The following is a 144179-nucleotide window of genomic DNA, read 5'->3' as shown; positions in this document are numbered from 1 at the left end:
TGTCCTGGTTTCAGCCAGGATAGAGTTAACTTTCCTTGAGCTGAAAGGGAACACAGCTGAAGGGCTGGGTCCCAATGGATCACTGGAGTGTTCCATATCATGTGACATCACACTCAGTGTATATAGGCAGACGTGTGCTCTCTCACACACCGTTTTCAGTTTCCGCGTTGGCATGGCGGGATTTTCTGGTGCGGTCGGTTCGCTGCTGGAGGGGGTGGGCTGTGTGCCTGTCGCCACGCTCGATAAGCCACTGCTGCATTTTACCCGTTTTGGACTTACTATTGTTACTGTTGGTTTTGTTGCTACTAGTAATTTTTTTTATTCAACTTATGAATTTCTTCTTTCGTCCCTCCCCTATTTCCCGGGGGGGTGGGGGGGTGGGGGTGGGGAAGTAAACAACTGGCCATGTGGTGATTGACTACCGGGTGAGTTCAAACCACAACAGTTTTTGGCACCCAACGTGGGGCCTCAGGTTTTGAGATGACGACAAAACGGGTAATAATGTTGATTGCTTGGCTCCTTAAGATTTTATCACCTCATATGCAATACGTATTTCCCATGCTGTTGCTCACAGTCCATGAGAGTTGGGTTAAAATATTGTTTCTGTTGTACTATGTGATGCTCATCTATGATAGGGTGCAGTCATTGGCCCTGGGGCAATTGTGTCTGAGGAATTCAGGAATTTCAAATATCCTTGGAATGTTGACATTAACACGGTCGCCTTGCTGTTAGGAGCTAGTGTGTTCGTGAACGTGGTTCATGTTTTGTTCAGGGTTAAGCAACTATTTAAGAGTATCGCTTTGGAATCTACCCCAAGGTTGGAGACTTATGAGTGGCTGGGGGTGTGGAGTAGCATGGGCGAGTACCTAGAACAGTGGGCACCTCCAGTGCCCTTCACTCCTGAACAGGTGCAGAATCCTGAAGAACTAGTGAAATATTTGGAAAAAGTATATCGTCACCCCAGTAATTCCAGAGAGACACAGCTCACTGCAACATGCTGGGGCATAGCCCACGCTTACCTAGTGCTATTAAACACTGTTCAGCACCCTCAAGAGGAAGAGAAGGGCTCTGGACCTGGTAACCAAGTAACAGAAACTGCAGCCACTACAAGCCTGAGGACGGGTGCTGCAGCTGAACCAGAGAACCAACCCATGACGGTGTCAGTTCCTCCCATACAGAAGAAGAAATACACAAGAAAATCCCCTCGCAGTGTGCAGGGTGACGATGAACCAGGCCCATCATGAGAACAAGAGGAGGAGGCAGAGCCAGTGATAGTCACCTGATCCTTATCCTTGAGTGAGCCGCAAGACATGCGAAAAGATTTCAGCCACCATCCAGGTGAGAAACTCGTTACCTGGCTGCACCGGTGCTGGGATAGCGGGGCCAGTAGCGTGGAACTAAAGGGTAGGGAGGCGAGGCAGCTGGGATCCCTGTCTAGGGAAGGGGGCATTGACAAAGCCATTGGAAAGGAGACACAAAATCTCAGTCTCTGGAGGCGACTCCTGTCAAGTGTGAGGGAGAGGTAACCCTTCAAGGAAGATGTTGTATGTCATCCAAGTAAGTGGACCACTATAGAGAGAGGCATTCAATACTTGAGGGAGCTAGCTGTGCAGGAGACAGTTTACTATGACCCAGATAATGCACAGCTACCCACAGATCCAGATGAAGTCTAATGCACCCGGCCCATGTGTCAGAAGTTTGTATGGATCACACCATCATCATATGCCAATGCATTAGCAGTAATGGACTGGAGAGACAAAGAGGGACCAACGGTGGATGAACTGGCTCGCTGACTACGACAATATGAAGAAAGTCTCTCTTCCTCCCTCGTCATGGCTGTGAAGAAATTATCTCAAGAATTCAAGCAATTTAAAGAGGACATGTCCTACTCCCCACCTGCACGGACCAGAATCTTGGCTATCAGGAGCAGTCGTTTCTCTACTCGAGAGAACTGGTACACACCATGGGGGAAGCTGTGGCATCACCTGCGTGACTATGGAGAAGACATGAAGAAATGGGATGGAAAACCTACCTACCTCCTAGAAAAGCAGGTATGTGAGCTGGAAGGAAGAACAAGTACAAAACGGGGTTCTTTTAGGAGAAATGCTGCTCCGGTTTCCAGTAATCAAGTGCCCAAACAGAGCAGAAAGGTCAATTTTGTTCATGATCTTATGAGAAGAACTTCTAATTTGTATTCACAAGAAGTAAATGATAAGGGTGAGACTGAAACCCGTGCACACCACACTAACCCATTTGTTGTTAGCGGGAATTATGATCAACATTAGAGGGGCCCTGACTCCAGCCAGGTGGAGGACAGGGACCACCGAGTTTACTGGACTGTGTGGATTCGATGGCGTGGTACATCTGACCGCCAGCAGTATAAGGCTCTAGTGGATACTGGTGCCCAATGCACCCTAATGCCATCAAATTTTAAATGAGCAGAACCCATTTGTATTTCAGGAGTGACAGGGGGGTCCCAACAGTTGACTGTGTTGGAGGCCGAGGTGAATCTAAGTGGAAAAGAGTGGGAAAAACATCCCATTGTGACTGGCCCAGATGCTCCATGCATTCTTGGTACAGATTATCTCAGGCGAGGGTATTTTAAGGACCCAAAAGGGTATCAGTGGGCTTTTGGTATAGCTGCCTTGGAAACAGAAGAAATTAAACAGCTGTCTGTGTTACCTGGTCTCTCAAGACGATCCTTCTGTTGTGGGATTGCTGAGGGACAAAGAACAACACGTGCCAGTTGCCACTACAACAGTGCACCGATGGCAATACCGCAACAATTGAGACTCTGTAATCCTTATCCATAAACTGATTCATCAACTAGAGAGCCAAGGAGTCATCAGTAAGACGCGCTCCCCCTTCAAAAGCCCCATAATCACAGAATCACAGAATCATCTAGGTTGGAAAAGACCTTGAAGATCACCTAGTCCAACCATTAACCCAACACTGACAGTTCCCAACTACACCAGATCCCTAAGTGCTATGTCAACCCGACTCTTAAACACCTCCAGGGATGGGGACTCCACCACCTCCCTGGGCAGCTCATTCCAACGCCCAACAACCCATTCTGTAAAGAAATGCTTTCTAATATCCAGTCTAAACCTTCCCTGGCGCAACTTGAGGCCATTACCTCTTGTCCTATCACTTATTACTTGGTTAAAGAGACTCATCCCCAGCTCTCTGCAGCCTCCTTTCAGGTAGCTGTAGAGGGTGATGAGGTCTCCCCTCAGCCTGCTCTTCTCCAGACTAAACAACCCCAGTTCCCTCAGCTGCTCCTCGTACGACCTGTGCTCCAGACCCTTCACCAGCTTCGTTGCCCTTCTCTGGACACGCTCGAGTATTTCAGTGTCCTTTTTATAGTGAGGGGCCCAAAACTGCACCCAGGAATCAAGGTGCAGCCTCACCAGTGCCGAGTACAGGGGTAAGATCACTTCCCTGTCCCTGCTGGCCACGCAATTGCTGATACAAGCCAGGATACCATTGGCCTTCTTGGCCACATGGGCACACTGCTGGCTCATGTTCAGCCGGCTGTCAATCAACACCCCCAGGTCCCTCTCTGACTGGCAGCTCTCCAGCCACTCCTCCCCAAGCCTGTAGCGCTGCTGGGGGTTGTTGTGGCCCAAGTGCAGCACCCGGCATTTGGCCTTATTGAAACTCCTCCAGTTGGCCTGAGCCCATCGCTCCAGCCTGTCCAGGTCTCTCTGCAGAGCCTCCCTACCCTCGAGCCGATCAACACTCCCACCCAGCTTGGTGTCATCTGCAAACTTACTGAGGGTGCACTCGATCCCCTCATCTAGATCATCAAGAAAGATGTTAAACAGGAGTGGCCCCAAAACTGAGCCCTGGGGGACACCACTTGTGACCGGCCGCCAACTGGATTTAACTCCATTCACCACAACTCTTTGGGCCCAGCCATCCAGCCAGTTTTTTACCCAGCAAAGCGTGTGCCCATCCAAGCCTTGAGCAGCCAGTTTTGCCAGGAGAATGCTGTGAGAAACGGTGTCAAAGGCCTTACTGAAGTCAAGGTAAACTACATCCACAGCCTTTCCCTCATCCAATCAGCAGGTCGCCCTGTCGTAGAAGGAGATCAGGTTTGTCAAGCAGGACCTGCCTTTCATAAACCCATGCTGACTGGGCCTGATCATCTGGTTGTCCCGCATGTGTTGTGTGATGGTACTCAGGATGAGCTGCTCCATCAGCTTCCCGGGCACCGAAGTCAAGCTGACAGGCCGTAATTTCCCGGATCATCCTTCCAACCCTTCTTATAGAAGGGCGTCACATTGGCCAATTTCCAATCTGTCGGGACCTCCCCGGTCAGCCAGGACTGCTGGTAAATGATGGAAAGCGGCTTGGCGAGCACCCCAGCCAGCTCCTTCAGCACCCTTGGGTGTATCCCATCCGGTCCCATAGACTTGTGTATGTCTGTGTGATGCAGTAGGTCACTGACTATCTCCTCCTGGAATTCGGGGGGGTCATTCTCCCAGTCTCTGTCTTCTGGCTGAGGAGGCTGGATTCCCTCAGTATAACTAGTCTTGTTATTAAAGAATGAGGCAAAGAAGGCATTAAGCACCTCAGCCTTTTCCTCATCGCTTGTTACCATGTTTCCTCCTGTGTCTAGCAGGGGATGGAGGCTCTCCCTGGTCTTTCTTTTGCTGTTGACATAGAAACATATCTTGTAGTCCCTGATTGCTGAAGCCAGATTAATTTCTAGCTGGGCTTTAGACCTCCTGATTTCTGCCCTGCATAGCCTCACAGCCTCTTTGTAATCACTGTGAGTGTCTAGTCCCTTCTTCCAAAGGCTGTAAACTCTCATTTTCTCCGAGTTGCAGACAAAGCTCCCTGTTTAGCCAGGGTGATCTTCTCTGTCGCCGGCTTCTCTTACAGCACCTGGGGACCGCCTGCTGACCATATGGCCAGTGCAAAAGTCTAATGGAGAGTGCAGATTGACAGTAGACTATCATGGCCTGAATGAAGTCACGCCACCACAGAGTGCTGCCGTGCCAGACATGCTAAACTTCCGTATGAGCTAGAGTCAAAGGCAGCCAAGTGGTACGCCACAATTGATATTGCCAATGCATTTTCCTCCATCCCTCTGGCAGCAGAATGCAGGCCACAGTTTGCTTTTACCCGGAGGGGTGTCCAATACACCTGGAATCGACTGCCCCAGGGGTGGAAACACAACCCCCCCATTTGCCATGGACTGATCCAGACTGCACTGGAACAGGTTGAAGCCCCAGAACACTTACAGTACATTGATGACAACATTACATGGGGCAATACAGCAGAAGAAGTTTTCGAGAAAGGGGAGAAAATAATCCAAATCCTTCTGAGAGCTGGTTTTGCCATAAAGTGTGGTAAGGTCAAGGGACCTGCACAAGACATTCAGTTTTTAGGAGTAAAATGGCAAGATGGATGTCGTCACATTCCAATGGAGGTGATTAATAAAATAACAGCTATGTCCCCACTGACTAACAGAAAGGAAACGCAAGCTTTCTTGGGTGTTGTGGGTTTCTGGAGACTGCACATTCCAAATTACAGTCAGATTGTCAGCCCTCTCTATCAAGTGACCCGGAAAAAAGAATTATTTTATATGGGGCCTGGAGCAATGACAAGCTTTTGAACAAATTAAACAGTAAATATTTCGTGCAGTAGCCCTCAGGCCAGTTCATACAGGACAAGATGTTAAAAATGTGCTCTACACTGCAGCCCGGAAGAATGGTCCTACCTGGAGTCTCTGGCAGAGAGCATCAGGGGAGACTTGGGGTCGATCCCCGGGGTTTTGGAGTCAGGGATACAGAGGATCCGAGGACTGCTATACTCCGACTGAAAAGGAGATATTGGCAGCATACGAAGGGGTCTGAGCTGCTTCAGAGGTGATCGGGACTGAAGCACAGCTCCTCCTGGCACCCTGACTGCCAGTGCTGGGCTGGATGTTCAAAGGGAGCGTCCCCTCTACACACCATGCAACTGATGCCACGTGGAGTAAATGGGTCGCATTCATAACACAACAGGCTCAAATAGGGAGCCCCAGCCGTCCAGGAATATTGGAAGTGATCACAAATTGGCCAGAAGGCAAAGATTTTTGAATGGTACTAGAGGAAGAGGTAGCACGTGCTGAAGAGGCCCCACCATATAATAAACTACTGGATAATGAGAAGCGATATGCCCTGTTTATCGACAGGTCCTGTTGCGTTGTGGGGTAACATGAAAGGTGGAAAGCAGCTGTATGGAGCCCCACGTGATGGGTCGCTGAAGCTGCTGAAGGAGAAGGTGAATCGAGTCAGTTTGCAGAGGTGAAAGCCATCCAGCTGGCCTTGGATATCACTGAGTGAGAAAAGTGGACAGTCCTCTACCTCTATACTGACTCATGGATGGTGGCAAATGCGCTGTGGGGATGGTTACAGCAGTAACTTGGCAGCGCAGAGGCAAACCCATCTGGGCTGCTGAATTATGGCAAGATATTGCTGCTCGGGTAGAGAATCTGGTTGTGAAAGTATGCCATGTAGATGCTCATGTACCCAACAGCTGGGCTACTGAAGAACATCAGAACAACCAACAGGTGGATCAAGCTACTAAAATTAAGGTGGCTCAAGTAGATCTGGACTGGCAACATAAGGGTGAACAATTTATGGCTCACTGGGCCCATGACTCCTCGGGCCATCAGGGAAGAGATGGAACATATAGATGGGCTCGTGACCGAGGGGTGGACTTAACCATGGATGCTATTGCACAGGTAATCCATGAATGTGAGACATGTGCTACAATCAAGCAAGCCAAATGGTTAAAGCCCATCTGGTATGAAGGACGATGGTTAAAATATAAATATGGGGAGGCCTGGCAGATTGATTATATCACGCTCCCACAAACTCAGCAAGGCAAACACTATGTGCTTACAGTGGTGGAAGCAGCCACGGGTTGGTTGGAAACTTATGCCGTGCCCCATGCCACTGCCCGGAACACCATTTTAGGCCTTGAGGAGAAAGTCTTATGGCGTCATGGTACGCCAGAAAGAGTCAGATAATGGGACACACTTCTGAAACAACCTCATAGACACTTGGGCCAAAGAACATGGCATTGAGTGGATATATCACATTCCCTACCATGCACCAGCCTCTGGGAAAATTGAGCAATACAATGGATTGCTAAAAACTACACTGAGAGCAATGGGTGGTGGAACTTTCAAACACTGGGACGTGCATTTAGCAAAAGCCACCTGGTTAGTCAATACCAGAGGATCTGCCAAGCAACCTGGCCCTGCTCAGTCAAACCTCCTATGTACCATGGATGGGGATAAAGCCCCTGTAGTGCACATTAGGAATATGTTGGGGAAGACCATCTGGGTTACTCCTGCATTGGGTAAAGGTAAACCCATGCTTGGGATTACTTTTTACCAAGGACCTGGGTGCACTTGGTGGGTGATGCAGAAGGACGGAGAAGTCCAATGAGTACCTCAAGGAGAATCGAACTGTCAGATAACCCTGTATTGCAATTGGTGCCTCGCAACATCCTCCTGCCACATCCAAAGCCTCCTGCTCCACTGACTGAGCCAGATCCACCTCATTCCTCCAGCCTTAAGGACTACCATGACAGATGGAACCCGAAGTTATGGGCTAAATGAACTCAGTAGACATTTTGGAAAGATGGCCCATAGACAAAGGAATGATATCTGTGAGACCCAGGAAAAGGGGTGGTGATTCCTTAGAATGTATTTGGAAGCTGAGCATGATGTCAATGATATGGAATAAGGGGTGGAGACTGTCCTGGCTTTGGCCAGGATGGAGTTAACTTTCCTTGAGCTGAAAGGGAACACAGCTGAAGGGCTGGGTCCCAATGGATCACTGGAGTGTTCCATATCATGTGACATCACGCTCAGTGTATATAGGCAGACGTGTGCTCTCTCACATACCGTTTTCAGTTTCCGCGTTGGCATGGCGGGATTTTCTGGTGTGGTCGGTTCGCTGCTGGCAGGGGGTGGGCTGTGTGCCTGTCGCCACGCTCGGTAAGCTACTGCTGCATTTTACCCGTTTTGGACTTACTATTGTTACTGTTGGTTTTGTTGCTATTAATAATTTTTTTTTTATTCAACCTATGAATTTCTTCTTTTGTCCCTCCCCTATTTCACCGGGGGGGTGGGGAGGAAAGTAAGCAACTGGCCACATGGCAATTGGCTACCATCTGAGTTCAAACCACAACAGTAGGCCAACAAGGAGTCATTACAGTTGAAAACCTTTCATTGATAATGCCCTGCTGCCTCCTTTCTGAAGCCATTGATTAAAGTCCCTGTCTGAGCTGGAATGCTGTGCATCAGATGGCTGAGATCATGTCTCCATGGCAGCCAGACCCCAAGACATTTAAAGCTTTAAACATCAAAAGAGACTTCATGGATTGCATCATGGAGTCCTGCAGACTCCAGGGAGAATTGCCACATGCTGCCCAGAGTAAACCCCAGTGCCTCCATTTACCTCTCTAAAATGAGGGTGGTGATAAAGCCTCATATAGTACTTCCAAAAAGGTCCACTGATGAAAAGTGTGCCAGGAAAGGAAAAGTGACATACGCAAAAGCTTGTGGTCTTCTTTGCTTGGTGGATGCAAGAAATGATACAGTATTCTGTCACAGTCATAAGTATTGGGTAACTATTAATCCATGCCTGTCCCTGGTCACACAGAGTACAGAAGTCATGAGCCATGACCATGCATGCAATCTGCACTAGGCAATCTTCTACTCCATGTAAACAAAAGAAACAGATCCCAGTTGCTCAGGTCTGCTTTTTAGACAAGTGCTCCCAGCAAAAGCACTCGTGCTTCTCTGCTCTCTGTCTGCCACCCATGATGGCAGCACAACCCCACAAAGCATCCATGTGAGATCAGCTTCCCACCTACCACACAGGCACGATGTGGGCTATCAAAAAATGCCCACTCTTTCACCTCCCTAAATGCAGAAAGACCAGGAGGCCTAATAATCTAATGAGCACACAGACTGCAAAGGCCATCATCCCCAGAGAAGGCACGGAGGATGGCAGGACTCTTTAGTTCCAGAACAACAGTGCATCTTCCAGATCTCCCTCTCACAACCCAGCACAATAAAGTCTCCAGCCTCAGAGGAGGTGGTGTTTCTGACCACATTTCAGATGCAGACTACCTGATGCCACAGCACACTGGCATGTCAGCTGCCATGAAAATTCCAGCAGCTCTGAGCCCAGAAAACATCTGGGCAATCTCAAACCATGTAAAAGTGATGGCAGACAGTAACAGGTAAGTAGGACTGAGGAGGAGGAGGAGGAGGAGGAGGAGGAGGAGGAGGAGAAGGAGAAGGAGGAGGACAAGGAGGATGAGGAGCAGTACTCACAACCTGTAGGTGCCCACGCACCTCCTGTTACAAGCTCATTTCCCTTAGCAGACCAGCAGTCCCTTCCTGAGACACCCACACAGAAAACAAAGGAGACAGATGGTAAACGGACATAGTTCAGACATCATTCTTTTCGATGTTACTGGAGTGATAATGATTTATGCCAGCTGATAATCTGACCACCGGGTGTTGGGGTGCTGGGGGGCAATTCCACCACCAGAAAAATGCAATAAGAATGCCCTGTTCCTGGGCAAAGCATGTAAACTTCAGTGCGGGACATGTTTCTTATTGTTTATAAAGCATCATGTAGGTCTGTGGTCCCAAGCAACTGCTGACAGCCATCTTCTGAGTGCAATTCTTTTGATATGACCCAGGCAAGAGAGAAGCCTCTCTCCTCACAAAAACAAATAAACCAGCTGCTTGGGATGCACCAAAGATGATCAGAGAAAAACCGAAACAGGAAGAGAGAAGACTGCCTCCAACTTCTGTCAGATAGAGAAATGTTCAGGACTTGACAGAAACATCTCTCCTTCAGCTCCCAGCATCTCAAGCTTATCTGAAAACCCATACAAACAGGGGGTCCTCCAGCAGTTCCTCCAGGCCCTGTCTGAGGTCTCGTCCTGTCGGGAATTTTAGATGTAAGCACAAAGCCAGTACTGTGTGTCTTGTCATCCAGACTTAGCTGTGGGGCTGCTACAGCAACTGGTGACCAAAGTCACTGGGAAGAAGTTGCTGACAGACCCTGAAAATGAAACTGACAGCTCAGCAATATCACTCCAGGAGGGGGGCAGTTCAACTGCTCTAAAAAAGTGAGAGTGGGATTGTCAGGTACATTGGAATTCATTGGTAGCTGGGCAAGCAACTTCCTTTAGACTTCCTGAAAATCCCAGTATTTGGAAAAATGATCTGAGATGATTGTGTTACAATCACATCATGGAAGGAACTGGAAATGAAGAGAGAAGAAACAGAAAATGCATAAGGGAGATGAAGGGGGTAAACACATCATGAACTCATAGTCAGTAGATATGGATGGAGCTGCACTTCACTGTCATTAGAAAAACTGACAGCAAAGATACAGTGTAGCATGTTCTCATACTATTACCAGTTTGGTCACTCATTTATCTTTCTCACATCCTCCAAGCTTTTCTAATCATCACCCCAAGATGTTCCTAAGTATCGCCTGTGTGTCCTCTGCCCAATCCACTCTTTACCAGACCATCAGCTTTCTTAAGTTTCTCATACACTTCAGGTACTATGAATCTCAGTAGCAGAGACCTCTGGACCATCCCTTGAAATAAGGTTTGTCTGTTTGTTTGTTTAAAGCTGTGTTATAAAATGTGCTAAAGTGTTCTTTTTTTAACTAAGCAATGTAAAAAACCACCAAAAACTGTGCTATCAAAAATTACTTAATAAGTCTTGCTGTTAATCTCACACAACTGCTAATTATAAGGTCATAAAACAATTCTCCTCCCACTTAGGCTAAAATAGTCAAGTCTTACACATAACCAGGTACCTAAGGAGCAACTAATGCTTTATGATGTACTTGTAGCCCATCATCATCAATATCTGCTGCTTGAACCTAGCATGCTCTTAAAAACGGTTGGCAGAGGAATGCTTGTACCACTTTACTTTTCCTAACCTTATGGCTAGACTCTAAAGAGTAAAAGGCTCAGTGCTCTCTGGGGGGCTTAGGAACATTGTCTATGGCACTAATTATACTTTTTTTAAAAAATGAAGTAATAGCAGAGATTGAAGATCCCATCCCTTTGCCAGCCCAGCAGCCAAATACTTTTCACCATTACAGCCACATCCTCTAGCCATCAGTGCAGTCTGCTCCCTGACCTGTTTGCTCCTCAGAACTGGCAGGAAGCAACTCATGCATCACATGAGCCATTCTGACAGCACAACACCTTGGAAACCTGGGTTTTGGAGTATCCTACTGTCTGTCCTCTATCTTATATGTTATTGTTCAACTAAAATATGTGTGACCCTAGCTAGTGATTTCCATCAGCAGGTCTACCTACATGCAAGGCTGGCACATATACTACTTTTCATGGCCAAAGAGCCTTTTGCATTCCCTACATAGGTCTCCAAGACGAGTGCACTGGCCACTATCCTGCTGAATAAAAGACTCTGAATTACCGCAGAGCAGCCTCCCTCTCTTGCTGCTGTGCTGACTTCAAAAGGGTGCTTTCGGTTTGCTCACTTCAAAATAACCACAAGCATTTTTTCTTGGGAGAGGATTTTGGAAGTGCCTATCCAAAGCCCTGAGTCCACTACCAGCTCTGCAGAGAAGAGAAGAGATTGCAACAACCTCCTGTGTTTGCAAGCTTCCTTCCAGCTGGCTGCCTTTTGGGTGTTCCTCACTCACCATTCAGCTTCCTTAGGGTGGCCATGCTTTGTCACACACTGGAGTCGAGGTCTGGCCGTGGGACCTGAATCAGGGCAGCCAAACACACTGAAGCTCAAAATTTTTCCTCCAAATTTAAAGCAGCCCTTGTGATCTCTGTTGATTCCCACCCTGGTACAAATCCCTGCTCAGAGCAGATCCTGCTTGATCTGGTGTTCAGGTGCAGAGTACAGGGTGCTGATAGGAAATAGTCACTTCTCTCTTTGGTCATGCACTTCTCTTCGGCTTTGTGTTGGCACCCTCAGCTTTGCTCACCCCTCCTTCTTCTGCCAACTTCATGTACAGATCTCTGCATCTGAGTTCTGTAGATGTGAACTCCAGCTGCACAGTCATCCCACTGGCAAAATGCAGTTCAGTCCCATGAATCACCCAGCCCTTCTTGATCACTACTGCAATGTCAATTAGGATGAATTTTCTGTGGGCGTAGTTTCTGTCATGCAGACATATCATGGATGTGTGTCTACACAAAGTCTTTCCCCAGGCAAACCTCCATGAGATTATTCAGGACAGAATGACTACTAGCCTGCATCTGCTCTAAAACTCAGGAGAAAGTGTAGAGGCAATGAGTTAGTTCCTTTCCGTACAGCAGGACTAGGACATGCACATATGTCAATTCATTTGGCATAAGTCACAGAGAATCCATAAACAGTAATTAATAGTCCAAGATCTGGAGTCTTAATAACAGACCGCAATAAAGAACTGAAGTCCAAATCCTCAAAAGTATTCAGATGCCTAAGTTCCTTTGGTTTCAGCACCATTAAGTATCTGGGCCTGACCTATTTACCTGCAAAAGCAAGGCCACACTCACAGATAACATCATTGTTTTCTCCATTGAGTTCATAAAGATTTCAGAACCAGCTTGCATAGAAGCATGGTAGTAGGTGGTCTTTAACAACTCTGGAACAAGCTACAAGGGCACACTAATTGAGAAGCAACCTTTTTTTTGTGTAACAGAAATACAAGTTTTTTCATTGCTGCCTGTGCTACTCTAAATGAATCCCACACAGACAGTTGGATCCTATGAAACAAGAAGGCTACACTTGGCACCTGCTGCGTTACAGATTGTGCCTGTGAAATTGAATTTACAAGGACAAGACCAGAGAGAATGGCAAAAAACAAGGAGCTGTTGAAATGATGTATTTGCCTATATTGTATTAATAATTTGTCATTAAGAATAAGCAAAGACTGCCATGCACTTAGCAGTGAACATCTCCTTCAATAAGTCTTCAGCATGAGACTTAAGCTATTTACAAAATCAGCTTTTTGGGAGAACGACACTATCATACATTGCTAATGCATAAGAAACTAAACCCATCTGACTTGCAAGTACTACTATTGTGTATGTATTTATTAGACAATGCCTATGAAAAGGTTACACTGTCAGTGACAGGTGGCATTACCAATGTAACTTCATTCAACAGAACTGAAACCCGGGCACATTGCTAATGCGCAGATTTAAAAACACCACATCACTAAAGAAGTATAAAGTCTGTCAGACAGCTGACTGATGTTTGGGCTTGTCTGTTGAGAGCAAAGAAGAAATCTCAGTAGGTCAAAGTTAGCTATTCACTTAAACATTTGTTAGTAGGGGAAGAACTTTATGTAACTCAGCAGAAACCCCCTCCAGGAGGTGTGGACTGTGTGTGCATGTGTGCCATGCACATGGAAAAGGTAACTGTGTTGGTGAGAGTAACTTTTAATGTGTTTGTAAACTTGCTCATGCAGACCAGACGAGGGTCACTGACACAGTCGGGAGAAAGATTTCAAAAAGTGCAGGATTAAAGTATGTGGCATCTTGTAATACTTTATGGAGTAGTGTCAAGCTTGATGAAGAAGCACCAGCATCTGGAGTCATGTGGTACTATGGGAAGCAACTTAGTGTAAGGAAAATAGATCTATGCTGAAATAAAAAAAAAAAGTAAAATTATTAGAATACAAAACCAAGGGGGCAACCAAAACTCAGATCTCACTACATGAGCCTCAAACAACTTGGTCAGCCACAGAGCCCAGGATGGTGGTGACTGCCCGCGTCTTCAGTGGAGGCGATGTCCGTGTGGAAGAGCCCCTGGGGGCAGCTCCCAGCTCCTCGTGGGGTTGTGCCGCAGCACGTGCTCTGCAGGTGGCTGGCCGCAGCACTGCTGAGACGCTGGCACCCCGCGGAGGGATGCAGGCTCCCCCGGGGCAGGAGACGGCCGGTGCTCGGCCACCACACGGCGAGAGGCGCTTCGCCCGGCCTCAAAGCCGCGGCGGAAGCACAAACGGATGGAGCAGCAAGAAAAAGCGGCAGCGGCGCCCGCCGCTCGCGGCTCCTCCCGCTTGCAACACGGGGCGGCCGCGGCAGCGGGCGGGGCGGGGCGGCGCGGGGGGCGCGTGCTAGCTCGCCGCTGGAGCGCCGCGGAGGCGCGCGGCAGCAGTGCTCTCCCCGCGGCCCCCGCCCCCGGTGCCTCCCGCAGGGCGGCCAGCGGACCGGCACCGGGACCGGGACGGCGTCGTGCCCTCGGGCCGGCCGGGCGGCGGCAGCGGCGAGCGCGCGCCACCTGCCGGCGGGCGCGCGGCGGCCGTGGCGCGGCCACGTGGCGCCGCCCGGGCCGGGGCGCGCCCGCGCGCGCGCTTTCCCGCGCCCGCCTCCCGTGGCCCCGCCCACCGTCGGGCCCGCCACACTCGCTGCCTCCGCGTGCCGCAAGTAGGCGCGGGCCGCGTGGGGACGGGTATGGTGCGGCCTGTGGCGAGGAACAGCCGTGCAGAAAGACGGGGGGGGTGGGGGGCTGGAGGCATCCCCTCTTCCCCACGTGTCCCAGAAGATGTCCTCTGTTCCCAGGCCAAACTTCAAAACCAAGTTGCACGACCGGCCTATGCTTTCATGTGTGCCGGACTTTCTGTTTTTCCAGCCCCACCCCCTGCCTCCCCTCATCTCAAAAACGCACGGTCACTGTTCAGTGTTAGCCACCTGGGTGTCCAGTCAGTGAGTTTATCCGAAAGAATGTCAGCAGCACCATCCAGAGTTGTCAAACTTTGCAGCTTTTCTGTCCTGCTGAGGGTGGCTTCAAACATGGGGTCCTTCATTTCAGCGTCCACAATGAGGTCAGCATAGATTCAGAGGCCAAGGTGGCACCAGTTGTACTCTAAATACTTCAGTTTGATTTGGTCTACTTTTTTGTATTTGTTTGTCTTTCAGAAATAAGGGCACTGAGAATCAAAATAAATAAAAGCCCTGAAGTCATCTGTACTGTCTGCGGGCACAAGAAGATTCTGTGGCAGATCATTTGCCATTCAGAAAAGACTTTTGGGGGAGCAGAGTGCAAAATTCGTCAAAACAAATTCTGCAAAACAAAGCCAAAGTAGACAAGAGATCAGCATGGGACACTTAGCCAACTAGGTTATTTCCCACCAACTCTATTGCCAATTGTTAGAGGGGGCTTAAACAAAGCTAATTTTTTGGCTTTAATCCAGAACCATTGCAGAAATAGAGAACTGACAGAGAAGTATTTGTGCTTCAGAGTCTCACTTGTTTTAAATCAGGACAACACTTTAATCTGTCGACAATCAACTGCCATGTTAGAGCATATCCTTAATATCAACAGATGAAAGAGAAGTAATTTCTGATAGTATCCATCTTTTGAGATCTTTATTACATGGTTGCTTTTAAAAATTCTGTACCATGTCATGATACATCCCAGTGCAAAAAGATTTATGTAAACATTTCTGTCGTGTTGCTACATGCACTGAAGGAGCTGATAACCCACCTATACTCAATTCCCCTTCGGGCAAGACAGAACAGATGGGTTCCTTCGATGCTCAGTTCCAGGTGATTACCTAAGGATGGGAGTAGCAGGGGCAAGACATTCTAATATTGTCCTCCATCTTCCATATCCTTCAAGATTTCTGGTGAAAATGTACAGCCAGGTACAGCCAGCACCGATTATAAATAACAAGAATTTGTCAGAGTCTTGCTGCTACTCTAGAATAACATTATAAATACATCAAAGTACTGCAGCAGGTACATGCAGACTTGTATCTTTTGAATTCCTACGGCATCCACACAGCAGTGTCTTGGAAACGCAGGACTGAAAATGGCACCCTCAGTTCTCAGACAGAGTCCCTATTATTGTAGGTAACTGCATCTTATGGTTCCCTTCATAACCATTTCAAGCTTTGTCTTAAGTTAGTTTTCTCAGACATCGTTTACGTGGGTGGGGAGTGACCAACATATAAAGATGCAAATGCTGATTTTTGATAGGGAAAGCATAGACAAAAGTGAATTAAAAGAAAGATTTTAATAACAGAAAGCATTATCAAAGTACTTCTGGCTGTACCTTTTTTTTCTTCTTTTGAACAGTATCTCAGTCCATTAGCAGTCCGTCCAAGATCATGTTAGTAACCTACAGCAGAATTGATCTGGCCATCAGGTTATCTGTAGACACTTCCTGGCTTCACCACTGATTTAGGGTATAGCTGCTAGATGGAGTCCTTCCACTGATTCCAGTAAATTTGACATCTAAGCATTGCTGAGAAATGCTGAAAACCAACCAAATACATGTATTAGGTATAATAATCATCTGGGTTACTAGCGGTTCGTTAAGCTTGGTACTTAGAAGGCCAAAGCTAAGATACATTGTGCATGCAGCCCATCTGAAATTCCAGTACACAGTAATTTCTAAGAATCAAGTGTCATATCCACAGAGATATAAGGTAACTACCTCCCATTTATCAATCAGTTACTGGGAGTTTCAGGATCAAAAGAGACTTGCAGGCAGGTTCCTATTCATATCCCCAGGGCATTGCTGCAAAAGGAACTTCAGCATGCACAAAAATCCTTGTCTTCTGCTCTGATAACTGAATGACACATGCCAGAGCCATCATCTGCAAAACAAAATACTGATGGAGAAGCCAAAGTCTCAGACTTCCCAGGGAGATCTTCCAAGAAGAGACCGTTACTCGTGGCAATTGATGGTACTTTATGCTGATCAGAGCCAGCAGTAGCAGTGGGGCAGAAGGAGACAGTGAAAGAGGAAGGGTTGGTAGAAGAGGTGTTGTTACCGTTAACTTCTTAGCATAGCTGTAACAGCAGAAGTCCTTAGGTTCTTGAGACGCTTGGGTGTTGGGGTCTGCTACAAAAGGTAGAAAGTTTTGTCTGGTGGGCAAGGGCAGGATGGGAAAAAAGCACATGAATGCAACAGTGGTGTAAATGCACTTTAAAAATCCTAATAAAGGCATATTTTAAACATGTCAATTTTACACATGTCAATTTTACACACAGGTCTTGGTTAGGTAAACAAGTCTAGGACTAGTGTACCATACCATCACTACCCACTAAGTCAAATATACACCACTATTTGCAAAGGGAAAGGATATCTGACTTATACTGCATGGGAAATGCTGTCAGCATTAAGTACAACTCACCAAGTTTGTGGCAGACCTTGCAGCCTAGCAGAGTGCCAAAATACATGACCTAATGGGTTCTGCAGTGTACATGGTCTCATATTTTATTGATTTTATTAATACTTGCCATAAAATGTTTGTGGACACAAAGAGAATAAAGCAAGAGTGGTATTCATGTTGTTTAGCAAGAGTGGTATTCATGTTGTTTGCCAAGAATAATACCACAAAATTTGTTTATGTAGTTTGCCAAAAATATCAAGTATCACAATATACAGGCATTAGGCCAAATTTATATATTACTGATACCATCTACCCAGCTGACTGCAGCTGAAACCATCATCTGGTCCTGTATTTTAGATATTTCAAAGAATACAGGATATATCTTTTTGATTTCAAATACTCTTTGCATGCATATATATTATACATTACACATACACACTTTACTCTTGCAGGATACAACTTGAACAACCATTCCAAAGAGAATGACACAGACCCAAAGCCTCCTCTAACAGGAAGCACAACCAGTACCTAAAGTGAATGCATTCACGAACATATGCAAATCAAAGTGACATAACAGCAGTAGAAAGTTACTTTCACCATTCTCCATCTTCTCTGGGATCAGGCAGTCCTGTCAGCTGAATTATAAATGAACCTTGTGTCACAGACATGTTTTAAGTTTGTTTACCTTGATTTACTTCTTCTTTTTAAGAGGGAAGAGAGATGATTTTAGAACAAAACCCCAAACTTGAAAAACAATAGCTCAGGAAAATTTGTAAAACATAATCCAAGATTAAATATTTTGCTCCTTTTTACCTCTTTTATTAATAAAAGTCCATAAGGGATCAAGCTCCCAGATACAATTTCTGACCAACTTTGGACCTACACTGAGATTTTGTGACTGGACATTACCTCCAATAAGTTCCCAGATGAAGTACTATGACACTTTTAGGAAAGGTGTTTTTACATCCCAGCCCAGATTGTGGAACTGAAAATTAGAAGGAGCAGGAGGAACGAGTAGTGTTAAAAATTGTAAGTAAGACCAATGCATTTCAAAGTAGACTCTGATGGAATATAAAACTGTGCAGGTAACATATAATTTCTAGTAGAAAAGCAGAAGGAAATGAGAGAAAACCTGAAAAACAAGCAGTGGAATAATCACATGACATATAACTGTATGCCGTAGAGAGTGAAATGATTCAAAGGATCATAGTTGAGCAGTAATGATGTAAGGCCTGCTTCTGCTGAAGTCAGTGAAGACGCTGCTAACTTTACCAAGATAAGGATTTTACAGCTCAGAGTCTGAAGGCCAAGTGCCCGATGTCTGCAAACCTTAGGAAAAGATCTCTTGTCCATTTAAATCACCTTGACTTCAAGGATTTTGGATTAATTTTGCCAGCCTGTTCCAGCTGGGGATTCAGTCATCCATCAGCAGATAAAATGACCATGGGAAACTGTGTTGTGAGGAAAGAAACCCACGATGGAACACAGTTTTAATTGTACTTAATTAAATTGAGTATTTCTTACTGATACTGAGTAATACTTTCTCACACTGCAACTACTGTCATGCGCAATGAGGAAAAAAGAGTTCTTGATCTGGCCACAAAGGCTGCTGAATTTCATCATATCTAAAAGGGAACTTCAAGAGAGGCTTCTGGGCTCCAGATGAACACTTGGAAGTGATGGGGGACCCTCTGTGTCCACTGAAGATTTATTCCTGAAACTAATCACTTTCCCTTTTCAGCTGTGTACCTTAAGCACAGCTTAACACAACTCCCTCTCAAGGCTTTGCCATCAGGCTGTCCTTTTCATCAAGAACAACTCCCTTGAACAAAATATTTGAGCTTGAAGGCCTAAAATCCATTCCTCTCCCGATTACTTGTCACATATTTTCCAATACTCATAAGCTATAAATAGAGACAGATGCAGAGAAAAATAAAGTCACTCATTGCCTTGAAACCTTTTGGGCCAGAAGAACTTTCTGGCAGGAAGCAATGGAAGAATGATAATTATTTGCTTTTAAAAACCTTTGAGTTGTTCCTCCTAAGTTAGGCCAGCTAATGTGTAAGGCAGTCAGCTATTTTACTGTCATGGAATTGGCCAAGGAGTTGCTGAAATACTTTTGACAGTAGCCCTGTACATCAACTCCAGGCAATTACCTCTGGAACTTCCCAAAAGACAGGCTTCAACCATGGCAAATTTTATATACATACAGAAAGGCACAGAGAATGTGACTGTTACTTATAAAAAGTTGCCAGTTTGGGGAGTGCAAAAATGGCTACTGGAGACAGGCTTTCACAGGGCCATTTTCACATCCAGATACTCATTGTCAGGAGACTTGTTTTGAAAATGTGCTGTGGGGGATTGTTCCAAAGACCTGATGCTTGTCCTTTAGAACGTCTCTGATGTCTGGCTATGCTTCAGCTAGTTCTGATAGTGCAAATTTCTATCCTCCATCAAATGTCAGTGAAAGAAACAGAACTTTTGCATGCATATATGGTTGGAGACAGGTTGACCATATTTTAACTAGCAATTATAACTAGCAAAGCTGCCATGTGAAAGATAAATTGTAATTTATAAGCAACTTAAATTATATAATATTTACATGCAATTTAAATGATATATAAATCTAAATTCTAATGCAAACCTCTTCCTTGGACGTAACAGTTAAACAAACATGCAAATCAACTATTAGATCTACCTTACTGTTGATCATTTTCATCTTGTCTATTTTGTGTTGATGTAACAAACCACTTAAGTGCAGGAGGTGAAATGCAAGGCTTTTGTTCCTCGAAACAGGACCTCCAAGCTTGGTCATCATATTTTCCTAGTTTTGGAAAAGACAAGAAAAATCTGACAGCTTTTGGACTAGGTCATCAGCCAATTTGGACCAGCACAGCTCCTTTTTAAAGCAAATACTGTTTCTTTGTTTTGGAAAAGAAAAAATCAGTCCCTACTTTTACCAAAAGAAACAATAAATCCTAAAATGTATTGATAGATCCCATGACCCTTTCAGATGGGTCAAGGAGCACCTTTTAATTGCATAAACATGAGCCTGAACAGACCCATTTGCTTTCAAACCAGGGCAGCAGTTGTGTGTGCAAAAAGTGTGTTTCTACAACTAGACAGTTGGTTAAGTTGGACTAGTTATCTGTCTCTGTACTTACTCGTTTTCTGTTAACCCTTTACACCCTGAATTGCTTGACATGTGTGATATTACTGCCATCTCTGTCATTACTCTCTAGACTGCCTGCGTTTCAAATTCAGTATTCATGCAAAATGGTGAAAGCAGTAGCTTTTACCAGCAGGTGTCTCTCAGGCTGTGCAGAAGCGCAGCCTGAAAGCATGTGTGCTAAGAGTAAGGAAACTGAACAGCTACAAATCCTGTTGGAATTCCGGGATGTGACATACAGAAATTTTAATGAATGTGCTTCGGCAGCATGACTGCTGCATATAAAAAGTATTAGGGCAAAGCCTAGTTCACGTTCTACACTAAATCTTGAATACCACACACTGTTTAACATCAGGGTTCCCTTGGCTCAATGAATAGCCACCACCACTTGTTTGCAACATCCTTCATGATTGCTTGTGGCCAGACAAGTTAAAAAGCTGAACCGACCTCTCTGTTTCTGTTTTCAGGGCTGACAGAGATACCTCAATGTTTCTCAGAGTACACTGCTTTATCAGTACTACTGCCCTTAGGCTAGACAAGGGTGGAAATGCCTGGGCTAGTACTTGTGTTTTCAGAGCCATGGGAACACTCTAGGAAAACCCCAAATGGTGGCAGAAAACACACTAATAAGGCAGAACAGATGATAATCTAGAAACAATCCAGACAGTGGGTTTTTTTCCTCATATATTTTCAAATATTAAAGTTAAAAGACATGATCAAGGCTGTGTGTGCAGGCAGCACAGTGGAACTCACAAGGAGAAGCACTGCTCAGACAAGGAATCAAGTTGCAGACTCTTCCTCCCCTTGAGGCATTGGGATGGTGGGACTACCAGAACCACAGAGACAAGAGTGGACATTACCTCCCTAAATGAAGAGAGCAGCTTAATAGTGTGTTCCACCACCTCAAGCTCAGCCTCTCCCCTACACAGGTCTTACACAGTTCAGAGGGCATGTGTACCACCTCTCATGCTTCTCAGCAAAATCCATACCTTGGAAATCATAACTTCAGCTTCTGAGGGGTGGGAATGTTGGATTGTGGAGGTGAAGACTGGAAGACAAGTATTTGTCACTGCAGGTGGAGTATTACTACATGGATAACACTTCTCACATTCTGGTCCTTGCTGTCTTAATTAAGGATTACAAGTGTATCTGTGATACTGTAATACATTCCATACTGGGCAACTGACTTACTTGGTCTCTTTAATCAGAGCCTTAGCCATGACACACAAAACCTGTACACTTCTACTCTACACACTGATCTTCAGGTTCACATCTGTCTCAGCTGACATCAGGATGACTCCTCCCTTCTTAAATCAAGTGTGTTGTGTGTTTACACACTCATGGCTTTACCTTCACATTCCTTTCGTACCTTTCTCCCGTATTTCACAGGATGACACTGTTGCATGCCACCTTAGAGCTCTTAAGATTGAATGTCTCACAGGCAAATTTCATTCTTTTTAAAAATAGTTACAATATTGTTACTTTGCAATGTGAATGTAAAAGGAGATAAAAGAAAATAACCATCCATGGGAAGGTGGAAAGAACAGTTTAATTTAGCAGGCAATTAAAAATTTATCAGTCAGAGTGTGGACAAAGGATTGGCATGGCTTAACAAGCTACAGGTCATCAGTTGAAACACATTTACCTAGGCAAGCTGCAAATACACAACAGAACAGGTTAGTTTAATCTATTTTTGGTTAAAGACTGTCTTAGATGATGACAGTGAGTGGAGAGAGAGGGTAAAATGAGAAGAGCTGAATGTGTTGATGGAAGTAGCATGGCTTTATTACCAGCAGAGAAAATGTTAAGAATGCCCATTCCATAGAAAGACTTTCTAAAGGACTCTCAGGCATCCAGCTTTGGTCCATGCCACTGGGAATTGTGGATGTCATTTCCCACTGTGCTCCTTCCCTCTCCAAATCCCTATGAGTAGCAAGATGTTCACAATAAAGTGAAGCCAGGAATTGCTACAGCAAGGCCTATTCTCCAGCTGGATCCTCAGTACATCCATATGGGCTTGTAAATACATGTTGGAAAATCCCTAAATAGAGTGCTTACAAGACAGAATGCAACCACTCAAAGAAGATTTCATGGCTGAGGAAATAAAGGCTTTAAAATATGCCCAAACATGCACGTATAGAAGAGACTGCAATGGTTCCAGAGAACTGTACTTCCACTTGCCCAAATTATTTCTAAAAGCAGAGGCACATGCAAACCCAGAACCCAGCACCTCTTCTCACCTGACTGCAAGCCAAGGACACACAGTCCCTCAGACAGTACGCTCAATGCTGAATCTCCAGGCCGAGATTACCAAAGCTGCTTTGGAAATTTGTACACCCAAGGGGAATAAAACATTAAATGTGTTCAGCATCTTTTCAGGCATTCTCTGTTAACTGTTCGGGCTAAAGCTTTAAATTAGCATAGATGTACCTAGAGCTTTCAGTCCACTGCCAATGCCTAATCAAACAGAGCTGGAAACAGGATCTGCATTTTTTGATCTTGGTAGTTGTAACACATCTTAAATGTTTTTGGGGCACATGGGGACAATTTTTTTTTTTCTATGGGAATGCCATCACAATTGGTGATGATCATACCAAAGGAGATTTTTGACCTAAGCTTTCTCATTGTTTATCTGTAATTCCTTTGGCAAAGACCTTTGGGAATAATAGCAAAACTGTTCACGTCAAGCTCTCCAGACAGTTCAACACAAGCATTCAGGCTATTTCACAGATTACACTGGAGGTGCCTAACCCACCCATTTTGTGCTGAACAGTCCTGAATTTATTGGCTGTATGAAAAAGCATACTTTTGTGTGAAAAGTAGCACACTAAGCAGCAAAATTTCTGCCGCTCACTAACCAGTCGTAATAATATGAGGCAAAATAACACCAGGCAGGTAAAAGAGAGGTTTGTAGCACTCTTCTAGTTCAGATTTGATAAACATAACAAGATAAATATAACATGAGGTAAGGTACTTTAATCAGATCCAAGAGAGCCATGGAGGGTGACCCATGGCTTTTCACTGTTCATATCCAGGCCGACCTTCATGTTCAGCTAAAGCTAAACACAGCTCCCAGTCCTGACTCCATAGGAAGATGATTCCCATGTTTAATAGCTGTCCGTATCACACAAGTCACAGTCTTGACAACCATCAGGTAATACTCTTGAGTGGGGCACTACAGACCAGAGAATAAGAAAACTCACCTTCCTCTGCTGCAGATGTTTCTTTTGGTTGCTGAGACTTCGGTATCAAGGTGGAAGCTTAACACTGCATCCATGCCAGTTTCAACACTTTTCCCATTTTGCTTTGTCTTTCAACAGTGTTTATGTTTCCATAACACCAACCGCAAAGCAGGTAAACAAATGCTTTTGCCACTTGCTTGAGATGCTCTGTTCTTATAAAATAAGAAGTAGAATGGCATGAGTTTGTACAATTAAAAAAAATCAATACTCCCTCACTATTAATAGCACTATGGGATAGGCTTAAGCAGGTGCTTTTAGCATCAGCTTAACATTGGAAAGGAAAAGGGACAGGACTGGTGTAAATAAGACTAAACCATTCTTTTTTTCTTCTTCAGCCTGAAGCTTTTTGAGGCCCTCCAACATTAGAACAATACTTATTTTAATGTGGCTTACATCAGAAAATAACAAAACCTCTTTTATGACCAGAGTATAGAAATAAAACTCTTACCTGAAACCTAAACAATCAAGGCAAGTCATCAGTAATATTAGCACATGACCACAACCTGAAAAGGTAAGAAACTTTCTCTCCACTACCAAAGATTTCAAAATACTGTATTATCACAGAAAATTTCTAGCTGCAGTATGATGATTCTTTCAAAAAACTATTTGGCTTGAAAAAAAAAAGAAAAAATGGATGCATTTTACACACAGAGCAGGTCTTTGCTGAAAATTTTCATTAACCTCAAAGTCTGCTCTCTGAATGAGATGACAGCTTCAAAGAAAATTTTCTGTCAATACTAAGCAAATGGGTAGAATGCAACTGGGAAAATTACTTTTTCCCCAAAACTATTCATTTTATTTAAGGTTTTTACCATTTTTCCATGATGAATTAAACATCAGTTTTCCATAAATAGTAATACTTCTAATTAAAATAAAGGGGAAGATAAATTTCACAGAATAAAATCCATTTTTTAAAAGAAAAGTAGTTGGCTTTCTTTGCTACTCAGAGTTAAAAACAGTTTCCACCGCTATAGTTTTCTTGCAAAAATATGTTTCCTTTCAGTCAAACCAATTTTCAGCTAGAATAAAGGCCTCAACAAAACAACTGTGCTCAATACTAATAGTAATAATTCATGCGTCTAGAATACCCTTTCGCCTGGGCTCCTGAAAGCATTCTACAAATAGCAGAATGAACTGCATGGAGGCAAAAGAATGACTTCTAATTTATAAGAGAGCAAACACTAACAAAGCAAGGGCCTGCTTTTCAGAAGCAAATATAAACATTACTACTGCAATACAGGATCAACCCAACGGTCTCTTTACCCCAGTAGCCTTTTGTTTGCCTGATAGGGAAGGCAACATGGTCATGGAAGGGGGATTTTCGAGGGTGAAGCCCTAGGGCGAAGGATTCTTCGCACTTCCAGATGCACTGATCCCTGTAATTTCCCAGAAACATCAGCTGCATAATTTTTGGTAGGAGGGGGCCGTGTACCTTTCTTTGGCTAACAGGGCCTGCCAAGAGTAGATGTCAAGAATACATGCCTAGAGAAAATCTGAGGATAGGTCAGGCATGTACTATATAATGTACCCATAATACTCTTCTACCATCTGACAAAACGTTCTATGAGGCCTGACTGTGTCAGAACCGGTATCTAAAAATTGCTTTCCATTTCTAGCATTTCTACCTGAGGCAATGAGTTCCACAGCTTAATTATACATTATGCAACTTAAGTAGTAGCTTTTTTTTGGTTCACTCAGTGTCCATTACATATCAGATTCACTTCAAGTTGCTGTATTATACAAAAATCATTCTGCATGCATCAGATTCAATTTTTACAGACCTTTGTGATAGCCAGTGTTCTCCTCTCTCTTCTTTAGCAGTCTTGATTTACTGAGTCAGACACACTCTGTGCCAAAGACAACCTATAATTTTTTTAAGTTTTCTTGCTCTTTCCTTTCACTATAAATAAGATCAAGTAGCCGCACCAGGCTGATGCCCCTAGAGGAGCAATAAGAAGCTCCCTGTTGCCTGCACTAGAGGTGGTTAAATTCTGTATTGCCTGACACGAGTACTTTACAGCATACCATGAAGCAAAGATGCATTTTACTATGAGTATCTTGTTTATTTCTTTCTGACATTACTGAACTGCTCAAACATAATCCCATTCTTCCCCACATCATTTCAGCTTGGGTAAAAAAAAAAATCAGCACTGTTTAAAGATATCAGAAGAACATCTCATTAATAACTTGAAATGCCTGATTGCATTCTTGTAGTTCATGCTGCAAACATATCCCCAGGGGTCTTACCCAGATTGACCTTCTTAATCATTACTTTTCCTTACAGCACTGATTTCATAGACATCCATATAGACTGGCTACAGACTCAGAAATGCAGCATGTCATCTCTTAGGTCATCAACAGTAAGGTTGTACTAGTGTCAGAACCATATTCCTAGTTCGTTTCTGACAGCAGTCTGGGTTTTCTCCTCTTGCTATAGTAATAGCTCACTGTATAGCATTTCCAGGAGTTACTTCACTTTGTCCTGACTTCTTGTGTGCTTGCTTCAGCTTGATCTGAAGTTCATTAACCTTGTGCTCCATTCAGTTTGCATTTGAGGACAAGAACACATACATAGCAATGCACAATTTAGAAACTTGTTTCCTGTGTCTGTATACAGCAACTTCTCTCAATAGCAATGCATGGGTTTGTTTTCTGAAATTTCTCTGCTTTTCTTAAGTATAGCCTTTTAGCACTATATTTTTGTTCGGTCTTGCTAAACTCTTTAGCATTTGGCATCTGTATCTTCTTATTTAATAGATATTAGCATTGATTTTTTTTTTAACAGCCTTTATGTTTCAGCTTCTTCTAAACCCAATTATGATCCAGTTCTTGCCAAAGTTACTCACATAAAGCTTCAGTCTGAAATAAGCAGGAGATATAGGTAAAGATAAGGGAATGGAAAAATCAGCACATTTGATTTCTAAGAAACTGTTCTTCTGGCAAATCAGTTCTAAACCAAAGCCATCTACAAGACATCTGGATTATGCTTGGAAGAGATGGATTCAGAAGAATCCAACCTGATCCTGAATTTTTTAATGCAGAAGGTCCAGTATAGAAATAAAGCATATGTGTACTAGTTACAGGAGAGGATACCCAAACTATCAGAATGTAAATCTTTGGAACTATGCAATATTGCTTCAAAACTCAGATTCAAGTTTGGTGATAAGGTCACCAGCAATCCTTTGCATATTATCAGACTCTGAAGCCTAAATTGATTTTAAAAATCCACAAGCACTATAGAAGAGGCTATTGTGAAAAGGGCAGTTCACTGCTGATCCTTCTTTCTGACATGCTGATTCTCATTGCTGCTGGTGGGGTCTGCTACGAGTTAAACATATCACATGAGCTACCTCTCCTTGTTTTCAGCTGCTAGACTGAATTAAAGGGGCCTAAAAATACATTGGATAATTGGATTGAAGCCAAAGAACATTCCCCAGCTAATACAGAGGCAGCTGCTCAGAAAGATGGGTCTTTCTCCCATGCTCCATTAGTTCCTTTGGGTTAACTTGAAAATATCAAGTAAAGTGCTAAGCCCGTCTCCTGCTGTTTTAAGCTTTCATGAGCTAGAAAGTGAACGCCAGAGAAAAATTACCTCCTTTTCAGGACAACAGCTCGCTTTGGGAGAGTCAGAACTAAGCTTTGGTGCAGGATGGGTGGCTGGTAAGTAAAGATAGCAAAGTTTTCATACAAACAATGTTTGAATTACAGAAGTCACTCCTGTGAGAGAGAAGTTGCCAGGAAACTACATTCTCTTCAACACAAAATGAACTTCTTCACCTTGGATTTTTCTGACATTCTGCTATGACAATAGAAGAACCATATAAATTCATGTCTTCAACTTGCTCAGCATAATCTTCTTGTTAAGTGACTTACAGGTATACTCAGATTCTACTGAGAGACACTCAAAAATACTTCCATATAATTCCATAAACATCCAAGGACCATAAATGAATGAAATTTTCAGAAAAGAGAATGTGTGCCAAAGATCTTTGTATCAAAAAAATCTTTCAGTGATTTTATTCCAAATTTGGCCCAAAAAAGCCCAACGAATAGAAAAAATCTGCAAGACTATCTAATCCAGCCTTGATATTCAACTGTTTGGTAGTGGTCTTATTTTAAGGGAAGGAAAAATCTGAAGGTGACTCTGATTGAAGTGACTACCACAAGGAACAATTTGTACGTAATTTATCATGGAAAAGTATGCCAGAAAGTTTGATAAAGTTTCAGCTAATGACAACAAAGTGGATGCATGTTTCTTGCTTTTAGGGTCCTACCATAAGAACTACATGCCGTTGGCACTATCACCTCCCAGGGTCAGTAAGGCTCTCTCAACTACCTTGACAGCATGCTTCAACAACTTTAAAGAAACATTTTTTCATAGAATCAAAAATCATAGTATGGTTTGATTAGAAGGGACCTTTCATGGTCACCTAGTCCAACCCCCCTGCAATGATCAGGGACATCTTCAACGAGATCAGGTTGCTCAAAGCCCCATTCAACCTGACCTTGAAAAGGGCACCTACCACCTCTCTGGGTAACCTATGCCAGTGTTTCACCACTCTCACTGTAAAAAATTCTTCCTTATAACTAGTCTGAATCTACCCTCTTCTAGTTTAAAACCGTTACCTCTTGTCCTGTCGTGACAGGCCCTACTATAAATCTGTCCCCATCTTTCTTTTAAGCTCCCTTTAAGTATGAAAAGGCCACAGAAACATCTCTTCTCCAGGCTGGACAACACCAACCCACTCAGTCTGACCTCCTAGGAGAGGTGTTCCATCCCTCTGATCATTTTTCTGGCCCTCCTCTGGACCTGCTCCAACAGGTCCGTGTTTTTCTTGTCCTAGGGGTCCCAGAGATGGATGTGGTTCTGCAGGTGGGATCTCACCAGAGCAGAACAGAGGGTCAGAATCACCTCCCTCGACCTGCTGGCCACGCTTCTTTTATGCACCCCAGGATGCAGTCAGCTTTCTGGGCTGCAAGAGCACAATGCCAGCTCATGTCCAGCCTTTCATCCACCAGTACCTCCCAAGTTCTTCACAGTGCTGCTCTCAATCCCTTCATCCCCCAGCCGGTATTGATACCAGGGGTTGACCCGACCCAGGTACAGGACCTTGCACTTGGCCTTGTTGAACCTCACAAGGTTCACATGGGCCCACTTCTCAAGTTTGTCCAGGTCCCTCTGGGTGGCATCCCTTCCCTCAGGCACGTCAACCACACCACTCAGCTTGGTGTCATCTGCAAATTTGCTGAGGGTGCACTTGATGCCTCTATGTCGTCAATGAAGGTATTAAACAGCACTGGTCCCAGTACGCAATACAGACCCCTGAGGCACACCACTTGTCACTGATATCTATCTGGACAACCTATTCTGTTCCTCCTCTATTATGTAACCTATTATGTTCCTCCTTCACAGAAGTTGTTGGACATATGCATGCACTAGTTTATCAAACTTGGTTGCAGCAGTTTTTATTTGATATGGTATTTTGATCATCATATTCTATTTCCCGACAGTAGATAAAACCCACTTGCAGATCAGTGTGCAATAGGCTGTTCTTGCCTGAGAATAGTAATGAATTTCTCTGTCAGTGTTCATACTGCTATCTGTTCCTTGCTGGACATTTTCACACATTTCACAAAAGGCATTTGACTGTTTTATCAGAACAAATGCAAATTACTACTTACAACACATTTTTGATTCTCATCTTAGTGTAAAATGCTGTTTCTCTCTTGCTAGTCTTTGTAAGACTTCATTTAGACCTTAGAAATGACGATGCACCTTATAAATTAAGAGTATTCATTTCCAGTAAAGCTTGCATTCACTGTCTAGATTGTTGGAAGATGTTCGATTTCAGCATGGCCCTTATGTTGAGCAAATTCAGATTCCTACAGAAGACAGATGTTTGGAATTCTTGAATGTATCGTGCCTAATAATACACTGAAGAATCAAGCTGGACATGAAGGCACTGTCTGTATGATATCCTCCTATCTCCACTTCTTTCCAACAAAATGAAATTGAGAAAATAAGAAGAGGAAAGCAAAACCCATTTACCATCTAAAGCAACTTTGGTTCTGTTCATGAATCACATCTTAAAGTATTTCTTTTTACAGAAATTGGGCATACTTAATAGAAATGAAGACCCAGAACAGCAATTGGATTAATCAGGAATAGGCCCTTCCATAGGCCCCCCTGAAAATTGAGCTGATAAAACAACTCCTTCAAACCTTAGTTTATATTAGCACAAGAGAACTACTTCTGATTTTACTAGGCTGATGACAAACTTAGATACAGCCAACTAGTTCATGTATGCAGTTCTGCTGAATCTGACATGCTTTACCAGAACACAACAGTTACAAGGAATTCTTACCAATCTCACACAGAGAAGTTTAGCAGAGATACAGAACTATAAGCATGAAAGCTAGGAAGAAATTGTGTATTTAAGGCATCCTAGACAGACTGTATTAGTCTCCTGTAGAACTCAGGAAGAAAATGAGACAAACAAGGAGGAAGACCAAGGTCCACCAAGGCCGGGTCATTCTACACCAGGTATTAAAACGAGTTCTAAAAACAACCCCAGAAGAGTCATTGTAGTGGGTGACTCCATTCTGAGGGGTACAGAAGGCCCCATATGCAGACCAGACCCGTTTCATAGGGAAGTCTGCTGCCTCCCTGGGACCCACGTCAAGGACCTCAAGGCAAAACTCCCCGCTCTAGTGAGACCCAAGGACTACTACCCTCTCCTGGGCTTTTCAGGCAGGTAGTGACGACATTACCAGGAGATGTCCTAAAGCAATGAAGAGAGAATTCAGGTCCTTGGGGAAAGTGATTAAGGGGTCAGGGGCACAAATTGTGTTCTCCTCCATCCCTTCAGTTGGGGGGATGGATGAAAAACAATACCAGAGAACTCAACAGATGAACTTGTGGCTCCAAGACTGGTGTTACCGTCAGGGCTTTGGATTTTTCAATCATGGGTTGGTATACAGGGCACCAGACCTTTTGTCATTAGATGGAATGCACCTGTCCCAGAGGGGGAAGAGGATCTTGGGGCAGGAGTTAGCTGGGCTCATTGAGAGAGCTTTAAACTAGATTTGAAGGGGGAAGGGGGCAAAACATCCGCCCATCTGAAGTGCATGTATACCAATGCACACAGCATGGGTAACAAACAGGAGGAGCTTGAAGCCATGATGAAATAGGACAATTATGATGTCGTGGCTATTACAGAAACATGGTGGGATGTCTCCCATGACTGGAGTGTGCAATTGATGGCTACAAGCTCTTTAGGAGGGACAGACAAGGAAGGAGAGGTGGTGGGGTGGTGCTGTATGTCAGGGACTGTTATGATTGCTTTGAGCACAAGTGTAGTGAAGACAGGGTAGAGTGTCTTTGCATTAGAATCAAGGGGAAGGCCAACAGGGCAGATGTTGTAGTAGGAGTCTACTATAGGCCACCCAACCAGGAACGAGAGGTGGATGAAATATTCTATAGGCACCTAGGAAAAATCTCATGATCGCTTGTCCTTGTTCTTGTGGGAGACTTTAACTTCCCAGACATCTGCTGGAAATACAACACAGCAGAGCGGGACCAGTCCCAGAGATTCCTGGAATGTGTGGGAGATAACTTCCTGACGCAGCTGGTGAGAGAACTGACCAGAGAAGGTGCCCTGCTGGATCTCCTCTTTGTGAACAGAGAAGGACTGGTGGATGATGTGGTGGTCAGAGGCCGACTAGGGCACAGCGATCATGAAATAATAGAGTTCTCTATTCTTAGAGAGGACAGGAGAGGGCTAAGCAGAACTGCCATCCTGGACTTCAAAAGGGCTGACTTTGTCTTGTTTAGGCACCTGCTTGAAAGGATCCCTTGAGAGACGATCCTGAAGGGTATAGGGGTCCAGGAAGGCTGGACACTCTTTAAGAAGGAAGTCTTAATGGCTCAGGAACAGGCAGTCCCCAGGTGCTATAAGAGAAGCCAGCAACAGAGAAGACAACCCTGGCTGAACAGGAGTTTTGGCTGGAACTCAGGGAGAAAAGGAGAGTTTACAGCCTTTGGAAGAAGGGGCTAGCCACTCACAGTGATTACAAAGAGGCTGTGGGGCTATGCAGGGCAGAAATCAGGAGGTCTAAACCCCAGCTGGAAATTAATCTGGCTTCAGCAATCAGGTATAACAAGAAATGTTTCTATAAGTATGTCAGTAGCAAAAGAAAGACCAGGGAGAGTCTCCATCCCCTGCTAGATGCAGGAGGAAACATGGTAACAAGTGATGAGGAGAAGGCTGAAGTCCTTAATGCCTTCTTTGCCTCAATCTTTAATAGCAAGACTAGTTGTACTGAGGGAATCCAGCCTCCTCAGCCAGAAGACAGAGACTGGGAGAATGACCCCCCCGAATTCCAGGAGGAGATAGTCAGTGACCTACTGCATCACACAGACACACACAAGTCTATGGGACCGGATGGGATACACCCGAGGGTGCTGAAGGAGCTGGCTGGGGTGCTCGCCAAGCCGCTTTCCTTCATTTACCAGCAGTCCTGGCTGACCGGGGAGGTCCTGACAGATTGGAAATTGGCCAATGTGACGCCCATCTATAAGAAGGGTTGGAAGGATGATCTGGGAAATTACAGGCCTGTCAGCTTGACTTCGGTGCCCGGGAAGCTGATGGAGCAGCTCATCCTGAGTACCATCACACAACACATGCGGGACAACCAGATGATCAGGCCCAGTCAGCATGGGTTTATGAAAGGCAGGTCCTGCTTGACAAACCTGATCTCCTTCTACGACAGGGCGACCTGCTTATTGGATGAGGGAAAGGCTGTGGATGTTGTCTACCTTGACTTTAGTAAGGCCTTTGACACCGTTTCCCACAGCATTCTCCTGGCAAAACTGGCTGCTCAAGGCTTGGATAGGCACACGCTTTGCTGGGTAAAAAACTGGCTGGATGGCCGGGCCCAAAGAGTTGTGGTGAATGGAGTTAAATCCAGTTGGAGGCCGGTCACGAGTGGTGTCCCCAGGGCTCGGTTTTGGGGCCACTCCTGTTTAACATCTTTATTAATGATCTAGACGAGGGGATCGAGTGCACCCTCAGTAAGTTTGCAGGTGACACCAAGTTGGGTGGGAGTGTTGATCTGCTTGAGGGTAGGGAGGCTCTGCAGAGAGATCTGGACAGGCTGGAGCGATGGGCTAAGGCCAACTGTAGGAGTTTCAATAAGGCCAAATGCCGGGTGCTGCACTTGGGCCACAACAAGCCCCAGCAGCGCTACAGGCTTGGGGAGGAGTGGCTGGAGAGCTGCCAGTCAGAGAGGGACCTGGGGGTGTTGATTGACAGCCGGCTGAACATGAGCCAGCAGTGTGCCCAGGTGGCCAAGAAGGCCAATGGTATCCTGGCTTGTATCAGCAATAGCGTGGCCAGCAGGGACAGGGAAGGGATCTTGCCCCTGTACTTGGCACTGGTGAGGCTGCACCTTGATTCCTGAGTGCAGCTTTGGGCCCCTCACTATAAAAAGGACATTGAATTACTCGAGCATGTCCAGAGAAGGGCAACAAAGCTGGTGAAGGGTCTGGAGCACATGTCGTACGAGGAGTGGCTGAGGGAACTGGGGTTGTTTAGTGTGGAGAAGAGGAGGCTGAGGGGAGACCTCATCGCCCTCTACAACTACCTGAAAGGAGGCTGCAGAGAACTGGGGATGAGTCTCTTTAACCAAGTACCAAGTGATAGGACAAGAGGTAATGGCCTCAAGTTGCACAAGGGAAGGTTTACACTGGATATTAGGAAGCATTTCTTTACAGAACGGGTTGTTGGGTGTTGGAATGGGCTGCCCAGGGAGGTGGTGGAGTCCCCATCCCTGGAGGTGTTTAAGAGTCAGGTTGACATAGCGCTGAGGGATCTGGTGTAGCTGAGAACTGTCAATGTTGGGCTAATGGTTGGACTAGATGATCTTCAAGGTCTTTTCCAACCTAGACGATTCTGTGACTCTGTGATTCTGTGAAGATCAGGTTCTAGACCCTGTAAGGAACCTGAAGGTGCACAAGCCCATGGGACCTGATGAGATGCATCCAAGGGTCCTGAGGGAACTGGCATATGAAGTTGCTAAGCCACTATCCACCATATTTGAGAAGCTGTGGCAGTCCAGTGAAGTTCCTGCTGACTGCAAAAGGGAAACATAACCACAGTTTTTAAAAAGGGAAAAAAAAGAAGACCCAGGGAACTACAGGCCAGTCAGTCTCACCTCTGTGCCCAGCAAGGTCATGGAGCAGATCCTCCTGCAAACTATGCTAAGGCAAGAAAAACAAGGAGGACATTGGTGACAGCCAACATGGCTTCACTAAGGGAAAATTGTGCCTGACAAACTTGGTGGCCTTCTACAACAGGGTTACAGCATCACTGAATAAGGGACGAGCAACTGACATCATGTACCTGGATTTGTGCAAAACATTTGACAGTGTTCTGTATAGCATCCTTGTCTCTTAATTGAAGAGACATGGATTTGAGGGATGGACCACTTGGTGGATAAAGAATTGGCTGGATGGTCACACTCAAAGAGCTGAGGTCAATGGCTCAATGTCCAAGTGGAGAGCAGTGACGAATGGTGTTTCTCAGGGGTCAGTATTGGGACTGGCACTGTGTAACATCTTTGTCAGTGAAGTGGACAGTGGGATTGAGTGCGCCCTCAGCAAGTTTGCTGATGACACCCAGCTGAGTGTTGCAGTTGATGCTCTGAAGGGAGGGGATGCCATCCAGAGGGACCTTGACAGGCTGGAGAGGTGGGCCTGTGCAAACCTCATGAAGTTCAACAAGATCAAGTACAAAGTCCTGTACATGAGTCAGGGCAATCCCAAGCACAAATACAGGCTGGGCGAGGAGTGGATTGAGAGCAGCCCTGTGGAGAAGGACTTGGGGGTATTAGTGGATGGAAAACTGACTGTGAGCCAGCAATGTGCGCTCACAGCCCAGAAAGCCAACTGTATCCTGGGCTGCATCCAGGTGTGGCCAGCAGGTCAAGGGAGGTGATTCTCCCCCTCTACTCTGCTCTCGTGAAACACCACTGGGAGTACTGTGGTGAGCTCTGTGACCTTCAACATAAGAAAGACATGGAAGGCCATGAAGATGATCAGAGGGCTGGAGTACCTCCCCTATGAAGACAAGCTGGGAGAGTTGGGGTTGTTCAGCCTGGGAAGAGAAGGCTCCAGGGAGACCTTGTAGCAGCCTTCCAGTACTTAAGGGGCACCTACAGGAAAGATGGGGAGGAACTCTTTAGCAGGGAGTGTAGTGATAGGGTGAGGGGTAATGGTTTTAAACTGAAAGGAAGTAGATTTAGATTAATGAAGACATTCTTCACTGTGAGGGTGGTGAGACACTGGAACAGGTTGCCCAGAGCAGCTGTGGCTGCCCCCTCCCTGGAAGTGTTCAAGGCCAGGTTGGACAGGTCTTTGAGCAACCTGGTCTAGTGGAAGGTGCCCCTGTTCTTTTGAGCACCCATCCTTCAGAAGCCTGTGATATCTTCAAACACGAAGGTTTGTTTTCATAGTGCTTACAATGGGATTTCTTTCAGCATAACTTATGTTCTGTCACACAACAATACACAGTTTTAGTGTGATGTGTATTTCTCTTAAGGTGTTCAGTCAAGAAAAACTTTTTTTTTAATAGTCATCTTTAAGTCCAAAATGAATACAAACCCATACATTTTCCTTCAAATTGTAAACTTGTTAAAGAATTAGTCTAAGCATATTTTCACATTCATCTGGGCTAAGAGTAGCCAGTTATCAGCCAGCATTTCACATTTGTACAACATAGTTCCATACAACAACCCAATTCTGTATGGTTCTTGTGATCTAGTATACGCAATTACACCTTTTAAAACTTCTGGATGTTTTTTTAAAAAAACATGCACATAAAACTTTTGCTGGTGTTGCTGAATAACTAGTTGATCATTAACGAGTCATTTGGCAGCTTCAAGTTTGTCCATAAATCCATGATGCCAAGCTACAAAAAACTGAGACACCCGGCAAGTGAATACTCCAAGCATTTATGACTGTAGACTGGGTTTCAATGTAAAATGTCAGGAATACAGTCGCTATTTTGTCTAAAGAGTTGGGGGTTCTTTTTTTAATTTTTTTTTTTTAATTTTTCTCTGTTGAAGAAAATACTCATTTTAGCTTTCAAGGTATAGCACATTTGCTATAAAGTTGGATGCTAAACTGAGGAGTTCAATGGTTTTGGTCACTACCATGGCAATGTATCTAGACAGGCACAAGAAATTTCTTTGGGTATTTTTTCTTTTCTCTAAGCACAGCACTGGTGACAGTTTTTCTAAAGTTAGATATGTACCTGGATCTAGAACTCTGTCTTTTCAAATCAGATCTCCCTCCACATTCTCCCTGGCATCCCTGCACAAAGATTAACCTATGTCCTCTTGCTGAAGAATATTCTTCAAAGCAGTACTCTCTGAAGACAAATAATCTAACTCTGTAAAAACAGTTTAATTTATTCTAAAAATTGGCATATCAATGAAAGATTCATTTGAAAAGATTCTATTCTTATGAAATGTAACACATCTAAAACATCAAAGTTCTCAGTTCTGAAGTGTATGCCACTTAGAACCGCTCCACATCATGGGCAAATAAGATACAACGAGCAGGAAGCAGCAGATTTCAGCAAACACTAATAAATAGTTCCAGTGCTTCCGACAGTACAGAATCACAGAATCATTTAGGTTGGAAAAGACTTTTAAAATCGAGTCCAAACATAAACCTAACACTGCCATGTCCACCACTAAACCATGTACCTGTGCACCACATCTACATGTCTTTTAAATACCTCCAGGGATGGTGACTCAACCACTTCCCTGGGCAGCTTGTTCCAATGCTTGATAACCCTTCTGGTGAAGCGATTTTTCCTAATACTCAATCTATACTTCCCCTGCAGCAACTTGAAGCCATTTCATCTTATCACTTGTTACCTGGGAAAAGAGACCAACATCCACCTCGCTACAACCTCCTTTCAGGTAGTTGTAGGGAGAGATACAGTCTCCCCTGAGCCTCCTTTTCACCAGACTAAACAACCCATTTCCTCAGCTGCTCCTCATAAGACTCATTCTCTAGACCCTTCACCAGCTTCGCTAGTCCTGCTAGCCACACTATTTCTGATACAAGCCCGGATACCACTGGCCTTCTTGGCCACATGGGCACACTGCTGGCTCATGTTCAGCCGGCTGTCAGTCAACACCCCCAGGTCCCTCTCTGACTGGCAGCTCTCCAGCCACTCCTCCCCAAGCCTGTAGCGCTGCTGGGGCTTGTTGTGGCCCAAGTGCAGCACCCGGCATTTGGCCTTATTGAAACTCCTCCAGTTGGCCTGAGCCCATCGCTCCAGCCTGTCCAGGTCTCTCTGCAGAGCCTCCCTACCCTCGAGCCGATCAACACTCCCACCCAACTTGGTGTCATCTGCAAACTTACTGAGGGAGCACTTGATCCCCTCATCTAGATCATTAATAAAGATGTTAAACAGGAGTGGCCCCAGTACTGAGCCCTGGGGGACACCACTCGTGACCAGCCACCAACTAAATTTAACTCCATTCACCACCACTCTTTGGGCCTGGCCCAAGAGTGTCAAAGTAAGCCAACAACAAAAATATTGAAATATTTCTAACTGTAAAGATTTTTAAAAGTGACAGATAATTCACTCTTATTTTAAAAAATAGAAAAATATTTACTACATAAATGACAAGTCTAGATTAGGGCAATGTGAATTATAATGGTAATTCAGTTATTTTTCTAGTTAAAGGTTTTACAGTGCAATGTGATTAAGCCTTACTCAGACGGTGACCTTCTTATTTGGGATACACTACTGTGAACATTTGGCAGTGCAAATCCATGCTATCCAAATAAAACGTAAGAATTGGTGGTGGGGAGAGAGATGAAACAAGTGATATATCAGAAAAAGTAACAAAGCTGATTGTCAAATTTTGAAACTATCTTTTTAGCATGTAAGCATTTAAAGTTATCATAAATACAAAATTCAGTAAACTTGTAACTGCTATAAAAATTCGTAGTTTTTAACTTACAAATCCAACATGTGCATTTAGACATCTGAGTAGTAGCTTACAAAACACATTCTGAAAGCAAAAACAACACAGTAGTATACATCCCCGTTCTCTCCTCACATGCATTTCTTTAAACAAATTTCTCAGCCAGTCTAATCTGAAATACAAACATCTTCAGAGGTTATGACCATCAAGGATTTTAAGCCATTTATTCTGTTTTCTTTGCCTGTCTTTTCTTAACACCATCCTGGTGCTGTTCAGAAGAAGACCGGTCACAGACTGAAGAGCCATTAGAAGATGCAGCACCTTCACCCTTCACTTTGGATGGTGTCTTTTGCAAGCCAAAGAACATATGGCCTAATGCAGCTTCAAAGGGAGCAAATGGAGAAGTTGCAGATCTTGTCAACATCATTGTTACCTATGAAGAACAAGGATCAAGTTACAATAAAAGTTTTAATGACTTCACAGCAATTGAAAACAAGTTCAAAGCTGCATGTATGGCATTTCTAATTTTCTACACAAGCACGAGGCCATGCCACCAAGAACAGAAATATGTTCACTTTAGCTTCAATTGATCAAAGAATGCTTTGCTTTCTGACCTACACTCTTCACACAGCTATACACAAATGATGTGCACAAAGAGCTTTCTGTTTAAGTTTACTAAAATAATCCTAAGAGTAAACAACATTTCATGTCATACAACTAAGGTGAAGAGCAACTTTTATGTGTAAGTTTTGTAACCTTGTTCAAACTGAGAAACTGTAAACAGAGTGGCTACTTCCATTTAAATTGAAAGAATGCAATGTGTAAGCACCTAAGTTATATATGCACAGCCAGACTTCAGTTAGAATTCCAGACAGCCATATTCATTCCATAAAGCTGAGAGATTTAGGCAGAAATTCATTAGAATACATAACTTGAAATCAGGATAGAAAAAAACTGTTTTGTAGATCTAGGTACTGGACAAGTTTATATTGCACAGTTTCTACACTTTTCAGAGACATGAAAAATTTCTAAAACACTGCACTAATACAGGACTATGCCAAATCCACAACTGTTGCTTTATGAGTTAAGGAGATCCTCAAGTTCCTGATTGTCAGTATGATCATCAGCTCAAGAACTTACTCACTTCAGTGCAGCCTGACAGCCAGCTTCTGAACACAGCTGTAATTTCCCACTTCCAGAATAACATTTTCCTTTCCTTCTCCATTCCCAGTATTCCCAGTTCAACAATGTCTTTATTGGTTTAAGCACAGAATCATGAGCATCAGCTTGAAGTCTTGGCTCCCTAAAGCAGCTTCTCTAGAATTAAACTTGTCAGCTACTTCACAGAAAGGACAATGGGAACTTTAAGGCAGTCTCTAGTCTGTTCAACCACAGCTCTGAAGCTCTTAAAATCACCAGACTTTTGCTACCACAGAGACTACACTTTCTTATTAGCTAATAACCCTGAAGACAGGCATCATCCTGGAAATTAACAAAACTGGAGGGATTAAAGGATTCAATAGAGAAGTAGTATGTATTTTATTATAAAAGTAGTTATAGCTACTTCAAAGTGGTTTTGATACACTTTCTCTTCCCACCTAAATACTTAGGCTGCGAACACTTTAAGCTAGATGAGAACCTAATTGGCTTGTTTTGCAAACCCACAGATGACTGCACAGGTACAAAGAAGGCATTAAGCAGCTAGCAAAAGGCAGAGAACAGGAGAGCTTCTTTCTGCAAGCTTTGTCTGAGATTATGGACATACAAGCCTGGCATATCAACTGTTGGGTGCCAAAATTCCTGATTTTTTTTCCTTCCCCGCCCCCCCCCCCCCCCCGCCATTGAACAGTATCAGTAACAGAGTAGGTCTTCTATTATAGTATAGAAGACTAAATACAGGTTTAAGATTTCAGTAGGAGCTGGCCTTCCCATCCAGAAGCATGCACTCTAACTTGTGGTAGGATGTTTGAGAGCATATTTTTTGCTCTGAAATAATGGAATAAAATACTTCCTGTTATTCAGTTATTTACAACACTTTCATATTCTTACCTTGGAGACAACAAGAAAGACGGTGTATAAAAACACAAGGTTGTGTCTTGCTAATGGAAAGTACTGGCTGCGTTGCAAGGTGAAAAGAACTGCTCCTACCAAAGTTACCTTCACAGGGCTGGAAATCAAACAAACAACGTTAATTTCTCTACTCTACAGTAAAAGCTGCCATCGCCTGGAAAGCAATAAATGTTCTTAGTGTGCAAAAGAATTATTTCCGAACAGAACTAATGAAAATTTGTGGTACCAGTGACAAGGTCCAAAACTTAGCTATAATTAAACTAAGACTTTCACTTTACATACTACGTTTTCTGTCCATAATATAGACAAGCATCAAGTTCAGCACTACTTTACACACCCAGGAAACTTGTATTTGACAAATCCTCCTCAAATCAATGCCCCTGTTCAGACTCTATACATCAGCTTGCTCCCCTTCTTCCTCTCCCAATGTATCTTATTGAAGAGTTAAATCACATAGCTTGCACTACCTGGACTAGACTTAAAAATAGGTTCCTCTCCTGTAATCCAGGTGTTACTCACTCCAAGGAGTTGCTTAAGGTGTTGAAGAACAACATAGTCCAAGTCTCTGTTCACTGTGACACTCCAGCAGTTCCAGGGTTATAGTCACCGTATACTTGACTTGAGCCAAGCCTGTGTTACCAGGTTTTGCCAACATAGCTATGTTGACTTGAGACATGCAAAGATTTACACCCTCTAGCTATCTTCATTGTGGTGGTAAATTCCTTGCTGGATATGCAGTCAGAAAACAGGAGAACTTTGGTCAATTATCTAAAGCCGTCTGAAGAGAGAGCACTAATATAGTGGCAGAAAAATCATGTGCATTTCTTCATCTGCATCTATATGTGACGTGTACAGGTGACATTCCTGTTATCACAGAGCATCTAATGTAGACACATTCTTCACTGTCTCTTCAGTAACTGAGAAATTTATTGCATCAACTTCCTGCTCAGGAAGTCCAAAACACAACTGTGTGTATAAATGCATCTCATCCATTTGCAGAATGTTTTATCCATTTAATTTTTGTAACCTACTTCTGTTTAATATTCTTAACCTTTATATATTAAACAAAATTTTCAAAATCTTTTTTGAGTTACTTGAGCCACATCCACCATGGAGAAGGAGAATATATGCAAGCACTGCCATAGTCAGTAAGCATTGCTCTAGTCTTGCACCTCTAAGTACAGTGTTATTTGGGTTTACAGTGCTACTACTGACAGTGACTTCTTCTTTATGGAATTTTGCTTTCAAGACTGTCACTTAGGCACTGACAGAGGGATATAAATTCTAAATACCTGGAATTTCAGAAAAAGCCAACAACTAACATAAGCCATAAAAAGTTGAAATATTGCCAAAGGAAAGGCTACAAATTTCTCTTCTGTTATTCTGTTGCTAAGAGTGGCTGCAGAAAAGCAAAATAACTTTTTTTTAAAAAATATACACATATTTCTAAGGACCCGAGAGTAACATGGGAAACACAAATGAATTTTAGGAAATTACCACAGTAAGCTTATCCTGACTTACAATAATAGCTTGTGGATTTCTAGCTTGTCTCAATAAACCGGGAGCCATGTAATATTCCCATTCTTTGCTTCTGCAAGAGAAGTAATATTTCCTATCTTGCAGTACATTTGTGCTTTATTGAATAACCAGTTTGCACCTTCTCAAATAATTGATATCTATGGAGGAAAACAGCACCAGCAGAGAAAGTAAGAGTGACAATGCTCAAAGGAAGCCATCTTAGTGATGCTCAGAACATGCAGACTCCATGTGTATACTTCTGGTACCACTGTCCTTTCATTTTGGATAGAAAACCATGTCCCTGTAAAACAAATTGAGTCAAAACTGCTTTCCAGCAACTTCCTACTGACTCAATACTGCTTTCTGTCAAATAATTTTTGTTGACTCAGCTGCCCATTTGGTGTTCTTGTGCTGTGAACCTAAAATGATGAAAACATCTGCTAAAATTACTGAAGATCATCAACCAGTTTTTCACAAGGTACCACATGTTTTGGTGTGTATAAACATGTCCTACTGCTTTTTTTTTTCAAATATGAAACGCTAAAAGTGGGTGTCAGCACAAGGAGTTAGCAAAACAACAGTTAACACCTTGCAGTCTTTTTTAAAAACTTACTAGGACATTTTCAGTAGTTCATTGGTTTCAGGTTTCCACACTCCTCTCACTAGCTGCTCAAAGTTGGAAATTAGGCCACCACCAGCTCCTGAAATTGCAGAGATTTACTGTAAGCCTCCACTGACTGCTACAACTACTCCACAAACTGTTATTGCTCCCAGCAAACCTCGTTACACCAGATGCCAAATGTGGCACCCAAAGCTCAGACTTAAAGAGACTAATCCAATCTTTTATATGTGTATGACTTGAGCGACCGACATGAAACCTCAGAGGTTTAGCTGCTTAGCAAGAACCTCAGGTTTACCTTTATGTGATAGCATCTGAACTGATGCACTCATCACTACAAACAAATGCCTGAACTGCCAAAGTAAATCTCCAGAGAGGCTTACATTGTTCCATTCTTCACATCATCATGTAAGTACAGAGAACGCCTCTACAACTATGAGGACGCTCTGCAAGAAAAGCGGGTATGTATTTCACATTAAAAGCATACAAGATGTGAGGAGGTGTTAAGACACTCTGGTCAATGAGATTGATCTGTATTATAATCTGAGAAAAGAATATGTTAGATCATCACATTAACATGTTATTTTCCAAAGCAGAACAGAATCAAGAAAACAGAAACAAGAGCTGCACTACTTCCTTAAGTGGTTCTAACATTGCGACTACAAAAACAGCTCTAGGAAGGTAGCTTCCAGAGTTGTATGCCAAACAGCAGGCAGGCCAGAAGGTTCATTCCTGTGTTTAAAATCAGCTAATAGTTACAGTGCAAAAAGCTAAGAAAACAAGTTCTCTTCTTCAGCCACATCCAAGAAAAACAGCTCTGAGGAAATATGATGTTGGAAAGTTTAGTAATAGCACTGAAGCTACATGGAAGATTTATTTCTTTATTGCCATCAACTGCACACCCTACCAGTCATCACAAGACCTTCTGAAGGGATAAGATGAACTTCCTTCAGAGTCATTCAGTGTCATCCTTAATCCAGGCAGAAAAACTGCTGCACAGCCTTTTTGCTTGAGGAGACAACAGACTGTATTAGGACTACCATATCCAGCACAGCAAGGAACGGTGGTACAATTACACTGAAGGACTAGCCATTTAAATACCACTCCAAAACATCACAATGCATCAGAACAAGATGTTATGCGTGTTACCTCTGGCCCAGCCCACAGCTACCATGACAAGCCAGGCATCTTTGAAGTGACTGTCTGCATGTTCAATGCCAGCTGTTATCTTCCAAGTCCTAGTCACTTCTTTCATGCCTGCAACCAGAAGCCGAAGAGGCAGAAAGGCAAAGCACCGGTAGAATATGTCTTGTGGGCAGTAAAACACAAGATACCTGAAAATCATGAGAAAACTAATTAGCAGCATTCAAAAGTTTTTGCTAAGGAATTCACTTTCTAATAGCCTTCAGAGATACTTCTGGAATATGACTAGCAAAGCATGATATACTACTGATAACTCACTGTCTTGTGTGGTAGACACATTAGAACAAATCTGAAATACTTTTGAGCATGCTTGAGCTCTTGTACCAAAATCATCAAACATTATTTGAAATTGTTTTTACTGCTTCATTGTCCCAGAGAAGAATCCATTAAAGTACATGAGAAACAGCTTTAAATTTTACTGTTCTGTAGCTTATATATCATGTTTTTACAATTCAAATTATTAAATTAGTGTCTGACTGACTGTGTGTGGTTTGGTTTTTCTGTGGGTTTTTTGTTTCATTGGGTTTTTTGACTTTTTTTTAACAGGATTACAACAGGGTGGTAAATTACATGCTGACACCATGCTTTCATATTGATAGGTACATGGAATTATATAACTTCAGCAAGAATGCCTCCACTAGTTGGTGTCATGCCAGATGAAATGCACAGCTATTTTCAAACAGATTTCTCATCTTAGTAACCACTAATTCTAGCTTTTCCAGCTTGCCAATTGCAAGCACATTTATTTTTTCAAAGCATTGAAAGCACAGGACTCACAACCTTTTATCAATTGCTGTAAAAACAAAGTTAAAGATGGCTAACAATGAAATCCTAAACTGACAGTAAATTTTGAAAGATTAGATTATGTGGTGCTTTATTGTAATTCTTCAATCATAAACAAGATTCAGTTCTTACAGAGACATTCAAGGTCTCGAAAAATTAATCAAGATTAAGCATCTAGATTACTTCAGCACAGTAATAAGAGAGTAACAAGCAGACAAAGCCTTTAAGTGATGGGAAGGGTACTTTTTCATTTTCTAAAAAAAAAAAAAAAAAAAAAGATACTTGCCTGTTGGTTTAGGCTTCTGAGCTCCATCCTTTCTACCAAGAATTTCTAAGGCTATATCTTTCTCCTGTTTACTCTGCCTGCAATGCAGAAATGCACCTCTTGTATCTAGTTTACTTCATTAGAACTACCAGCAGACAGAACAACTAAGAGTCATGCTTCATGAGATTAGAAATCAGGACAGCACTCAGGGTTTGGGGTTTACAGCAAAATGCCAGGAAGCTTCCTCCCCAGAAAGGTAAAGTTAAGCTGAAGACCTGTCCTAGTTAAATATTTTCTTTTTCTGCGATGGTTATAGTATCTCACCACTGCAAACTTCTAAAGCTTCTTCTCTTCAAGACCTCCCACCATGGAACATGCAATAGCCTATTTCTCACATATAAGAAAATTAGTAGAATTTACATTAATAGCTAACTACAGCTCTGGTGTTCAGTTTAGCTTTACTTTTGATCTACTTATAGTCTCCCTTTTTCTCCTATTGTAAAGTCAATTGCCTTTGTATGTAACCAAGTTTCAATTGATATGAAGTCAAAAATTTATAGCAAACATGTATTTTAATGGCTACTGCAAATAGGCATTTAAGATACGTACTCAACAGACAACACTAACCAGAATTAATTTACAATCACAGAATGTGGTTTTAGGACCCTGAAGCACAGGTAACTGGATGGAACCTAGCATTGCAGTCCCACCACGGCATTTTGTCCGTAATTTCTGCTAGCAACACGTGCTAACAGTAGATGTCGCTGTCCTACAGACTATCTAGGAGCATTTCTCAAGCATAGCACAATCCCTTTTATTTTCCAGTTCTATGTATGGCTTTGTTTCAAATAAGCCGGGACCAAGAATTAAAGCCATTATACTCATGAAGAGAGGACTTTGTAAAATTAGAAGCTTAAAAGGTTTCATAACTTTCATAGCTCTTCATTAAAACCTCATTTTATTTGTGCACAGCAAATCACATTTGACCATAAATTCAACAGAAATCACGTTCTGTTTACGTATACTCCTAACTCATGTCATTTATTAAAACAAGCAGACACATCGCCCACATCAGACTAATATGAACTATAAGCAGATTCTATAAGCTTTGTTAACACTTCACTATTTATTACACATTATTAATTTCACCGATTTGCCTAAATGAAATCTATCACCTTCCATTGCAACATGACGACCAGAAGACTAATATATAGATATACATAGACAGATAGAAACACTTACTTTCATTTTAATGAATTTGCAATTAGAAAGCCTAAGGGGCTACAAGGAACAGATACTAAAGATGTCAAGCAGATAACACTTTTCTAAGATAGGAACTGAGATTTTAAAGTTCAAAAACCCACTGCCGCTCACAAAGTTTGTGAAGTTTGAGGGTTTCTTCAAAGATCACTTTCTGGAACAAATTAACTCCACTGGAAGGCCACCTTTATATGAAAATAATTTCAGTGCTTTTTTTGAATTCTAAAACAGGCCAAATTGCTGCCTTGTTCACATACCTGATTTCCCATTCAGCTCTCAAGTGTTTTCCACTACAATGCCCATCCATTTGGGAAAGGGCAAAAAAAAAGAAAAAAAAACTATGTGAGGAAGCAGAAACTAGAGGAGAGTAAAGATGATCTGTGTCTTAGATAATCAGTTACAAAACGTTCAAAATTTTTATATCAGCCAGGTTCTGGTCTTCAAGAGCTACTGCTGAAAAACCAGGCTGTGTTTGCATCTTACCTATATCCAGAAAAGCAGTAACTGAAGTCCACTTTATTCCAAAATAATGTTTTCATCTGTTTGACCAGGAATACTATAAAAATCTAAGGTAAGTCTAGTTTAGTGACTGAGCATTATATTATACAACAGCCTGTAAGAGTTGCTGTCTTAGGAGCATTTTACTCCTATAGAACAGGATCGTACAGCTATTTTGCTGCAGTGACTTTCTAGATGAAGAGACAGCATCCAAACCCGTAACATTTTTAAGTTAAGCTTCTGATTTACATGGAAGCTTGAGGGTATAATACGAGTTTACAAAGTATAGCTTCCTCAGAACCAATACTACTCATTAACTCAATTGCAGCTGCTTACCAGACTGAAGATGCCAGTAGTATATTTGCGCCCTTTGCCAGAAATGCTACTGGAGGTTCTGCAAGCATCAACGAAGACAAAACTGAACCACCAAAGCAATAAAGCATAGCACTAAACCAGCAGGCAACTGGACTTCGGACTGACACTTCCACAGCTCCTGAAACAAAGGGAAAAGATGCATAAACAGAAATAAACATTTGAGAATCACATCATGTTTAAAACTCAGTATTTTTCAAATCATGCAGTCCAACATTGTTCTGTTAGGTAATGAAAAATCCTGCAGAAATCTGTAGGTTTTCACCAGAAAAGTCTTCAGAAATACAAACTTCAGAGTACACTGACTTAAGCATATGCTATCTAAATAAAAGTGAAAGACTGACACTGTGTTCTCTGAACATCTTCTGTGGGTTGGTTTATCATAACTATTTGGCTACCAAGAAGAAAAAGCTTTCAGAGCATGGCTGAGAGGTCTCATTGTTAATAATCTGGCATAGATATACAGTTGTTTTCAAATTTGTATTAAAAATACGCAAGTTGCTTTGCTGACCTAGACAGGATTGGTATTGGTAACTTTTAGGGGGTTATTCTACAAATTCCATTTCTGCTTTTGCGTGTTCGTGAATTCAAGGTCACTGTTTTCCTTTTTCTTTATAACGCCCTGCTAACTGTGTTTGCTGACCAAAATGACAGCAGTATCCAAAACAATTATTAAAGTTTCACCTGCAATCCTGAACAGAGAAAAAAGGTTATCTGAAGCCATAATAATAAACGTAGATTCGCAGTTTGGTTTATTTTGTTATCTTTAAAATTATTTATCCCTTTTAAATTGCAGTTGAACTACGCCTAAAGAGTGTTCAATATTAAAAGATTATGCTAGAGGTAATGGGAAGCCTTAACCAATTTCAGGGGGAAACGATGCTTTATCAAAGCCAGAAATATCCTCAAGTAGTTGCTTTGACTATTTCCTTCCACTTCAAAAGTCCAGTGTTGCCAAAACTTCCCCTTTACACAGGTGCAGAGTTCTGTTTGCCTGAACCAGAGTTCTGGTTGCCTGAACCATAGTCCAAAGGCTGAATTCACAAAAGCAAAGATGAAACCTACTGTCTGCCCCAAAATGAAATGTGATGTATGTTCCCAATTCAGAGGGGAAGCTTTTGGTTTTTCAGGCATTTCTGTGGGAAAAGCAGCTTCTTACTCAAAATGAGAAGCTCAAACCTATCAAAGAGAATACAGCACTCTCAATACAATTCACTTCAAACAAAAGTATTAACAAGATTGTTCAAGTTTTAGTGCTGGCACAGCTATCACATATTGCAGCACTACATAAACTCCTATGTAACTGCCGATTTATAAAACGAGCACGCCTAAGTATTACAGAATATCTCAATATAAAATAATACCTCTTTTTTTTTAAAAAACTATTGCATAATTTATTTTCCATGCTGCAGTACCTGGTGCTCTAAGTTGGTTATGCTCAGCTTTGTTATTGCGTATCACCATTTCTCCAAAGTAGCTATCTATTATGTTCGTGTGCATAAAATTAACAGGAGAAAATTGTAAAGCCTGCTAATGTTACTTAACAGCAAAAGTAAGAATATAAAGTGGGCCGTTACATCCAGATCCCATATAACTGAATGTGGACCTATCTTCACCAGCATATTTGAAAAGGGTAAAACACCTGCAGAATATTAATGGTCTGTACTTACTATGTTGAGGTTTCCTCAATTTAAAAAAAAAATAATCTAAAAATGCTGACAGCCATTGCATTCAGGAAAAAAATGCAAGAATATATTAAGTAGACACTCACTGGTCCAAAATAACTACAGTAGCTTCCTTCTCATATCTAATTGTTCTCTTGTTTGATGACACAGCTGCATTACAAGTACTACTATATACCTAGTTTAGCATGAAAGGACTGAATTCCCTTTCTCACAACAAGAGAATATCCTACTCCCACATTCAGCAGTACTCTTTCTGTTGAGTAACTCCACTAAATGCTGCTCTGGTATTATAGCACAAAGTGACCATACAGAGAAGAAACATCCCAAACTTTACAAGACAGTGAGAAAACCCAGCTAACAGGCAGCCAGTGTAAATCACAAGTCACAAGGAAACGTGCTGGAACTGGGGAGTACTGCTAATACATCAGCACTTGTGTTATGCCCCAGCTTTAACTTCTGGACAGATGTAATACAGGATGTAATCTGCACAGTAATCTGGTCTTGGAGTGAGACTGGTAACCAGACCACAACAGGAGGTTCCACATCCAAGAACTGTCAACTTCCAGATCAGGTTTAAAAAAAAAAAATCTTACACTTCAGACATCCATTGTTAGGTGGGTGTGCATCAACCTCTCTTTCATTAGCATGAAGCTTCTCACCTTGCATTAGCAGAGAAGTAATCATCTTAACATCTTACTGGCAGCCTTCATTAGAATACTGAACTATCTCCTCCCTCCCCACAAAATGCAGCATGACTGAGAGCTACCTGAGAGCTGCTTCACTTCAGCAGGTGTTCAGTCAGTTTGCTAACATAATGAAAGGAAACCATTCCAGGTGCTGTGTTTTTGAATCTAACACACTGTATTGTATTTTTCATGCACATGGACATTGACTGCAATTAATGAAACAATGTAACAACTAGTTTTAAGGAAAAAATGGAAGATTCTCATGTATCAAGTTTGAAAAGGTTTAAATTGATTTCTATTGTACATTTGACAGTTTCTAGTTCAACTTGCTTTCTCTCCTACATATTCTGTGAAAATATGTTCACAATTTTTTACTTCCTATATCAAAGGCTAGATTAAAAAAAAAAAAAAAAATTCAATGAAATGTTGGAGTTACCTTAAAATTAGTTCGCTATCTGTTCTCTTTTCAAATCCACTCAGCTGCCTTTCAGCAGTCACCACTTCTCCACTCTTCCTTTCCCCCACAGCTAGCAGCAAGTGGTTTCCAGTTTTGAGGACATATATAGAAATTACTATTATTATTACCAAATTGCCCTCTATGACCAAGCTCCAAAACAAAGCATGTAAATTTCTTCATTAAGCTACTATGTGTAAAAGGACAAGAGCCTGGAAACTCCACCAGATTTCAAGATTTTTGTTGGTCAATGTTAGAATTTTCTTGGCTGAAACACCAGTATTTAACAATTCACAGCTGTTTCCTAACAAGGAATATACCCAACATAGAAGGCAAAGAAGAAAAAAATGCTGATACTAATTTAAAGCTCATCTTACTGTTGCTACCTAAATTATGACTTGGATGTAACCTTTCAGAAAACAAACTCAATTTTAAGCGAGTCACATGTTTTTCAACAAGCGGTCACTTATATTTGTCCTCTGATGCACCCTGTAAAACTAATGAGGCATCATACAACCATGCAAAATATGATCTGCCAAAAGGCCACTAGTCCTACAAATGGTATGTTTTAGAATGTAAAGATAAGGTTTCAAAATGCAAGGACTACTGTTGAACACAGTTTTAAATGTTGTTTCTAGACCACAGTAATTAAAAAAACCTTGCAGCAAACTATTTCTATCAGTAGGATAAGATCTGATTTAACCTTTCCAACATGTTCCAAATAGACAATCAGCAATACATACCACATGCACATCTAAAGAGCAAACCAGAAGGACTTGTAGAAGTTTTTATAGCACCCCTATTCAACTATATATAATAATATCAATTAAGCTAAAGGATTTAGAGTCAGATTTAATTTAGCAAAACTATGTCTAAAAAACTAATTCTCTTCAAATCACCAGAATCATGTCACAGAAAACTTGCAAGAACAAAACCAGCATATTCCTCCCCAGTTTGACACATCCTCAACCTCAATACCTTTTTCTGTCCCTCCATCCCCAAAAAAGAAAATTGCCAGATCTACAACTGACTGAAGTTACAAATGAGCAACTCCTAAGCAATCCTAAGCACACTACCCAAGAACTCTTCGGTTAAAACACACGGAAAGCAACAAGTTGGTTGTCACTGCTGTAGTGCGTCAGCACTCACAAATGAGCCAGAAAATCTAGCTAGAAGGACTGGAAAAGTCCCAGTTAGTGTGTACCCATCCATGATACAAATACCCACACTGAATCTGATTTTAAGCAGTCGGGGGGGGGGGGTGGTATTTTAGTGAGACAGTGAGCCAGGATAAACCAAACATGGCTCTGGCTTGACCACATACTTCTTATACCACCAGCCACTTGAAGTTACTCAGTTACACTGTGAAATATAGCTACTGTTCTAAGTTTCCAAAAAGAATATATAGTAATGCCTAGAGAATATTAATCAAGGATAGTATATCCATCCTGAGTATTTCATAATGACTGCTTTTTCTGTTATGATTTAATATTCAGTTCAAACTGCTTGCAAGTGAGCAACAGACCAGCATGCAGTCATCTGAATTACACTTATTAATTCAAAGTATTAGAGGATACTCAAAAGTTCTGAACTTTACAGTTATTAAGCCAAAAAGAAAAAAATTTATCAGCATGGATCTGTCCAGACTTCTGACAGCACACTTCTACTGTCCAGAAGTGTTGTCCCACTAAAGCTATGCTGACGTTAGCAAACCAGAGACTCCTCTCATCCTGATCTTTAAGTGTGTCCATTCCACATCAAGGCAGTGCTTGATAATGTCAAATACCTTTAGACAGAAAGTCCCTTTTTGAATGGAACAGTTATATTACACAATGCCACAAGTCAGCACCCAGAAACAATTTTAGCAGTAGTAACAAAATTTGGTGAAGACAGTAGCCCACATAATCATTTTATATCAGTGTTCACAGTCTGCTAAGTGCACTTACTCAGCAGGAAGTAAAAATTCACCTTGACACATTTATGAAAGCACTAAAGAACAAGCTCTCACAAAACAAACAGCACAGAGCCTTAAAAATCTGAAGCAAGCAGAATCTCCCAAATCTGCATGATAATCCTGAAAGTCATCTTAGTTTCCTACACAGTTATGAGCTGGGATGCACAGTTACTGTTACAGTCCAAAGCCACACCACATGTAGTTATTCTAAACATTAAAACAAGGCTAGTCTCTACATTTGTGACAACTAAAAACTAGGCTTGGGGTTAACAACCATAATGCAAAAGATTTTCTGGAAAAGAGCACGCAGAGATTCAAGTGTCATTATATGCACTCATACAAAATCCAGAATCCTGTTACTGGGAGTGAAAAACTTTCCTAATTTAATTTTACGATCTGTGGGTACAACATGAAAAGTCACTAGCACACAACCTGCCCATTAGATTCCCAAGCTGTGTTTCCTAGAAGACAGAATTGCCTTAACACCTTCCTGCATATGTAGGATGTGTGAAAGATATAAACCCATGAGTTGAACAGCTCTCCTCTCACCTCTCAGATGTAATACCTGACAGCAAGTCATCAGCCTGTGATCTGCATTCCTTCTTTGCATGCATAAACCCAACTTCAGAGAGTTCGGGCCTTTTATTCTTGGGACTTTTAAAATCTTAAAACTCCAGAAAGGTTTTCAACAAGACTCCTGGTTGATTTCACCAGTGCCTCTAGTTCTGAGAAAGCAGAAAAAGTTCGGCTGGGTGCTTCCTCTGTGGTTTCTGCAGTCAATTAGACATTATTTACTGACAGACGGACTAATGAAGAGTGGAGACAAATTTACTTGCATACTTATGGACTAACAAAGAACATCTGGATTTTGATGTGAGAACAGCACCCGGCAGGGCCAGAGATGCCAGCCGAGCCCCCAACAGCAGGTCTACACAATGCTTCGGTGTAAAAGCTGGAACTTATGATCAGGGGGCTCTCGCTTTAGAAGCCATGAGGAGCGCTGGCAAACCTCTCGCTACACCAAACGAAACACATGCCACCTGAGATTTGGTGGGAGTACGCACTGGAACTGAGGTTTAGCCATTCACTGTCATTAAAAACAAAATACGAAAGTAGTGAGGAAAAAAACCAAAATACCCCCACCACTTTCTAGCATTTTGCAGGCTGGGCAGGCCTCGAGGGAAACGACCCCTGAGGTGCTCTAACACCCCACCCTGGGCGAGGCACCTGCAGCTCCCACAGAGACCCAGCGGCAAAGCCCGGGCAAACGCTGATCACCCCGGCCACCGCCCGGCACCCCCCGGCCCAGGCGCGCTTCAGCGGGCAGCCCCGCTCCGGGCACTCCGGCTCCCCTCAGGCACCCCCCGCCATCTTGCCCGGCGGCCACCCTTGCCCAGCCGGGGCTGAGGCGGGGGCGGCCGGCGCCAGGGGGCTCCCCGGCTCCTGCCTCTGGCCTGGCCCGGCCGGGGGACGGGAGACACGGTGAGGCGGACGGGGAAACATGGGGGGCGACAGGGGAACAAGGGGAGGGGCTCTGTCCCGCCGCGCCAACCGACCCCGCTCACCCCGCTGCTCCTTTAGCGCCATGACGGAGGCCACATAGTGCGCCAGGTCGAAGAAGGGGAACATAGGCAAGCGCGAGAAGAGCAGCGGCACCTGCCATAACTCCATGGCCGGGCGGCGGCGGGACAGAGGACCGGAGAACTTCTGCCCAGCGCGCCGACAGCGGCCGCTCCAGCGGAAGTTTGGCCCCTGCCGGCCGCCGTCAGCGGCGGGGAGGGGCGGGGCGGGGCGGTCGGCTCCGTTGGGGCTGTCGCGGGCCGGTAAAGACGGTGGTGTGGCAGGCGCTCTTCAGGTGGCGGCATGGAGCTGTTCCTCCTGGCGGCTGTCGCTCGCAGGGCTCGGTGTGCTTGTCCTTGTGCGCTGCCTGGCTCCGCTAGTCCGGCTGAGCCCAGTCAGGCCCTCCCCAGGCCCTCAAGGGCTGTTCCAGCCACCTTCCCTACTCGTGAACAGTTCTGGATAACCTCTGCAAAGACCGGAGGGGAGCTTGTGAAAGTTTCGCGTTTAGCTCTTTGTCCAAACCGCCTTGGGTCCAGCCGTGTCGTTCCCGGTGGTCAGACTGTTTGCAGGCCCGCGGGAGGGAGGATCGGTGCCCTCCCGGCGGGCCCGGCTCGGCATCAGCTGCTACGGGTGTTCACCCTGAAATGTATTTCCCTGCCCCTCGTCCTGGCAGTCTTGGACGTGGCAGATGTTTGATGTCCCTCATCTTTATAGCCGTATTTTGCCCATCTGAACACTTAACATCTCTACAGGGTCTTCTGTTTGCCTTTTGTTACAAAATCCTGATAGTCGTGGTGCACAGTCACTTGAGATCGGTTGTGGTTCCCAGAGCCTTTTCTAAAACACTTGTGCTTCTTCTGTGACATACGTCGCTGCATCTGGCAGTTGTTACGCATAGGTCACTATACTTTACAGGTGTAAGTATGATACCTTACCTTTATCCCTTTTTTATTCCCCCCCCCCCACACACACCCCCCGTAGAATATTTCTTCAGTTCATCAAGAGTAGTTAGGATTACTAACATGGATGCTCCAAAATGTGGTTTTTTTCCAGATTGACGTAATCTGTTTATCACCTGCCTAATAATTACTGAGGGTATTAATACATACCGAATCCTGGTCAGACCTCAGCAGAAACCCTTTTAATTCATCTTTACATCCATTTTGAAGACTATTGTTGACTGTTTTGTCTTCGAAATGTAGATCTCTAACCAGTTTTGCATCAATCCTACAGTATTTTCAACAAAACTAGTTTGCTCATGAGCTTCCCAAGTGAATATTATCAAAGATCTACAACTCCAAGATAGACAACATCTGCATTTTCTTTGTCCACCAGACTGGCTAACTTGTGATAGAAGGAAATTACTTTGACATTGACACAGACCCATGTTAGGGGTTGTTAGTTTCAGGTTTTCTGCATATTAACTTTTGGATTTTTTTTCCCCCAGGGATGGAAGTTAAGTTTACTTGTTTGTGAGTCTTTAGCTGTTTTTCCTACTAAAGAAAGGCACCGTTTTTGCCTTTTCCATTAAATTTCCACAAACTGGTGAAAAGAACTGTTAATGACTCTTAAGACTTGCATGCTGTGTGCTGAAGTTAATCAAGCTAAGCAGTCTGAAAACTTTAAACTTCCACAGTTGGTCTTAAATTTGTTCTTTGCCTACCAAGAACCAATTTCAGGAAGTAACTGGAATAACTGTAGGATAATTTCTGGATCCTACAGGTTTATACAAGGATCCAGGTTTATACAAGGATAACTGGGTTATATAAACTGGATCCAGGTTTATACAAGGAAAGAGAGCAAACACCTGAACTTTTCCCAGAATAATTTTACCTTGCCATGAATAGTAAGCCATTCTTTTCATTGATTTTCCTCTTATTGATACCATCTTCACAGAGTAAGTTCTCCTTATTCTCAACATATCTTCCTTTCTGTTTGTCCAGTGACTTGTTTTCTCCCTAATGTTTGTGCCTTATGCTTGTACCTGGTTTCTATTTTCTGGACATTTCCATCCTGTGTTTCATCTACATGAAGAGCTCAAGATTTAGGCAAACTGATCTCTTAGTAGTGTTATTATTAACATTTCTAATTCTTATTTTCTGTTGTGCTTATGTGCAGACATAGAAGCCACAGTTTGTTTTCTGGAGCAGAATGTTGCTTTGCCACAGTTGATGGATGGTGATACATAATAAATTAGTAAGCTGTATTCTCAATACATGAAATATATTTCAATACTGAAATCAGTTCGGCATCATTTTGTTTCCCACTGAACAGTGATGTGTGTCTACACAGCCTGCAGCAACAGAGGAGTTGCTGAGAAGAGTTTTATACAATGTAGTGATCCTCTCTACCCATAGGCTGTAGAAATGCTAGTTTCTACTCCTTGCAGTACTGTTTTATTCCCACTGAGTGGCATCAGGTTCATTGCTAGAAAGTGAAAATTATTCAGACTGTCTTGTGTGTGATCATAGAAGGAGAGGTAGAGAAATAAAAATGGCAATGACCACAATAAATCTATAGTAACATGAAAGAAAACTGTAATTTGGGCCAGCAACATGTTGTACCTGATGGCAATGTCTGCACTGCAGCTACCGCCATGCCTACAACTCAGGTAGATATACCCAAGTTCTCTAAAATGCCAGCAATGATACTGCTACTGGTGCTATCATGTAGCAGATTGGCAATACCTACCTGAATCTTGAGTCAGGTCCTCAAATACATACTGCATTCTCTTTCAGGGGGTCTTCACTGCACCTGAAGCATTGGTTTCCAGAGCAGAGATAGTTAGTGTGAAGGTAGATCTCAACAAGCCATCTTCGCAGCAGTTAGGTGGGAAATGTGTGTTAACTGACACAGCTAAACTACAAAGAAGTTCTGGTGGATTTTCTGCCTCCAGCACCAGCAGGAAATAAGAACAGCTGTTTCTCCAAGTTTGCTGATAACTGAGGAGAGATTCCTGAGAATTCTATGCATTCAGGGTAGTGTCTTTGCAGAGCATAGGACAGAAAAACCCACCAAAGAGAAATCAGATCAAGGAACAGAGTCTGTGTAATAAAAGTAGAGTAACAAATAAGAAAATATAAAATTGGTCATTGATTTTCCAGCCGTTCCAGATATTTCAGGAATAATTTAAAGATAACAGAGGATAAGCACCTCTGAAATAACCCTGTGCATCCTTACACCAACTATGCTGATGCTGAAAGAACTGTGGCAGTATGAGAGGATGGTATTAGTGTGTAAGCTAGACACACTTGTGTGTGTTGCACATTTTTTTGTGTTTTGCTGATTTCAGGCTGGAAGAACAGATGTACCTTCATTTCTTGAGGGTAGGCTAATAAAAAGAGCTGAGCATGCTATGCATATAAGAAATTTAAAGATGGACTGATTAGTATTCTGCTCTGTCGCATGAGTGTAAAGCTCAATATGAAAACGAAGCACAAGCCTGAACTGACTCTCTTGCCCGAGGAATGTTAGCATGAAAAAAGCACTGTAGACACCTGCTGATTAGCTACCCAACTCCCACATATGCCACAGTACTTTTCATCAGGATTAGCTGTCCTTTCCAAGAGGACACTGCTAAATTAATGCAAGTATTTTCTGAATTTGCTTCAGAAAACATTCCAGCTGTTCATGAAGTCACCACATTTTTACTTCTGAAACAGCTATGAAAGTCTAGGATGTTACATTCCTGACAGCTGCCTTGCTGCATGTCATAACTGATCCTGGATAAATAGTTGCTCTTGGTCCATTCTAGGCAAAGCTGAAACCACCACATAACACCTGACAGTAACAAAAAGATAAGTAATGAAGAGAGTTGTTTTCAAAGTGAGTGCTTGTCCGCATCTTTAATCTCCGTGGAGCATGACATCACCAACCCATTACTCCCTTGCGGGAGATACAGACATGCAGATAATCACACAGTGATTAAGCAATGCCTACTTTAATATGGTGGACAAGCCTTTTATAATGCAGGTGAGAATCACATGATATAATCACATGGTACAATTCTTTCTGATTGGACAGTTAGCTTTGCACATGCTCCTTAAGCTCTCTTCTGATTGGCTGAGAACTGCCACATCGACATTGTACAAACTTCTTCTCTGCCCAGACCAACACCCTGAAGTTGTTTACCTTCCTGGGTTCTTCCTCATGGTTCCTCATGCTTTCAGAGTCCCTCGTCACATCCTTGCTGAAGCTGAAGCTTTGCCAGTCTTGCGCATATGCAGGATTGCTCACACATCCATTTTCTTGCAGGGACTCCTTCCGAGTCCCCACACTCCCTGGATCTTATAGTAGCTGTGGATAATGTCAGCTAGAGCTGTCATGTCTGATTCATTTGTTGTGTCCATTTCATATGGCAGTTATGCTAATTTAGTGTTTGAAAAGAAGTCTGTGTACGTATCATGGAAGCATGGCTGGTGAAGTTGCTGCTAAATGTGGGATATGTTTATTTCGTGTTTTATTTCATAATGTCTGGGATCCTATAGACATTGGCCTGGAATTCAAAAATGGTGCCTTAGGAAGAAAAAGAAGGACTTCTTTAGTCGTCGGTATGCCTCAAAACTCATACATCTGTACTCTGCTTCCCCAAATTAGGAAATATTCCTATTGTATGGATTATTAGATGAAATTTATTTACCTTTCTTAGAAGATCTCTCAAACTTAAGTCTATGCATCTGTGGTGGTTTAATCCCTGCTGCGGTCTGAGACCACGCGGCCGCTGCCCCTCCCCCACAAAGGGAGTGAAATACAAAGCCCCGGGGCTGAGATAAGGTTTAATACAACAGAGCAACAGCAGCACAACAAACAATAACGATAAGAACAACAGTGATAACAATGAACAGAGCAAAGTATATACCGATACAGCAAAGAGAGAACCAGCTGCGCCAACCCACGTGATCACCGATTCTTCCCGCGCTCGTGCCAGGACGTGACGTCAGCATGGTATATGAATAACCCGGCTAGAGCTTCCCCCCACTGCTGGGGAAACTTAACCTATCCTGGCTAAACCAGGACATAATCCACCCTTTTATTCTATACCATGTGCGTCACATCTAGCTGCCATTTAGCAATTAGCATTGACAAAGAAAAATTAACAAAAGCACAGTATAATTCATGGTGTGTTTTCACCCACAATCAAGTCCCCTTGTGGTACGCATCGGACCTCTCCATCCTTCTGCATCACCCACCAGCTGCACCCAGGTCCTTGAGCAAAAACAATCCCATGGATGGGTTTGCCTTTGCCCGGCGCAGGACTAACCCAGACCATTTTTCCCAGCAGATCCCTCATGCGCACCACAGGGACTTTATCCCCATCTACAACACGTGGAAGTTTTGACTGAGCCGGGCCAGCTCGATTGGCAGATCCTCTTGTGTTGACTAACCAAGTGGCCTTTGTCAGATGTGTGTCCCAGTGTTTGAAGGTTCCACCCCCCATTGCTCTCAATGTAGTTTTTAACAGTCCATTGTAGCACTCGATCTTCCCAGAGGCTGGTGCGTGGTAGGGGATGTGGTAGACCCACTCGATGCCGTGTTCTTCTGCCCAGGCATCTATGAGGTTATTTCGGAAGTGAGTCCCGTTGTCCGACTCAATCCTCTCAGGGGTGCCGTGTCGCCACAGGACTTGCTCTTCAAGGCCCAGGATGGTATTCCGGGCGGTGGTGTGGGACACTGGATAAGTTTCGAGCCATCTAGTGGTTGCTTCCACCATTGTGAGCATGTGGTGCTTGCCTTGGCGGGTCTGTGGCAGTGTGATGTAGTCGATCTGCCAGGCCTCTCCATATTTATATTTCATCCATCGATCTTCGTTCCACTGGGGCTTCACCCGTTTGGCTTGTTTGATTGCAGCACACGTCTCACATCTATGGATGATCTCTGCGATGGTGTCAATGGTGAGGTCCACCCCTCGATCTCGAGACCACCTGTATGTTGCATCTCTGCCTTGGTGGCCCGAGGTCTCATGGGCCCACCGGGCTATGAACAGTTCACCTTTATGCTGCCAGTTCAAGTCCACCTGAGCCACTTCGATCTTAGCAGCCTGGTCCGCCTGCTGGTTATGTTGATGTTCATCAGTGGCCCGACTCTTGGGTATATGGGCATCCACACGGCGCACCTTCACAATGAGGTTCTCCACCCAGGCTGCAATATCCTGCCATACTTCAGCGGCCCAGATGGGTCTGCCCTTGCACTGCCAGTTGTTGGTTTCCATTGCTGCAACCACATCCACAGGGCACTTGCCGCCACCCACGAGTCAGTGTAGAGATAGAGCCTCGGCCGCTTTTCTTGCTCAGCAATCTCCAAAGCCAATTGGGTGGCTTTCACCTCTGCGAACTGGCTCGATTCACCTTGTCCCTCAACAGCTTCAGTGGTTCGTCATGTGGGATACCACACCACAGCCTTCCATTGTCAATGTTTTCCCACAATGCGACAAGACCCATCAGTGAACAGGGCATATCGCTTCTCCTCCTCTGGCAGCTCGTTATATGGTGGGGCCTCCTCAGCACGTTTCCCCTCTTGTTCTGGTGACATCCCAGAATCTTTGCTCTCTGGCCAGTTTATGATCATTTCTACTAATCCTGGGTGGTCGAGGTTCCCTATTCGAGCCCGTTGTGTTATCAACGCAACCCATTTACTCCACGTGGCATCTGTTGCATGATGTGTGGAGGAAACCTTTCCTTTGAACATCCATCCCAGCACCGGCAGTCGGGGTGCCAGGAGGAGCTGTGTCTCAGTGCCAACCACTTCTGAGGCAGCTCGAATTCCTTTGTACGCTGCCAGTATCTCCTTCTCAGTCAGTGTATAGTTAGCTTCAGAGCCTTTGTATCCCCGGCTCCAAAAGCCTAGAGGTCAGCCTCGGGATCCCCCCTGTGCTCTCTGCCAAAGGCTCCAGGAAGGGCCATTCTCCCCAGCTGTGGTGTAGAGCACGTTCTTAATCTCCTGCCCTGTCCGGACTGGCCCAAGGGCCAGTGCCTGGGTAATCTCCTGCTTAATTTGTTCAAAGGCTTGTTGTTGCTCTAGGCCCCATTTGAAATCGTTCTTCTTGCGGGTTACGTGGTAGAGAGGGCTCACAATCAGGCTGTAGTTTGGGATGTGCATCCTCCAGAACCCCACAGCGCCCAGGAAAGATTGAGTCTCCTTTTTAGTGGTTGGTGGGGCCATGGCTGTTATCTTGTTTATTACCTCCATTGGGATGTGGCGACGCCCGTCTTGCCATTTTATTCCTAGGAACTGAATCTCCCTTCCAGTAAATCCGATTATCCCTTTCCTCCACCTGGCTGGAGGCAGGGCCCCTCTAATCCTGCTCACCATCACTCACTTGATCTAAGAGTGACTCCTGCAAGAATGACTTGCTGGTCTCCTCAAGAGGGTCAAGCATACTGTTGGCCATTCTATTCTGTCTGGGGGATTTCCAACTGGACACTGGAGCTGCATCTCTCTTGGAAGACTCCCCTTTCATGGTGGTCTTCGCTTTCAGCTGCTGTACTCGTGCAGCTAGGGCGGAAGTGGGCTGTCCATGCCATCTCCTCATGTTTTCCCCATGGTCGCGGAGGAAGAACCACAGGGTGCCCTGTGGTGTGTACCTTCCACTGCCCTTCTCTTGGGTGGGGAAGCGCCTGCTTCTAATAGCTGAGACATTGGCCCATGCAGGTGGAATGTCGGACATGTCCTGTTCCATTTTCTGGAGCCTCTGAGACAGTTCCTCTACAGCTGAAACCAAAGCATGTTGGGAGGAAGGGAGATTTCCCTCATATTGCCGGAGCTGGACAATCAGTTCATCCACTGTCTGAGTCTGGGTGTCTTGCCACCAGGACGCTACTGCTAATGCTTTGGAATGTGCCTCTGGTCCACTTTGCAGGAACTTCCGCCACATCAGCTGTGTGTAAGGGGCCTGATCTGGATCCATTGGTGACCGCTCATCATTCAGATCACCATAGACCATGTCAAACACAGCCAATTCCCTGAGGTTTTGAATGCCTTTCTCCATGTCGGTCCACTTGCCTAACCGACATAGAACATCATCCTTGTAGGGGTACCTCTCCCTCACACTGAGCAGGAGTCGCCTCCAAAGGCTGAGGGTTTGAGCCTGTTTCCCTATTGCCTTGTCAATACCAGCCTGCTTGGCTAAAGGTCCCACCTGCTTGGCCTCTCTCCCTTCCAATTCAAAACTAGCAGCTCCACTATCCCAGCATCAGAGCAGCCAGGTGCAAATTTGCTCGCCTGGAAGGCGGCTGAAATCCTTCCGCATATCTTGCAACTCACTCAGGGATAGAGATCGGATGGTTACCTCCGGCTCTTCCTCCTGCTCTCGTGATGGGCCCCGTTCATTATCACCCTGTACACTGCGAGGGGATTTTTTGGTATATTTGGTTTTCCGTATGGGGGCGACTGATATTGGTACTGCTTGTCCCTCTGGCCCAGCTGCTGTGCTGGTGGAGGCGACTGGTACTGGCACTGCCTGTCCCCCTGGCCCAGCTGCTGCACCAGTAAGTTCACTCTCAGATTCTTCAGCCCCTTCTCCCCCTTGAGGGCAGTGAACAGTGTTAAAAATGACACGGTAAGCATGGGCAAGCCCCCAGCACATTGCAAGGATTTGTGTCTCCCGGGGTTTGTCAGATTGGCAACACACCTTTTCCAAATACTCCATCAGTTTATCAGGACTCTGCACTTGTTCAGGGGTGAAATCCCAGAACATTGGGGGTGACCACTGACTCAGGCACTTGCCCATCTTTTCCCACACACCTTGCCATTTATAACTATCTGCCCTCGGGGCAGGTTTCTGGGTGGTGCTATTGTTGGAGAAGTACCGCATGGCCCTAAACAAGATCAGGCAGACATTTAGAAAGCATTGTACCGCAAACACAGTGGCCAGGATGCTCCATGGATAGCTGAAACTCTCAAAAACCAAGAGAATCTCTTCCCCTGGCTCACCCATAGAGGGGATGAGACCCCAAACAAAAGCCCAGGCAGCAAACAGGTACCGGTTCACCCCCACAAGCAGTGATACAAGCCCATTATAAGCAGTCAGTAGCCAGTACAGCAAAACAAGACCCTTGACACATTTTCCACTGACAACAAACATCAGCACTGGGAACACACAGTGGATATAAGGATTAATCCAGCCCCATCATGCAAGCAAATTGGCCAGCATTGCAAACGTTTCTTATCAAACAAATGCAAATAAAACCAGAAAAATTACACCTAACAGATTGCTCTAACACACCTTCTCCTTTTGTCCTTATCTCAGTCTTCTCCAGCCCCATGTTGGAGCACCAAAGTTGTGATGGTGTAGCCCCTGTCGGGGTCTGAGACCACGCGGCCGCTGCCCCTCCCCCACAAAGGGAGTGAAATACAAAGCCCTGAGACTGAGATAAGGAGAGGTTTAATACAACAGAGCAACAGCAGCACAACAAACAATAACAGTAAGAATAACAGTGATAACAATGAACAGAGGAAAGTATATACCGATACAGCAGTGAGAGAACCTGCTGCACCAACCCACGCGATCACCGATTCTTCCCGTGCTTGCGCCAGGATGTGATGTCAGCATGGTATATGAATAACCTGGCTAGAGCTTCCCCCCACTGCTGGGGAAACTTAACCCTATCCTGGCTAAACCAGGACAGCATCAGAATCAAGTCAGATGAAAATAGTAATCTTTGCCAGATAGGAAAATGGACATTCCTATTGTCTGTTCTCATCCTGCCATGTTTGTGATTTGTAGTCATCTGCCACATTGTCTTCTTCCGGTCCAGTTCCCACTCTGTTCTGTAGTTTTCTGTCTCATTCATGTTTCCCCATTTTCCAACAATCTCTCATCCTCCTCAGGCTGCTTACTTTGATCTTCTAGTACATTTTGTTCTGTTTCTTCTCTCTATAGCACCATGTATTTATTAACCTTGCCTATTTCTTTCATATTTCTTTCAGTGTCACTCCTCACAGTTATTACCACATTCCCAGTTTCCCTGATTTTTTTGCTTTTTCCATGCCATCCTCACCATTTTGTCACGGCTTAGTACACCTCTCAGTCTCCTGTCTCTCACTCAGAATCTGCCTGTTCACCCCATCTTTGTCACCTTACTCATGCATGCTTTCAATGAACACTCATATACTCAGGCCTCACCTTTACCTCTGCATACCTTCCAGCTTTGTGTTTCAGTACTGTTACCTTCCTTCTTTTCTACAATATTCCTCCAGTAGGTCACCTTCTCCTGTCTCCTTTCATTTTTTTCTCTGAACTTGTTTGCTAACATGCTTTGAAAAAATTAGCTAAGAAAATAAATCATAGGAAGTTCACTTGACCATTTATCTCCTAACATAACATTATTTTGGTTTATTTTCCTTAGGTGCTCTTTGACACCAATCTATCTTGCAAAGTGGAGAAATAGAAGTGTTTCTTAAACTGAGCAGTAGTGCGGCTCAGATCCCTCCTCCCTCACGTCAGTTTAGATTCTCACAAATATTTAAAATTTCTCTTCTCATACAACCTTTAAAGCAGCAATATTGTGTTGATTCCTAGGTAAAGCCTGGGACTGAGGACTGGAGCAGCTTGCAGCCAATGCTGCTGGATCTATCCAGAAGCTCCTTAGCATACACCCTTAGGTTATGTCCACACAATTAGGCAAAGCATGTGCTTCAGGCTCTTGAGTTACATACTTCATGTAGTTTATATCTTTATTGCAGCAGTAAATGCAATCATGACTTCTTGTAGAGGTGCTAGAGTACAAAAGTTGTTTCTTGTACAAAAGCTATGATCTTGGCTGCAGGGATGTAGCTCTTCTAGAAATGGTCACTAGACTCCTGAGTGCTCAGTTCTTTTCTTCTCTGCTTAGGTTTCGGTGTTGGGTTAAGCCTCTTCTTAGCACATCTTGTTCCTTAACAGTATACTTTCTGAACAGAGCTGATTCCTAGAGTGGGCTTGAACTCTTACCTTCTTTATCTATCTCCCTATTGCATTTTTAGATGTATCACTAGATGCTTAGTTCATTGAAATGGATTGAAATGGTTTCCAGCACTCTGTTGATTCAGTCAAGGTTCAAAGATGTCTTTCCTTACAGTTGTGGCTCACCTTCAGCAGACCCATTGGCTGAGGCAATGGCATGTGGGAGTGTTACAGTGTCACTCTCCTATAATGTTCCCTGGTTGAAATTTTAGCCATTGTATTGAGTTGTGGTTCAGCTTCAATAAGCACTGAGCAGCCCCTCTGTCCTCTTATTACATACATGATTCCTGAGCGTGTGCTTAATACACCTTCTGCACCTTTCATCTCTACAGGACTGTCATTGTAGTTAATTGATCAGTCCCACTCTATCCACATGAGAGTTTGTTCTGGGTCTGAAAGTTGTGGGCCTACTTCAACCAACTTCTCAGGTTTTTTTCTGGAAAAATTCATGTCATTAATAATCACTGCTAGCTAGTTTCAAAGGTATTGCCAGTAATGGTTGGCAATACATTCCTTGTATATTCCTGTTACTATAACTGTTATTGTATTGGTATTATATTTAACAATATTACTTAGGAGTTTCACATGAGGCCAAAGCCCATTGTATTAAACTTCCTATATATACACAGCAGGAGAAAGACCCTTCCTTAGTTTAACTCAGTATCTCTATAAACAAAACGTTAAGAAAAGTAGTGGTCTGGGCATGGTCAGGAGAAAGACAAGGCGACAGAGGCAAGACCTTCTCTAAATTATGCTATTTACTCTGTTTATCTCCTTTGCCAAATTCTCGCCAGTCTGATCTCACCCGAGACCTGCTGTAAGACGAAAGAAAAGGATGCAGTAAGACCTGACACAATACAAATCACCATGCCTCAAGCTACGTCTGTGCACTAAGTCCTGCTGCATGCACTGACTTTTCTCTGATAGATGCATCAGTAGGGCAAAAGCCCAGGTCTTTAATGTTGATTAGATATCAGTGGCTTTTAGGTGTTCCAATACCTTCAAGAATCTGGCCTTCAGGGAGCATAGGATCTGGAATTACTGATTGTCTCAGATATCAAGCTATTTGTTTAATTAGATGTATTTATGTATAATATAACACAGTTCATAAAAATACTGTTTGGTTTGGCTCACATTTGATAAGCTTCCCTGCTTCCCAGGGCAAAAAAGAAAAGCAAGGGACATTTCCATGCATATTATGAACATAGAGGCTCCAATCAGCATGCGGTAATTCCAAAGAGCATACTGTTTATATTTGAATTTAGCCTGTTAATCTTACATTTCTGACACTGTTTCTGCTCCTTTTCTTAGTCACTTCACTCACAAAATTATTTAGAGCTAGTTCTGTTAAATACTGACGTATACATTGTAATGCACTACACATGCAGAAAATGGGATTTCGGATATAGAAGATCAATGCTGGCAAGATACTGTATATTTTCTACTATCTCAAATAAACTACATGTAATCCCCTCTCCAAAACACAATGCAAATGCAGCTGAACTGGAAACTGGACCTGAGATGACAGCTTCAAGACAGTCATTTTTCCTCCTCCATTTGCTTTCATAAAATGGTGTCCTAAATATTCTGCTTAGGGCTGCAGGACTGAACAGATAGTCCACTCTGCATGAGAAAGGGAAGCTCTCCTATATAAGCTAGAGGGCAGAGTAAATGTTTTCCTTCCCTCTCCCCTTTTACCTCTCAATAGCAAATGATTTATCTTCACCAGAGGCAGGAATCGTCTCTCATAAACTAACCTGAATTTCTGCCTGAGAGGAGCACAAGACAAAAAAGACATTAAGGAAATAACTAATATTCCCCATATGCCTTTGGATAGTAAACAATATTCACCAGAGTTTTAGAGACAGCAGTTCAGTCCCATCTCTTTCTGGAAGTGTTGTAATGCCCCCTTCTCTCTCTTGTCATCTCTGCAGGCATGTACATATAAGCAGTGCTTTATTATGTGTGGAAACAAGGTGCCTCCCTCCAACGATTTCCAGTTTGAAAGACAAAATGTACTTCTGGTTTGTGACAAATATGCTCAGCAGAGGCAGTGGTAGAGTTGTGCTCACTCACACCTTCCTTGGAACCAGCTCAGACCAATACTCAGTCTTGATCCTGAAACAATACCAGTATCGTGAGGAGCAATCAGGGATCTGTCCCCTCTCTTCAGCACTGGTAAGGCCACATCTGGAGTTCTGTGTGCTGTCATGGGCTTCCCAGTACAAGAGAGACATGGACTTACTGGAGCAAGTCCATTGGAGGGTGTGAAGATGGTTAACGGACTGGAACATCTTTCACAGAAGGAGAGGCTGAGAGAGATGGAACTCTTCAGCCTGGAGAAGAGACGGTTGAAAGGAATCTTCTCAATGTGTACCAATATGTGTTGGGAGGAAATGACATATAGGGAGCCAGACTCTTCTCAGTGGTGCCCACTGACTGGCCAAGAGGCAATAGACACAAATTAAAACCATGAAAATCCATCTGAATACAAGAAAAACCTTTTCTAATATGAGGGTGGTGAAACACGGGAATGAGTTCCCCAGTGAGGTTGTGGGCTCTGTCAGTGGAGATATTCAAAATTTGACTGGACACAGTCCTGGGCAGCCAGCTCTAGGTGACATGGCTTGAGCAGGGGTGTTGGAGCAGATGATCCCAGGAGGTCCCTGCCAATACAGACAATTCTGTGTTTGCCAGAATTCTACCACAGGGTTTCTTTAATCTTGAAAACATTTTTTTCCATACCTTTTATATGTTTCCTCTCAGGACTGTTTCCCAACCAATTCCAGCTGTAGCAAAGGTAGTGTTGATAAAACCAGGCTGGGGACACTGACAACTCTTGCAGAGGGGGGTTTCCATATTTAGAGTTGTGAGTGTGTATCTGCAAAGTCACTCCCATTATTCAATAAATTTCAAGCGCAGCATCAGTCAGACAGATGAGGTTGTATGTGCTCAGAAGCCACCTAGTGCCATAGCTGCCATCCAACAAACAATTTGTGGACCATACTTCAACTAGATTTTGGGAAAGATTAGTTAAGGAGAAAGAAAAGCAACGTTTAACAGGAAACAGACTTCTCATTGTGCCCCCTCATTGTATATTCTCCGTGCTCCCTTTTCTGCTCAGTAGCACAGGCCAGTTTGGGACACTTTAAATTCAAGAGCAGCAAGGGGTTACCCAGAGTGTGCTTTGTTTGGCAATACAGATGATTTTTTTGTTAACTGACTTGAACCCATTGTCTGTGCCTCCCGCTCCCATACCCTCTCTCCTGTCCCAACCACCCTCATCCCCAGCCCAGCTCACCCTTTGCAGATCCCCTTACAGTCTTTGGGTTCATGAAGTACAAATTAGCATAATCAGATTAGCTGCATGGGATTGTTCAGCATGAAGCTGAAAAGGAAGAAAAATAAAAAGTGGTTCACAAAGGGAAGCCCTGAGGAGGGCAGAAGGGGGTGGTATTGCTGTTGTGCTGTGGTGCTGAAAACTTGCACCTGCATAGCAAGCAGGTCCTCTTCTCACTAAGGATTCTTAGATGGTATTCAAACATAGGAATTAATTGGGGGGAGGTAAGGAGGCAGAGAGGGATGACAGGAGAGCTGGGATGGAGAGGAAAGGGAGATTCTATTAATTGAATTATCTAGACTGGGAATGTATGGTTTGCCAACAGTGGAAAACATTGTTTCCTATTCATCACAGAGAGGAGATCATCTTGGTAATCTGGCCTATCAAGATAAGAGTTTTAGAGTGTCTGCAGGAGACTGATAAGAAACATGGTAGGAGAAAAGCAAACTGCCTAGGGGCAGGGGGGGTGGGTTGTTTGGTTTTTTCCTGGGCATTTTCTGTGGTGGGCTTGCATCACTGAAAGTAGTAAACAATCTGCTTGATTGCTTTAGTGCCTGCCCTAATTTCTCCTTTCTGCCCTTGCAGAACCCTCCCAGAAGACTCAAGACTCAAATCCATCGCCATAGGTTTTAAAAGCATCTGGGGGCTTTATATGCTTATATATTCAGGAACACAAGGTGGAATTACTTGAAGGTGCCTGTTTTTAAAAAAATCTTCAGATACCTTCCAAGGCTGCTTCCACACTGCCAGCTCTTCCAGCTGAATTCCCTGACCAGTCACCCTCATCTTTCTGAGGTATCTTAAAAGCATTCATGGACAGAGATTACAAGAAAAGCACCCCAAAAAGCAGTCACGACAACGTTAAAATGTTTTAAGTTGAACCCTCAAGATCAAGAGTCTTACTGACAGCCTTAGCCCTAGACTTTTTCAGTACTTCACAGAGTCAAGATAAAAGCAACAAAATGTCAGGATAAGTCAAGCTTTGAGGCAGTATATATGACAAGCCCCTGGTTATCTTGAATCTGCAGTTTTCAAGAAGAAATACTGTCTTTGGTTTGATTTACCTTAACAGCACATGGCAGAGAACTACTGGAAGTATCTAACTGATGAAGTTGCACTAAAAAGCAAAGAAACTGTTTTTACTGTAATTTTAACAGCATTTTAATTTATTTGACTTTAGAAATAAGCAATTAACTTAAAACTATATTGTTAAGGGAAATATAAAATGTATTTAGATAATAAAAAACATATAATCAGTGTTTGTCTGTATTGGTTCAAGCAGCCTATACTCTTGGGAATTGTTTGAAATTAATAGAAGCCACTATATCAGGCCTTTCAGAATTACCTAACTGGCAGTTTGTCTTACCTGTTAGATGTAATAGAAACAAGGTGGTGTTCTGTTTTCTGAAGATGATATATAGAAAAGTAATACAGAACTACAAAAAGAGTAGTGTCCATGCACGTGTGTCAGACATGGAAGAACCATCCCACACACTTTCTCCCACTTTCAGTCACAATTTGTTTTGTTTTCAGTCTTGTCATTTTTATTTTTCCTTAGTCTGAAAGAAAAATAATTTTGATTTTAAATGCAACATTTGTGGTTTTCCCTTTGCATGTGACCTTAAGTGAACTTCAATATGGACTTCAAGAAGATGATAAGGGTAAGATAGACAGAGAGATAGAAAGACATACATACGTATATATGTTTTCTATCTGCTCAGCCATTCAGTTCAAAAACAACAGGTAAAATTATTCTGCTGAAGTTACCTGCCATGAATTTCTCCCCTCACTTCCAAATGTGAGAGCTGGGGAACACCCATTTGCATTCCACATGTCTATGCAGAAATGTGGCCTTTGAGACTGTGCTGTCCTGTGCCAAACACAGTGGGTGGGCATGTTCACCAGGCAGCAGCTGGCCACTCTTCTGTGCCTGAAAATGTAGGGAAAAGTTTGCACCATAGCTCAGGAGAAAGAACCAGAGCAGGCAGCCCCCTTCAACACTGAGTTCTTTCAGTTCCCATTGAAGTGGTGGGATCGTTTCCCACCCGAGCAGATTGTGCCAGCCTCCAACGCTTTTGGCAAGTCATACCTGCTGGGCTCACTTGCTCTGACAGGAAGTCTCAGCTGACATTTTGCCATTCAGTCCCATAGAGATCACGGCAGAGCCTCTTGGCAAGGCCAGATACTTCATTCTGAAACACATTGTAACCTACAGGCAGTAAAACACCAGGTCACAGTCAGCCGGCCTGAGCTTCTGTGGTTAGCTAGGTCTAATAGCCTCCACTCAAGGCATTGTAGTTTTGTCTTGAGAGCCTTCGGGTCTTTCCAGTAAGTGTAAAGCTTTTTAAAGCTTGAATGTAATACTGTGTAGTCTTTAAGCTGAGAGAATCTCTAGCTTATGTTTTGGTTGGTTGTACATCTATGTAGCAGAGCACCGTAATTCTTCTGTGATTTGAAGTGAGATTTAATATTAGCTGCTCTTAGCCCTTCTCAGCTCCAGGACTGTGCACTGCTGTCTACCAGGGTTTGCCAAATACAGTCACCAAGAGAAAATCAATGCTAAATATTGTCTACACCCAGGGTTGGAGGCAGAACACCTCCCTAGAGACTTTTCTGACTGTGGGTCATCATCCTTTAGCTTTCCATTAAGGTTTTAGCTACCTAAGAAAGAATCTTTAAGGTGGAGAGTAGGGAATTTCATAGAAAGTGAGCAATCTTCCCCAGGTCTGATGTATTCAGTGTTGTTCACTGTGCACCCAGTCAGCTGTAATGGGATGGAAAGGCATGGGAAACCTCTCCTGCCCTGTGCTTGTGAATGCTCTGCATTGCTTGCCAGCATAAAGTTGGAGACTTTGAGGCCCAGTGAGTCCATCCTGGTATTCACAGGAGTGTCACCAACTTCTTTCTGCCCTTCATCCTGAGCCAATTCTGTGCTATTTTGTGACATTGATGGTCAGCAGGGGAGATGTACCCACAGAAAGCTTGGTTGCTCTTTGCCTCTCTTTTTGGCTCTCATTGCCAGAGGGTTCCCTTTTCCAAAGACAGTCCCAAAAGAGGCTTATCGCAGGGTCCTCAGTTGTGCACTGTCAGGTCTGCAATCCGTGGCAGCAAAACAAACTGTAGAGGGATGGGATGTGCATTTGTTTGCACACATGGGAAGGGTGTGGGAGGAGAATACGATAGGATGAGACAAATTCTTTTTCTTATAAAGAAGAGCTGGACCAACTCGGAGTGCAATGAAAATGCTACCTGTGGCTTACGGGAGAACAACAATGAATAAATTCAACCAGATACATGTATTGGCCAGATATAGGGCAATCTCTACCTTCTGTAACCCAAATACTTGTTTGAGCTTCCTCCTCCACCCACCTTCTCCCCTCTGTTTCTCTCAGCACCTGCTGTATTAAAAATACAATTACACCCCTGAAAAGTGATGGATTTAAACTCTATCACTTTGTCGATGACCTTTAGATTTAAGATCGGCTCCCAAATGACCCCTGCCCCACAGGTCAGTAGTTAAGTCGCCCATTCTCTCCACCTCCTTTCATCACTCAGTCTTCAAAGAACAGAAGTCAGATCTGCCTTGCTTACACTACTTTAGCCATGGTCACTGCATATCATTCCCTAGCAGCAAAGAAATTTGGGGTAGTCAGTTAGATACTGGAAGCTAAATTACTAAATGGTTCATGAATTGTATGCCTCTGAAACACATCAGTCCTGCAGCTTCTGCTTCTTGCTCAGAGCAAGATGCTAGGATGGATCTTAGTGTCCTAAAACAACTCTGTTTTGGCATTTGATTTGGCTGGGTCAGGAATCCTGTGAGTCTCCCTCTGCTGTGCTCATTGTACCTTCCTCCTCCCTGATTTAGACTTAGTACAACTAACAGGGCTGCTGAGTACATGCCCCACCACAAAGTCTTCCTCAGCATGGGCAACACTCCAGAAAAAAACAAGGCACTATGCAGATCTAGGACTACGTTGTGCAGTGTCCAGTGCTAGGCACAGCGTGTTCACATCAGCCAGCATTTGAATCCACTGAATCTCAGACCAAAACCCTGATTGCAGACCTGCCCTTCTTCTAACCACAGGCTGGGCATCACTAGGATTCATGCATAATACTACAGAGTCCTTGCAAGATACAGTTGCAACATATTTCTTTCCTTGCCCAACCCAAATATCCAACTTCAATTATATCCATAGCCACAAAGGAGATGCTGAAAAAGTGGACATGATGAACAGCATTCTGCACAGCAGGCTTGTTCCTGCTGATGCGTGGGTTACTTTTAAGGACAGTGTACATTGCACCTCTCCTGGCATCAGTTCTCTCAGATTCTGTGATAGCTGAAGAGTGGCACTTGTCTCCTAGCACCTAGCCTCTGAAGAAAGTAATCCTCATTTGACCTGAATTGTGGAGCTACATTCTTCTATGGATCCTGTTGGAAATTCCAAATAAAGGAATGTCTCACTGGGATTTCTGCATCACAAAGGCATGGGAGGACACCTCACACCCTCTGCACAGCTTAGAAGTACCATGGGTTAGAGGAAACCATGACTCTTTTAACTTTGCATCATGCCTTTTTGTATCAGGAGATACCAAAGGTGCTTCTAGAAGATACCACCTTAGCTGGTCTTCCTTGCAATATGGACAGCCATATCCTCACCAAAAAATTATAAAAGGGAAAAAAAGGTGCTATTCACACAACTCTATTTAGCACTGCTAATTACAACTAGGAGACTCAGTAGGGGCCTTAAGACTAGGGACATTTTTGTCATTTATACTAAGGTTTTGCCACTGCTGCAACATCTGTGAGACATTTTCAGCCAGCTCTAAATGACTTGGTACATCTACATGCCACAGGTCCCATTACCTCACAGCACAGCACCACATTAACATGACTATACCGTCCTCACTTCTAGAAGAGGCATTGCTACATGATCCTCAGCATACTAACTAATTTGGCATTACCTGCTGTAAGCAGAAGGTTCTCTCTAAGGTGGCATTGCCTTGCTTAGTATAAATACATATTTTGAACCTCACATTTGCTGATTTCATGACTTTTATATATAATCTCTTGAGATGATACCTTTCTCAGCCACATATTTTGCAGAAATCCATTTCTTGGTGTATCATAGAGCAGTGTCAGGGTTGTGACACATCCAGTTAAGCATGAAACTGAAAATGGCCCTGTGTCCCAGCTGTTTCCCATCCTTTCCTCACCACTTCTACATCTGTCATCCTAGTTCTTCCTCTTCCTCTCCCAGCCTCATATTCAATTGGGGATTAGGTTGTTCCCACCAGAAAGAGCAGCTTTATATTCTAAGCTCCCTTCAATGAGTTTTTATTTCTGAACCTGGACTGCAGTCCAAATCTGTAGGTTGTGCCTATCTGAACATCTCCAGATAACAACAGACTCAATTCAGAGTCCAAACTAATACTTTAGGGTGACTTCTGCTTTTTAAAATGCACTTGGTTAAAATCTTTTGAATTGTGAATATTTGAAAGACAAACACAATAGTGTTGCACAATGAAATTTTATTTACCTTTTTCAAAAGCTGGTCAAAATCTTCTTAACACATAGACAAATACAATTCAACCAACAAGTGGAAGAAATCATAATAAACAAAGAATCCCCATCATTCTTCATCATCTGACAATGTTGTTTCTAACATCAAGACTCTTGTGTAAGTGCTGAACAGTAGGATGATACTCTACCAGAAATTACGTTGCAATGTTTTTGGCATCCTCTACCAAGTGGTATGCAAATGTAAAATGAAATTTTAGAGAAGTTTAAAAAGACAAAGATTAGTTTCTTGAATAATTTATTTGGAATATATTAGATATTAAATAACATCATATAGCACAAAATGTGATCAGTTACACTGTATTTGTTCATGATCATACAGATAAGAAATCCACAAAACACAAAAGAAACTTGACCCCCACAAAAAATTCTTTGGTAGATAGATCTAGTGAAATACACGCTGAACATGAGAGTAGGGAGCTCCTAAATGGAAAGGAGAACAAAGAAAGCATTGATACGAATCAAAGCAGTAACAGGAAGGGAAGCTTTTTAAGATAGAAAATGGAACAAACAGGTTACAAAATTGCCAGGTTTTCTTTCCCCTTCCCTGTACAAGAACTCTGCTCACAAGATGTTTTGGCTTGCCTTGGTGACATGTGTTCCCTAGGATAGCAAGTGACTGATAGACCAGATAGCACCACCATACCTTGCCCATAATTGCTCTGATTTACTCGGACTAATTTATCCTGCTGTAACTCCCAGCAAGTCAACAGAAAGCTGGGAGGAGCACTTGGCTCTTTACCTTTGAGAAACTGTTCAGAAGAGGCTGTGACTGCATTCAGTGACATTAAAGTGGGCAGAGACGGGGAGGAAGCAGTACTGATTTCATGAACCGTGCAAAAGATGCTTAGTGCATTTCCACTCAGCTGCTCTCCAGTGCAGTCCTCAGCCCTGACAGCTCAGAATGCAGGGATAAGCAAATTGAAGATCAGCAGTGTTCAGAAACAAAATTAAATCACCATGAACTCCTTTGGTTTTTTTTTAAATTTTTGTCAAAATCTATCTACTGGCACACCTGTACCTTACAGCACCGGCCCTGGACAGGGTCAGCTGTGTTCCTGTCAGACCTTGGTCTTTGTCAAGGCACAGGACAGCCCAATACACACTTAGCAGAGCAGGCCCTGGCATCCTTGGTGCACCTGGTGGTTGATGAGGCTTTAAAAGGCAGCTTAGCTTTAGATGCCAAATCCCCTCATGCCTGTACGTGTTACGTGCACAAACCCTATCTCTGCTTCCTGAAATAGCTTATTGCTACATGAATAAACAGAAAACAGAAAACAGCCCAGGGACATGCCTTGGCACATGGGAGCTCCATTTCTTTACCAGTGGTGAATAGCTGTCTTTTCTAAGCATTGACATGTACCTTGGTCCACACAGAAATCGAAAGTGGGAGCAGGATCTGACCAGGAAGCAGTTCTACTTGAACCTGGTGACATTTTTTTCTGTTGCTCTAGGCAGCTTTAGAACTTGCATGAGCAGTCCAGACCTTTACTGGCACAGATTATAACTCAGTCAGGAAATCAAATTGATTTGTGGGCAACAACCCACAAGGGTCACCTTCATGAAACCTCTTTTCATCCTGCTTATAATCTAAACACCTACGGCATGGTGGTTAGCATTCCCTACAAAGAACATAGTGAATCAAGCAGAAGACATTTACACCCATTGCTTCGTCCTTGCTCCATCAGCCCATTTGGGATAGTGTCCAGATGGAGGAACCTCACCGACAGCAAGTGAAAGCAGGGACTTTAGAGACAGTCAGCTGGGTACACAGGCAGCATGCCCCTAGTCTTGTTCATGGTCTTGGTACACTATCTGGGGCAGACAATCCAAGCATCACAGCACCAGGGTCTTACAGATGACAGCAAGTATGTGTGCAGCTCAGTTCTGCCTCCCACGGTAGCAAAAGCAGGGCTGGTTCAGGAACTCAATGCCCAAGACCAATGGCACACAGCCCTGTGCCAAAGGGGCACCGCAGTGCACCAGTGGTGCATGTCCAGCACCTTCTGCCAGGCTCAGACATGCTCCAGCTGCTTCTGCACACTGGCACAGGAAGGGGAACTGCTCACTGGTGTTTCCATGAAGGTTTTCACACTACATCATTAAGGACTTTCTCCTGGGACCTCCCTCCCAAAACAAGAGCTGCTACAGCTGTTGAGGAACAAAGACGTTTAGGCACCAACCTCTTTGATGGGCTTTTAAGGCAGCTGGAACGTGGCTGACCACCTTCATTCACATGCACACTGTCACTACTACAGAGGAGGTTTGTTCTGCATATTGAAACCACTGAAACTCATCTATGACTATGTCTTCTTTTATTTTAAAGCACTTTTGCTTTAACCTAATGTTTAATTTTGCTTAATAGCATTTAATAATCCCTGGCACTAAAGATCTGTCCAGTCTGATGGAGAAAAGTGTAGCTAGGTTCAAGGGCTAGGACCTGTATTTTCAAGAAAAAGAATCAAGCTGGAAATAAGATTCATAGGCTCAAGAGTGAGTGCAATTAGCTCCTGGAACCACTGGTGGAGGACTGTGGCAAATACCACATCTCTCAAAACTTGCACTAGGAGGACTGTGGCAAATACCACATCTCTCAAAACTTGCACTACTGACATCTGTCTTGGACAAATTTTGTGGTGAGCCCAGTAGTGTTTCCTTTTCTTGAGCTCAGTAGTGTTTTCTTCAAATAACATGTGAGAATAATCTCTTTCCCTGCCAGAAACACTGGATGAATTTCTATGGCCTGATTTATGGAGGAGATGAGGGCAAAAGGCCCTTTTGGCTTTAACTCTGCCATGGCAGCAGTGATTCCTTCCCAGTTCCCAAGGACCGCAAGTTCTCTGTCTACTCTTCCAGGCTGTTGGCTGACAAAGGATTTCCTTTGCTGTTAAATAAAAATGTATACCATATAAAACAGTAATAAATATAAATAAATAATCACAATACATAGAGGAGCAACCCATAGATTCTGCAAAAAGAGGGGGATTATCAAACTAACACCAAGACTGCATGTCTCATTGGCTGCTAGGGAGATGATGTCTCTGACCAACACTCTACTATATTGCTGCTCATGCCAGGAGAGGAAACACCACAGTTTTCGATCAGTGTCAGCTCCTCCATGCTTTGCAAGCTTGGGGCTTGCTGGAAGAACCCCAGGATGCTGCCCCGTGCTGCCACTGCCGTATGCTGCAGGCCTGGCTCTCCCAGGACCTTGACAAGGAAGTTGATGTATCTCATAGCTAACCGGAGTGTCTCATTCTTGCTCAGTTTCTTGTCGGGTGGGTGGGTGGGAATGAGTTTCCTCAGCTTGGCAAAGGCGCTGTTGACATTTTGCTGCCTCCATCGCTCCCTGGTGTTGGTGAAGATCTTCCTTGTCATTCTCAAGGTGCTACAAAGCAAAGGAGATGGTGAGTGAATGCTAGGCACCCCTGGCTTTCACACAGGCTGCTTGCTGCTCTGGGGGCACTGTAACCTCTGGGCCAGCAACAAGCATGCAGTGGTGGTGCCAGGCATTTCTAATTTTTGCCCTCTGTGGCTGATGCCTTTGTCCTGCTTGTCCTGCACAGATTTACCCTAATCCCTAAAGTCATGTCCCCATTTGCAGCCATGATGATAAACATTGCAGCTGCAACCAGATGCCAGAGTCCAGTAAGGGCTTCACAAAGGAGTAAATGGAGTTTAATTTCCTCATACAACCATTTGATGCTGCTATGAGACCAGCTTCTCCAGGCTCCTGAGAGTTCCCCTGCAGCAGAATTCCCAATAGCCAATGCATTAGACATCCCACCAGGCTGTGTGAGGGACACCCGGACACTTTTTATGGGCAAAGGCAGGCAGGCCCAGGGTGGAACAAATCCATGCTTTCCCAGACCCAGTTCACACCTTCTTTGGGACTGCTCCCAGCTGGCCCAAGCTTGGTGACTCATGGCTGGAGCTAAGCCAGGTGGGCCTTCGTCATGGGCCTTCAGTGAACAGACAGCTGACACTACAGACACATGTGATTATGGTTATTTCAGGAGATTTCTCCAGGGATGCAACAGTCTGGTTCCCTGCCCAGCCCACAGTGACTGCCCACTGCTGGTGGCAGAGACTCTTCAGTCTGATCCATTAAGGCTTCTGCTTTAGACTCTGAGAGCTGCCAAGGCTGCAGAGGGTAAGTGTGATTGTGCGATGCCTACAGAATGTGCAGGCATCCCAGCCAAAATGTCAATATGTGTTACCTGTCCACCCTGCCTCACAGAGCTGAGCAGCAAAGGGCACCCAGCTCCCAGAGCAGACCTGGCAATAGAAGAGCATTCTGCAAGGGGTGCACAGTAATTTTAAATGCCATTTACCAGAAAGGTTGTCAAAAGCTCTTGGGATTTCCCTAATGCTGCTCCCACCACCTCTGGAAAGAGTCTTCCCTTCTCTCCCACAGCCCTGCAGGAGACACTCACTTCTCCATTTCTGAAGCTGCTTTTTATGCCAACGGCACACTGACAGTTAGAGCAGGGAAAAACTATCCACAGCCAAGAGACTAAAGGACAAATGTTTCCACTTACCCTCTTATGCATGTGAAAACCTCAGCTTTTTATATTCATTGGCAAGCCCATCTTTACAGCAGTCCCACGGGGGACTGGGGAGCAAGGGGGACAGCACCCTTCAACTCCAGAAAGAGGAAACTTTGAGGTAACAGCCTAGCTATGACCCCGTGTCCATGTGAAGCAGCTTCATACCATGCAAGACACTTGGGGTTCACCAAAGTACATGGTAATAGTCTGGGTGAATAAAGAAATGCCACTGTGACTCGGAGGTTAATTGGGGTGCCCTGGCAGGGAGACCAGACACGCATGGCAGGCGGGGAAGTTCCCTTCCAGCTCCTTCAAGTCCCAGTCCAGCACTGAGGACAAATCACCAGGGAAACATAGTTACAGCATTGTAAATTGTCAGAGCCGTGTTCAGAAACCTTGGTCAGAGAAACAGCTAATACAGATGCGCCCATGTATACTATATATGGCTGCGCTCATGCTATCCATGCCTTGCAGGCTCCTCTCAGCTGTAGCCTTTACAGAGCTAACACATTTCTATTTTGGTAGAAGTCTGAAATTACCGTTGTAATTTCTGTACTCTTGTAAAGGTCCAGTTGTCTACTCTGCCTTTAGGGGACGAGAAAGTTACCTCATCAAAATGTTCTTGCTTCATGAGAGGCTCGTTTAAAAAACAAACCCTCATATTTCAGGTTACTGAGAGGTTTTCATATTTTTTGTAGACTTACTTTGAGACCCATTGCTTGATCTGAATGGGGATTGTATTGCTCTTTTTTTTAATTATTCTCCTACTCAATGTCTTACTTTTGTTTTGTGCTATGGGAACAAATCTGCTTGGTACTTTGCACCTACTTGAAACAGCTCCCATGTAAATTTTTGGCAAGAACACTGCTGTGTGAGTGATACAGACTTTAAACACTGAGTTCCAGAGCTCCTCTGTACTGCAGCATATTCACTCCCCAAGGCAAAACTTTTGCCTTTACAGTTTTATTCTTCCAAGAAGCTGCTTGGATCCATGTGAAATTCAGCATGCCACCTGCTTCTCTCTCTCTCTTCTGTTTTTGGGGTTTGTGGGGTTTTTTTAAGACAAATTTATCAGTGTACTAAAGCGGGGGGGGGGGGTGTTTTATAACATAGGGAAAGTTATTGGGGCTTCCTTGTTTCTTCTAATGGGCCAGATGGATAGTATTTTGCGAGGCCTTTCAGTCTCTGCACTCTAATTCTGGTATGTGGGTCAGGGTTTGCTGGATGCCTGTCTACATCTCAGCTACAAATACCAACAGAGGGTCTACTCCTTCTCTTTCTACTGCTGCACAGTCCCCAGTGCAGCACTCCAGGAAGGCAGGTTAGCATCCAGCCCTGGAGCTGTGAACATGTCATCTTGTCCTGTTAGTGGTATTATTAGTGGAAAAATAACACCAGCCTACTCCTTCACACCATGCTTTCTTTGTCCCTCTTGCCTCTGGAAAGGACAATACTACATTTGTGGTCACAAGCCTTGTCAGCAAACAGATGCCTCTGTGAGACCATCTTCTGCTTTATACTTCAAAAACATGTGTTTGTATTTCTGACATTTATTCAAGATCAGCAAACAACAGACAGTTCCTTCCCTCTCCCAGTGTCTCCTCTTGTGCTGATAGCTCTACTGGGAACTTCATTTCAGGTGTAATCCACCTCCTAATCTCTCCACCTTTAATTTCTCTCTCCTTTTCCCCTTTACTGGTCTGGGTTTCCTGTTGTTGTGCTCAAAGTTTCAGCTAGAAACATAAGATAAGAATGAGCCTGGTCCAATCCTGCAGTAATGTTTCAGCACAGCTTCTTTTCTCATATTGTCACCTACACATCCCTCAAGTTCTCTGTAACCACAGCACCTTCCAGTTAAAATGCAGCCAGTTTACTGATAAGAGATCTGATTTCCATTCCTTTTATCTCATTCCCTTCCTCCTCTTCCCTCCTTCTTTCTAACCCTCCCCAGCAAGCTTCGCTTTCGATACGGTATTACTTGCAGCTTCAGGTCTTTGCTAATGTTGCACAGCTGAGAGGTGTATTCTTTAGCTTTCTCTGGTGCACTGTATAAAATATGTATTGTCTGGTGGCTGTGTTCAGCTTATAGTCTGCTGGTCCATTTTAAATCTGTGCAGAAATCACCTGTTTGTACATATCGTGAACAGTTAAATTGTATTAACCTGCAAGCCTGAATTCTGTGCTTTCTGGTCACCTTCCCTACCCACAGGTTTACAGTCCCACATTTAGCTGACAATAAAGAAGCCCAGGAAGACAGCAGCTTCAATTCAAGAGGATCACTTCTGGTCTCAGGAATGTAAATCTGGAGAGTTACACCATTTTCAATGGAAGAATTACTTTGAAGGGCAAAATGTTGCCACTGAAGACAGGATTTAGCTCACATCAAGAGGACATGTCCAGAAGTACTAGGTAAGTGCAGTTTCATGAGCTAAGATCCACATTCACAGTGTGTGAAAAGAGTTGAGCAAAGAAATAACCCCAGCCCAGCAGTGAATCTGTTTCAACAGCCAGAAGGAGAAAAAACAAAATACCACCACCCACCAAACAGATAACTGAAGCTATAACTGAACTGCCTATCCCTTTGAAAAATAAAAAAACAGGGGGTGGAAAATACTGGCTGTTAATGCAGCTGCAAGTGTCACCAGACAAAAAACTAAACAAAAGAAAAGATGAAGATCTCTCCCTTGGTAGCAGCAGTTCTCACAGCGTCTCTATGCAAGAGCCATTCAGGCAATGCAGGCAGCAGCAGCAGAGCAGCTTAGGCACAAGCACCATCTCTGCTAGGACATTCCCCAGCAAAAGGCCCCCAATCCAGCGGTTAATGTGTGAGGGCTGGCAGGGGACTCACCAGTTGCCCAGCACTTAGTCATAATTAGCAGGCTGCTATTAAATAAAGATCTTGGATGAGAAAGTTCCTCCCTCAAGTTATACCTTTGACCTGGGTGAAGTTAAATCCATGTTGAAACTGGCCACTGGAGACCTACTCCTGCAAATCTTAATCAGAGAGCAGATGCCTGCTGCCAGCAAGAATTGGAGTGCTTCTAGTAAACCTGCAGTGCCACGCTGTTACTCTGTGGGGGAAACCCAGTGCCTGGTAAAACTGGTTATTTAACACATTGCATTGGATTTTGTGAGGTCCCTTCAGCCCTTAAGTAAATGGCAACAGAAGAGCAGATGGTGCCTGTTTTCTGTATCAGGCAGGTGCTTGTGAGCCTGATCTATCACAGGGAGCAAAGATTCCACAGCTATCACTCCTTGCTGCTGTGTTTTGTTCACTTTGCATCAGTGTGATCTGGAGAAGAGGAGAAAGAGGAAGTTCATTGTTTACCTCTTTGGTTTCATGCGAGCCTCAGAGCACGGGACTCAGATTCATGCAAAGGGAAAGACTGAGCATGGATGTCACGAGACATTACGCTGCCTATCCATAACATGACTTTTTTTTTTTTTTCCCACCACCTGGAAGGAATAAGCTCAAACTCTTTGCAGCTGAACCATGTGCTGTTTGCTGCATGGTTGCCTGGATTGCAAGGACTTCCTTTAGGTTGGGAGGGTAAGGAACAGGACAGGGGACAATGCATCCCAGCTTGACAGCTTGCAAGAGGAGCAGCACACCTCTAGGCATGGGCTCTTCCCTCCCAGCTTTCCTCAGCCCCCTTGCCCCGTCAACACCTTCCTCTATCTTGGTGCTATACCCGTCCCCAAGTGCCTCCCAGCTGAAATCCCACAGGCGCACTGGTGGACAAGGACACAGAGAGAGAGTGCAGTGCAGTGAGCTGAATGCTGGGCTGGCAGTCAGAGAATTGAACTTCTGTCCTCATTTCTGCTGTTCATCTCAGGCAAATTTCTTTTCTGGTTTTTTGGTTGTTTTTTTTTCTTTTCTCCATGTTCCTCCTGACTGTAATTAGTTTGTCTCAGCTGCAAGGTTTGTGGAAAGGAAAGCATTTTTGTGCGTATGTGACAGAGCAGCCGCCAACACACAATGGCCCAGCCTTGCTCGACATTGATAGGTGCCATGTTTGTGTAATGAAAGAGAAGAGCCTCTCCCATCACTTGCAGGGTGATTCCTAACACCAGCAGTGAACTTCATTTTATGTCAGATAAGATGTGGGAAGAGGAGCTGCTTCAGGAGTAAACAAGGGCTCCTTTCACTGCCTCATGCCTCTGCTGGAAGTGTTATCTGACAATCATACTGCGGTACAAAGTACAGCAGAGCAGCAAAAGAGCTATAAAAAGAAGCCAGCACTGACAGACTGATTTACCTTTTTTTAGAGTCTGTAAATCTGGGACAAAATGCACATAGTGGAATCTCTGCGCTGGGAGCCCTCCTGTCTAAGGGGCAGAATTTACAGAAACTCTCACAGCTATGCTGTGCTCTCATGGAACCTTTAGAAAAAGGAAATTGCTGGAGTCTTCAAAAGCAACTGTGTATAGGTCTCAAGCTTAAGTCAGCCTTCATGTTTGGCAATACTAGTCTATATGTGATGACAAGTTTTTCACTTGACCCAGTGTTGCCCCTGGGTTGCTTAGCTTTGTAATCTGGTTGCCCTCCTAGAGGGTGCAGATCTTCAGTGGGGAAGAGAGCTAGCTGCTTTCTGAGAAATCAGCCTAGCCCACAGACTTCATATCCTGGACACCCTGGCATCATGTCCCCTAAGGCTGCCTCAGGAAATGTAGGTCTGTAAAGCAATGGGCTGCCACCCAGCAGGTATTTGGGAAAGCACAAAATGTATGTTTAAGAACTTACCAATAGCGATGACAAGGTTTACTCAAGGAAAGGTTTACTCTGCCCATGGCAGTAGTTTTGGGTTTTTTTCCCTGTGGCTCCCCTCTTGTCAATGCTTTTTATGTTCATTTGCAGTAAAGTTGAATTATACCACAGCTCTGCAAAAAACAAAGAACCCACTCATGGGCTACAACAGCTTTAGCTAAATGGAGGTCTAGTGTATTGACATGGACGTGACGGCTTGCAAAGCTGGGAAAGGAACACTCCGCCAGGAGGTTTAGCCTTTATTCACTAAACTTGCACTAGTGTTATTTTCTGTTCAGGAAGATCTGAGAGTCTTTCTTGGAAAAGTGCTTCTCTGTCCCGGTCCCTTCTTCAGTAAGGCCTTCTTGCATCAAAAGTCTGAACTACAGTTCAGTGGGTTTCCTTTAAAAACAGTCTCTGACAAATTAACTTCCCAAATACTACATACAGACACTATTCTGGTGCTTCATGGTGGTCTTCCAGGAGTTCTTCAGGGACTCATTTCTTCCAGACGCAGTGTGCAAAACCCTGTTCCACACAGATATTTGCTTCCACCTCGTTAAAGCACTCATTCCTACATGTCTCTCTCTGCACCTGCCACTATGAGGCAGTAAGGTAGCTGTTAATAGCAGAAAAGCGTCCATTTGCTTTAACTTCCTTGCCGTGCCAGCATATGTAGCAAAGTCCACATCCTCCTTACTGAAAATCTCTAAGGAGGGAGGAACAGATGCTGCACGTCTTACAACTTGGCAAAGACCGGTCTGCAGCAGCTCACACTGTTACAGGAGTTGTTGGGAGCAGAGAAGGGAAAATTCATGCTTACAGTATTTGCATTTGCATCAGAGGGAAGGGCAGATTTCGTATTACGTTTGAATATGACCCCAATATTTGCTTTTGCATTTTATCCAGGTCTGCTCTGAGACTGATAGTAAATCTCTCTGTGACTTCAGCAAAAGCAAGACTGAAAGTTTGACAGTATCCTAATAGTGGCATGTAGTGCCCTGTCTTCCTACCAAACACAAGTTAAAACCAGTCTACTGACCACAATGGCATCACCCCAGGAATTAATTGGGTCTGCTGTGAGTAAGACTAGAGGTCACCATAAGCACAGAGAACATATCCACCACAGCAAACTGTAACTTCCAAAAGCGTGATATAAACCACTGCAAGACAAGGACCACAATCCTGTTTTCCCCTAAAATGTCATGCCACTAACCACTGTGGGGCTACACTTGATAGAAAGATCAGCATAAAGATCATCCCTGCTTCAACCACACTTTCTTGGGCACCTGCATGTCATCCCCAAGCCTCCTACCTGGCATACTGACTCTGTGAGCAATTCATTTCTTGGATCAGCTGCTCATATCACAACTACTTTAATGATTTATGTAAACAGGCAGTAATACCAAGCTGCATTTATTTTAGTTATTTTTTTGTGAAACAATATAGAAATGCATGGTGGAAAAAGGTTCTAAAAATCAAATATTGTCCTATACTTTTGTATGGAAATCACGAAGGATAGAGACAGCTACTTCAGACAAATGCTTGTTTTACTGCTTAACTTTCTCAGGCAAATACAGCTTTATGCAGAAGACATAATATATATTATTGGAAATATAAACATGTTATAGATTGGCAGTTTCAAAAGTCTTTTTAAAAATCTGAGACTATTATTTCCTGGCAGAACTGAAATTAATAAAATTGCTAAGCTTTTTCTCCTAAGTGAATTATGGAACTGAGCAAATTTCAAATACCTACGTATTTTACATATGCATCAGCTGTAAGACAGACAACCAATAAAGTAGTGGGGATGTTTTTAAATATGTGAGTTTTGGAATTTAAAACTTTCATCTTTACCTGTTGACACTGTCATAGAATTTCCACACAGTCTAGTGCATAAGCATTCAGTAAAGTCTAACAAACGCATGATTTTGCATATTTTGCAAATAATTTGTTTTAAATATCAAACACCATTGAAGAATTCTGTTAAGTTTTAGTTCTAAACTCAGTTCATGATGCTCTGTGTAATCATTTTGCACCAGTGCAATAACTGATTTACTGCACTTTGCAGTGGTGTAAGTGAGTTTGACTAGTGTGTAATTATACAGTTATGATGTAAGAAAATCTAGGAATGGTAGGAACAGTGATTTTAAAATCACATTAGCTTGCTCCACATATAAGCATCAACATTTCTTTCAAAAGTAGTGAAACCAATCAATAATTTCTCCTGACATGAGGTCTGATTCACTGAGTCTCTGCAGATACTAAGAAATAAAGTCCAGGCACAAAAGTAGGGCAACGTGGTTACTTTGCTTGATTACATGCAGCCACCTGTAAGTGACCGTTTCTGTAACTATTCTGTTTGTCAGATCAGGTGCCTTACTCTTTTTGATGACAAGATCCAGGAGTGCCATAACAAGAAATAAAAATCCAGTGGATCATAAAAGGCTATTGCAGAAATTCCTTCCTTTAAGGATATTCCCTGCTCCAAGAGGAAACTTTGGCATTCCTAAGACAGTTGCAAGATAAGCCCAAAAGAGGCAACGCTGTAAAGAGAAGAGGCCATTGTCACTTACTTTTCTGGTCACAAGTGCTTGTGTTTCTTGAAACCTGGTCAGCAGGCGAACAGACAGCAAAACCAGATGATTGCTATTTTTCTTTCCTCACTGTTCTCGCAATGCCTGGCCACAGAGCTTGCTCTCGCTGGAGTCAGCCTAGCGCTGGTCCTGTCTGCCTCATTTATAGAGTAGCAGGTCCTTTGTCTGGCGCGTGTCACCACTAGTCCTAGCAATCCAGGGATCTTGTTTTGCATCTCCCAGGAGATTCTCTCTATCCTGCCTTTTCTTTTCTCACCACATGCCCTCTGCCCTTTTCTGAGGCTGGTAGCTGAGACCATGCTTACTAGCCTTAGAGCTGCTCCAGCTAGGTCAGGTGCACTTTGCAGGAAAGCATGGAAGCTGCTCATGGCAAGAATCGAATTTTTCTTTTTTTCTTTTTCTGGAAGGATTTTTTTTTTAATTTATTTAGTCAGCTCTGAGCTTGTAAATGTTTCCAGAGACAGAGATGCAGTGTTCATTCAAAAGCCAGCTTTAAATATGACTCAGTACTGAGAAACAGGCTGGTGTATTTATTGTATTTCTAAGCAGGAGACTCCCTCTTTGCTCTGACAGTAAGTGCAGGGTGGGGGTGGGGGTGACCTTGTGCAGGCAAATCGATCCTGCACTGCCTTTTTTGGTGAAAGCTCCCTTTCACTTAAGACTCACAGCTAGCAGGCTGGAGGATAGCTACAACTGCTGCAGTCCCAGCCCTGCCCCAAGCCTTGCACTGGCCCTTTGACTGAGTCCACGTGACAATAAGAGGCTGCAGGTGTGAATTCACACATCTACCAGCTTGCCCTTCACTTCAGGGACCACATAGTGCACTAAGGGTAGGTTTAATTCAGGCTTCTACAGCAAAGATGAGTCAGCTCCATACCCCTGTGGCTAGGATGCAGGGTTGGTGAAACAGAGACTTCTTTCACTGCTGCTGGGGTGGTCCCAAAATTTCCTCTCAGCTCAGGAACAACAGGCAAGCAAGCTGACATCTGACTGCAAAAACCAAAAATTGCAGATTAACACCATCTCCACCACTGGAGCACACGCTTCTCTGTCCATGACAGAGATCGGTCCACCCAGACTCACCCTGCCCCTGGGTAACAACTCTTCATAGGTAAAATACTGGAACAGGTTGCCCTGTGGTAGATGCCCCATCCCCGGAACATTCAAGGTCAGGTTGAACAGGGCCCTGAGCAACTTGATCTAGTTGAATATGTCGCTGCTCATTGCAGGATGGTTGGACTAGATGATCTTTGGAGGTCCCTTCCAACACAAACTATTCAATGATTCTATGATTTTATGAAAACAGTCACAAAATTGCCCCAGGCGTAAGCCAACAAGGGCATAGCCTTGTTACAAACATACACAGCCTTTGGGACCTATACGACCTCATCTGCACCTCCCTCCACTTGTCCATTAGGTGCTGGGAATTTGCTTTGGATGGAGGTAAGACTAAATAGGGAGAACAAGAGCAAGATACCTACTTACGCACTGGGAGTAAGAGGATACTAAAGGGGAACAAGTGGTGGGGAAGGAGAAGCCCCAGCTAATCACCCACTACAGTCATGGGGCAGGAAAATGCCTGCATCCAGGATAAGGCAGCTTTCAGCACACTCCACCACTTTCCTCTGCAAGCTCCAAGAAAGCCCAGCTCTTACGCAGACCACCTCACCCAAATCAGCAAGCTGACTAGGTAGGGCTCAGCTATCTTTTTTTTAAAAGCACTGCAAATGTTTCAGTTAACAGGATTGCCCCCATAAATATTAACAACCCAGCAGTGGAATGATGTGGTTGCTCTCCGGAGACAATGAGCTCCAGGTCCCGCCAGGGCAAGTTGTTCCTCACACAGCTCGGTTCAGCCCTTTCACACGGTAAATTAACAGTGGCACTACAGCCTGAAAGCTTTGTCAACCGCTTCATTTAGCACAAGTGTTATGTTAACTAACGGCCCTATTCCAGAGGGGCCTTTGGCCTCACAGAAGCCTAATTTCCATGTAATTTACATTGGAAAGTTGCAGAGTTCCCCTCCTCTCTGTTACTTCCTCCAATCCATTATTTACCCAAAATCTGCTCTGAGATGCTCCAGTCAGTATGCAATGGTAGGGAAGGGGGCTTGCCAGTCCAGAAAGGGGAGGGAGCTGAAGCTCTTTATCTGTAACTGTGTGGATGCTTCACTGCTTAGGGCTTTCAAAAGCTGGTCAGACAAAACATTATAAAATATACAGCCATGAGAGTGTCTGTCCTTGCAGGGAAAGGGGCTGTATGGGCTGCTATTCATTCTCCTTCATGTATCCATGCAAGAGAGCTGGATCCTGCTCCTGTTGCTGTCAGATACATGCCCTCTCCAGAGGTAGGCTCATGGCAAAAAACCTGCCTCACTGGGGAAACATAAGGAGAAAAAGGGACAATGTAGCTTCCTCTCGTGTACTTCAGAAAAGCCACCACCACATCTGTTTAGTGTTTCAGTCACATCTGTTTAGTGCTTCAGTCACATCCCACTGTCTTCTCATCTCCCTACTCTTGTAGGAGGGAATTACTCCTCCTGAAACTCTGTGACAGCCCAGCTGAGGCTGTGCAACCCCAGCACCTGGGAGGTCCTCACCTTCCCCTTGCTGTCCTGCTCCCCACTGTACCCTGGCACCCTGTGGCCCCAACTTCTTTCCTTCTCTGACAGGCCACAACAGCAAAGCTCTGCATCTGCTGCAAGCACAGCAGCACTTTCTCCTGCACTCCTGGGACAGTCGTGACCCACTGTCAGGCCCTGGGCAGGAGGTCCCAGGTGCTTAGCAATCATTGGTGTCAAGTCATTAGGAATGCTGATGAGATGACATAGGGATGCTGACTTTTCTACCAGCTTTAAGGCTCTTTTCCACCCTGTCAAACATGAGGGTCTGCTTCACTGTCTCTTTATTAAGCTTCCTATTGAACTGTGATTACTTGGCACCAATGAACCACACCACTCTCATTCAGCTTCCTCTTCATACTTGGCAGTGACATGGAGCAGGGGGAATACATTATCAATACATCCCTGCAGTCCTGGGATTACTTCTCCCTAGAGCAATCCATAGCTGCCAGGATAGTATAGCTCAGCTGGGGGAACAAGAATGGTAAAAGCAGTATTGCACCCTGGGCATGCTCGTCCTCACAAAATTTCTGCCAAGATCCATCCTGACAGTTTCCTTAGGGTCTGGGGCAATTCTTTACCTGCAACAGGTCTGGTTTTTAACAGCCACCCGTTCATAAAAAGTCAAGGGGAAACAGAATATATTTTGTAACTTGCACTCTGCCTCCAGACTGCAGTTGATATTAGCATGTTTGCTGGTGCAATGGCCATGTTTTCCCTCCTCAGATACTTCTCTCAGAAAGTAGAATCTCAGTGCCCTTACAGCACTGAGAAGAAGAGGAGGGTGGGAAACACTGCATGTGCAAACAGGGTTACTAGGGACATACAGCTGTTGTGTCTGTAGATGCAGAAACCACTGTTTTATTGCAGCAGTGTTGGCAGGCCCCTGCTGAAATGCAGACTCACTCTGCGAGGTAGGTACTCATTCTTCCTAGCAGAGAGACATTCCTCAGCAAGTTTGATGAAACAAAAGCAGGAAGAAAAAAGAAAATGTAGTCTGCTCTCTCATGGGTAAGAACCGAGGCTGAAAAGGATAACAGGTACAGACCCCTTCCGGAGGACACTGTCCTTCTCCATTTCTGCTATCATGCCCAGCATGTCATCCCACTAGAGGCAATGCCGAACTCACATTTCGTGCACCCACTTTCTGAAGAGCCACACTTCAGTCACCTCATCAGCTTGTCTTAGTACCACAGGTATCAGTAACAGATCTGGATGAAGCAACAGACTGCCTACATTATCAGTCATTTATGCAACAGCATTTACACATGTGGCTCTGCAAAGCAGAAGATGTGAGAGTTGGCCACTTGGAAGAAGCCAATAACATGTGGGTGGTTGCAAAGTGTGAACATCCTCAAAACTGGGTTTCTCATGTTCCTTTTTGAAATTCAGCATGCCAGCATTTAAATTCCAACCCCTGAAACATCCTAGGGGAGTAATACTAGTTATTCCTCTTCCTAAAGGGAAGAAAAGCTGTTCCTGGCATATGTGACAGTGTGGTATGCAGGCAGGAGCAAAAGGCTTTATCCTGCTGCTACACAGCTTCCAGGACCAAAAGAAGCCTCTCCAAGATAGAGTAATGGTCAGATGGAAAAAAAATAAAAGTTTCTATTTCATGCTGGCCAGACCTCAAAACCTGTCTTTCTCCAGCAAAAATCTTATTGCAGATGAGCAGGAAATCAAAGAGAATCCTGACTAAATATGGGCAGAGATTTCAGAAGATGGATGGGGGTTGAAATTATCTTTCCCCCTTTGTGAGGTGACCCCTTTCAGTTGGGTGAAAGCAGCACACAGAAAGTGATGGACAGAAAAAGGACATCAAGAGGCTGAAAACACACAGCCACATTATCTCTGTGAGTTCAGAGCCACGCTCTACAGATGGCAACAGTAAGAAGCAATTATACACATCTGGGCTCCTGCCCTTTAAAATCAAAATTTAGATCAATAGATTTTTAATATAGTGAGCTGGAAGAGGCTGCTTGGGGTTAAGAGCAGCAGCTGCATGCAGACTGCTGAAATATTAAACTTCCATCATCTGAAGCTTTTTGTAACATTCTGAATCTCTTATTAGTGTTAACAAAACACTCGCATCAGGGGGTGCTTTAAATTCTGGCCACACTTTTCAGCTTAATTCCAGAAGCCAAAAATCTTCTCTTTTTTAATGCTGAAACTTGCTGATAGACTTGAAGAAAATGTTTAGCCACAGAAGAAAGAGACTGAAAACTTAATGTTTCTCTAAAACTTCAACTGGGAGCAAGAGAGAAAAGACAAACAGCTCATTGTCCCTTTGACACAGACGTACCTAGACTTTAAAAGTTCTGTGGAAATCATGTAAAATAGAGAAGAACAAGGCAGTCATCTCAGAGAATCATCAGCTGCTACTTTCACTGGCATACAATGCTGAGCTCAGCCAGGCTGCATGCAGCAATAAGGTCACCACATAAGCATCACTCAAAGCAGGGATTCAAAGAAATGTGGAGTTGGATATAAGAAAAACTTCCTGGTCAGATTATAAACCCTGGAAGGTCTTTGCCATAGATGTGTTTGCGTCTTCTACAGCAGTCTTTCAACTAATGACAAAAAGTAGGGACCAAGAGATTTAATTTCCAATATGACTTCAAGCAAAACACTCAAGCCATGTCTATTTGATGTGTTAGGAGCTACCAGGCTTTTGCACAGTCTGGCAAGTTGTCTTTCTTCATGTGCAAGTCTTTGAAATCATGTGGCTTGCTCTTTGAGGTGAGCTCTTGCAAGGAACAAGGGAATTTGCTCTGACTATTCCTAACATCTCTTCTTAGTGCAGGTTGCTGCTTGGGAATGACTGAGGTTGAAATCCTCGAAGGAGAGACCTCGTATTTGGGGCTTTAGACTGCTCCTCTTGCAGGACCGGCAGTGCATGTGTGTGCAAAGGGAAACTCCAGGAAACCCGGTCTCTCAGGAGTTTATTATGATTATGCAATCTGTTTCATATAATCAAACCAGACCTGCTCACTATTCTGACTCTGAAAGGTAGCTTTCTTCCTTTGCTTTTAAAGTTTTGCTATCCTATTTTGTTTGAGTTATGAATGTATGCCCTTACTGCTGCCTTGATGATGAAGAGATGGTACAATTTCAAATGTAATTTTCAATTGCTTTGTTTCCATTGTTTTTAAATACATCTCTATATTTCGGATACTCAGCTGGTGTAAACTGATGTGCTTTCATCAGTTACTATACAAAAGCACTGATCCACAGCATGCAGGAATCACTCCATTACTCTTTCAATTCACCTGTATTCCATCATATGACTGTGCTGTACATCTACTTTCCACTGGCTCTACAAAAGCCAACATCAGTCAGCGAAGGAGGACAAATGTTTGGCAAAACTCCTCAAGGTGAGAACTGTCTAATCTGCATATCTGACCACCTGCATTTTCAAAATCATTTTGCAAGGCCAGCCAGAAGCTCCTAATAGTTTGGACCAGGGTGTCCATTCCCCACCTGACCATGAGTATCATTCCTGCACAGCTGGCGTCCCAGCCTCTCACATCACAGTGCTGGGAAGCAGTTCCAATAAAACACCAATAAAATCCTTCATGTACACATTAGCATGTTTTCACCCCAACTGTGACACATGAGCCCATGAAACCAAGACGTGTCCTGTGATTAGCTTGACACATCAAACCATCAGGGTCTGAACTCCATATGTGAAATAATTTGAATAGCCCATGAGTAGCCCTTCAGACAGCTTTGACTGTGAACTGTGAACCCACTGTGAACAACATGTAAGTATCAGGATGTGTGTTCAACAGTGTGGAGAAAGACTGGGAAACAAATTCTCTTGATATCTGTGAGTACGAAAAATCCCAGTGGAAACCCCTGTCTGGGTGGAAAACCTTGTCTCCAGTGTGTTGCATCTGCCATGAAAGAGGCAGCCTTATCTTTGTCACAAACAAAAGGAGTTGCTTTCAGCCAGGAGTATTATACAGCAAATGCAGGTCAGCTGAGCCTTCTGGGTGGCTTTCAGTGGTGGCACAAAGGATAAATAAACTCTCAGCTTCTCTGTTTTACTTGTAACTGACTTCTCTTGCCTGCTTTGGCTTTCTACTCCAGTTTGTAAAAAGAACACCACCACTCCTACCTGGATGAAAATGTGTCCGTTTCAGACACAAAATAAGTGCCATAAACCATGTTTTGAGTACTGGTGAAACTGGAGTAAGATGCTGTTCTGATTGCCTGGGGTCCCGACAAGTGTTTCAGGAAGACATAATCCTATACGAAGCCCAGAGCCAGAGGATGTGATTATCTTCCATGAACTAAACCACAAATGCAAGTTTTAGGTGATTACAGTGCCTGCATGTACAGGATTTGCAGATACGGGTTCAATGGCCATTTTTGATAATCTGTCCCTTCATTCATTTTGGTCACCATGTTCAGTGACTAAATCCAGACTGCTGACAGCACCTCTCAACCCAAACCTTGTTTGAGGTGCTGGGCTTTACACTGTGAATGAACAAACTCATAAGACATCATGAATGCAAAAGAAAGGGCAGGAAGTCACTTTGCTCCAAGGAGGACAGGAATGCAGTGCACCAAAGTAACATCCCAGGGCAAAGTGCTGGCCTCCAGAAATGCACCGTCACTGCCCTCCTCAAGCCAGTACTGAGACACCGTTAATACACAGGCAGTGCCCACTCCTGACCTTTGATTTGCTGGTGTTTGCCGCTGCTTTGCCAAGCAGGAACTCCCGTCTGCATGGAAACAAAGCCCTGCTTCACTGCTCCTTGTCTCGGCACCCTCTGCCCACCCCTTTCAGCAGCACTGCCTTTTTGCAGTTTAAATGTTTCTTTTTAGAGTGCCTTTTATTTCCAGCTTGGAGAGCAGGGGGATGAGAGATGGGATAGGGATGCTGAAGTAGTAATTTACATAATCTGATTAACAGAGGATTATCCAATGGCTGCTGAACAGCCTTAGTGTGCTTGAGCTAAAAACCTTACTATTCATTGCTCTCACCACCCTGCAGGACAGCTGCACCTGCAGCACCAGCTAATTCTCTCCTGGGGACTTCAAGGAAGGAAAAAAGCAAGGGCATATTTTTATTATTGTCCAGGGGAGGGTTGAGGAGCTGTAGCTTCTTGTGTGCAATCCCTAATTGATCTGTCTGCATTACTCTTCAGGAAGCTGAAATGAAAGCTGAGCCAGTTGGCATTATCAGGAACAGCCATCACCTTTGAAAAGGGCCAGCTTGTGTGGCTCTTTCTCCATGGGTAGTTCAGTGGGGCCCATCCAGACCCACTGCAGAAAGGAGCTATGTAGAAGGGTCCTTCACATGCAAGAACCAAAAGCACGGTTTCCCCTGTGCTCACCAGTACTCCGCTCATCTGGGAGCAAACCAGATCTGACCCTTGCTCTAACATCACCAGAGAGCTTCTCAGGCTGTAGCCAACACCTCTCTCCCCAGGAACAATGTAGTGACATGGGGATGCGTATACTCAGGGCTTGCGAAGCCTCACACCCAACATGTTATCTTTTTATTGCCCATGAGCTGCCACATGGTCCAGTTATCCAGGGACTTGGCTGAGGTGACAACTGTGGGAAGGGCAGCAGGACCCACCACAGCAACCCAGCTGTATGCTCAGGGGAGAAGGAATAAGTCTGCAAAACAGCTATCCTACAGCACAGTCCAAGACCTCCCATACAGGAGACCAGCTAACTCTCCTGTAGCAACTCAGCAGGGAGGCTAAAAAAAAACCTGAAGAGAAGGTGAATACCACAGCTCCTTTGACATATTACAAAATTCAGCAGCACATAAGGGCATCAACTGGGGCTGAGTCAAGCTCTCCCAGAAGGAGCGGGAGATGGATGAATTTCAGGTCCTGGCAAGACAAGAAGAGTTCAGCCGCTGGTTTCAACAGAACCAGGTCTGCACCCCAAATATCCACCCGCAATGAAGGGGTGAAACTCCAACGTGAGAAACATGTTAACTGTAGAATGGAAGGAACTGGGGATATAGATCTCCAGATTAGGAGAAATCGCAGGTAACATGAGCTGGACTTTCCCACACATTCACATCAAATCCAGAGAAAGAGGAAGAAGTTGGACATTTTTCTATTGTACAGAGGGACATCTGTAAGGCCAGGCAACTATAAGAGGTTTTTGAGCCTTTGAAGGAAACAAAACCTGGACTTTCTAGAAGAAAAGAGACACAAATTTAATCCTCCAGTAGAAATGCTCCAATATAATCACCCAAGACTAATTGTGAGTCTTTGTTTCTAGAAGCACACTCCATCCTCACATCTAGGTCTGGAAATGCTGGTGTTGCTTTACATACTCACTCATGCCTGCTGTATTTGTCTGGGGGTGTCTGAAGACCTGCATGACAGCTGCCATTCACAGATACCACCTAGACAGATTTGCGGTGCAATGTGTCTTTCTTACTCCTACTAACAGCAGGGTGAATGAATAATGCTACATAGTGGTCTAGTTAAATAGGGTGATTGCAGAGTATCATGAAGTCATCCTGCCCACTAGTTTCTCCAATTTCTCCTCTTCTGAAGCTAGAAGGGGAAACCACTTCTGACTTTTGGGGTAAAAGCACAAGAACAAAAGCTGGGAAGCAGCACACAGTCTTACACAGTCATCTCCACTGAGTGTTTTTTTTTCAAGGAGCTGCGACAGAGAGAGAGCTGCCCTTTAGCTGCATGATGCACAAAGACCAGGGATTAAACCTTAGTTCTGTGTGGAAACAATAATTCCTCCCAGCTGCTGACTGATGTGATTTGGCTTGCATAATGTGCGAAGCTGGACAGCAATTCCACCTGTGCAATTGCAGCCTGTTGTGCAAGGTGCCCAGTGTACCGTATGGTAGCCGTATCTCCATGCTGCATGGTAGAGGTATCGCCAAGCTACTTCCATGATTTTGTGTAATTCATATTCCTGGATTTAGCAGTTGACTAGGATCAATACAAAGGGGTAAACTGCATCCCGGGGTACAAAAGCTCTCCTGCTTTGAGAAAGCTCATCGCTAAACTAATCCTTCACACTGGCGTCTGCCCAGATGCCAAGAGGAATGAGGAACTGAGCAACTCCACTAGCATTTCTCTGTGTCGCACGCTGTGTAAACCTGTTTCCTACAGAGCCTTAATTCTCTGCACAACTATAGCTTTGTGAGGTCCCCTTGCACCAAATGCTGAATCTAGACCCTTGCCTCTTGAGCAGAAAAATATTCAAAAGGAAAAGAGGCAAAATAAAGATGAGCAAACTTGCACGTGTTGGTGGACAGAAGTCAGGCCCCTTCTTCACTAGGTCATGTCACTTTAGTAAAGGCCTTTTCTTGGAATTAAAGGGCTAGGACCTAGTGCAGATCATCTGACATCACCTGGTGTCCCAGGAAGGGAGAACATTGCCACAGATTGCAGACACACAGAGACAACAGCAGCATCTGTTTGCTCCATCGTGTGTTCCCAGAGATGGACTTTTTTATATATTCCCCAGAGCTCAGCAGCCCAAACAATCACAGCTGCTATTACTTTTTTCCATGCTTCTGTTCCCAGAAAAGGGAGCAGAGCTATTTAGCTGCCATCCATTCCCCAGGTACACAAACTTGACCCACAGGCGGGACAGGAAATACATAATACAGTATGAATAGAATGAAGGAAAAAACCTCCTGAGCAGCAGTGTTGTGGTTTAAATTTGGCTGTCAGTCAAGCACCACACAGCTGCTCACTCACCTGACCCCCCCTGGGGGATGGGGGTTTGAATTGGAGGGATAAAGGGACACTCACAGGTTGAGATAAAAACAGTTTGGTAAGTGAAATAGAATAAAATTATAATAATAATAGAAAGTACAAACAGGTAATGCACAATGCGATTGCTCACCACCCGCTGACCAATACGCAGCCCGTTCCTGGCTAACAATCCCAAAATACCAAGATCCTGCAATCACAATCCCAGAAGTGAGAGAGAACCCCCCCACCCCCCCCTTTCTGGCCACTCCTCATTTATATACTGAGCATGATGTTACATGATATGGAATATTTCATTGGTTAATCTGGGTCCGGTGCTCTGGCTGTGCTCCATCCCAGCTTCCTGTACCCATGTGCATGGGCAGGACATGGAGAGTTGGAAAGTCCTTGATCTCTTAGCAACAACTGAAAATATCAGTGTATTATCAGCATTCTTCTTATACCAAAGCCCATACTGAATCCAAAGCACAGCACTATTCTAGATTCTAAGAAGAAATTATCCCAGCCAAAACCAGGACAAGCAGGTCTGTTCCTCACCATAAATTTTCAACCTACAAATAGCAGCAGCTTCTTCCCAGCACACAGCTGGGATTGAGAAAAAACATGCTAAGGAAACACATTCAGATGTCAGGGGACAATGGTTTGAGGAAGGGATGCCTCTGTGTGTGTGAGAAGATTGTACTATCTCTAGCATTAGAAGTCATCTTAAACATAGACTGTTCTTCTCAGAAAGTTGCAACAAGCCAGGGACTTGTTCCTTTTCCAGCCCTGCCCCCATGCCCCTCCCAGCCAACTCAGGCTCCCTGCACAGCTGAACAACCGTTTCAAAACACACGACAGCTCAGCTCTGAAGCCCCTGCGTTATTTATGAGTTTGGAAATCAAAGCTGTTCGGTTCACTGCCAGTAAATGGCAATGATTGGAAGGAGGGAGAGGTAGGCTTCTGTGCAGCTCTTCATTCTCTATTCATTGTGAAAAGGGGATCACTCCAGCTAACTGGCCCATGGAGATAAGGATTTCAGACAATTTGCATTAGCCTGATAAGCCAGGTTTGCATTTCATAAAGATTATTTCGTAAGAACCTCAGTAAAATAAAATACAGTCATAAGGCTTATCAGCACAACTCATTTCCACTCACACCCCTCTGCTCACCCACACTAACATTTTTTTCCCCTAAAAATAAAGCTCCCTGCTTATGTCCCAGCTCTCTGGGATGGTACACAGACTGAGCATGAGAAGCAGCGGGGGAGGGCTGGGGAGGACAAGGAAGAATAGCCTGAAACCTCCCAGCTGCGCCTGGTCACTGTTAGAGCTGTGGTCCTGATCCACACTATGTGGGAGGGCAGCAATGCACACCTGGTGGGTGGTTTGAATCTGCCCCTTCTGGTGTAAACCAGAGCAGCTGGGCTGGCATCAGCAGCCTTCCTTCTTTGTACCAGCTAGGGATCAGATCAGGAAGAAGGTGTTTTATACATGTTTCCCTCTACTTCATGTTTTCCCCTTTCCCCTAATATGCAACGTACTAGGGACTTTCAAACCCCTAGCAGTGTTCTCTCTTCCCTCTACAAACTAGCCTTAGTCAGGAATTTTGCTGTAAACTGGCCTTGCTGAATAAAGGAAAACTACTAGAACAGCCCCCTGTGCTCCCTCTTTTCTCCTTTTCTTCTCATCATCTTCAGCATTAGCACGGAATGTACTAGACCCAAGATTGTTCTGTTCAGACAGTGCTGCCTTTCCAGGAGGTAGGTGTCCATTTCTGCACAGACCCTGGGCATTATTAAAGTCTCACACAGCAGTTCAGATTAAGTCCCTCTCCAGTCTACCCTAGAGTCCCACAATAAAGGCAGCTACACAAATACAAACTATTAACAATACAAGCTCTTCTGCGTTTTGACAGCCAGTTCAATTATGAAGTCACTTAATGTGTGTAACTGTTTGTTTCCAGCTGCCATTGCTGCACGCACTTTTATTAGGGCTTGTTGGCAGAAAGACCTTAGCAAGACAGAAAGTACTCTGGTAGGGTTTAGCATTCTACCCTAGTACTTGCTAACATCGAAGAGTAAACACATCAATTAAATCTATGAGTAGCGACAACTCTGTCTTACTCACACCTTCTGTTTAAGGACTTCAACCCTCTGTACGAGCACCAGTGAACATGCACAAAAGTTGCATTAGCCCCATTTCAGGTCTGTATGCAAATGAAATCTGGGCTTGTATGACCCCAGTGACAAAGCCTTGTATCTCTTCAGTGCAAGTTCTGCTGAAACCCTTTATTTCAAGAGGTGAAGTGGAAGATGTGGCAGTCCGATCACCACTCTGGACAACAACAAAAGCATCAAGCTCAGGGATTCAACCAGCTTCATGTCAGTCTGCCAGGTAAGATATTAATAAGGACTGGTTAACACTCTGAGAGCCTCAGAAGTGATACTGGGGAGGACTTGGAAGATGGGACAGTCAAAAGAACAGGTGATGCTATCTTCTGGGCCCTTCCTTGGCTTTCTCACAGGAGATATCACAGAATCACAGAATCGTCAAGGTTGGAAAAGACCTTGATGATCACCTAGTCCAACCATTAACCCAACACTGACCATTCCCAACTACACCATATCCCTAAGTGCTATGTTGACCCAACTCTTAAACACCTCCAGGGATGGGGACCTCCCTGGGCAGCCCATTCCAATGCCTAACAACCCCTTCTGTAAAGAAATACTTCCTAATATCCAGTCTAAACCTTCCCTGGGGCAACTTGAGGCCATTCCCTCTTGTCCTATCGCTTGTTACTTGGTTAAAGAGACTCATCCCCATCTCTCTGAAACCTCCTTTCAGGTAGTTGTAGAGGGTGATGAGGTCTCCCCTCAGCCTCCTCTTCTCCAGACTAAACAACCCCAGTTCCCTCAGCCGCTCCTCGTATGACATGTGCTCCAGACCCTTCACCAGCTTCGTTGTCCTTCTCTGGACACGCTCGAGTATTTCAGTGTCCTTTTTATAGTGAGGGGCCCAAAACTGAACACAGGAATTGAGGTGCGGCCTCACCAGTGCCGAGTACAGGGATAAGATCACTTCCCTGTCCCTGCTGGCCATGCTATTGCTGATACAAGCCAGGATACCATTGGCCTTCTTGGCCACCTGGGCACACTGCTGGCTCATGTTCAGCCGGCTGTCAATCAACACCCCCAGGTCCCTCTCTGACTGGCAGCTCTCCAGCCACTCCTCCCCAAGCCTGTAGCGCTGCTGGGGCTTGTTGTGGCCCAAGTGCAGCACCCGGCATTTGGCCTTATTGAAGCTCATGCAGTTGGCCTTAGCCCATCGCTCCAGCCTGTCCAGGTCTCTCTGCAGAGCCTCCCTACCCTCAAGCAGAGCAACACTCCCACCCAGCTTGGTGTCATCTGCAAACTTACTGAGGGTGCACTCGATCCCCTCATCTAGATCATCAAGAAAGATGTTAAACAGGAGTGGCCCCAAAACTGAGCCCTGGGGACACCACTCGTGACCGGCCGCCAACTGGATTTAACTCCGTTCACCACAACGCTTTGGGCCCGGCCATCCAGCCAGTTTTTTACCCAGCAAAGCGTGTGCCCATCCAAGCCTTGAGCAGCCAGTTTCACCAGGAGAATGCTGTGGGAAACGGTGTCAAAGGCCTTACTAAATTCAAGGTAGTCAACATCCACAGCCTTTCCCTCATCCAATCAGCAGGTCGCCCTGTCGTAGAAGGAGATCAGGTTTGTCAAGCAGGACCTGCCTTTCATAAACCCATGCTGACTGGGCCTGATCATCTGGTTGTCCCGCATGTGTTGTGTGATGGTACTCAGGATGAGCTACTCCATCAGCTTCCTGGGCACCGAAGTCAAGCTAACAGGCCTGTAATTTCCCAGATCAGCCTTCCAACCCTTCTTATATATGGATGTCACATTGGCCAATTTCCAATCTGTCAGGACCTCCCCGGTCAGCCAGGACTGCTGGTAATGATGGAAAGCAGCTTGGCGAGCACCCCAGCCAGCTCCTTCAGCACCCTCGGGTGTATCCCATCTGGTCCCATAGACTTGTGTGTGTCTGTGTGATGCAGTAGGTCACTGACTATCTCCTCCTGGAATTCGGGGGGGTCATTCTCCCAGTCTCTGTCTTCTGGCTGAGGAGGCTGGATTCCCTCAGTACAACTAGTCTTGCTATTAAAGACTGAGGCAAAGAAGGCATTAAGCACCTCAGCCTTTTCCTCATCACTTGTTATCATGTTTCCTCCTGCATCTAGCAGGGGATGGAGGCTCTCCCTGGTCTTTCTTTTGCTGCTCACATACTTAGAGAAACATTTCTTGTAGTCCTTGATTGCTGAAGCCAGATTAATTTCCAGCTGGGCTTTAGACCTCCTGATTTCCACCCTGCATAGCCTCACAGCCTCTTTGTAATCACTGTGAGTGGCTAGCCCCTTCTTCCAAAGGCCGTAAACTCTCTTTTTCTGCCTGAGTTCCAGCCAAAGCTCCCTGTTCAGCCAGGGTGGTCTTCTCTGTCGCCAGCTTCTCTTACAGCACTTGGGGACTGCCTGCTCCTGAGCCATTAACACTTCCTTCTTAAAGAGTGCCCAGCCTTCCTGGACCCCTATTCCCTTCAGGACCGCTCCCAAGGGATCCTGTCAAGCAGGTGCCTAAACAAGACAAAGTCAGCCCTTTTGAAGTCCAGGATGGCAGTTCTGCTTAGCCCTCTCCTGGCCTCTCTAAGAATAGAGAACTCTATTATTTCATGATTGCTGTGCCCTAGTCGGCCTCTGACCCCCACATCATCCACCAGTCCTTCTCTGTTCACAAAGAGGACATCCAGCAGGGCACCTTCTCTGGTTGGTTCTCTCACCAGTTGCGTCAGGAAGTTATCTCCCACACATTCCAGGAATCTCTGGGACTGGTCCCGCTCTGCTGTGTTGTATTTCCAGCAGATGTCTGGTAAGTTAAAGTCTCCCACAAGAACAAGGGCAAGCGATCGTGAGATTTTTCCTAGGTGCCTATAGAATATTTCATCCACCTCTCTGTCCTGGGTGGGTGGCCTATAGTAGACTCCCACTACTAGACTCCTATTGTGGACCATTACTCCTAGGTTAGAACAGCTCTACTGTACAACAGGGAAAGGCAGGTCTGAGGAGGTCTGAGGGGCAGCATATTGATTGGGTGAGTTCATTAGCTGCTTGTAATGAAGTGGCTGTAAAAGATGGTAATGAACAGGTTAACAATGGTCTCAGCACAATGTTCCTTAGCAAAAGTTTGATCTCAGCAGGAAAAAACAGGTACTTTTTCTGAACAAACAATGGGTGAATTGCAGAGACATTGTTAACCCTGAGAAGTTGCTACAGCAAGCAGCTGCAGAGTGCTAAAAGCATCAGCAGTGCAGGTAAGTATTCACAGATGACTACAGAAAAGCACATGCCAAGGTCTCTGCTGGAGGTGGGCCCTAAGCTCCTTCACTGGTGGTGTTCCTGTGCTTCCAGGTATGCTGCATGTCTTTATTAGGCTCACAGAGCAAAATGCCAACACCAAAGAACACCACACAGTCACCTCCAACTCCCAGTCAAAAGCCCTGATGACATCCTTCTCCCTGTCTGTGCTAGGACTATGAGTCACTGAAATGTGCCTTTCCTTTCCAAGTGTGGAGCAGGAAGCTATGTCCTTTGGCTGTAGAGAAGTAGAGGCTACAGTACACTGCTGCAAGTCAGCTCCTGGGGTTGAGAAGGCATGCACCAAGAAAAATGCTTCCTTTTCTTCCAAGTAATGCACCAGAACCCATTGCATCCCCTTACCTGGGGGGATACAGGAGTATAATCTGTACTGGTATAACTCCTCCTTTGTGGGCCAGAATGCAAATTGAGATTGCAGGTGTGTGCTCGGTTTACTCCCTCTCCTGATGAAGTGTATCTGCTCTGGAATAAATGCCTGCATGTCAGTATAACTACAGTCATAATGGGTGCACTTGGGAATACTATTGCTTATTTCAAGCAGTGTCTTTTCATGCATAGACAAGACCTTGGGATTTCTGTGCATTTCCTCTGTGAGTACGGCAGGAAAGGAACTTGTAAAAATAAGTTTGTGAGGCCTCCATGTGTATAAATAAAGAAAAAAAGTTTCCCCAGGGCATAAGGCACCATATATGTGGTCAGTCATGGAGGGTCCCCTCCCCCATGCCACAAATGTATCTTGGTTTCCCAAAATAAAATAATTAGTCTTAAAAAACAGCTCTGGCCTGGTTCCTGTCTTTACTGGCTGTCACTATTTAAACTTCTCTTCCTTTCCATGTTTGTTCAGAAAATCCTCTTTCAGTGCAGCTGAACAGGTTGTTACTAACCGGCGACCAAGCTGACAATGTGAGATGATCACAAGCACCCAAAGAGCAAACATGAAGATTTGTCAACAGAAGATGCTCCTGCTGCCCCAATGGGCTTCTGAGATACCACTCTGGACAGTGGCGGTGATAAACGAGGGCTAGTGTCATCTCAGTAGGAGCGGCCACAAAGTTTAACAGTAGCTCTATGTGGAAGCTGCTATACTCAAGAGTTTTGACTTTTCTGACAGGAGGTGACTGAGTAAAAGGTGCCGTAATTAGTTGCTTTTTATCAAGGAGGGCCACTTAGTTTATCTTGGTTCTGAAGTGGTATGAACAGAGATGGCTGAGCTGGTGAAAAGCAAAGAGACTGAAGCACCACAACTGTTCAAAGGGTGTAATTTTGGCACTCCAGGTTTTGAGTCCACTCTGAGGGCCTAAACTAAATTGCAACAAAGTTATCATAAAACTTCCTTGAACTGATTTTGGAACAGGATGAAAACCCATGGGACATGTCCTGCCAGGTGGGAGTGCTGCCATACAGAGGGTCCTGAGCAGGCTGGAGAAGTGCAGAGTCTGGCACCTGGGGAGGAACAACCAGCACACATGCTGGGGACTGCCTGGCTGGAAAGCACCTTGGCAGAAAAGGACCTGGGAATCCTGGTGGACACCAAACACTGGTCCTGCAAGAAAGTCCCTGAGAGCTGCCTGTGATCCCCACGGGAGGAAGCAGGTGAGCCCAGAGGGCTGGCCAGCAGTGCTGGGCTGTGGGGAGAGCCTGTGGGACTTTATCCTGCAGCCTTCCAGGGAGGCATGAGGTGTTACCGAGTGAACCCTCTCGCCGTATGTGCCTGGAGATGTCTGCCACAGCCAGAGCAACCTGATGGGGCCCTGTGAAGACATGGCTGAGGCCTTGGTGATGGGTGTGAAACACTGATGCCAAACACAAGACAAGAGATGAGGGGATGAAGTGGGCACTGGCATTGCAGTAACGCCAGACATGTGTGAGCGCCATGGGCGAGGACAGCCTGCTGTGACGTCCCTGAGTGATGGACAGTGACATCGCTGAGCAGTGGGTTCTGGTGTCACTGAGGGATGGGCATCTCCAAGTGATGGACTGTGATGTCCCTGTGCAATGGAATGTGACCACACACCCCTCGCTGACTATATCCAGGCACCAAGTCTCACCCAGCCAGCTCATGCCCACACTCCAGCTGAGTGAGTTTGCAAGGTTTGGAGTGTCATGCAAGGCTGTTGTCGGTGCTGGTGTTGTGCTCAGGGAGTTGTTCACTGCAGCTCTCGGTGCCTGACCCCAGAGTGTTGGGGGATTTTTCCCTGTCTCTGACAGGTTCTGGCAGCCAGGTGTCATGGTTTAACCCCAGCCAGCAACTAAGCACCACGCAGCTGCTCCCTCACTCCTCCCCACTCCCAGTGGGATGGGGAGGAGAGTTGGAACAAAAAAGTAAAACTCATTGGTTGAGATAAGAATAGTGTAATAAATAAAATAAAATATAATAACAATAGTATAATAATAATTGTAATGAAAAAATATCATTTAAAAAATTGAAATAAAATCCAAGAAAAGACAAGTGATACACAATGCAATTGCTCAACACCCACCGATGCCCATGCAGCAATATGCCCCCCAGCCAACTCCCCCCAGTTTATTATACTGAGCATGATGTCCTATGGTATAGAATATCCCTTTGGCTAGTTTGGTTCAGCTATCCTGGCCATGCTCCCTCCCAGCTTCCTGTGCACCTCCTTGCTGGCAGAGCATGGGAAACTGAAAACTCCTTAAGTTAAGTGCTACTTAGCAACAACAAAAACATCAGTGTGTTATCTACACTGTTTTTACACTAAATCCAAAACACAGCACTGTACCAGCTACTAGGAAGAAAATCATTCCAGACAACACCAGGACACCCAGGAGGCACACTTGCAGCAGCAGAGATGAGCTGGAAGGGGAAACCTCAAAGTGGCATGGGGAGCTGGGAGGGTTTCCTTCTTGAAAGACCTTGGTATTTCTTTCACCATGCCCTCGACAACCACTGACTATGGCCTCTCTTCATTTTCTAGCATGACACCAGCTGCTGCAGCACCGGTGGGAGGGAGCAACTCAACATCCCCAGCTCCCCCCAGCCCACCGCAGCACATGAAGAGTGTGGCCACGGAGCTGGACAGCCACTGTCCCATCTGCCTGGACAGCTGGGAGGAGGCCAGCTACGGGATGCCATGTCTCCACCAGTTCTGTTACAACTGCATCCTGCAGTGGGCTGAGACCAAGCCTGAGTGCTCCCTCTGCAAGAGAAGTGTGACCTCCATCTTGCACTTGGTGCAGGATGACGACAATGTCGAGGGCGTGTTACCACAACACGTGCAGCACCATCAGTTGTCTGTCAGGCAAGAGGAGCCCCTGGCCATGCAGCTGCCTACGATCTCCATCACCCTGCAGCATCCCAGCCATTAGTTGTGGGGCTGGTGCCCAGGGTTCCTGTGAGTGGCCTCTGTACTGACATCTGGGCATTCCTCTTCAGAGAGCACCCAGCTCTGCTCCAGCCTGTGGTGCTCTGGCTGCAACACCAGCTGGAGCTGATCCGTGAGGATACCCCAGAAGCAGCAGAGCCAGTGCTGAGGGTCATCCTATCCAGCCTGCAAGCCTTTGGCCTGCACAAGGAAGCCATATTCCAGCTGATGCAGTACACCCTGGACCAGCACACGAGGATCTTTCTCTGGCAGCTGACTGACACCATCGTGCACCGGTGCAGCGAGGAGGCCCAACATCTCATGGGCCCGCAGGAGACCCGTGCTGCCGAGGAGCAGGAGGGCAGCCACGCAGCTGCCCCCGGCCTCGCTGCCTCCCGCAGTGGCTCTCCTGCCCCCAGGTCAGCCCTTCGTGGTGGTCCCTCTGCCCCCGTTCCTGCCCGTGGAGAGCAGGAAGAGCCACAGGAGCATCCAGAGGAGGCTGTGCCTGGGCCCTCCACTCCCGGCCGGGGCAGCCAGCACTCCTCTGGGGGGCCCGGCGAGCCCCAAAGGGGAGGGCCTGCAGCCCTGAGGACCCCTCCCAGCGCCCCATGAAGCCACCCTGCCATCAGCGAGACTGGGAGGGTGCTCGGCAGCCAGCCACAACACATCCGGGCCGGCAGCTGGTACTCATGCTGGTCCCCAAGAGATCCCGCCCCCCTAAATTATTATGAAGTGGAAGAAAATACAGGCATGCAGACTGCAGAAAATGTCTCACGATTACTACCAACCTCGGCGGCGCTGCTATCCCCGCCCGTGCTGCTCTCTCCGCCTTCTCCTGGTGTCCGCTGGGTCCTAATAACGCCTCTGCCCAGAAACCTTGCGGACTCGGTACCGAGCCTGCGGTCCGGTCCCAGCGGCGGCCGCGCCGCGTTCCTGGGCCGTGGGACTGCAGAGGCGGGGTGCACGCACTGTGGGTCCTGTCACACCGCGGGGCAGAGGAACGGCGCGGGAGTCTTTCAAAGAGGGGGCGGGGAGGGGGGGGCTTTCCTGGGAAGAAATACGCAGTTTGTTCTTGTCTGTTGTTTAGAAAACCAATGCCTGCAGCCATAAAACACGTGCTGGGGTGCTCGTTCTGACCTGGCAGGGGAAAAGCTGTACAGTTCACAGCCAGCAAAGAGATCAGCAGGGTCTCAATAGCACTCTAGGTCTAATTCTTAGACAGTACAAGAAAAAGGATTAAAGACTAGAAGAAAAAGTCCTCAGCTTTACGAACAATATTAAAGGGTGGGATGTTAATGGTGGTGGTTTCTACTCGCTCACATTAGGATGCCCATGCATCTTGGTATGATTTGTTAACATGCATTCAGTTCTTGCCCTTTTCTCTTTGATCTGTTACTCCCCAGTACCTCTGAACATGCTGCGTGTCTCTTCTGCATCTGCCAGGTACTATTTCCGCATTCCTTTTGTTCCCCCTCAAAAGCATGTTTTGCCCAGCTTCAGGCCATTATCTCTGCTGCTGTTTCTATCTTTGGGATTGAGGACATTGCAAAAATCTGAGGATGCACATGCATTTGCAGAGGTGAGTAGGTGTGACCCAGTTCATCTCAATGGGCTTAAACCCAGGGATATACTCCACTAAGGAATTTGAACAAGCTTCCAATTACTTTCACCTGAGAAATATCTTACCTTGCACTGCTGCTTTGACATTTTCACAGCAGGCTTCATCAAGAAAAAGTTTCTGATTACCGCATTTATCATACAGCTCCACTCAGCTGACATACATGCCACCCACACATTTTCTCTATCAACACTTCCAGCTTGGACCTAAGGTTTTAGTGCTGACATATTGATAGGAGAAAAGCTTCATTACCTTTTTTCTTCAGGAATGAGATTAAATTTGATTAGCATTCATGCTACTTAATTTCTGTGACATTTTTGCACATTCTTCAGCATGCTGCATGCCTCAGGAGCCTGGACTCTCTTTGCTGCATAGTAGCATCTCTGCTTGTGCAAGGTGACAGTGCACAGTGACAAGGTCATACCCCTCACCCAAGTATAGCAGTATGACACTGCTGACATATGCTCCAGGCCCTTTTATTGCAAATTTGCAGGGCATCCTTTCAGTTCCGGCATCCCAGCTGCTGTGCATAGAGGGCTGCTGCCTGGAGGGCTGCATGGAGATGTCATCTGTCCCTTCCCAGTGCTTACCAATTTGTCCCAAAGCTGAGCAGGATCTGCTCTTCCCAAGGCATGAAAATTAGTTTACAGGCTGTTGCTGTAAACAGTACTCCACCAGCCTGCTCAAGTTTTCCGCAATGCAACATGGCTCTTCTTCACTGCATTTTAAACCTATTGTTTATTTACCACAACAAGGCTTCAGCTTTCTTTGAAACCTCTGGAAACCTCTGGCTTTTCTTCTGGCTCCAAACAGACCAATTGTTTAGTCTGTCTTCAGAGGTCTTTCAACAAATGTCCCTGTCCTAGACACATTACAGGCAGGTTCATTTACACAAGAAGTTACCTGCAAGTTCAGGAATAACTGATTTTTCCCAGTTGCTCCCTAACAGCTCACACTGGCAGTGACAAACAGCAGGTAGCCAACTTTCATGTAAAAGATGAGAGGACTGTAGAAAAGGGTGGCTGGAGGCTAAGCATGGCAATTAGAGGCTGCTGGTGGACTCAGGGTCCTGACTTCGATGTTCAAGGAGTCTAGAGCCTAGTCCTCAGGACAGTGCTGTAGTGGCAAGTATCCAAGATCAGAAGACAATGTCCTGGAAATGGTTATAGCCAAGGCTAAGTGACCTATGCATTAGGTAAAAGAGTATATAGATGCAGAAGAGCACTGATTGTTTAAGGGGATCCCAGCTGTATCTGCTGCCTCTTCCCTCCAGCTGCTGGAGCAAATCTTTAACACAGAGTTGAAGACCATGTAAAGCGATGTGTAAAGACATGGCCAACACTTGAGTTTGACATCATCTAGTTCAGAGTGCCTTGATACCCATTTCAAGCCTCCATCATGCAAAATGTTTTGTGGTTGTGGGGCTTTTTTATCAATGCCAGCTAAAACTGAAGTCCCTTTATAAAGCTTTTCTCACTTAGCTATGCCCATCAAAACAAAACATGGCGCAAGGAGTATGCAGTAAACAGCACTAATCCTATGACAGTCAAGTAGTCCTCCAGGAATGAAATATTTAAAGTTCATTTCATACAGTAAAAGCTCATATGCAGTATTTCTGTCAGGTTTATTTCTTACTGGAAGAAGGAAAAGTTTGGTAACAAAAAAAGAAAACTCTAAAACAAAAAGTGAGCTTCAAGAGCATCCCATTAGAATTCATTTCACCTTACCCTGCTGCAAGATGACAGCTGTCTTACTCAGTAAAGCCATCTTAAGTGGTCTATTTTCTTCATAGTGGTCTATTTTCTTCATACGTGGCAGCCCAGGAAGCCAAATTTTCCTTCATGCCAAATCCTGTTTCACTCTGGCAGTACTCCAAGGGATCTTCAAGACAAAATACCTCTTAAGTATGTTGTCCTCCTGTAGTACTTTAGCTTAGTGCTAAGGCCAACAAAATCTTTATGTCAACTGTGCTTTCTTCTTGACCTGCAAGGCTCAGCCTGCTTTCAGTCTGACCTGCAAGGTCTGGCAGTGACTTCTACAGAGTCTGCCAAAAGTCATTGCTGTCAGCCATATTCCAGTTGTAAAGTTTTTGATGAGAACCATCACCACAGAAGACCTGCTTCAGGACCTTAGCGTTTGACTGTCAGGAAGACACTGGTCACAGCAAAATCCCTTTCCCTTCTACTCTCTTATGTCCAAGATCACTCCAAGACTGGTACAGCATTCATAGAACCACAACATCACAGAATCACAGAACCATGGAACGAGTTTGGGTTGGAAGGGACCTTAAAGCTCATCTAGTTCCAAACCTCTCCCATGGGCAGGGACCTCTTTTACTAGATCAGGTTGCTCAAAGCCTCATCCAACCTGGCCTTGAACACTTCCAGGGATGAGGCATCCACAACTTCTCTGGGTATCTCACCACCCTCATAGTAAAGAATTTCTTCCTTACAGCTAATCTAAATCTGTGCTCTCTTAGTTTAATTACAGACCCCCAGTCTGTATTGATATTGGGGATTGCTCCCACTCAGGAGCATAACCTTGCACTTGGCCTTGTTGAACTTCATGAGGTTCACTGTGGCCCACTTCTCAAACCTGTCAAGGTCCCTCTGGATGGCATCCCTTCCCTCAAGCATATCAGCTGCACCACTCAGCTTGGTGTCATCTGCAAACTTGCTGAGGGTGCACTCAATCCCACTGTCAAAGTCCTTAATTAAGATATTGAACAGTACCAGTCCCAATACAGACCCCTGAGGGACACTGTTTGTAACTGATCTCTATTTGAACATTGAGCTGTTGACTGCAGCTCTCTGGATGTGGCTATCCAGCCAATTCTTTACCATTCTCACAGTCCACCCATCAAACACATAGATCTCCAATTTAGCGACAAGGATGTTGTGGAGGACCCGTATCAAAGGCCTTACAGAAGTCTAGATGCCATCAGTTACTCTTCTCTCATCCATCAAAGCAGTCACTGCAGCACAGAAGACCACCAGGTTAGTCAGACATGATTTGCCCTTGATGAAGCCACATTGGCTGTCTCTAATCAGCTCCTTGTCTTCCATATGCCTTGACGTAGCACCCAGGAGGATCTGCTCCATGATCTTACCAGGCACAGAGGTGAGGCTGAGTGGTCAGTAGTTCCTGGAATCCTCCTTTCTACCCTTTTTAAAAATGAGCATTATGATTCCCTTTTTCCAGTCACTGGGGACTTTGCCTGACTGCCATGACTTTTCAGATGTGATGGAGAGCAGCCTAGAGACTACATCTGTCAGTTCTGTCAGGACCCTGGGATGTATCTCATCAGGTCCCATGGACTTGTGTATATTCACATTTCTCAGATAGTCTCAGACCTGATCTTTTCCTACAGTGGGAGGAACTTTGTTCCCCCAGCACCTGCCTCGAGGTTCAGGGACTCAAGAGATGTAGAGAGATTACCATTGAAAACTGAGGCCAAAAAGTTCTTGAGTACCTCATCCTTCTCCATGTCAGTTATCACCAGGTCCTGTTTTATTTATTATTCTGGGAGCCAAAGAGAGGCAGCCTCCTGAAGAAACAAAATGGTGTCCACCTGCTGCAACTACATAGCTGAGCCTGAAACCCTGTAGTGATAAAATCCCCCTATATGGATATCTATACCCAGACTGCCCTCCCAAAAACTGAGAGAGCTGCCCAGACCAAAAGTTGCATGGAACTCCAGAACCTGAAAGTCCTCTTAGGGTCCAAAAACAGAGGTGGATGTCATGGGTGAAAGTGTGCCCAGCTGGATGAACTCTTCAAGCAATTAGTCATGTTACAAGAGGAGCTTAACAAGCAGCACAGTATCTGGGAGTCTGAGCAAGAGGTTGATGCATGGTATTATGTGCTGTCACAAGCTGAGGGACAGCCTTGCCTTAAGTCTTTGCAAAGGGAAGATAAGATTGCTTCCAACTCTGAGCTGACAGAGTCAACTCACTCACAAGACAGAGGAGACTGGACTCTTGTCTCTGCTGAAGGCAGGAGGAGGAATCTTTCCCCTCTCCCTGAAGTGGCCCTGTGTAACAGATATGATGCCCTGGGGTTGGAGAATGAAGGTAGCGTGAGTAACATGCAAGACCCAGGAAAGGCCAGCTGTGCAAAGTTGGTCCAACCACCCACTTGCATTAGAACCAGTGCCATTGGAAAAAGTATATAGAGTGTTAGTAATGGATACTCCTTGCTGAGAGGCACCGAAGCACATTTCATTCCAACAATGCCTCTAGAGAAGTTTGCTCCCTGCAGGGAGCTCACATCCGTGATGTCACAGAGAGGCTGCCAAGCCTGGTAAAGCCTGTGGACTATCACCTGTTCCTACTGTTCCAAGTGGGGTAGAATGATGCTGCAATGAGGTAACTCAGAAATATCAGGAGATCTTATCTTCCTCAGAACAATGTTAAAGGGATCGGGAGCACAGGTGGTGTTCTCCTCTACCCACCCCACTGGAGGACGTTCAAGAAAAAGAAGATGAATTTAACAGATGAATGAGTGGCTGCCTAGCTGGTACCATGATCAAGGTCTCAGCTTCTACAGTCTTGGGCATACTTTTGAGAAACTGAGCCTGTAGACAGCTGACAGGGCTCAGCTGACCAAGTGGGGCAAGAATGTCCTGGGCAACAAGCTGGCTGGAGTTATAAATGGAGCTTTAAACTGGATTTAGTGGGGAAAGGGGATGGAGTTCTAAGCACTAGAGAAGAGCCAGGGGCTACTAAGACATTAGGAAGCAACAGGGAAACACCTGTGAATTGCCTCAAGGGAATTAGGACTAACTCCTCTAGAAAGATGATGTGGCCAATAGCCCAGCTGAGGTGCCTCTATACGAATGCACGCAGCATAGAAAACAAACAGGAGGAGCTGGTAGCCCTGCCTAGATGAAAAACTATGACCTGATTGCTATCACAGAAACTTGGTGAGATGAATCACATGATTGGAGTGCTGTGATTGACAGCTATAAACTATTCAGAAGGAACAGTCAAGGAGGGAGAGGTGGAGGAGTTGCCCTCTATGCCGAAACCAGGATTGATTGCACACAACTGTCTTTGAAGAACAGCAATGCTGAGGTTGAGAGCTTATGGGAGAACATTTGAGACCAAGCCAACAAAGGAAACTTTTTGATTGGTGTCTACTACAGGCCACCTGATCAGGGATAGAATGTCAATGAAGAGTTCTTTGTTCAACTGCAGGAAGCATCACGCTTGCAGGCCATGATCCTGATAGGGGGCCTCAACCATCCAGTCATCTTTTGGAAAAGTGGCACAGCGAACTGCAAGCAGTCCAGAAAACTACTGGAGTGTGCTGAGGACAACTTCCCAGTAAAGATGATGGAGAGCCTGATCTGAGGAAAGGCACTGCTGGTCCTGTTGCTCACTAATGTGTAACAACTTGTTGGAGAGGTCAAGACTGGAGGTACTCTGGGCTGCAGCTATCGTGCCCTGGTACAATTCTCAGTCTTGAGGGGTACAGGATGTGTAAAAAGTAGAGTCAGGACCCTAAACCTCAGAAAGGCTGTTTAGGGCGCTAGTGCCTGGGATGTCTTGGGAAGCTGCCCTCAGATATAAAGGAGTGAATGAAAGCTGGGAGATATTTAAAGACATTTTTCTTAGGCCACAAGAGCTATTAATCCCAACATGCAAGATGCTGTGGAAGGAGACAGGAGGCTAGTTTGTCTAAGTCAGGACCTTTTAGCCAAACTAAAACACAAAACCAAAACGCATAGGCAGTGGAGGCAGGGATACACATCATGGGGAGATTGTAGGCATATGGCCTGGGAGTGCAGGCAAGGGATCAGAAAAGCCAAGGCACAGCTGGAGCTGAACTTGTCTAGAGATATAAAAAATAACAAGAAGGGTTTCTTCAGGTACACAGGAAAACAAAGGAAGATGAAAGAAACTCTGCCTCCAACTTGATGAGCAAAACAGGAGACCTGACAACCAACAAGGAGAAGGCTGAGGTATTCAATATTTTTTTTGCCTCGGTCTTCGCTGGCAAATGCTCCAGCCACACCACCCAAGATGCAGAAGGCTAAGGCAGGGGCTGGGAGAATAAAGAACAACCCACCATAGGAGATGAGGTTCAAGACCATCTAAGGAACCTGAAGGTGCACCAGTCCATGGGACCTGATGAGATGCATCCAAGGGTCCTGAGGGAACTGGCAGATGAAGGTGTTAAGTGATCATATTTGAGAAGTCGTGACAGTCCAGTGAAGTTCCCCCTGATTGCAAAAGGGGAAACATAACCACAGTTTTTAAAAAAAGGTAAAAAGGAAGACCTGGAGAACTACAGGCCAGTCAGTTTCACCTCTGTGCCCAGCAAGATCATGGAGTGAATCCTCCTGGAAACTATGCTAAGGCACAAGGAAAATAAGGAGGTGATTGATGACAACCAACATGGCTTCACTAAGGGGAAATCATGCCTGACAAATTTGGTGGCCTTCTACGGTGGTGTTACAGCAATACTAGATAAGAGAAGAGCAACTGACATCATGTACCTGAGCAAAATATTTGATATTGTTCCACACAATGTCCTTGTCTCTAAATTGGAGTGACTTGAATTTGACAGATGGACCACTTGGTGGATAAGGAATTGGCTGGATGGTTGCACTCAAAGAGTTGCAGTCAAGGGCTTGATGTCCAAGTGGAGAGCAGTGATGAGTGGTGTCCCTCAGGGGTCTGTACTGGGACCAGTATTATTTAACATCTTTGTTGGGGACGTGGACAGTGGGATTGAGTGTGCCCTCAGCAAGTTTGCTGATGACACCAAGCTGTGTGGTGCGGTCGACACGCTGGAGGGAAGGGATGTGCCATCCAGAGGGACCCTGACAGGCTTGAGAGGTGGGGCCATGCAACCCTCATGAAGTTCAAGGTCCTGCACACAGGTCAAGGTGATCCCAAACACAAATACAGGCTGCGTGATGAGTGGATTGAGAGCAGCCCTGCAGAGGAGGCTTTGGGGGAATTAGTGGATGGAAAACTGACTCTGAGCCAGCAATGTGTGCTCACAGCCCAGAAAGCCAACTGTATCCTGGGCTGCATCAAAAGAAGTGTGGCCAGCAGGTCAAGGGAGGTGATTCTGCCTGTCTGCTCCACTCTCATGAGACACCACCTGGAGTACTGTGTTCAGCTCTGGGGTCCCCAACATAAGAAGGACATGGACCTGCTCGAGACAGTCCAGAGGAGGGCCATGAAGATGATGAGGGTGCTGGAGCACCTCCCTTATGAGGACAGGCTGAGAGGGCTGGGGTTTTTCAGCCTGGAGAAGAGAAGGCTCCAGGGAGACCTTATAGCAGTTACAGTCCTTAAGGGGGCCCACAGGAAAGGTGGGGAGGGACTCTTTATCAGGGAGTGTAGTGATAGGATGAGGGTAACAGTTTTAAACTGAAAGAAGGTAGCTTTAGATTAGATTAAAGGAAGAAATTCTTTACTGTGAGGGCGGTGAGACACTGGAACAGGTTGCCCAGAGAAGCTGTGTCTGCCCCCTCCCTAGAAGTGTTCAAGGCCAGGTTGGATGGGGCTTTGAGCAACCTGGTCTAGTAGAAGGTGTCCCTGCCCTTAGCAGGGGGATTTTTAAGGTCCATTCCAACACAAACCATTCTGTGGTTCTATGATTATATGTTTTATCCGATGGGTACATTTTCTTTAACTTTCCTCTTCTGATCAAAGGCTCAGGGTGAATCTCATCAATGTGTATACATACTTGAAGGGAGAGTGCAAAGAGGAAGGAGCCAGGCTCTTTCCTGTGGTGCCCACTGACAGGACAAGAGGCAATGGGCAAAAGCTGAAACACAGGAAACTCCTCCTGAACATCAGGAAACACTTTTTCATTGTGAGGGTGACAGAGCATTGGGACAGGTAGCCCAGAGAAGCTGTGGAGTCTCCATCCTTGGAAATATTCAAAAGCCATCTGGACACAGTCTGGGGCAACCAGCTACATGTGGGGGGTGGACCAGATGACCTCCATAGGTCCCATCCAACCTACACCACTCTGTGACTCTGGGATTTTGTCTCAAGTTAAGAGATCCATACCTACATATAACCTTTTACCTCAATGCTACCTGGCAAACCTGGACTTCCTGAAATAAGCACTATTAATCACTCTGGACAGCAAACTAAACTTCTGAGAATAGCACCCCTAGCCTGCTAACACTACCCATATCTCATGAGATAAAGATGTTCCACTGGGTCTTTCAGCAAGCTGAATTGTGCAGGTCAAATATTGTTTAGATGCCACAAAAGACCACCAAAAAATAAGAAAATAAGGAAATCAAAAGAAAACAAAAAATAAGAATATCCTAAACTCAGTTGGCCCTCTTCCAGGTAATGGCAAGAAGACATGCAATCACATCATTTCTTCCAGACATTTATCAACCAATCACATTCTTGAAGGCTGCCAGGGGTAGAGATATTACACCCTTCCCCAAACTATTACCCTCTCCTTAAATTCCCAAAACTTTCCCTACAGTCCAGTCTGATCTTCCTTGGTGAAATTTAAGCTTCCTCATTCTTGCATTATCAATGAAGTAAACAGGATGGAGTCCCTTCCACATCCTTCTCAGCCTAAACAACTGCAGTTCTTTCAACATTTCCTTGTAGGTGGTTTCCTATAGCCTACTACTTTCCTCTCAACAGTCACCAACTGGTCCACTACCTTAACAGGTGAGGGCCTGCACGGATCTCTCTACACTAGCTGAAAGGCTGAACATAGTAAGTGAAGTTTCATTCACTCTTCCTGCAGATGCTAGCACCTCTTCTACATCCCACTTGATTTTCTTTGGTCACAACATCATCCTATGTTACTATGTATTCATCTTGTTATCAGCCATAGCTCTAAATTGCTTTGTTTCAGAACTAACCTGAATATCTTTGCACAGTGTGGTACTGTGTCAGACATTAATGCTCTGAGTGATACCAATGTTCTATACAGTCTGAAATACAGGTACATTGTACCCACTAACATTAGAGCTAATTACTCTGATGATAAAAATAGTATTCAGAAGTTTTACGGCTGGAAGAGGAATGTTACGAGAATGCAGTACGATCTGCAAAGCACCTGGCATGACATTTCACCTGGTAAATTCTGGACAAAATATGTGACTTCTCTTTTAAGCTGCAGGAAAGATTTATTTCGGAAAAAGAGGCACAACCACAACTGTGTTAGTTTCCCTCCTTTAAGAACAAAACTTTCATTGTCCCTTCCTTTTTTGAAGGGGAAAGCTCTCACGCAAGCCCTTTAATTACAGCAGTGACTTGAATTTGATAAGACTCATTCAGCTCATAACTGTGCTTTGCTGCAGTCTAAATCAGTAGGACATGTATAAAACTAGCCTCAGTAGAGAACTCACCATGAAGCAATCTAATGCTATTAAGCAAGATTATCAGCTGATGTAAATCAGCTGCTGATGCCTATTTACGAAAACAGAGAATGTAGATCATGAAATACAAGTGCTAGATAGTCTTTTATGTGCTTGCATGCAGTTTCCCAAGTTCCCACATTTTGTTCTGCAATACTGTCCTGGTTTTGACCAGGATGGAGTTAATTTTCATTGGAGTATTTCATACCATGTGATGTCATGCCCAGGTGGGCGGTCGCTCTCTCGGGCACACCGTCTGCTCATCGGGTCTTGTTGCTGGGGGGGGGTGGTCGCCGCGCTCGGTAGCCACTGCTGCATTTTACCAGTTTTCTTTTTTGGACTCACTATTGTTACTGTTGTTCTCTTGTTACATTTAGTAAATTCTTTCTTTTTATTCAACACATGAATTCTCTTCTTTTGTCCCTCCCCTATCTTACCAGAGCGGGGAGGAGGAGGTGGTGAACGGCTGGCCACGTGGCGTCTGGCTGCCGGCTGAGTTCAAACCTCCACAAATACATACATAGAATTACATGAAGAAAAAGAAAAGCGTAAACAGAGAGGTAGCTGTCCCGGAATTTCATGAACTACTGTGTGAACGCAGAAAACTAAACCAATAAATAATAACGGACAGAGTTCCTGAAAATCATTGCACCATGACAAGCCAGTCCTTGAAGGAAGGAAGTATCTGTATTGCTACACATTACTACACAGATGTTACTTTTTTAACAGTCATCTGTGCAAAACAAACAATTCCAGCTGACAGTGCAAAGCAGATATTGTTTTTCTCTTGAGTTGACAGACTTTTAAAGACTTACAACAAGGGGAGAGAATTCTAAAGCATCAAAGGATGCAAACTGTTTAATGCCAGCAACCAGCAGCTCCCAGACTCTGTGTCAAGGGAAAGGGCATAACAAAATCAGCTACTACTTCTTCATTTTGGATAGCATTTTTATGACTCTCTCCTATCTGTATCATTACACTTCTATTTCTGACTTTAAAAGAAGAGTGGGGTGGAACACAGACAGGCCCTCCTTCTATCAGAAGATTCCTTCCAGACAGATGAAAAGCACTGGATGTCCCTCAGATGCTCACTGCTCTATGCAGGAATTACAAGACTGTTCTACAGCCTGAGTTTGGCTCAGACAAATCCTTCGGAAGAGCTGCGTTGCACGCTTGTGAACCATCACATTTTTCAGGCACTCAAGATGCTGTGGTTTCTTATCATTTCCACAGCGGAAGCGATTCAGCATCACTCCCAGTATGAGCTCTATTATCTGATTCTAGAAATATAACCTTTCTTAAGCTCATATACAAACGATTATTCCATTTTCCATTTTGTAAAAGCAGAAAGTTATTGAAAACTGCTACAGAATAATGGAAAATAGGAACACTATTTTTACTTCCAGCTGGATGACAGGATTAACTACAGTCAGCCCTTAACTACAGTCAGTCTTGGCTGACATTTGTGTGATGTGTTCTCAGAGACCCTCAAAGTCAAAGGCTTCACACATTTCCACATGTAAAATACTCCAGTATTCCACTCAGATATTCTTCCCATTCACTTCTATTTCCTACCAGTTATGGAAAGGTAGCACATACATCCCTTTGTGTAACCATCTTTCACAGCTTTTGAAAATGGAGCTCTGAACATCTTGCTACCTTCTTCTCAGCTCATGGACATTCCTTGAATAGGCTCTGCTATCTTTAACGGTTACACACACATAACATGCTTTGTTTGCTAGATGAGAGTCAAGTCACTTTGGATATTGTTAAGACCTTAAATGCGTGTCATTAAGAGAATGTAGAAATTGTTTCCCTCTCCAGAGCACTTTCAAAGTGAAAGTAGTAAGTTAGGGAGGTAACACAGAATTAAGAATCCTTTTCAGATGAAGCAATTCAGGAGAACCTAACAGGAAAGAAATGCCTACATCTGTGTGTTTCTGTGGGGAACAGTAAGGCTTCAGTCTCACAGTGTACCTTTGAAGAGCACCAGTTCTACAATGTTTACACTGCTCCTTGGGAGCTTTCCTACAAGCAGGAAATCTGCAGTCAGGGCACTGCACAAAGCATGCCAGGAGACATGCCAAATTGCGATGTGTTTGTTCAATTGAAGGATCCTTTTTTCTACATATGGGCACCTGCTTTATTCCAGGTATCTTTGTTGTGTCCAAGTATCTTTATTAAAAAATAAAAGCTCAAGATAGACAGTCAGTAAGCAGTGTAAGAAACAGTTCAAAATTTTTCTCTGTGTGTTATGTCATGGTAACTACAATGAAGCGTGTTAAATGCTGCCCAAGATGACAAAACAAAGGATGAAACAACATCCTGAGTTGCAAATTACTCTTCTTCTTTTAATCAGTGTTAAATATACACTCGTATCTTCTGAAGAGAAAATATTTTCACCTGAAGAATAACTTAAAGGTATAATCAACTAAAAACATCCTCCCTTTCATTAGTCTTTCCATCTACAAATACAAAGTCAAAAATTTGACAGGATAATTTTCTGATAGTATCTTTTCTTTCACTCTTAAACACCTAGCACATTTGAAAAACAGGATTATTGTACATTATTAAACAAAGTTCATGACAACAGAGTTCTGAACACAAAAGCCATAAGGACACTGGCTTTTTTCATTTTAAGGAAAAAAATACAAATAATTCTACCTGAGAAATTATCCCTTATGATGTAATGTTTATGATGTAATGTAATGGTATTAGTAGGATTTTACATCTCTCCTTAATTAGGCAAAGCTAACAAGGTTACCATACCAATTGAAGAGCCAGCGTGACAAGTTGTTGCCAGAAGCTGAGTAATTTACTCCAGTGCTTCAGTGGCAGGAGACCACTGGAACTAAGAGGACTGGCAGGAAAAAGCATACATACAGCGCACCCCAGGATGAAAACAGCAGGGAAGCCCCAGAGTGCACCTGAAATGATACAGTAGTAAAACCACCACAGGCAGTAGCTATTTCATCTCTCCAGAACTGTATACACTTGAGTACACAGCTGAAAACCACAGATCAACAGAATGCAAACCACAGACTCCATTTACCTCTACCCAGTGAAAGCTGGAAAAGCTGCGATCCATAGATAGCCTTTCTGCATTAACAAGGAAAGAATGGATACAGGTTTGTTGCAAGTAAAAGATGAGCTTCATTCAGTACCTTGACACTGGTTCACAAGTACTCCTATCTGTAGCATGTATTATAGTCGTAACTCACTAGCAGCTCTAGTGCCCTTGTCTTCCTTGCACAGCAGGACTGGAACAAACTTGGACACGCATGCTTATATGAAAGCTATCATCCCTCTCCAAAATACTGAAGAAGAAAGCTTACTTCATTGATCAAAAGCACCAGCAAAAGCAGGAGGAGAGACTTGCGAGTCTTCCACTTCTCCCCAGTCAAAGCCTAATGTTACAGTAACACTTCACTTACAATTATGCTACTGCAAATCTGATGGAAGTTAGTATTTGTACACACTTCTGCTTACACTTAGAGAAAAGATCTATGATTCTGAGATCTCTGTTCTGTGAGCCCATGTTAAACAGAAAACTATCAGTACTCCCTTTTCTATCTACTTAGAAAAATACAACTATCCCTGCTTTCTTATAAGATCTAGACAAAACTTTTACATGGAGAACACATTAACTGGGACATCAAAACCAGAATATTTATTTTTTCATGGGAAAGACATCCGTGCGGCATACACCTTAATGTTCTTAAAAAAGAAAAGAAAGGAAAACAAAAAAAAGCAGGTAACATTCCCTGTCGTAATTGCCTGCAGTGGTGGTTCACAAAAAAACCCAACTGTTATTGGAAGATGTAAGATGTAGATAGTTCCTCCTTCCATTCATTCCATATTACACCGTTATCCAATACCTCCTACGTGTAAAGCATGTGGGTCGCATGCATTCTGTGTAATAGAAACATTCCACTCCCAGGAGCAACCTGCTGCATCTTGTAGGGATATATCAGTCTCAAATCATGCACATTTGAGGTACTCATAACTCTGGTGTTTAAAAGTTATTCACAGGATCTCCTGAAAAAAGAGGAACTTCTCTGGGATTCTTCCACCCTATCCCTCTCTTAAGCTTGAGAAGTGAAAAGTCCCAAGGTTTTGATGATCCCAGGAAAGCCTAAGCCACCTGGCCCCTGTTTACATTTAAATAGTCAACTGCCCATAAGTTTACTGCAACATTTCTTCTCTATTCCCTTTGTGCAGCTTTTCTTTCAGCTTCCCTTCTCTTCAGCTGCCTTTAATCTTTTCCTTTAACTACCTGGAAAATGCATGCCTGTTAAGCAAAAAAAGATAAACATCTCCTTACGAAACAGAAGAGAAGTTACAAAAGGAACAGATCTTGACGCCTTTGGAAAACAGGAAATCACAAACTGACAGTTTCAAGGATAGCAGTCACACTCTATTAGTAGTCAGGTGGTCAGTAGATTTGAATAACATCATCCCATTCATCAACAGGCCAGACACCATTGTACTGCACATTGGATGGTGAGCTCTTCCAGTCCCAGATCTTCACAGGAACCTTCCAGTCTGGACCATAGTTGGCTTCAACATACTGAAGGGATTCACAGGGCACGTGTACTTTGAGTTCTACAAATTCAGTCCAACAGAGAGTAAACTTTGGAAAGAGATACCTGTGTCATAACGAAAGAACACAGTCACTGGCAGAAGACTGAAATACACCTCTAAATAAATTCTTGGAGAAAGCAAGCAACTGTAGCAAGTGGCCATGCTACATTTACAGTATTTTTTTTCTTATTAATAACTTCCTATCTATGAAATATTATTTACATACTAGACAGGGGTGTTATCAGCAGTAACTGGTCAATATTTACCACATGTTCTTAGGAAGGCATATTTCTCATTCTTTTCCTGCTTATTCCTGTATCACTCTGCTACCTATAGGAAATCACTCAGTCCCTGTCTCTACTTTCCTACTTACAAACTGAATTTAACAGTTACCTCATTTAGAATTGTGTCAAGAGGATGATACATGTTATTTGGTAGGGGAGATTTTGATAAAAGCAGCATTAAATACTTTATTATGTGTCAGGCCTTTTTTAAAAACAAGTGTTTACCTTTCTTCAATCTTACCAAACAAAGCATGCAATTCTCCCTCAGTTATCCATTTTAAACATGGTCCCAGACTTGGAGCAGCTGTGAAGAATTAAGATACAGCTGCCACCCTGTACTTTCTGAACCTTCTCGGCCCATTCAAATTTTAAAAATCATTTATTCTACCAAACTGACCTTGTTCTGCACCTGTTGTTTTCTGCAGAAGGACCAACATAAGCCGCACCTATAAGTATGCTTACACCAGTGGAGGTTCACAGGTGAATTTCGGTTTGATCAGAATGATATCCTATAGGAGCACAGTGTCAAGTTGATGTGTTAAACAAGGAAATATCAAAGCCTATGCACTATTCCTGCAGAGGGCCACACCACTTCTGACTCTGCGAAGTCTTCCACAGAAGAAAGTGATCTTAAAATTCCTTTTCACGCATTAAAATGAAACCATAAGCACTTAGACCTTTTGAGAAAGAAGGTTAAAAGATAGGTGCATTTGCATGAACTAAAAACCCCAAGGGTTCCTCTAAGCATAAAGTTAATTTTATTTCTAAGTGCTGAGCAAACAGTATCAGAAAATAAAACAACCTTGCTTTTATGCCTTAAATGGAGGGGGAGAAAAAAGTGATCAAGGACTTTTGGATGTATATCCAGAGAATACTCATTAACTCTAAACTAAATCAAAAAGCAAAAACATGCCAGCTACCAAAGAGAAAACAAGGTAAACAAGCTTTATTAGTGGATCTATAATCATCAAACAGCTATTTAGCTGTTACTAACCCAGGAAATCATTCGTCTCAGAATTTCAGTGGGCGTGCATATGCAAAAGCTAACAGCAAACCACTGAAATAATATATACTCCAGTGTGAACTCTGAATAATAATCCTAAGGAGAACAAACGGGTAATTTAAATAAACTAATCTGCAAATTGAAACGTCGATTGGAAATTTTACCAAAATAATTATTTAACTATTATTTAAATCAAATGATAACATTCATTGATGAAAAAAATGTAGCTTTCAGTGATGCTTCACACTACTGGAATCCTTCCTCATTGTTTGATCATTTCAAGTGGCTGGGATAAGGCTACATACTCGTGTACATATAGACTGCTCATCATTTTTTCTTTCAATTTCAGTCCCATCAATCTTCAGACATAAAAGTACTGAAAAGATTTTACACAAAGTCCTCTACATTAAGACCTACAGAATTAACTCATTTTAAGGCTTAAAGCATACAGTACAGATTTGATTCCCAGATTCAGTTTTTGTAAATACTTATCAGCTGAAGAATGCAACAGTCCAGCATTAATTTTGTAAACAAATAGGAGGATTCAATTGCTGTAACTCCAAGACAAGACAAGAAGGATGTACATGCTTGCTTGTGTCTGCAATGTTGAGGAAGTATTTGTGTACATGAAAATGTGAAACATACAACCAGACTTGTAAGGTTTAGAAACCAGCTCTCCAAGGAAACAAGAGCCTAAGAATGACTAATCAAAAAATATTTTAGAGACTAGATGAGAAATACTTTCATTCTTCATACTTTTATTTAGCAAGATGTATAGAAAGTACGCCTGTGCAGATATTTAGCTTTCTGAAGAAAATGTCTTTTACCCTTCATTTCTAAAAACATACTATCTTGGAATAGAACTCTCACCCTTATCTGTGACGATCTAGTAGCAAACAGTATCTCTTCTTATACTACATAAACAGCTGGTGAGATTCCTTTAAAAGTGTTAAAGTGGATTTAGGATTCAGCATGATCTAACAATCTGACTGATCTCCTCACTCTCCCTTCCCCAAAAATTTGTAAGGGCTGAAGACTAAGCAAAATTGAGGGTCATTCTGGTGTTGCAAGCATTCAGATCAAGCATGCTAAATCATCACACCTCACAGTTGAAAAGCTGTGATCTTTTTTCTCTTTCTGAAAAGGTATTTTGAATAATGCATATCTGGAATTATTCGGCTAAGCATTCTGAACAGCCATGTTCTATCAAGGGCTCAGGGCCTTTATAATGGTAAACAAGCAGTTTTCTTGCTCCTTTTCTGTATGGATTAAGTACAGTAAACTATGCCTAAGAAACACGAGCAGACTTAGACACTACCATGTCTAAGCAAATTAAGTTCTTACTGAACTAGAAAGCCATGTTTGTAAACTTTGAAAAAAAATTACCACCAAAAATAAGTACTAGGCTACAAGAAAAGTGTTTTATGGAAGCTGGAGTTCCAAAAGAGCTGCAATATTCTAGGATATAGGGGCTGAGCACAGCACAGGTTCACATCTACCTTCTGTTCTCATGCATTGGACCAGTCATATCAAAGGTGGAAAAAACCCATCTCTCAAGTACCCAAGGTCTGATGCTACAACAGAATTCTGAAAGACCACATTAACTCCACTGGCATGGAAACAGTTATTGCAATTTAGATACAAAAGAAGCACAAAGAAAAGGAAAGGAATTTAGTGGTCAGCTTCCTCCTCAGAATGCATCACAAAGTCCTCTAAAATCTTGTATGGAAAAAACAGACATTAAGCCTGCTTTGGAAAACTGTGAAATTGTTGCTGTGCTATAAGAAAAATACTCTGCAACATAGCACATTTTCTGTGGGAATATTCCAAGAGCTCTTCCTTTACTCTATGCCTTTTGACTCTGGTCTTCAAAGTATCTTCCCCAATCTTTGTTTATCATTCCAGAACAAAGATAACTAAGACAAGGACTCAGACATTACCACCATTCCAACACTCCAGTCATAGGAGTCATCCCACCACATCTCCATGATGCCAGTAAGATCAAAGACCTGCAGGCATGTGCACGTTTCTAACTTCTCTTGTTTATTCCCCATGCTACGTGCATTTGCATTTAATTTGGGCCCCCAATGAAGCTGGCCGCGATTCCTTTGTGCTGCTCTTCAGGTGCTCTCCTGCTGACCTGTGATCCCTCTCCAGGCTCTGAGCATCTATTGCTGGCACTGGCAAGAAGCTGGTAGGACTGGGATGGATTGAGGTTCTTCTCCCCCATTAACTTTGGTTTAAAGCCCTCTTCCACAGGTTGGCAGGCCTATGACCTATCACCTTCTCTGACAGAAGGATATCATCAGCCCTCAGTAGACCAGGTTTCTCAAAGGGAGTCCCATGGTCTAAGTAGCCAAACCCCTGGCTGTGGCACCAGTCCCGTAATAAATTGTTGATTTGCCAGATGCTATTGGCCCTTTCAAACTGCTTCCCTTTGACCAGGAAGATTGATGAAAAAACTACCTGCACTGCAGAGTCCCTTACCACTGCTCCCAGGGCTCTGTAATCCTGCTTGATACTCCTCAGGGTGCTCCTGGCTCTATCATTGGTGCCCACATGAAACAACAGCAGTAGATAATTAGTCAGTGGACTGTATGAGGCTCAGTAGTCTCCCAGTGACATCCCTGGTAGGAGCCCCCAGTAAGCAACACACTCCTCTAGACAGTGCATCAGGTCGGCACATGGGCGCCTCCATACCTCTCAAAAGAGTCACCTACTACTACCACCCATTGCCTTTTCTTAGTTGTACTGGTGGTTATACAGGAAGCAGACCAGGCTGCTTTACTCAGCTCCGGCGCCTCTCCTGATATGACGGGTCTTTCCTCTTCAGTCTGCAGAGCAGTGAAGTGGTTCTGCAAGGGCATCTCACGTTTTGGGGGACGTCTCTTCCTCCTGCAGGTCCTTGCCATTGCAGCTTCCACTCTTTTGCGTTATTGGCTCCCTCCCTTCTGTGTGCCTGTGGGGGAGTTTTTGGTTGTTTGGCCATGGGTCCACTGCAGACTGTACTTGGAACCAGCTATCTAACTCCTCCTCATCCTCCCTGATGCTACAGCCTTTTCACTGCTTCCTACAGCTCAGCCACCTGCTGTGAGGCCCTCCACCTGGGCACACCTTTTGTGGGCAGGTCTGCTGCCTGTCCCTGTCCCAGGAGGTCTAGGCACTTCTGCAGTCTGAGGCCTGCGCTGCAGCCTCTCCCTTCAGCAGCTCTGTCTGGGTGCAGGCATCGGCCACTGCTGGGGTAGATGTTGCAGACCCCCCAGCCAGAGCTGCAGCGTTGGCTCCCAGACAAGTGCCCACCGTTCTGCCTGTTGTGCAACAAACACAGTTTTAAAGACTTCTTTCTCATCTTAGCTGTTTAACTCAGAGCTTGTCACAGTCCGGATAAGATCTACTTGATACATTAGATGCCATCATTGCTTTCGATTTCATGAGAGAAGTGACATTTGACAAGCCCAGCACCTCTCTAGTAAGGCATAGTACTGTTCTGCTTCTACTTCTCTGGTCTCAAAGTGCAAAATCTCCACTGATTCTCCTCCCACAAAGAGCACAAACTCTGCCAGAAAACAACACAAAAAATGACAACACTAAACACTAACTTGTTCAATTTCTTTCCTATTAGAGGTACAAATCCAGTTCATACTTAAATTTCTTGCCCGATTTGGCCTGAGTTCCTCCATTCCATATATGGTTACCCTCTTCATAGAAGAAAAAAATATCAAGTTTCACATCATCTTCTCCCTGGAAAGACAGTTCCAAGCTGTCTTCTACCTGCAAGGCAAAAAATACACACTGTATATACTCATAAAAATACAAGGCTACTTATGTCAGCAGGTTTTGGAAAACAGATTTATTTTGGTCAGGTATGCAGAGTGACTCCTATTCTAGCTGAAGAAAAGACACTAACTCTGCAATTTCTTTCTTTTTTTTCCATGCCTTGAGAACATTGGAGATTTTCTGCACCTCAGTGGGACTACCTTCTCTTTCCTTCCTTTAGTCACAAAAGCTTCAGCACCATCTCCTTGTCCTCTGCCACAAGCAAAATAATCTCAGTGAATAAACACGATTAGTAGGTGTCTTCATTTAACATACTTTCTCTATGATAAAACACTCACTAGCAGCAGTCATGATATTTACTTGAACTGTGGCTGAACCTTCATAATCCTGTAATTTTGTTTGTTTTCTCTACCATTCTGCAGTGCGCACTCTGAAAAAGCTAATAACGAACAAGCCCAGTGACCGCCTCAAGTCATCCTTCCTGTTCTACTAGTTTTACATACAGGGCTACAGGTAATCTCAGGGCTATCACCAATCCTCCCAAATGATGAGTCTCATCTAATCTCAAAGACTAAATTCTGCCTTAATCCTTAAATATCCCTAGAACCACCGACACAGATTAGGCCCCTTTAAAACTTATTAAAAACTTCAGAGGTGGAATTCAGACTCCCAACAGGGCTGAAGCTATTCGGAAGGGTATTTTCTCACACACTGTCCAAGAGAACAAGCAAAAATCAACAAGATTATATGTTTAGGTAAAACCCTACTGAGTAAATGTCTGCCAAGGAGACTTCAGATACCCACTTATATGTAAGTGATCTGCAGCTGTACCCAAATTTACAAACTACAGGAAGACTCATGAAGCAAACTGTTCATTATCTAGGTACCTTGCCAAATTTGTGCTTCAGTGGTAACCCTGCTTTCTGAAAGGCTGGAATGATATCTGCTTTGTAGTCCCTTATAAAGACTCCCAAATCCACATCTTTGCTGTGAGGAATGACATTGCACTGTCTATACCAGCCTGAAGGAAAAAACAAAAAGGAGTAAAACAAACTAGTTAATTCAGGAACATGGTAAATGTTTCAGTACAACAAAAGCAACATAAAAATGAACTACCACAAGGTCGCCAGGCAGAAATCTTTGAATAAGGCCATAAACAAGACTTCTGCCTTTCTCTAGTATGAAATGAACAACATTGAAGAAAAAAAAAATTTACTGCGCTTATAGCCAGCTCTTTTCTCCAAAGCCAAGCATGAGACAGAAAACATGAACTCTTTCAAAGATAAAATATCTTCAGTTTTCTAATCTAAAGGGCTTTAAAAAAAATTATTCTTATCTGGGCCCAAATCTAATCAGCAATGAACAATTACATAGCTACAGCTGTGCTTTTAATTTGAACTTATTATATTAAATAGTATCCAATACATTAATCATCTTTCAATCACCACGGCAAAACAGTAAGACAAGAAGTGGGACATCCTTTTTTCTGCTTCATAAGCAGCTTTTAGTAACTGTTCATTCAGAAAATTGTGTTTCCTAGGACTAAACAAATACAAGTAGAACACGAACACACGAGTTTTCACAACCTATTTAAATAATAAAAGAATCTTCACCAGTGAGAAGATACTACTTCCATCTTCAGAACTGAAAACTTGCAGTACCTACTCTAATAGGCTGACATTTTATTAAAAGGATGTTGTTTAAAATAAATGAATAAATACATGTAAATTATATTTTAAAAGTCAGTGATAAGGACCAAATTGCACAGCACAAAAAAATCAGGTGAGAGTCTACACAGACAGCAGAAATATGTGCCCATCACTGTTTTCCCACAAGCATTTCAGTAAATTCCAAGTCATGCAATTTAGGGAACTGCTGATTACTTTCTAAGGAGTGATGAACACAACACAGGTAATTGTTAACAACATTAAATAGTTCACTGGAAATTTGCTCAGCATCTCCAAGGTCAGGTTTCTAAAGAAAAAGCATTTTGTCACAAGCAAAAAGGCCTATTTCAATACAGCTAGCACCACATATTACCTTCCAACCTGGTATATTTAAACTCAGCTGACATCACGAGCAATAGAGAATGAAATGTTTAAAATTTCAGATGAGTTTAAAAATGCAACATAACACAAATGTTTTACCAAGGCATGTTCCACTGCTCAGCCAGAACTTTACTCCTAAGTTATTCAATGTCAGGGCAGCCAGATGGAGCAATGATTTTGCTTTTTTTCTGAACTCCACTGCATCAAGAGAGGCATCATCAGGATACAGCTGGAAAGCAAAGGAAGAGTAAGCAAGCTATTGTCAGAGAGCAAACTTGTCCCTTCATTTTTCAGTGTCCTAATTAAAAATGACCTTAAAAAATTTAATTAACTAATCTCCAGGAAGTATCTGTTTTTGCATATACAGCCAAGTTTGAGAACATGCACTAGAACAACAAGTCAAAATTTAAACTCTGAAACATCAATCTCCAGTTTTTCCAAACTAGCAGAATGTAAAGTCACAGTAAAGGAGAGTGAGAATAACTGTGTTAGACACTGATTCTCAGTACTTGGCAACAACACAGATGAACTCTCGTTCTGCACACTGAAGTCAATACCCAGAGTCCACGGGAAAATAAGGCCAAAAAAGTTACTTCCTGCACATTAGTTTACTTGGCGCCACCAAGTGTTGCAACTGGATGTTGGCAATTTCTGCCACAGAGTAGAAACAACGTGAACAGAAAAATCATGCCCACCTTTCAGCTACAAAGTGTGGCAAGATCTTCTGTTAATGCAAAGCTGAAAACAATAGGCCAGTTTGGGCAAACGTTACCAAATCAAACACAGGAACAATGCACCACCAGTCAGCTTCACGACTGATTTCATTAAGAGCTCTTGGTCAACAAACAGTTGAAATGAATACTTACTTTTCACAACAGATGCCAGCTATTCATTTCAATATTAAATCTCCAAAGTTCAATATACCTTCTGAAGCACATATTCTCTGCCTGTGGCAATCACTGCCTGGAGGTTTTGAAGCTGTACTGGAGCATGCTTACAATTTCTGTCCTTTACAGGTGAAGTGAAAACACACAGGTAGCCTTGGGTATAGTAACCCTCCTGCTAAATGTATGGGGATCTACGGCCTACTAGACAGAATAAGGATGGCCTTCCCTTCCCTGAGAAGTCCCTTCCCCAAGACCTCAAATGTCTGAAGAATGGTTCAAACCTCTAGTATCCTCTTTTTTCCCCTTCCAAGAAATCAGAGATGGCTCAAATTCAGCAACCTGATTCTGACTCCACAGTCCTAACTGTGGTAACTCTTGAAAAGGACTGAGATACGAAGTGGTCAAGTTAGGACAAAATGCTCCCCATACTGCACCAGAAAGTTTTCTACTGTCTGCTAAATAAGGTAGCAATATTCTAAAAAGAATGCTCTAAATAGTCGTGAAAACATTAGCTTACATGGTCAAAAAACAATGAAATAAGTAATTTTGGAATGAATATAGCACTTGAAATAAACTGAACTAGGAACACGGAACTGCAGCATACAGTTCAAAAGAATATATAAAATGAAATATTACTCAGAATTTTGATAATTGCCATATGGAAAATTTTCAACCACAAAGATACATAAGATCTTAGCCTTATTTACATGAAATTTATTTAACAGGAACAATGCATGAGAAGTATGAACATGCTGATTACCTCTTCTTTTCAAAGTTTTGGAAAATGGAAAAAAATGTGCTCACAAATAAGAAAGACCATGAATTTCCATTGAACTTTTATCACCACTTACTAAACTCTGTGGATTGAGTCTCACAGGCTGTATTTAGCTTTATGTATGCAAACAGTCCCATATAGGTAAAAAAAACAGTGAACTGTTTGTAGTTTTGAGTCAATCAGTGAAAACACGCATTACTTCTCAGAGACATTACCTGATTACCACTAACCTGAAAGAAAGCCCGAGCTTCTCTGTACCTACATTCGAGAAATCTAGAGTGTGACATCTCCTCTAGAAAACTGGATGGATTTTTTGGAATTTGAACTTTTAAGTCATCGATGGAAACATGCAGAAATTCTGGCCTGCAGGGAAAGAAAGATGCTACATTACCCCAGTGGTTCTCAACCTGTGGTCCACGGACCCCTGGGGGGCCACGATGTCATCACAGGGGGTCAATGAACGCTTAAAGTGGGGGTGGGGAACATCCAGCCCAGAAATATTTGATCGGGCCTGTGGCAAGCACTGCACCTCCTCTTCCCACAGCCCCTTCCCCTCAATGCTCCCCTCTAGTACTCAAGCCCTGCCCCACCTGCCCTGACACACTAGTATATTCAGTGCTAGTATGGTTGGTGGGACCCACTTTGATTAAGCAGTTTTTCTCTTAAAGACATTTTCTTAACCCAATGGCCCTCTTTAGGGCCACAATGGGGCTGAAGTCTGTTCCTCCAAGTGGTGGCTCTGGATCCATAAACAAAAATATATGGTGACTGAACACGAGGGGGCAGGTGAGAAGAATTGTAAAAACTTTCCATCAAGTTTTAATGTAAAAGTTGGCATCATATTTGGAATTAGCACATTAAAATACCATAAAATGGGCCATTTGAGCAAGAAGCGCATTGATGCTATTATTTTAAATTCATATGGAATCATTGCAATAAAGATATTATAATAGGAGTGTGCATTAACAGATTCACTTACTTCCCCTTCTCTCCAAATTTGAAGACTCTTCATGAGAAAATTGAAATAAATATTTGATGCAGTCTGGTGCTTTAAATCGTGAATTAAGTCTTGGTGGTCCGCGGCCACAAAAGGTATTTAAAGGGGGTTCGTGGTGAAGGAAAGGTTGAGAACCCCTGCACTACCCCATTTAATTCCTTTACAAACCACAAGCCACTTTTTCCTCTAGCTCAGGTTAAAATCTTAATACATACTCTAGCAGTGATTCCCCTGTCCAAATACCCACACAACTGATTATCAGAGAGTAACAAGAGCTTCAACAAATTCCCCACACACTTCAGAATTTTCTTTTAAAAGAAGTTCTATGCCTGTAAGCCCACAGTTAGTTTGTCAGATCACTGATTCCTTTACTGACTCACAACTTGCACTGAATTCAGAGCTGTTGTTCACTGCATTTGAAAATTCAGACTATTTATCTAGTTGTCAAAGTATGGGATGCACTTCAGAACCAAATTTTACCCTGTACCTTAAGGCTATTTGTATTTAAAAATCTAAAACTGTTCAGCCTTCACAATGAATGGTGATATTTAACAGCTTACACAGTTGACTTCCAATGTTTAGGTACATAACTGGTACAAACTCCATGTTTCAAGAGGAAGAAAGAAGGGTGTCAATTTTAAGGAAAAAATTGAACAGATTTATTTTGACCTGGCAAACGTTTGGCTGGTTTTCCCTCATTTATGGTATATACACATACCCGACAGGAACACTGTTCTCAAAGCCTAGTGGTATGCACTTGGCTTTGAAAATAGTGACAAGATTTGCCATGACATATATTTCCTGAAATACTGCTATTGAAAGTTGTAGGGAAAGGCAGACATTTACAGTAACTTTACCAATGCAATGCAAAGTTTAAGCATAAGACTATGGACAAAAAACACCACCAATTCAAACACTTATGCAAGAAAGGAGTTGTCTCAGCACTTCAGAGCATGGGTTAGATGCAGTGGTTGACACGTCTTTGTGTCAAATGTCACCTCTCTTTATTCATGCTCTTTAACATTGATTATTTGTATTGTTACTGAATGGATTTCTGTTGCTTCCCCTTTTCATTTAATGTTTCGTATCTGTATTCAACTTTTGGATACATGTTGTTATAGAAAGAACACCAATTATCTATCAGCTAGTACTAAATTTCTTGCCACTTCTAATTTACCCCTGTGTTAATAGCACAGATGGCTATCAACAGATTTCAAACTTTTAAATATATTAATGGTAAACCACTGATTCTATCAGAAGATCTTCTGGTACATTCAACCTCAGTTATAACTTCTTTGACTTCTCTCATCCTTCTATGTGCTTCAACCTGGCTACACAGCAACTTCCTCTAAAATGTAGTTCTTCATTTATGAATGGCGGGAAGCTCTTGTTTTCAGGTAAACAGAATTGGATAAATCTTCATACCTTAATTTACGTGCACTTTGATGGCTGAATCACACACGAGTTCAATTTTGCAACCTGACTTCAGGAAAGAGTTATTTTATATACAGGAGAAAAAAGATATTTTGGAAGTGCCATTATGGCTTTTTATCTCCTCTGTTTTGAACTCACTTTTCATATGCTCCAGGGTAGCGACCAAAGTGGAGTTTCCGGAAAGGCACAAACTTTCTGTCCATATATTGCTTGAGTCTTAGGGGGCCATGCCAGAGATAATTGCCACTCCTCTCATAGAAGACCACCAGGTGAATGGCATGAGATGCCAGTTTAAATATGTAGTGCAAGGGAATTTCAATACCAGACAGGTCATCCATCCCATCCAAGCGGGGGTCTTTGTTTATAATCTTTAGCCACTGGAACCCCATTTTCTCAGCAGTTCTAAAAAGGCCCACCTAAAAATGAGAGAGAAGGACAGACAGGAAGAGAGATAAAAGCTAAAGAATAAAGAAACCAAAATTCAATGCTAAATGCTTATCATTATTGCTCATTTTCATTTCCTAACCTGACTTCAGCACAAAATACTCAAAAATTTCTAAGACCTTAAAGATCAGCAGCCACAAGCAATTCCAACCACTATTTCCTTGTCTTAAATTTTGTCCCTCAAACTATTCAATACGACAGCATTCTCTTGGCAAAACTGGCTGCTCGAGGCTTGGATGGGCACATGCTTTGCTGGGTAAAAAAATGGTTAGATGGTCAGGCCCAAAGAGTTGTGGTGAATGGAGTTAAATCCAGTTGGCGGCCGGTCACAAGTGGTGTCCCCCAGGGCTCGGTTTTGGGGCCACTCCTGTTTAACATCTTTCTTGATGATCTAGACGAGGGGATCGAGTGCACCCTCAGTAAGTTTGCAGATGACACCAAGCTGGGTGGGAGTGTTGATCTGCTCGAGGGTAGGGAGGCTCTGCAGAGAGATCTGGACAGGCTGGAGCGATGGGCTAAGGCCAACTGCATGAGCTTCAATAAGGCCAAATGCCGGGTGCTGCACTTGGGCCACAACAACCCCCAGCAGCGCTACAGGCTTGGGGAGGAGTGGCTGGAGAGCTCCCAGTCAGAGAGGGACCTGGGGGTGTTGAACATGAGCCAGCAGTGTGCCCAGGTGGCCAAGAAGGCCAATGGCATCCTGGCCTGTATCAGCAATAGAGTGGGCAGCAGGGACAGGGAAGTGATCTTATCCCTGTACTCAGCACTGGTGAAGCTGCACCTCGATTCCTGTGTTCAGTTTTGGGCCCCTCACTATAAAAAGGACATTGAATTGCTCGAGCGTGTCCAGAGAAGGGCAACGAAGCTGGTGAAGGGTCTGGAGCACATGTCGTACGAGGAGCGGCTGAGGGAACTGGGGTTGTCTAGTCTGGAGAAGAGGAGGCTGAGGGGAGACCTCATCGCCCTCTACAACTACCTGAAAGGAGGTTTCAGAGAGCTGGGGATGAGTCTCTTTAACCAAGTAACAAGCGATAGGACAAGAGGGAATGGCCTCAAGTTGCGCCAGGGAAGGTTTAGACTGGATATTAGGAAGTATTTCTTTACAGAAGGGGTTGTTAGGTGTTGGAATGGGCTGCCCAGGGCGGTGGTGGAGTCCCCATCCCTGGAGTGGTTAAGAGTCGGGTTGACACAGCACTGAGGGATATGGTGTAGTTGAGAACAGTCAGTGTTGGGTTAATGGTTGGACTGGATGATCTTCAAGGTCTTTTCCAACCTTGATGATTCTGTGATTCTGTGACAACAAATAAATGTTTTAAGCCATGCTTAGACTAGGTTTGCTCCTTGCCATAGCACCCTTCTCTGCATCCTCAAACTGTTCTCTAAAGCTATTCTTGTGCTGAACTTGGCACTCCCAAGTCCTTGAACAACAATACCACTAATACAAAAACGATTACTGTAAAGTCTTCTTTTATGATATGCATAAATATTTGTCTAAATCTCACCAAACACTGAACGTGGCACTAGGTAACAGGCTTTCATACTTCCATAGAAGAATGGAATGAAATTCTGGCTGATAAGAACCAATCAGCATCTGAAGACCCTTTCAGTTAGCCCCCTTGAACTGTTCTATACATGCGTATCAGCTTCTCTGTATGCTACAGATTTTATCAGTGAGCCACAAGTGAATGGGCAGATGGATTTATATTAAGTGAGCTACCACACAATCTTATTCTCCATTTCTTTAATTCCTTTACAGCTATAGGTAAACACAACTGCTGGGTCAGATCCAGCATGCCTCCACTCTTCACTTGAGTAAGACTCCTTCAGTAAAATAGTCTCAGTTCATTTTAATGTCTCCTGCTTTAAAAAAAGAAAAAAAAAAAAGCTGTTTGTTACTGGTATCTCTAGTCTGTATAAATTATTCTAATACATATTTACACATGACAACTGATGAAATAATCTTGGATTCCATTTTGTCCTTCATCACATGCTACACCTCTACTTTTAACACATCCATTTACAAATCTCAGAACACCAAAGAAAACTCCATTTTATTTTGTCAGTTAAGTACAAGGATGTACTAAAAGAAATGTAAACCAGCACACTATGATAATCTTTCCAGCCTTGTCACATCAATACCTGCATTTCCTCCTTGACAGATTCCCAGACTTGTGACTTATTACAGCTGTACCTACATTACAGGCTTAAGGTTTTCCTTCTTCATTTCTAACAGACCACCTTCTTTTTTCTTTTTGGCATGGCCTCTTCCCACAAGTGTTTATGAATATTGCAGCCAGCTGCTAAAAACTTCTAGTTATCTGTAAATGACTCTTACTTCTAAAAAGTTTCCTCTACCAATACCCTTAGGAGATTTTTACACAATGAATTCAGAGGCCTTAATACAAACGCGAAAGCATTATGTCACAAAAATCACAGAACAGTTGAATGTATTACAATACACAAATATGAACTGAAGAAAAGGCACTTACTTCATGCTTCCACGTTTTGTCCAGTAGTGCAAATGTAGTAAAGTCTCTTGGAGCACAAAAGTACTTGCATTCTGGACTGGGGCCATCAGGAGAACTTCTGATCTGTTCAATGTCTTTATTAACTAGTCCCAGAATCAAAGGATCGATCAAATACACTGGTATATTGTGACTGGATATTAAGCCTAGGAACTTCCTAACTACGTGCTGTTTGACAAAGGATAAAATTATGTTAGAAACACCACCTTTAAGTGTACAAATGTTAAAACATTAAAACTCTCTGACAGAATGAAAAAAAAAAACAACCCACTGACAGAAGGAAATCTTATCTCCCAATACATTTTCTGTGTGTGCACAATTCCATGCACGTCCATGAACAATTGTGGAAATGGAAATTTTCTCTTTCAGAAGAACAGGCTGCTCTCAGGCTTTCCGGGTCTCTAAGACTAGAATAAAAACCTTTCTGCTTCAATTAGAACTTTCTATAATTAAAGTACTCCTACCCTACAGTGTCAGACTTGAGAATGGACTCTAGGCTACAGTTTTAGATTCTTTCCAGCTCTAGATTGAACGAGAAAGCAGTTGAATAAATCAGAGATTATAGGATGAGATGTGATGCAGCATGTGGGTGCTGTGGGAGCTGGCTGATGTCATTCCGAGGCTGCTTTGCAACATCTTGAAAGGCCATGGTGGTCAGGAGCTGTTCCTCAAGTCTGAGAAAAGGCAAATCTCATGTCATCTTCAAAAAGGAGGATCTGGGGAACTCTGGTCACTTTAATCTCACTCATCAGGAAGCTTCTGGAGCAAAAGGCCCTGCAAAGTCACATCCAAGCACATGAAGAACAGGGATGTGATTGGGAAAGCCAGTCCAAGGCAAACTTCACCTAATCACATTGACTGCCTTTGAAGTCTGTGGACAAGGCAAGACCAAGTCACTGTTCATACTTTGACTTTAGCAAGTCATACTTTGACTTTTGACCCACTCCCAAACAGTATCCCCAGACCTCAGGCATGATGCGTGCTGTATACAAAGTGTGATTCAGTGAGAAGGTAGGAAGTGGGCACTATCCAGTCTTTGGATACCAGTGTACCCAGGGCACTCAACCATGACAACATTGCATAGGAAGTTAAAAGCTGTAGCAAGAAGGCCCTGGGCCTGATGAGAGGATTTATTAACTTGACTCAGTGGAGAATTTTAATCAAGTACATTTAAATGTCCATGGCATACAGAAGATTTACAGCAATCACAGCCACCCTGCTATTAAAAATGTAGCTGATGTATTTAACTGTAACAGTTAAATTTAATGACTTAAAGTACCATTCTAATCAGGAAAAAGTATTTGCTTAGAACAGCACTGTCAGGCTTTATGTCTGTTACATCTCAAGGTTTCTAGAAGAGCTGTGCTAAGAGAAAACAGTAGCCTACTGCCCAAGCTACTTGTCCAGCAAGCTGATCCTCACTTTCTAACTGAAGCTCTAACCTTCCTCCTGTCCAGCTGCTCAGTCTGTTCAATCATACTCCACAGACCAAACTCCAATTCTGGGACAGGGCTTTGGCTTCAGAGAGATGTAAAAACATGAAAACAAAATGCGGATCAACAAACAGAATTTACGCAACAGCACTACAAGCAGAAGCGATGCCACCCTCTTAGTGATCTCAGCTATATGGCGCTGAAAGGTAAGGGATAGGCTAGCATTATTTCTGTAGCTGAAACTAGCAGATCAGATTGATGAACAGGAAGCAAATCTGTGGAAAAATACCTACTTTCCTGCTATCCCTATCGCAGCTGTAACCATTTCTCATTTCCATTTTAAACAGATGTTTTGAAACACTTCATAACTCAGTGAAGAAAGTATCTCCTAGTCCTTTAATACTAGAAAATCCCCAGCGAACCGGAAAGAGAACTGGACCCCGAGTTTGCCATTCCATGTGAGTCCTCTGAGACTTGCAGAAGAACTGTATGAACCAATGACATTGTACATACCCATCTAGTGCTGTCCTGGCCTGACTGGCTTCCTCTGACTTTGGAAAAAACTGCTCCATTCTATCAAAACCAAACAAGGGGATGGGGAGGGAGAAAAAAAAGAAAATAAGTAAGTTTCAGTTAAATTCCTGCTTAGGGTCTCTTTAACAGGACAGTCAGGGACATTTATCCAGTTAGAACATTGTAATTACAGCTGTGGTTATGCCTCTGGTCACTCAACCACAGTACTGAATGTGAAATCATAAACAACTGCTCTAGCTTAGTGCATTTAGAAGGACAATGCAAGCCTTGGGACTTTCCAGATATGCAAGGATTACACGATCAGGCCTCAGGTTGCTAAGTCAATATGACAGTAAATGTTAAAATAAGAAGGTGACAAAACACAAACACTGTTAAGCAGATACCACGGGGGTAAAGACAGCAGGGTGTGTCTCTGCTTTTCCACATGTAATCCTAGAGAATTAAATTTGAGAGTATATCCAGATGATAAAACCAAGGTGGTTAGTGGCTCAGCTTTTAGCTTATCAAGATGTGAAGAATTTCTCATTCACAGCCTTGTTGTTTACAATGAGAATCTATAAAAAAATAAGTCAAAGGTTACAGTACCACCCAGCATTTATTAACCACCTGCATTTATTTTATTAAGAATGTCCTCACCAAAGAAAACTCACTCAGCAAATAATACCTATGCAGTTGTTCTGTAAAAATAAAGTTAGTTCCTTTGTCGAGTCTGCATTGCACCTGTAAACTATGAAGCCATCAAAAAACCGGAGTATCTCATTTATAGTAACATTTATCTCCTTTTCTATTACAGAAAATCACACCCAGCTAACATTGGACGGGTAATACAAAAGTAGGATTTTATCGTTAACATCTAGCAAATTATGAACACTGAATCACAAAGAGCTAAGTCAACTGCAGAAAAAGCTGGGTTTTCTTTTAAAAGCACCGCTCTTGAAAAACCTGCAACCAGTAAATGCTGCCTTACTTGTTCTTTGAGAAGAGCCCTAAGATAGCACTTAGTTTGATTTCACTTTCCATAAAATAAGAGTAGGAAGGCTCGTGATTAAGTCTTGGAGGCTCAAACCTGCAGCTAAGAACACCGAACAGCATCCTATTTTAGAATTAAGAGGATGCCTCTGGCTGACATAATGACTTGAATATCAGACTGACAACTGAAATCTAATTGTACCCCTGCACCAGAAACTCGCTAGGACTACCTAGCCGCTTCACGTCAACATTACAGGAATTGTTAGCCGCATGAGGGAAGTTTGGGGTGGCAGGAATGCTGCTAAAGGACTCTGACGAAAGTAGACATCATCCTGAGTGCAGTACAGCTCTCCCTTACCTTCTGTGATAGGTAGAACTTGTAATAGTACAACTGGAAAAGGAGGAAAACCAGGCTGGTCAGAGAAAGGAGCGCCAGGACCACGTTCTTATTGATTTTCTGCATTAAGTCTTCGGGGCGCTCTCAATCACTGCCTGGAAGCAGCGCGGCGACGGTCATCTTCTCCGATTTCCCAACTCCGCCCTGCGCGCCGGCAAAGGAAGAGGGGCCGCTGAGCAGGCCGTGCCGCCAGCCCGCCGGCTGCAGCCAGCAGGCCCAGCCGAGCGCCGCTGCGGCCCCCGGGAACCCTGCGGGAGCCCCGCGGGCCGGCGGCGGGGGCTCAGCTAGGGGGCCCTCGTGGACTGTCACCCGCCGCGCCTCGCCTCGCCTCACCCCACCGCTACCCGCCCCGGCGCCGAGGCACCCCAAGCCCCACCGGCCCAGCCCCCCCTTATCGGCGCTGCAGCTCCCCGCTGAACAGCACCGCTCGCCGCCGTGCGCGCATGCGCGGGGGGACCGAGCCCGCCCCGGTCGGGGGGGGCTGAGCGGGCGGTCCCGCCCTTCCCCCGCGGCCCGGCCTCTGGCCTACCGGCAAAAGACGGTCTCTCAGCCCCGCCCCGCCGGGAGACCCGACACCCCCTTACACGCACCACCCCCCGCCCCCCCACCCCGCCATGTCGGAAGATAAAACGAGGAAAACTTAGGCACATCAGATTTCAGGTTATTGTGTTAATAAAGCCGCTTGCATCGCACGCAAATCAAAGACATCAAAATACTCCGCAGATCCTAAGGCACCCCTGCCACTCAGTGTGGACAGTGAGAGGCCTCCTTCCTCGCGGGGCTCTCCGTGGGCGAGGGCTGAGGCACTGCTGGAGAATACCCAAAGGACAACCAAGAAATGATTGGGTAAGCCCCGCACCAGCTGCCCTCGAGCCCCATGGGCATGCACAACACCAAAGTCCGTCTGTGTATTAACTCTCTGATTCTCTCCTGTTTCAGGGGCCCTGGTCCCACACAGTTATTTCTGCTTTCTGTGCGGAAATATTCCGGGGCAGGGATTTAGCCTCCATTTCATCCCATAAAGTTACCATGGCATATCCAGCTTTTCTTTCTCCATTGTGCACAAAGCTACTTCCCTCAGTGTATAATCCCAAATCTGCATTTTCCAGTGGCTCATCTTTTAAATCTGGTCTACCAGCATGGACTCATTCAATTGTAGTTAAGCCATCATGTTGCAAGGGTTTCTGTTCAGCTATAGGCATCAACGGGGTTGGGTTCAGCATAGATACCACATTCAGAGTCACAACTTCTGGATCTATTAAAATGGGCTGGTATTTTGCCAGCCAACTTGAAGAAATCCAACGACATCCTTTGCCATTTAGAATAGCTAACACTGCATGAGGTACAAATACTGTCATGGGTTGTCCCAGGATGAGCTTTCATGCTTCCTGTAACAGCAAAGCAGTAGCTGCCACAGCTCGAGGACAAGCAGTGCAGCTGCACGGACAGGCACTGCAGGACTGTGCAAGACAGCAGCTGCGGTGGGAGCACCAGGCAATGGAGCATCACGCCTGCTCGGCCTTGTGCCAAGACTGTGAGGGAAAACCACATCCAGGCTTTCCCTTCTAACAGGGCATTCAGACTATTTGAGTTCAAGTGAGGCTGGGCGGGACAATGATCAGAACTCGTTGCCATTGTCTTATCAAACTATGCATCACATTCGTAACCTGTGATCCATATCAGACTAAAATATTCCTAAATCAAATGTTCTTCCTGAGGGAACCAGTTAGTTTCCCCAGTCTTCATATGAAACGGCAGTAACATGGGAGAGTGCAAGGGGAGAGGAAACAGGATTTGTACAGTGGCCTCTACTTTTTTCGGCTAAAGAAATAAACCTGTCACCCTCTGGCATCCATATTTGGTATTTGGAGAAGCACCTATCACCTGGACACTTTTAAATTAGCCTTTCTGAAATTAACATCCCTTGCTACAGTTCATACAGCTTTCCATAGGAACAATGAAAGCTACAGTTTTCTGATGTATTAAGTTACTCTGAAATTACTTTAACTCTGAAAGACTACCAATAATCAGTACTTTTAAAAAAGAATTTAAAAACTCCCATTTTGGTCGTACAGAAGATGACTCCTATCTAGCCACCAAAGGGCATCAAGTCCAGAGCAGAGAGGCTCTGGGCATATTATATTAAGCGTTAACTACAGGGCAAAATCACAGACCTTCAGCAGGTCTAATCCATTGCCGAAGAACAACCCCTCCAAACCCTGATGTGGATTGCCTTAGGAAAAAGTAATTTCACAGGCTGTGTGCATCCCCCTCTAGCTGCAGGTATACACGGTGCATCAGCTGCAACAAATATCACCAGTATACAGGTACTCGACTGACACCAGCTTGGAAGAGTCTAAAAAAAAAATCTAAAGTGCTTAAGGCAATTCTTGATATCTACATTTACTAAAAACAATTGAACTAGCTGTTAGCAGCAAAAATTTGACATCTGTGCAAACTATTGTATAATAAATTTGTCCTTTAAGGGTAAAGTCTCCATTCTGAGGGGTGTCGAAGGCCCAATATGCAGACCGGACCTGCTTCATAGGGAAGTCTGCTGCCTTCCTGGGGCCCACGTCAAGGACCTCAAGGCAAAACTCCCCGCTCTAGTGAGACCCAAGAACTACTACCCTCTCCTGGTTTTTCAGGTAGGTAGTGACGACATTACCAGGAGATGTCCTAAAGCAATGAAGAGAGATTTCAGGTCCTTGGGGAAAGTGATTAAGGGGTCAGGGGCACAAATTGTGTTCTCCTCCATCCCTTCAGTTGGGGGGATGGATGAAGAAGAATACCGGAGATCTCAACAGATGAACTTGTGGCTCCAAGACGGGTGTTACCATCAGGGCTTCGGATTTTTCAATCATGGGTTGGTATACAGGGCACCAGACCTTTTGTCATTAGATGGAATGCACCTGTCCCAGAGGGGGAAGAGGATCTTGGGGCAGGAGTTAGCTGGGCTCATTGAGAGAGCTTTAAACTAGATTTGAAGGGGGAAGGGGGCAAAACATCCGCCCATCTGAAGTGCATGTATACCAATGCACACAGCATGGGTAACAAACAGGAGGAGCTTGAAGCCATGATGAAACAGGAAAATTATGATGTAGTGGCTATTACAGAAACGTGGTGGGATGTCTCCCGTGACTGGAGTGCACCAATTGATGGCTACAAGCTCTTTAGGAGGGACAGACAAGGAAGGAGAGGTGGTGGGGTGGCGCTGTATGTTAGGGATGTTATGATTGCTTTGAGCACAAGTGTAGTGAAGACAGGGTGGAGTGTCTTTGTGTTAGAATCAGGGGGAAGGCCAACAGGGCAGATGTTGTAGTAGGAGTCTACTATAGGCCACCAACCAGGACAGAGAGGTGGATGAAATATTCTATAGGCATTTAGGAGAAATCTCATGATTGCTTGCCCTTGTTCTTGTGGGAGACTTTAACTTCCCAGGCACCTGCTGGAAATACAACACAGCAGAGTGGGACCAGTCCCGGAGATTCCTGGAATGTGTGGAAGATAACTTCCTGACACAGCTGGTGAGTGAACCAACCAGAGAAGGTGCCCTGCTGGATCTCCTCTTGTGAACAGAGAAGGACTGGTGGGTGATGTGGCAGCTGGAGGCTGACTAGGGCACAGTGATCATGAAATAATAGAGTTCTCTATTCTTGGAGAGGACAGGAGAGGGCTAAGCAGAACTGCCATCCTGGACTTCAAAAGGGCTGACTTTGTCTTGTTTGGGCACCTGCTTGACAGGATCCCTTGGGAGATGATCCTGAAGGGTATAGGGGTCCAGGAAGGCTGGGCACTCTTTAAGAAGGAAGCATTAATGGCACAGGAGCAGGCGGTCCCCAGGTGCTGTAAGAGAAGCCAACGACAGAGAAGACCACCCTGGCTAAACAGGGAACTTTGGCTGCCACTCAGGGAGAAAAGGAGAAGCTTTTGGAAGAAGGGGCTAGGCACTCACAATGATTACAAAGATGCTGTGAGGCTATGCAGGGCAGAAATCAGGAGGTCTAAAGCCCAGCTGGAAATTAATCTGGCTTCAGCAATCAAGGACAACAAGAAATGTTTCTATAAGTATGTGAGCAGCAAAAGAAAGACCAGGAAGAGCCTCCATCCCCTGCTAGACACAGGAGGAAACATGGTAACAAGTGATGAGGAGAAGGCTGAGGTCCTTAATGCCTTCTTTGCCTCAGTCTTTAATAGTAAGACTAGTTGTATTGAGGGAATCCAGCCTCCTCAGCCAGAAGACAGAGACTGGGAGAATGACCCCCCCGAATTCCAGGAGGAGATAGTCAGTGACCTACTGCATCACATAGACATACACAAGTCTATGGAACCGGATGGGATACACCCAAGGGTGCTGAAGGAGCGGGCTGGGGTGCTCGCCAAGCCGCTTTCCATCATTTACCAGCAGTCCTGGCTGACCGGGGAGGTCCCGACAGATTGGAAATTGGCCAATGTGACGCCCATCTATAAGAAGGGTTGGAAGGATGATCCAGGAAATTACAGGCCTGTCAGCTTGACTTCGGTGCCCAGGAAGCTGATGGAGCAGCTCATCCTGAGTCCCATCACACAACATGTGCGGGACAACCAGATGATCAGGCCCAGTCAGCATGGGTTTATGAAAGGCAGGTCCTGCCTGACAAACCTGATCTCCTTCTATGACAGGGCAACCTGCTTATTGGATGAGGGAAAGGCTGTGGATGTTGTCTACCTTGACTTTAGTAAGGCCTTTGACACCGTTTCCCACAGCATTCCCCTCGTGAAACTGGCTGCTCGAGGCTTGGATGAGCGCACGATTTGCTGAGTAAAAAACTGATTGGATGGCCGGGCCCAAAGGGTTGTGGTGAAGGGAGTTAAATCCAGTTGGCGGCCGGTCACAAGTGGTGTCCCCCAGGGCTTGGTTTTGGGGCCACTCCTGTTTAACATCTTTCTTGATGATCTAGATGAGGGGATAGAGTGCACCCTCAGTAAGTTTGCAGACGACACCAAGCTGGGTGGGAGTGTTGATCTGCTCGAGGGTAGGGAAGCTCTGCAGAGAGACCTGGACAGGCTGGAGCGATGGGCTAAGGCCAACTGGAGGAGTTTCAATAAGGCCAAATGCCGGGTGCTGCACTTGGGCCACAACAAGCCCCAGCAGCGCTACAGGCTTGGGGAGGAGTGGCTGGAGAGCTGCCAGTCAGAGAGGGACCTGGGGGTGTTGGTTGACAGCCAGCTGAACATGAGCCAGCAGTGTGCCCAGGTGGCCAAGAAGGCCAATGGCATCCTGGCCTGTATCAGCAATAGCGTGGGCAGCAGGGACAGGGAAGTGATCTTATCCCTGTACTCAGCACTGGTGAAGCTGCACCTCGATTCCTGTGTTCAGTTTTGGGCCCCTCACTACAAAAAGGACACTGAAATACTCGAGTGTGTCCAGAGAAGGACAACGAGGCTGGTGAAGGGTCTGGAGCACATGTCGTACGAGGAGCGGCTGAGGGAACTGGGGTTGTTTAGTCTGGACAAGAGGAGGCTGAGGGGAGACCTCATCGCCCTCTACAACTACCTGAAAGGAGGTTTCAGAGAGCTGGGGATGAGTCTCTTTAACCAAGTAACAAGCGATAGGACAAGAGGGAATGGCCTCAAGTTGCGCCAGGGAAGGTTTAGACTGGATATTAGGAAGTATTTCTTTACAGAACGGGTTGTTGGGCGTTGGAATGGGCTGCCCAGGGAGGTGGTGGAGTCCCCATCCCTGGAGGTGTTTAAGAGTTGGGTCGACACAGCACTGAGGGATATGGTGTATTTGGGAACTGTCAGTGTGGGGTTAATGGTTGGACTGGATGATCTTCAAGGTCTTTTCCAACCAAGATGATTCTGTGATTCTGTGAAGTCACGTGTTAATTTCATATAGGACATCAGTTAAACCATAACTTGCAAGTCACAAGTCACAGGATGAAATACATCAAACTTACTTATAAGCATTAAAGAAAAATTACATTTTTACATTGTGCATATCAAATTTACCTTGCAGGTTGCACTACACCTTGCTAAAAAAGTTTCATAATTTAAATGCTCTTTCATAGGGTTGGAGATTACTCAAACTTCTTTCTTACTACAGATTAAGTTATTGTAAACATTTCCTTTCTTTCCAAAAAGGGAAATTTCAATAGGAACTGTAGCTGAACACCCAAGATCAAGCCGGTGACTGGGAAGCATGAACAGGTACTAGCCTATTTTGGTATCTGTTTATGTTATTCAACAGTACAAGTCTCAAAACAAACAGCATCCGTCTTAACCCTCCTCTCTCTAGACACCACCAGGGTCCAAGCATGAAAGCCTCAGTCCCTTGAATACCACTGAATTCATAGCAGCTGAGCCCCTAGAACTCCCAGTGAGGTGTTCACTACATTAAAAAGAAACAATGAAGAAATAGTTGACTACAGACACTAGTTGGATAGCAACATCTGTAGATACTGAGTGAAACAGATTCAGACACTGTTTATTTGAGACCCATGTCACCTTCCAGAGTATCTCTGTGTCAAGACACAAAACATTAAACTGGCAGAGAAAGGTACAGTTAAACTGGGAATTGTTTTGCACTTTGCTCTGCAAAAGAGAGTACAGCTAACTTTGTTAACAGTGCAAATATTTAGAGATGCTTAAGTTCCAGATATGAAGTTAACATTAAGGTCTCAACTGTCCAGTCAACTTCATGATTTTGAGAGGAACAAAGCTTTCTAGAGCAGGTATTAAAATTCAGAGAATTTAAGTTTTCCACTGAACATCACAACCAGTTTGTTACGAGTTGTTTCAAGGAATTTCTTCTCTTGAGAAATCTTGATGGACACAAAGGACCCATTGATACAAACAAGATTTAACATGATTAGGTGGCCATGTTTTTACAGAGTAAAAGATACACAGAAGGAGAAACACTTTGTACCTGTAGGAAGGGAACCAAATCACTGTGGACGCTATCAGCATGAGCTTGAAACACTTTTCAGGTGACATTAGGAAAAAATCTTCAGTTAGGAAACTGTTGATTCCAGTGTGTACCTGCAAATTATTTCTAGGCTCCTGGACTTGATTAGAGGGAAGAAAGCATATTTAAACAGTCTATAATACACGAGTAATTCTCACTGAAAAGTTTGAGATTTTCCACGGAGAATATAACATGATTTTTTTTGAGCTCCCCCACTATCATGAATCATTTGACTATTGTTGCTAAGCTTCCAACTAGGAATTGAGATGATGGAACACCCAGCACCCAGGCTCAACATTTCACTTCCTTTGTGAACGAAAATGTATAACTGCAGATTCAGAAGCAGATTGTATGTTAGCTGGCAAAGCATTTGCTCACATCCCACTTTTTCCTTGCCCTTAAAAACGGAGAAGGTGTTAAGTTGGAGGCTATAAAGAAATACTTTAGAATATGATCCTCTGAAAGTCAGTCTCATAGCCACATATACATGGCATATGGTACAAGCTAGCACATTAAGAGTGGGATGCTATATATATAAGCTACATTTTTGCTGGATAAAGAAATCATGCAAATTTTGGACTTCTCTGGTTATCTAGAAAGTTCCAGGAATCATCACTAGGCTAGTCAAAACAGCTAGCAAAAATGTGTGCCTGGGCTCAGAGGGTACTGCCCCATCACCAGGAATTTAGTGCTACTTCTGCTCAAAGCCAGCTTTGATATTGACACAGCAGTTTCAGAAGACTTAGCCAGCCTTGAATCTGGCTTGAGAAAAAGCTGAAAGATGTTTTAGCAATAGACCCCCTGGCCCCCATCT

General features: G+C 44.1%; 3 protein-coding genes across 8 annotated transcripts; all 3 read right to left on the bottom strand.

Moving 5' to 3' along the window:
• Positions 1–35155: 35155 nt before the first annotated feature.
• TMEM38B (transmembrane protein 38B) lies at positions 35156–52683 on the bottom strand. Its single transcript, XM_074856393.1, has 6 exons — positions 52495–52683; positions 46115–46271; positions 42919–43103; positions 41764–41851; positions 39612–39729; positions 35156–37995 (listed from the first exon to the last, which is right to left on the bottom strand). The coding sequence occupies exons 1-6, from the start codon at positions 52598–52600 to the stop codon at positions 37786–37788; spliced, it is 864 nt and encodes a 287-aa protein (XP_074712494.1). The 5' UTR covers positions 52601–52683; the 3' UTR covers positions 35156–37785.
• Positions 52684–72347: 19664 nt separating this feature from the next.
• TAL2 (TAL bHLH transcription factor 2) lies at positions 72348–85235 on the bottom strand. Of its 2 annotated transcripts, none has more exons than XM_074855868.1 (2): positions 85121–85235; positions 72348–75737 (listed from the first exon to the last, which is right to left on the bottom strand). In XM_074855868.1, exon 2 carries the CDS (start codon positions 75725–75727, stop codon positions 75374–75376), a length of 354 nt encoding a protein of 117 aa, XP_074711969.1. In that variant the 5' UTR covers positions 75728–75737; positions 85121–85235; the 3' UTR covers positions 72348–75373. The 2 variants fall into 2 exon arrangements, with proteins under 2 accessions (XP_074711969.1, XP_074711970.1); XM_074855869.1 differs by lacking the exon at positions 85121–85235 and adding an exon at positions 84223–84304.
• Positions 85236–116651: 31416 nt separating this feature from the next.
• Positions 116652–136749, bottom strand: FKTN (fukutin). 5 transcript variants are annotated; one of them, XR_012627191.1, is made up of 10 exons: positions 136378–136749; positions 135030–135089; positions 133048–133251; positions 130253–130530; positions 127914–128046; positions 126121–126250; positions 124861–124994; positions 123840–123967; positions 119591–119702; positions 118845–118974 (listed from the first exon to the last, which is right to left on the bottom strand). XR_012627191.1 is itself a non-coding variant. In XM_074856806.1 (9 exons), exons 1-9 carry the CDS (start codon positions 136480–136482, stop codon positions 118761–118763), a joined length of 1386 nt encoding a protein of 461 aa, XP_074712907.1. In that variant the 5' UTR covers positions 136483–136749; the 3' UTR covers positions 116652–118760. The 5 variants fall into 5 exon arrangements, 4 of the variants coding, with proteins under 4 accessions (XP_074712907.1, XP_074712910.1, XP_074712909.1 ...); XM_074856806.1 differs by lacking the exon at positions 119591–119702 and having other exon boundaries at positions 116652–118974; XM_074856809.1 differs by lacking the exon at positions 119591–119702 and having other exon boundaries at positions 116652–118974; positions 133048–133857; positions 136378–136397.
• Between the last annotated feature and the right edge of the window lie 7430 nt (positions 136750–144179).

This window comes from Strix uralensis, chromosome Z (genome assembly GCF_047716275.1).
Source record: "Strix uralensis isolate ZFMK-TIS-50842 chromosome Z, bStrUra1, whole genome shotgun sequence".
In the NCBI taxonomy this organism is placed as follows: domain Eukaryota; kingdom Metazoa; phylum Chordata; class Aves; order Strigiformes; family Strigidae; genus Strix; species Strix uralensis.
This window is presented reverse-complemented; position numbering and strand designations above follow the sequence as displayed.

Excerpts from the sequence above, each read along its gene's own strand:
- TMEM38B (XM_074856393.1), bottom strand. The coding sequence starts at position 52,600 with ATGGAGTTATGGCAGGTGCCGCTGCTCTTCTCGCGCTTGCCTATGTTC. Across the intron at positions 46,272-52,494 it reads GGCGCTAAAGGAGCAGCGGG|GAGCTGTGGAAGTGTCAGTC; the intron begins GTGAGCGGGGTC and ends CCTTTGTTTCAG. Across the intron at positions 43,104-46,114 it reads CTACTGGCATCTTCAGTCTG|GTATCTTGTGTTTTACTGCC; the intron begins GTAAGCAGCTGC and ends CATGATTTTCAG.
- TAL2 (XM_074855868.1), bottom strand. The coding sequence starts at position 75,727 with ATGACAAGGAAGATCTTCACCAACACCAGGGAGCGATGGAGGCAGCAA.
- FKTN (XM_074856806.1), bottom strand. The coding sequence starts at position 136,482 with ATGCAGAAAATCAATAAGAACGTGGTCCTGGCGCTCCTTTCTCTGACC. Across the intron at positions 133,252-135,029 it reads GCCAGGACAGCACTAGATGG|CACGTAGTTAGGAAGTTCCT; the intron begins GTATGTACAATG and ends TTTGTCAAACAG. Across the intron at positions 130,531-133,047 it reads ACAAAACGTGGAAGCATGAA|GTGGGCCTTTTTAGAACTGC; the intron begins GTAAGTGCCTTT and ends TCTCATTTTTAG.